Source organism: Guyanagaster necrorhizus (genome assembly GCF_019112545.1).
Source record: "Guyanagaster necrorhizus MCA 3950 unplaced genomic scaffold BT62scaffold_16, whole genome shotgun sequence".
Taxonomy (NCBI): Eukaryota; Fungi; Basidiomycota; class Agaricomycetes; order Agaricales; family Physalacriaceae; genus Guyanagaster; species Guyanagaster necrorhizus.
Genome location: NW_025064895.1, coordinates 51,068 through 175,807, shown reverse-complemented (window position 1 = coordinate 175,807; position 124,740 = coordinate 51,068). Strand labels below are relative to the sequence as shown.

General features: G+C 46.9%; 41 protein-coding genes and 2 non-coding genes across 43 annotated transcripts; 24 read left to right on the top strand and 19 right to left on the bottom strand.

The window, feature by feature from the left end:
* Positions 1–10,972: 10,972 nt before the first annotated feature.
* BT62DRAFT_198880 (uncharacterized protein) lies at positions 10,973–12,016 on the bottom strand. Its single transcript, XM_043180024.1, has 3 exons — positions 11,921–12,016; positions 11,396–11,869; positions 10,973–11,345 (listed from the first exon to the last, which is right to left on the bottom strand). The coding sequence occupies exons 1-3, from the start codon at positions 11,930–11,932 to the stop codon at positions 11,220–11,222; spliced, it is 612 nt and encodes a 203-aa protein (XP_043038419.1). The 5' UTR covers positions 11,933–12,016; the 3' UTR covers positions 10,973–11,219.
* BT62DRAFT_198879 (uncharacterized protein) lies at positions 12,017–13,447 on the bottom strand. Its single transcript, XM_043180023.1, has 7 exons — positions 13,344–13,447; positions 12,824–13,276; positions 12,684–12,771; positions 12,441–12,637; positions 12,283–12,396; positions 12,147–12,229; positions 12,017–12,095 (listed from the first exon to the last, which is right to left on the bottom strand). Exons 2-6 carry the CDS (start codon positions 13,227–13,229, stop codon positions 12,153–12,155), a joined length of 882 nt encoding a protein of 293 aa, XP_043038418.1. The 5' UTR covers positions 13,230–13,276; positions 13,344–13,447; the 3' UTR covers positions 12,017–12,095; positions 12,147–12,152.
* A 36-nt stretch (positions 13,448–13,483) lies between these two features.
* Positions 13,484–16,527, top strand: BT62DRAFT_933323 (glycosyltransferase family 39 protein). Its single transcript, XM_043186533.1, has 10 exons — positions 13,484–13,677; positions 13,724–13,848; positions 13,901–14,205; positions 14,263–14,534; positions 14,588–14,771; positions 14,819–14,932; positions 14,983–15,438; positions 15,495–15,827; positions 15,877–16,207; positions 16,259–16,527. Exons 1-10 carry the CDS (start codon positions 13,546–13,548, stop codon positions 16,347–16,349), a joined length of 2,343 nt encoding a protein of 780 aa, XP_043038417.1. The 5' UTR covers positions 13,484–13,545; the 3' UTR covers positions 16,350–16,527.
* A 719-nt stretch (positions 16,528–17,246) lies between these two features.
* On the bottom strand, positions 17,247–21,615 carry BT62DRAFT_981313 (heme peroxidase; the record flags this gene model as incomplete). Its single annotated transcript, XM_043189588.1, is given in 26 exon segments — positions 17,247–17,270; positions 17,321–17,417; positions 17,476–17,555; positions 17,607–17,707; positions 17,805–17,834; positions 17,888–17,968; positions 18,020–18,185; positions 18,241–18,343; positions 18,396–18,478; positions 18,534–18,761; positions 18,849–19,201; positions 19,252–19,401; positions 19,458–19,473; positions 19,533–19,612; positions 19,664–19,707; positions 19,761–19,823; positions 19,876–20,057; positions 20,106–20,168; positions 20,188–20,294; positions 20,346–20,487; positions 20,541–20,757; positions 20,816–20,887; positions 21,001–21,193; positions 21,240–21,321; positions 21,375–21,431; positions 21,490–21,615. 26 exon segments carry the CDS (start codon positions 21,613–21,615, stop codon positions 17,247–17,249), a joined length of 2,940 nt encoding a protein of 979 aa, XP_043038416.1.
* Positions 21,616–22,480: 865 nt separating this feature from the next.
* Positions 22,481–24,627, top strand: BT62DRAFT_994944 (uncharacterized protein). The gene is made up of 2 exons (XM_043190496.1): positions 22,481–22,683; positions 22,739–24,627. Exons 1-2 carry the CDS (start codon positions 22,635–22,637, stop codon positions 24,499–24,501), a joined length of 1,812 nt encoding a protein of 603 aa, XP_043038415.1. The 5' UTR covers positions 22,481–22,634; the 3' UTR covers positions 24,502–24,627.
* Positions 24,628–25,933: 1,306 nt separating this feature from the next.
* On the top strand, positions 25,934–27,714 carry BT62DRAFT_951148 (lipid particle protein). Its single transcript, XM_043188168.1, has 7 exons — positions 25,934–26,204; positions 26,253–26,356; positions 26,409–26,626; positions 26,683–26,740; positions 26,791–26,877; positions 26,929–27,094; positions 27,142–27,714. The coding sequence occupies exons 1-7, from the start codon at positions 26,001–26,003 to the stop codon at positions 27,610–27,612; spliced, it is 1,308 nt and encodes a 435-aa protein (XP_043038414.1). The 5' UTR covers positions 25,934–26,000; the 3' UTR covers positions 27,613–27,714.
* A 29-nt stretch (positions 27,715–27,743) lies between these two features.
* Positions 27,744–28,716, top strand: BT62DRAFT_198493 (uncharacterized protein). Its single transcript, XM_043180022.1, has 4 exons — positions 27,744–28,115; positions 28,171–28,233; positions 28,283–28,640; positions 28,689–28,716. The coding sequence occupies exons 1-3, from the start codon at positions 27,875–27,877 to the stop codon at positions 28,405–28,407; spliced, it is 429 nt and encodes a 142-aa protein (XP_043038413.1). The 5' UTR covers positions 27,744–27,874; the 3' UTR covers positions 28,408–28,640; positions 28,689–28,716.
* Positions 28,717–29,793: 1,077 nt separating this feature from the next.
* On the bottom strand, positions 29,794–30,489 carry BT62DRAFT_1077142 (uncharacterized protein). The gene is made up of 2 exons (XM_043179273.1): positions 30,237–30,489; positions 29,794–30,177 (listed from the first exon to the last, which is right to left on the bottom strand). Exons 1-2 carry the CDS (start codon positions 30,317–30,319, stop codon positions 30,000–30,002), a joined length of 261 nt encoding a protein of 86 aa, XP_043038412.1. The 5' UTR covers positions 30,320–30,489; the 3' UTR covers positions 29,794–29,999.
* Positions 30,490–30,599: 110 nt separating this feature from the next.
* BT62DRAFT_951146 (uncharacterized protein) lies at positions 30,600–31,584 on the top strand (the record flags this gene model as incomplete). The annotated part of the gene is made up of 2 exons (XM_043188167.1): positions 30,600–31,010; positions 31,063–31,584. Coding segments are annotated over exons 1-2 (792 nt in total), but the record flags the coding sequence as incomplete, so codon positions are not given.
* A 300-nt stretch (positions 31,585–31,884) lies between these two features.
* On the top strand, positions 31,885–34,293 carry BT62DRAFT_933317 (DnaJ-domain-containing protein). The gene is made up of 12 exons (XM_043186532.1): positions 31,885–32,065; positions 32,123–32,188; positions 32,238–32,293; positions 32,350–32,377; positions 32,427–32,465; positions 32,520–32,603; positions 32,651–33,285; positions 33,339–33,410; positions 33,465–33,489; positions 33,545–33,622; positions 33,679–33,798; positions 33,848–34,293. Exons 1-12 carry the CDS (start codon positions 32,033–32,035, stop codon positions 34,085–34,087), a joined length of 1,476 nt encoding a protein of 491 aa, XP_043038410.1. The 5' UTR covers positions 31,885–32,032; the 3' UTR covers positions 34,088–34,293.
* Positions 34,294–35,102: 809 nt separating this feature from the next.
* BT62DRAFT_898906 (uncharacterized protein) lies at positions 35,103–37,102 on the bottom strand (the record flags this gene model as incomplete). The annotated part of the gene is made up of 14 exons (XM_043183349.1): positions 35,103–35,290; positions 35,338–35,364; positions 35,430–35,445; positions 35,502–35,612; positions 35,652–35,727; positions 35,782–35,875; positions 35,929–36,053; positions 36,110–36,133; positions 36,179–36,277; positions 36,326–36,398; positions 36,451–36,591; positions 36,641–36,777; positions 36,831–36,858; positions 36,907–37,102. Coding segments are annotated over 14 exons (1,335 nt in total), but the record flags the coding sequence as incomplete, so codon positions are not given.
* Positions 37,103–37,992: 890 nt separating this feature from the next.
* On the bottom strand, positions 37,993–38,074 carry BT62DRAFT_t109. Its single transcript has one exon. It is a non-coding gene; the product is annotated as a tRNA-Pro (tRNA).
* A 68-nt stretch (positions 38,075–38,142) lies between these two features.
* On the top strand, positions 38,143–47,119 carry BT62DRAFT_1077138 (phosphatidylinositol 3-kinase). Its single transcript, XM_043179272.1, has 32 exons — positions 38,143–38,307; positions 38,360–38,492; positions 38,545–39,089; positions 39,142–39,343; positions 39,394–39,496; positions 39,547–39,740; positions 39,789–39,907; positions 39,957–40,029; positions 40,078–40,567; positions 40,619–41,063; positions 41,116–41,355; positions 41,406–42,023; positions 42,082–42,185; positions 42,235–42,523; positions 42,583–43,328; positions 43,374–43,484; positions 43,539–43,722; positions 43,773–44,042; positions 44,093–44,282; positions 44,334–44,497; positions 44,556–44,756; positions 44,804–44,959; positions 45,009–45,149; positions 45,205–45,310; positions 45,363–45,500; positions 45,554–45,801; positions 45,855–46,208; positions 46,268–46,427; positions 46,485–46,598; positions 46,649–46,726; positions 46,782–46,887; positions 46,946–47,119. Exons 1-32 carry the CDS (start codon positions 38,194–38,196, stop codon positions 46,959–46,961), a joined length of 7,152 nt encoding a protein of 2,383 aa, XP_043038408.1. The 5' UTR covers positions 38,143–38,193; the 3' UTR covers positions 46,962–47,119.
* A 2,244-nt stretch (positions 47,120–49,363) lies between these two features.
* On the bottom strand, positions 49,364–49,992 carry BT62DRAFT_933311 (uncharacterized protein). The gene is made up of 5 exons (XM_043186531.1): positions 49,905–49,992; positions 49,834–49,853; positions 49,698–49,777; positions 49,471–49,635; positions 49,364–49,414 (listed from the first exon to the last, which is right to left on the bottom strand). Exons 3-4 carry the CDS (start codon positions 49,770–49,772, stop codon positions 49,504–49,506), a joined length of 207 nt encoding a protein of 68 aa, XP_043038407.1. The 5' UTR covers positions 49,773–49,777; positions 49,834–49,853; positions 49,905–49,992; the 3' UTR covers positions 49,364–49,414; positions 49,471–49,503.
* Positions 49,993–51,085: 1,093 nt separating this feature from the next.
* Positions 51,086–54,046, top strand: BT62DRAFT_970033 (actin-like ATPase domain-containing protein). The gene is made up of 13 exons (XM_043188966.1): positions 51,086–51,295; positions 51,347–51,460; positions 51,512–51,740; positions 51,793–51,996; positions 52,044–52,217; positions 52,265–52,375; positions 52,423–52,692; positions 52,746–52,850; positions 52,905–53,015; positions 53,071–53,150; positions 53,220–53,555; positions 53,616–53,775; positions 53,824–54,046. The coding sequence occupies exons 1-13, from the start codon at positions 51,222–51,224 to the stop codon at positions 53,869–53,871; spliced, it is 2,016 nt and encodes a 671-aa protein (XP_043038406.1). The 5' UTR covers positions 51,086–51,221; the 3' UTR covers positions 53,872–54,046.
* BT62DRAFT_933307 (uncharacterized protein) lies at positions 53,837–55,301 on the bottom strand. Its single transcript, XM_043186530.1, has 4 exons — positions 55,156–55,301; positions 54,758–55,100; positions 54,311–54,703; positions 53,837–54,254 (listed from the first exon to the last, which is right to left on the bottom strand). Exons 1-4 carry the CDS (start codon positions 55,226–55,228, stop codon positions 54,161–54,163), a joined length of 903 nt encoding a protein of 300 aa, XP_043038405.1. The 5' UTR covers positions 55,229–55,301; the 3' UTR covers positions 53,837–54,160.
* Positions 55,302–57,339: 2,038 nt separating this feature from the next.
* BT62DRAFT_1007269 (uncharacterized protein) lies at positions 57,340–58,311 on the bottom strand (the record flags this gene model as incomplete). Its single annotated transcript, XM_043177331.1, has 3 exons — positions 57,340–57,765; positions 57,828–58,057; positions 58,125–58,311. 3 exons carry the CDS (start codon positions 58,309–58,311, stop codon positions 57,340–57,342), a joined length of 843 nt encoding a protein of 280 aa, XP_043038404.1.
* Positions 58,312–58,607: 296 nt separating this feature from the next.
* Positions 58,608–60,510, top strand: BT62DRAFT_920702 (uncharacterized protein; the record flags this gene model as incomplete). Its single annotated transcript, XM_043184242.1, has 2 exons — positions 58,608–59,787; positions 59,849–60,510. The coding sequence occupies 2 exons, from the start codon at positions 58,608–58,610 to the stop codon at positions 60,508–60,510; spliced, it is 1,842 nt and encodes a 613-aa protein (XP_043038403.1).
* A 361-nt stretch (positions 60,511–60,871) lies between these two features.
* Positions 60,872–62,185, bottom strand: BT62DRAFT_197645 (uncharacterized protein). Its single transcript, XM_043180020.1, has 3 exons — positions 61,925–62,185; positions 61,772–61,873; positions 60,872–61,722 (listed from the first exon to the last, which is right to left on the bottom strand). The coding sequence occupies exons 1-3, from the start codon at positions 62,038–62,040 to the stop codon at positions 61,233–61,235; spliced, it is 708 nt and encodes a 235-aa protein (XP_043038402.1). The 5' UTR covers positions 62,041–62,185; the 3' UTR covers positions 60,872–61,232.
* A 1,545-nt stretch (positions 62,186–63,730) lies between these two features.
* On the top strand, positions 63,731–65,753 carry BT62DRAFT_898437 (RCC1/BLIP-II; the record flags this gene model as incomplete). Its single annotated transcript, XM_043183336.1, has 9 exons — positions 63,731–63,829; positions 63,888–64,020; positions 64,078–64,090; positions 64,151–64,273; positions 64,334–64,377; positions 64,429–64,540; positions 64,588–65,098; positions 65,155–65,253; positions 65,307–65,753. 9 exons carry the CDS (start codon positions 63,731–63,733, stop codon positions 65,751–65,753), a joined length of 1,581 nt encoding a protein of 526 aa, XP_043038401.1.
* Positions 65,754–66,177: 424 nt separating this feature from the next.
* Positions 66,178–66,263, top strand: BT62DRAFT_t115. The gene has a single exon. It is a non-coding gene; the product is annotated as a tRNA-Pro (tRNA).
* Positions 66,264–66,403: 140 nt separating this feature from the next.
* Positions 66,404–68,659, bottom strand: BT62DRAFT_951128 (uncharacterized protein). Its single transcript, XM_043188166.1, has 2 exons — positions 68,320–68,659; positions 66,404–68,268 (listed from the first exon to the last, which is right to left on the bottom strand). The coding sequence occupies exons 1-2, from the start codon at positions 68,629–68,631 to the stop codon at positions 66,511–66,513; spliced, it is 2,070 nt and encodes a 689-aa protein (XP_043038400.1). The 5' UTR covers positions 68,632–68,659; the 3' UTR covers positions 66,404–66,510.
* Positions 68,660–71,763: 3,104 nt separating this feature from the next.
* BT62DRAFT_933303 (uncharacterized protein) lies at positions 71,764–75,058 on the top strand. The gene is made up of 14 exons (XM_043186529.1): positions 71,764–71,846; positions 71,902–72,192; positions 72,245–72,350; positions 72,403–72,492; positions 72,546–72,889; positions 72,946–73,045; positions 73,095–73,373; positions 73,424–73,459; positions 73,516–73,627; positions 73,681–73,825; positions 73,879–74,025; positions 74,076–74,241; positions 74,296–74,680; positions 74,743–75,058. Exons 2-14 carry the CDS (start codon positions 71,918–71,920, stop codon positions 74,829–74,831), a joined length of 2,274 nt encoding a protein of 757 aa, XP_043038399.1. The 5' UTR covers positions 71,764–71,846; positions 71,902–71,917; the 3' UTR covers positions 74,832–75,058.
* Positions 74,923–77,439, bottom strand: BT62DRAFT_197175 (methylenetetrahydrofolate reduct). The gene is made up of 7 exons (XM_043180019.1): positions 77,109–77,439; positions 76,927–77,059; positions 76,236–76,874; positions 76,007–76,183; positions 75,687–75,953; positions 75,407–75,625; positions 74,923–75,352 (listed from the first exon to the last, which is right to left on the bottom strand). The coding sequence occupies exons 1-7, from the start codon at positions 77,318–77,320 to the stop codon at positions 75,140–75,142; spliced, it is 1,860 nt and encodes a 619-aa protein (XP_043038398.1). The 5' UTR covers positions 77,321–77,439; the 3' UTR covers positions 74,923–75,139.
* Positions 77,389–78,118, bottom strand: BT62DRAFT_951122 (uncharacterized protein). The gene is made up of 3 exons (XM_043188165.1): positions 77,733–78,118; positions 77,597–77,684; positions 77,389–77,545 (listed from the first exon to the last, which is right to left on the bottom strand). The coding sequence occupies exons 1-2, from the start codon at positions 78,047–78,049 to the stop codon at positions 77,603–77,605; spliced, it is 399 nt and encodes a 132-aa protein (XP_043038397.1). The 5' UTR covers positions 78,050–78,118; the 3' UTR covers positions 77,389–77,545; positions 77,597–77,602.
* A 65-nt stretch (positions 78,119–78,183) lies between these two features.
* On the top strand, positions 78,184–80,489 carry BT62DRAFT_987534 (uncharacterized protein). Its single transcript, XM_043190073.1, has 3 exons — positions 78,184–78,429; positions 78,481–78,946; positions 79,002–80,489. Exons 1-3 carry the CDS (start codon positions 78,216–78,218, stop codon positions 80,197–80,199), a joined length of 1,878 nt encoding a protein of 625 aa, XP_043038396.1. The 5' UTR covers positions 78,184–78,215; the 3' UTR covers positions 80,200–80,489.
* On the bottom strand, positions 80,411–81,776 carry BT62DRAFT_197136 (uncharacterized protein). Its single transcript, XM_043180018.1, has 2 exons — positions 80,661–81,776; positions 80,411–80,605 (listed from the first exon to the last, which is right to left on the bottom strand). Exon 1 carries the CDS (start codon positions 81,412–81,414, stop codon positions 80,677–80,679), a length of 738 nt encoding a protein of 245 aa, XP_043038395.1. The 5' UTR covers positions 81,415–81,776; the 3' UTR covers positions 80,411–80,605; positions 80,661–80,676.
* Positions 81,777–82,513: 737 nt separating this feature from the next.
* Positions 82,514–84,560, top strand: BT62DRAFT_994927 (uncharacterized protein). The gene is made up of 8 exons (XM_043190495.1): positions 82,514–82,585; positions 82,639–82,694; positions 82,744–82,964; positions 83,020–83,087; positions 83,140–83,247; positions 83,299–83,938; positions 83,991–84,212; positions 84,265–84,560. Exons 1-8 carry the CDS (start codon positions 82,523–82,525, stop codon positions 84,486–84,488), a joined length of 1,602 nt encoding a protein of 533 aa, XP_043038394.1. The 5' UTR covers positions 82,514–82,522; the 3' UTR covers positions 84,489–84,560.
* An 80-nt stretch (positions 84,561–84,640) lies between these two features.
* Positions 84,641–87,127, top strand: BT62DRAFT_970014 (vacuolar amino acid transporter 5). The gene is made up of 11 exons (XM_043188965.1): positions 84,641–84,949; positions 85,002–85,021; positions 85,079–85,290; positions 85,350–85,555; positions 85,611–85,756; positions 85,811–85,945; positions 85,995–86,307; positions 86,357–86,427; positions 86,474–86,559; positions 86,616–86,907; positions 86,963–87,127. The coding sequence occupies exons 1-10, from the start codon at positions 84,763–84,765 to the stop codon at positions 86,671–86,673; spliced, it is 1,434 nt and encodes a 477-aa protein (XP_043038393.1). The 5' UTR covers positions 84,641–84,762; the 3' UTR covers positions 86,674–86,907; positions 86,963–87,127.
* A 162-nt stretch (positions 87,128–87,289) lies between these two features.
* BT62DRAFT_933295 (uncharacterized protein) lies at positions 87,290–90,406 on the top strand. The gene is made up of 4 exons (XM_043186528.1): positions 87,290–87,860; positions 87,983–88,120; positions 88,172–89,576; positions 89,633–90,406. The coding sequence occupies exons 1-4, from the start codon at positions 87,568–87,570 to the stop codon at positions 90,335–90,337; spliced, it is 2,541 nt and encodes an 846-aa protein (XP_043038392.1). The 5' UTR covers positions 87,290–87,567; the 3' UTR covers positions 90,338–90,406.
* A 470-nt stretch (positions 90,407–90,876) lies between these two features.
* On the top strand, positions 90,877–92,708 carry BT62DRAFT_898193 (actin-like ATPase domain-containing protein; the record flags this gene model as incomplete). The annotated part of the gene is made up of 4 exons (XM_043183326.1): positions 90,877–91,149; positions 91,213–91,458; positions 91,515–91,797; positions 91,852–92,708. The coding sequence occupies 4 exons, from the start codon at positions 90,877–90,879 to the stop codon at positions 92,706–92,708; spliced, it is 1,659 nt and encodes a 552-aa protein (XP_043038391.1).
* A 423-nt stretch (positions 92,709–93,131) lies between these two features.
* On the top strand, positions 93,132–95,138 carry BT62DRAFT_898361 (pseudouridine synthase; the record flags this gene model as incomplete). Its single annotated transcript, XM_043183330.1, has 9 exons — positions 93,132–93,397; positions 93,476–93,563; positions 93,615–93,767; positions 93,822–93,853; positions 93,903–94,242; positions 94,294–94,371; positions 94,481–94,546; positions 94,597–94,832; positions 94,883–95,138. The coding sequence occupies 9 exons, from the start codon at positions 93,132–93,134 to the stop codon at positions 95,136–95,138; spliced, it is 1,515 nt and encodes a 504-aa protein (XP_043038390.1).
* Positions 95,139–95,179: 41 nt separating this feature from the next.
* Positions 95,180–95,782, bottom strand: BT62DRAFT_898416 (uncharacterized protein; the record flags this gene model as incomplete). Its single annotated transcript, XM_043183335.1, has 5 exons — positions 95,180–95,255; positions 95,304–95,402; positions 95,449–95,526; positions 95,580–95,661; positions 95,713–95,782. 5 exons carry the CDS (start codon positions 95,780–95,782, stop codon positions 95,180–95,182), a joined length of 405 nt encoding a protein of 134 aa, XP_043038389.1.
* Positions 95,783–95,861: 79 nt separating this feature from the next.
* Positions 95,862–97,753, top strand: BT62DRAFT_933291 (PCI-domain-containing protein). The gene is made up of 10 exons (XM_043186527.1): positions 95,862–96,125; positions 96,183–96,265; positions 96,320–96,461; positions 96,516–96,669; positions 96,722–96,803; positions 96,855–97,003; positions 97,054–97,201; positions 97,253–97,409; positions 97,460–97,550; positions 97,600–97,753. The coding sequence occupies exons 1-10, from the start codon at positions 95,914–95,916 to the stop codon at positions 97,684–97,686; spliced, it is 1,305 nt and encodes a 434-aa protein (XP_043038388.1). The 5' UTR covers positions 95,862–95,913; the 3' UTR covers positions 97,687–97,753.
* A 255-nt stretch (positions 97,754–98,008) lies between these two features.
* BT62DRAFT_898790 (uncharacterized protein) lies at positions 98,009–98,610 on the top strand (the record flags this gene model as incomplete). Its single annotated transcript, XM_043183346.1, has 2 exons — positions 98,009–98,321; positions 98,375–98,610. The coding sequence occupies 2 exons, from the start codon at positions 98,009–98,011 to the stop codon at positions 98,608–98,610; spliced, it is 549 nt and encodes a 182-aa protein (XP_043038387.1).
* On the top strand, positions 98,545–99,254 carry BT62DRAFT_196568 (uncharacterized protein). Its single transcript, XM_043180016.1, has 4 exons — positions 98,545–98,675; positions 98,725–98,813; positions 98,887–98,998; positions 99,048–99,254. Exons 2-4 carry the CDS (start codon positions 98,730–98,732, stop codon positions 99,167–99,169), a joined length of 318 nt encoding a protein of 105 aa, XP_043038386.1. The 5' UTR covers positions 98,545–98,675; positions 98,725–98,729; the 3' UTR covers positions 99,170–99,254.
* On the top strand, positions 99,175–100,055 carry BT62DRAFT_196572 (uncharacterized protein). The gene has a single exon (XM_043180017.1). It carries the CDS (start codon positions 99,339–99,341, stop codon positions 99,870–99,872), a length of 534 nt encoding a protein of 177 aa, XP_043038385.1. The 5' UTR covers positions 99,175–99,338; the 3' UTR covers positions 99,873–100,055.
* Positions 100,056–100,829: 774 nt separating this feature from the next.
* BT62DRAFT_987526 (amino acid transporter) lies at positions 100,830–102,991 on the top strand (the record flags this gene model as incomplete). Its single annotated transcript, XM_043190072.1, has 12 exons — positions 100,830–100,973; positions 101,026–101,110; positions 101,169–101,262; positions 101,310–101,386; positions 101,441–101,665; positions 101,718–101,828; positions 101,879–101,932; positions 101,985–102,232; positions 102,279–102,337; positions 102,392–102,538; positions 102,592–102,794; positions 102,855–102,991. 12 exons carry the CDS (start codon positions 100,830–100,832, stop codon positions 102,989–102,991), a joined length of 1,584 nt encoding a protein of 527 aa, XP_043038384.1.
* Positions 102,992–103,063: 72 nt separating this feature from the next.
* On the bottom strand, positions 103,064–105,235 carry BT62DRAFT_933289 (MOP flippase). Its single transcript, XM_043186526.1, has 8 exons — positions 104,986–105,235; positions 104,468–104,934; positions 104,129–104,420; positions 103,990–104,078; positions 103,771–103,937; positions 103,591–103,720; positions 103,431–103,544; positions 103,064–103,374 (listed from the first exon to the last, which is right to left on the bottom strand). Exons 2-8 carry the CDS (start codon positions 104,781–104,783, stop codon positions 103,223–103,225), a joined length of 1,260 nt encoding a protein of 419 aa, XP_043038383.1. The 5' UTR covers positions 104,784–104,934; positions 104,986–105,235; the 3' UTR covers positions 103,064–103,222.
* Positions 105,236–105,511: 276 nt separating this feature from the next.
* BT62DRAFT_987524 (agmatinase) lies at positions 105,512–107,498 on the top strand. The gene is made up of 10 exons (XM_043190071.1): positions 105,512–105,751; positions 105,805–105,920; positions 105,972–106,014; positions 106,070–106,187; positions 106,234–106,484; positions 106,536–106,651; positions 106,757–106,856; positions 106,914–106,981; positions 107,041–107,226; positions 107,287–107,498. The coding sequence occupies exons 1-10, from the start codon at positions 105,604–105,606 to the stop codon at positions 107,368–107,370; spliced, it is 1,230 nt and encodes a 409-aa protein (XP_043038382.1). The 5' UTR covers positions 105,512–105,603; the 3' UTR covers positions 107,371–107,498.
* A 29-nt stretch (positions 107,499–107,527) lies between these two features.
* Positions 107,528–110,952, bottom strand: BT62DRAFT_195878 (uncharacterized protein). Its single transcript, XM_043180015.1, has 11 exons — positions 110,772–110,952; positions 110,635–110,710; positions 110,485–110,580; positions 110,423–110,437; positions 109,989–110,375; positions 109,685–109,939; positions 109,525–109,625; positions 109,427–109,475; positions 109,232–109,373; positions 108,103–109,183; positions 107,528–108,048 (listed from the first exon to the last, which is right to left on the bottom strand). The coding sequence occupies exons 1-11, from the start codon at positions 110,829–110,831 to the stop codon at positions 107,617–107,619; spliced, it is 2,694 nt and encodes an 897-aa protein (XP_043038381.1). The 5' UTR covers positions 110,832–110,952; the 3' UTR covers positions 107,528–107,616.
* A 262-nt stretch (positions 110,953–111,214) lies between these two features.
* BT62DRAFT_981292 (uncharacterized protein) lies at positions 111,215–114,573 on the bottom strand (the record flags this gene model as incomplete). Its single annotated transcript, XM_043189587.1, has 11 exons — positions 111,215–111,679; positions 111,734–111,821; positions 111,873–112,045; positions 112,095–112,190; positions 112,271–112,408; positions 112,469–112,703; positions 112,757–113,661; positions 113,712–113,865; positions 113,913–114,083; positions 114,131–114,253; positions 114,305–114,573. The coding sequence occupies 11 exons, from the start codon at positions 114,571–114,573 to the stop codon at positions 111,215–111,217; spliced, it is 2,817 nt and encodes a 938-aa protein (XP_043038380.1).
* A 134-nt stretch (positions 114,574–114,707) lies between these two features.
* Positions 114,708–116,099, bottom strand: BT62DRAFT_969988 (uncharacterized protein; the record flags this gene model as incomplete). The annotated part of the gene is made up of 4 exons (XM_043188964.1): positions 116,035–116,099; positions 115,757–115,984; positions 115,404–115,706; positions 114,708–115,348 (listed from the first exon to the last, which is right to left on the bottom strand). The coding sequence occupies exons 1-4, from the start codon at positions 116,078–116,080 to the stop codon at positions 114,708–114,710; spliced, it is 1,218 nt and encodes a 405-aa protein (XP_043038379.1). The 5' UTR covers positions 116,081–116,099.
* Positions 116,100–124,740: the final 8,641 nt, after the last annotated feature.

Here is a 124,740-nt window from a genome sequence, read left to right as displayed (position 1 = left end):
AAGGGGTAAAAGGCTGGCTATTCTGGAACCCTTCTACACAGTAGTTTATCATCTTCTATTGACGAAAGAATATATGTGAGTATCTATAAACAAGTGTAAGTGTCACAGTCATAAGCACAGTAGAGATATATATACCTCAGTCAGGCACAATGTGAGTGAAGCAACTGAGGCATACAGATAGGAATGGCTGGACTATATAGGTGATCAGAAAATGACAGGAGGTATAAGTATATATAAGGCAAATAAAGTGAGTGATCAAAAAGTAAGATAAGATGAAACATACAGATATTCTTCAACACTCCTCTATATCCATTCAATCTACTGGGATAATATTGAGCATCTCAAGATAACCATTGTGTATGTCATGAGGCAAGGGCTTGGTGAACATATCTGCAGGGTTTGCATTCCTTTAAACAAACTTGACACATAATTTGCTGTCTTTTATGAGCTCTCTAATGAAATGCTCTCGAATGTGGATATGCTTGACTTTCTGATAAGACCATGTATTTGTTATTAATGCTACAGCACCCTGGTTGTCACTATACAATACACCAGGGCAAAGTTGAAGTAGTTGGACCTCATCCATCTAAGACAATATCCACATCATCTGTTACACCACATGAGTAAAAGAAATGTATTCAGCCTTGACAGTGGACAGAGCAACAGTAGTCTGATACTTTGAGCTCCAGCAAATTGGACTATCCACTATGGTGAAGATATAGCCAGACATCAAATAAGTTGTATCCCTATAACCCTCATAGTCTGCATCTACAAATCTAACAGATGTTAGCAGCTACTTATACGAGAAGGAGATACTAAGGTCTATTGTCCCTTTTATGTACCCAAGGACATGTATTAATGCTTTCCAGTGCTCTATCTCTGGATTAGACTGGAAGTGAGCAAGCAAGCTCACAGAGAAGCACAAGTCAGAACAAGTTACAAGCTGTCCTCACATAATGCAGCCTAGCAGTTGTTAGTATGGGAATCTTTCTATAGTGTCCTTCTCTGCTTGGGTATTCAAAGACTATGATATGTTGAGTATGATTCCGACAGATAGAGGAGTGGTCCATGATTGTATATATCCAAGGTTGAAGTTCAGAAATACATTCTCTCAATATAAGCACTGTGAGAAGGTGATAGTGCCAGCCTCAAGGTCTTGTTCAATCTTCATCTCCAGAAAGTAACAGTTCTCTCCCATATTAGTGAGCTTTCATTTCTCCTTTAATTCCTTCTTTTGTCAGCTTGCCTCCTCTGTAGTCAATGATGCTTTCCACATGTCATCAGTATAAGTATCTGTGATAGTATACTCATCTCTAGGCTTGCCAATAGTGCATACACATGAGTCTGCCTTCAATGCATAGTACCCAAGGTTTTCATAGGTTTTTCCAAGTGTTTCGAATCAATCATGGCCATTCTGCATAGTTCTATAAATAGTATAGACAAGTTTGCACATCTTATCCTCTTGTCCTTTGATTATGTACTCTAGAGGCTGATACATATAGATGTCTTCTTTTATCTCGCTATTCAAATATGCCAAAATAAAGTCCACTTGCTATAAGATAAGATCAAGCTTTGCTGCAACAGCAGCCAATATCTGTACAGATTTGAGACAGGTCACTGCAGCCCAAGTGTCATTATGGTCGAGTCCATACTGTTGAGTGTAGCCCTTCTCAATGAGTCTTGCCTTGTCTCTGATCCAGTTATCATCACTATCTCATTTTATACTATAGACTCATTTATAATCCATCATGTTTACACCCACCAGTCTGTCGACTAGATCCCACATATGCTTCATCATATGCATTTAGTATTCCACATTTATGGCTGCCTTTCATCGCTCTTCATTGACATACAGTACATCTTGATGATTTTGTGGGATGTATGGGTCAGGTGGATTATCAGAAGCCATTGAAGCATGTGGCTGTTTGTTGTTGGTTGCTCAGTTATTTCCACTTGCATGGGCCTCAGCCTTTCATTACTTTGACATCAGAGATTTGGCAGTATCAGCACTGGGATGCATTAAGTGCATTGATTAGCAAAAAGTTGGTTCTGTGAGAGCATCTAGCATTAGCTTGATTGGCTCAGTTGGCATAAGCATCTTGGTATAAGTAGAAGTGGTGAGTGCAGGTTTGTCCTCTGTCTCTCCTATACTCACACTTCAGTGTGCTGGTCCTTTATTAAAGATGACATCATGAGACATAAACACATATTCTGATTGATCAAGTATATGGTAATTGGACTCTGAGTATTCCAGAAAAATGCATTTCTTTAATCAATCATTGAGTTTGCTTTTACCATCTACTAAAACCCCACCAGCTATAGGTTTCTTTGCCCAGCAAGTAGATCCAAACACTTGTAAAAATCTCATGTCCTGTCTTCACTTTGAGAAGCCCTCTGCTGATACCACTCCAGGATGGCAACTCAAAGAAACAAGGTTTTATGTAAAGATTGACATAGAGGTGGCCTCAGCCCAGTAGCAGTTGGCAAGGCCAGAGTCATTTAGTAGAGCTCTTGTATCCTTCATAGTGGTGCATAGGGCATATTTAGCTAATCTATTCTAGGCTGATGAGTAGGGTGCAGTTAATTCTAGGATAATTCCATGCTCCTCACAATATTGTTTCCACTTTATCCCTGCAAAAGCATGATCAACATATATACACTTAAGCTTTCAGCCAGTCTGAGTCTCAGTCATATGTCTGTATTTGTCAAATACAGCCATGATAGTGTTGTCTGCTTTGTCTGTCAGGAATTCCCTCACCTTGAATGATGTACCACTATTGACAAATATCATCATATAAGTCTTTTCATTTGGTGATGCCATTCGAGATAGTCCCCACAAATTTGTTGCAACAAGCTCTAATGGGTCAACATTGGGATTGGTGAGCTCATCGAAGAGACAGCAAGCATGTCTCACTAGGATACAGTCCTCACAGCATTCCTGAATAGGCTCTGAGGTAATTTCCAAGCCATCCATCAGCTTTTTTTGATGCTATCTCCTTGATTTTTGCAGAGCTTATATAGACAAAATAATAGTGCCAAGTACTCAGCAAAGTGGGAGATGAGTGGAATGCCATAGCTTAGGAGTTGAATGCAGCATCCAGCACATACATGTCATCTGAGCCTTGCCCAGCAAAGATCTCTTTATCAGACTTATTCTGGACAACTGCATGGCTATCAGAGAATACAGTTGACAACCCAGTCTTGTCTAAGGTGCTTACAGAGATGAGATTTGCAGCAAGTGAAGGTGAATGCAAGGCATTTTTGAAGGTGAGCTTAACATCTCTTCTATTCAGTCTGAAGACCTTTGTTGCTGTACTCTGGCCCAGAATCTCAAATGTTCTCTTTCTCTCAACTGCAGATGAGCCAGTATAAAAGGCTACTGGTGTGTACTCTGTGAAGTCATTATGATTCCTGAAGAAGTAGTCACTCATGCCAGAATCCATAAAGGTTAGAGTGATGGCTGGGGTATGGCCTTCAAATGTAGTCATGACAAAGACTGTTGTAGCAGGGTCAGTCTTGCATATAAAGTGTCCTACATTCTTGATGTTAGTTTTACTAGTATTTATACTCTCAACAGAAGGTATCTTATCATCTCTAGCAATGTCTTCATCATCAGAGTGATCAATGTCAGTGAGAGAGGGCATTTTGAGGTCTATCTCTTTTTCAATCTTCAACATCAATATAGTGCTACTCTCTGTTTTATCTCAGCACCACAAGAAATAGGTACCATTCTACTTATATATCCTCTCACCAGTGCTGCCATCCTCAATTACAATGCCATCATCATCACAATTGACTTTCACTATAGTAGCATATGCAGCAAGTACAAAATGCCTCATAGTATTAGCCATAGTGTTCGAGATTGCCTGATTTGCACAGCAAGATTAGCTGAAGTTGACAGAAAATTGTCTCTCTTTTCCCTCTCCTGGCCAATAACAATTCTCAGTGATGTGCCTAATCTTATCATAGGCTTTACAATCTGGATTGTGACATCCACATACCATGACAAAGGTTCTGACTCCAGCCACAAGTGCTTGAGAGTTAGCAGGATCTTTACCTGCTGCATGAAGCATGGTGACATGGGTTTGGAGATAGAAAAACACATCAGAGGACATTGGCATGCCATATAAACTTAGAAGGATAGGCATCCAGTGATCAGTTGGAATTATCGAGCAAATAATTATTTCCTTGAACTCCTGATCACTCAATGCTGTGGTTCAGAGGTCATTCACAGCTTGTCATTTTATACACAAGTCAGCGACATGAATATTGATGTCACTATTCCCATCAAACTTCACTGCATTCAGTAATGCCTCAGCCTTAGAAAGAGCTATATCTATTTTCTTTGTATGTTCTGCAGCAATGGAGTCTCAGCATTTCTTTGCCATTCTGTTGGTCTTGACTCTTAAACCAATGGGGTTGAGAACGTTGAGGATGATATTCGAGTGGGCAAGCTGATCATGAAAGACCCACTCATCATATGAGAGAGAATGAGTATATGGAAGTAGAGTCTGGTGGGAGGGATGTGGTAGTAGCTGTGGCTGTGGTAGTGGTAGCAGGAATGGCAGAACAGACAGTAGTTCCTGCAATGTATCCCCATAGGCCTTTTCCCTTCAGTAACTTAATAAGTTGGAGTTTCCATGAGACATAGTTCTTTCTATTGAAATGGCTACTCATGTTAGGGAGAATAGTGACTCCTGACATTGACAACATCATTTAGGGGTGTGGTATAAAGTGGTGAGGGTAGTGGTATGGTATAAATTCAAGTAGTAAGTTGAGTCAAAATTTCATTGCATATTCTTCTTGACTGAATAGTTATAGATAATGGAGCCTTATAATCTATTGACAGAAGAATATATATGAGTATCTCAGTCAGACACAACATGGATGAAGCAACTATATTGAGTCTACTGTATCTATTGACAGAAGAATATATGTGAGTATCTATGAATGAGTGTAAGTATCATAGTCATAAGCACAGTAGAGATATACAGTTGACTATCTCACAATACATGATGTTGAAATGTATAATTCTGACTTTGCATATGGATTAGGCTGGAACACAGTTAGGGAGCAGGAAAATGGGCTAGAAATGCATATCACATAATGCATATAGTTCCAGTTAAGAATATACATTATCAGATCAAAAATTATAGTAAGCTGATATGATATTATACATATATTAGAACAATAAAGAACATAATTTGTTTGTATAGACTATGACAAACATAAAAAAAATTATTGTAAAATGATGCAGTCTATATCTCTATAAACATGCCTCCTGAACCAACATGAAAACCACATGCTAAATCTGGAAATCCATATGAGCATACAAAACAGAAGAAAAAAGTCCCAATGTATATATCATCAGCTCAGTCTCCAAAGCAGATCTCCCACCCACACCTCACAACAGGAGACTGGCTTGTAGTATTCAAACATGTTGATAACCATCCTTTCCATCGACATGCTGACATTGTGGCACATTTCACAAACCAAAAGGAAGGTGCACTGCTCTTTACCCAATCAACTCTTTCATGAAAACTGGCATCTCATATAAAAATTGAACAGCATGCAAATGAGAATCCTAATGCACTATCATCCAAAAAGTCTCATATTGTCACCTGACCTGATGTGGAGCATGCTGTTGCATCCTGGTATCAGAACATGCAGCTCTGAGATGAGACTGTGACTGATGCAATGCTGATAGAGAAGTGAAATCAGATTGAAAATCTGATGAATATTCCAGAGGATCAGTGTTTGAGAGAAGAGGGATGGTTAAGGTCATTCTGCAAGGCATGGAAGATTCAGGAGGTTCAGCAGCATGGAGAAGCAGGCTCAGTGGATATGATGGCAGTGGAAAAAGAATGTGTGTGTCTTCACAGCATTATAGTGAAATACATGATGCAGAACAGATGGAATATTGATGAATCTGGTCTTGTCATCTTTGCCATCCCAGATTGTATCTTGATATCTGGTCCTATGAGTGGACAAAAACAGGACAAGTTCCACATCACCATATGTTTTGCTGTGAATGCAAATGAGGGTGAGCAGATACCAGTTGTTTTCATTGGCAAGTCAAAGCAACCATGGTGTTTTAAGAAAAAGAGTCTAATGGCAATGGGATTCTATTATCAGAATAACAAGAAGGCCTGGATGATGAGCAAAATATTTATGGAGTGGGTGAAGATGTTTGATTTAAAGATAAAGAGGGAGATGTGGCAGATTCTGCTGACCTTGGACAACTTTCAAGGGTATTCCATCACTTATACACCCTATAACATAAAGCTGGAGTTCTTTAAGCCTAATATGACTCTATATGTTCAGCTGCTAGATGCTGGTATTATCCACTACTTCAAGGCATATTATCAGAATGCCATGTGTATCTGTGCACTTGATCTCAATGATCTTGGAGAGTCTGAGATCTTCAAGCTTGATCTCTTTGAAGCTATGACTATTGCTCATAATGCTTGGACAAATATCAGCAGTGAAATGATAGCAAACTGCTGAAAACACACTGGTATAATGCCTGACAATGCACCCAAGTCACAGTCTACCACACCATTCAATGATTTCCAAGATGTCTCACTCCTCAAGTCTGCATGGAACCTTGTTCATGACTTTGCCTCAACAGACAAATACATACTTCCAGGGATTGAACAGGCATTGCAGAATCTGCTTGAAAACTAATATGCTGATGCTGACTGGCATCCTGCTCTTATGACTGTTATAAATGCAGAGAATGATGTTGGTAAAGCACTGGAGGCAGTCAATCAGTTGGCTTCTTCATCACAGTCAAAAATGAACACACCTCCCACTCAAATTGCCCCCATTCAACAGCTCCAGACAGCAGAGATAATGTTAAAGGACCATCTTGTTGAATTGAAACAATGAAATCACATGTTTGGTCCTATTCCAACTATTGAAGAGATGGTTAGCTCTATTACAGAAGAGTATACTGAAGATCTTGAGGCAATGCTAACAGATGAGGAGATTGTTGCTGCTGTCAAGCATGATATTGCAGTAGAAAATGGGGAAATAACTGTCATTGACAATGATGAGGAGGAAGAAGAGAAAGAGGAGAGTAAGGAAGAACAGACTTTGATAACTACAAGAGAAGGATTTGAGCTTATTCAAAAGCTGGAGGCATTTTGTGTTTTACAAGATGATCAGAGTGGATTAGTACCACAGCTGAGGAAGTTGAGAGGGGTATTATTCAAGGAGATGCATGGAAAGCTGACCCAAAAGCCACTGACAGCATTTTGGGGCAATGACAACATTGTCACATAATGTCACATGTCACATCATGTGCCATTTTGGTTCTGCATAAATCTATAAATGCATATGATTTTGGTGTCTCCCAACCATATGCATTGTGAGATAGTCAACTGTATATACTTCAGTCAGGCATAACATGGATGAAGTGACTGAGGCATACAGATAGAAACAGCTGGACTATATAGGTGATTAGAAAATGACAGGAGATGTAAGTATATATAAAGCAAATAAAGTGAGTGATCAAAAAGTAAGATAAGATGAAATGTACAGATATTCTCTAACATCTCCAGCCATACTATATTCAATGAGCATGTATTTTTTAGAAACTACAGAAATATTATAAATCCTCTTAGTGATGATATACCTTCTATAAACAGACATAACAGCACAAATACTGCTATATCTAATGTGATGATGTCTCATTAAGAGGAAGAGAACATACCTACTGATAAGCCATCTCTGCCATCTGAGCAACTCTCATTATCACTATCTAAGCCAGCTCTATTCATTCTACCAGATATGCAAACACTTTTAGAATCACCTCTTACTCTACTATCAAGTCTTCTAACATCTCTTATATTCTCTTTACCACTTTCATGTCCTCAGCCATGCTTCAAGCCACAATATAACTCCAAAGGTCTTATAATTCCATCTCCAAACACTGGACATGGTTTTCACTATAAATATTCTGATACCAATGTAATGAACTCACCAGACTCAGATGAACCTGTTTCTAATCCTATTGATGAAGCTACTGTTGAGCTAGAGCTTACTGAGACAGATATTGTTGCAGGAATGACTTTTGTATTGCATGATAATGATTATATCATATATACAGAAGCTTTTGAACTTGCATTTCAGACAGCAGTGGAGACAGCAAACCAAGCATCTGCATCCAATGATGAGCCAAAGACACTTGCAGAGGTGATGACTCAGCCAGGAGAGGAAAGTGAAAAATGATATAAGGCAGCTCAGCAGGAATTAAATGCACTGCGGGAAAGTGGTACCTTTGAGCTTGTGAAGCTCCCTCCAGGGTGAAAGACTATAGATAGAAAATAGATCTTCAAAGTGAAATATAACTCTGTTGGATCCATTGAACACTACAAGGCATGCTATATTGCAAAAGGGTACTCACAGCAGCTAGGTTTTGACTATACTGAAACCTTCTCTCCTACTCCAAAATGGGCAGCCATCTAAGCAGTCCTTACTCTTGCTGCACTTGAGGACCTAGAGCTCTAGAGTGTGAACATCTCATCAGCATTTCTGAATGGTGATCTGAAAAAAGAAATATATCTTCAACAATCAAAGAGATTCAAGACAAAAGACAAGAGCTGGATGCTTCATCTCTTCAAGTCTATCTATGGACTGAAGCAGACTGGGCATGAATGGCATAAAGAGCTCCATAGTGCTATGACCAAGGTGGGCTTTGATAGAGTACACTGTGAACATGGCACATAAGTGTACAAAAGAGATGATGCTCAGATTATTGTCCCTGTGTTTGTCAATAATGTAACAATTGCCACAAAGTCCATGGAGTCTGCACAATGTGTTGTTGATGACCTCAAGAAGCACTTTAAACTTTGTGATCTAGGTCCAACTTCATTCCTCCTTGGTGTCAAAATACACAGAGACCATCTAAACTGAACACACACTCTCTCAACCACAGTACATTCAAAAAAATCCTAGAACATACTAGAATGTCTGACTGTAACAGTGTCAGTACTCCTCTTGATCTACACACTAAGCTATCCAGCTCAATGTCCTCTGCTACTTCAGAGGAATGGGAAACCATGTGGCACATCCCATATCTCTAGATTCTTGGCTCTATAGCATACTTGGCCATCACCACTTGTTCTGACATAGCTTTTGCAGTCAGTGTCCTATCACAGTTCAGCAAAAACCTTAGATTGAGGCATTGGAAGGCTCTAAAACACCTCCTCAGATACATAAGGGGAACAATCAGTCTAAAATTGACATATTCACCTGACACTACAAACCCAGGACTGTTCAAAATGCACACAGATGCAGATTATGGTGAAAACCCAGACAATGAGCACTTGACCTCAGGATATGTTGTCAAGATGGGCACAAGCACAGTCAGCTGAATGAGCTGGCTACAATCTATAGTAACCTTATTGACCACAGAGGCTGAATATGTGACTGCCATCTCTGCTGGACAGAAAATTCTATGGCTGCAAAATCTGTTTACAGAATTTGGTTTCCATCATCTGTTGCCATCCCCACTGCTGATTGACAACCAGTCTGCTCTCTCTGTCACTTGCAATCCTGATCATCACAGTCATGTCAAACATCTTGACCTCTGCTTCTACTGGTTACAAGACAAGGTTGAGTGGGAGCACATACATATTGAACATCTTTGCACAGAAGATATGCCTGCTAATATCTTCACAAAAGCCTTGGGAAAAGAGAAGATGACTCACATGATCAGGCTGTTGGATCTTGAACTCTGAGAAGTATTGTGTTGAGGGGGAGTATTGTAAGATGACACAAGTACCTGATGTCAATCTTATATAAGCATAGACAGTTTTGTCCTGAGTTGACAGTCAATTGCCTTTAAGCAATTGACCATCATACTCAGCCTGGCCATTATTCACTGTGCGAAAATAACCTGCCTGCAACAGGAAGGGTGGCAATATATGCAGTTACTGGTACCGAAGTTGGAAATATAAAGACTCCCATAACATCGGCAATGCCGGAGATGTTTCTGGTGAATGTCATGTATCTTTTAGCTGAAGCTGGCATCTATGATTCGCAATGAAGAGCACATCAGAAAGTCGAACACCGACACTAACCTTCATGCCTTGTGTGCGAAAGTCAAGACTTGCAGCGGTCACAAAATTCAGGGTGCCCGTGATGACAATATTCGACGCAGGATGATTGGGGAAGCATCTCGGGGCTTCTGTCATCAGGTAGCAGAATAGGTGTTGCATAGGATCGGCTGGGGATGCCTTCCCAATTATACAACCGAAAAGTTCCTGTGCGACGTTATCAGAGGTAGAATATTCTGGGATGAACTTGTCGTCAAAGTAGAAAAAGCAGGCAATATAGAGGGTGATATAGATGCGACATTTGATGTCCTGTATATGGTTGTAACAAGTGGTCACAGTATCGGTGCCGTGTTGAATGTATGGCGTAAACAATTTTGAGGTTTCCTCGTTCAAGATAATATGACGAGCTGCTTCTTCGTATACCAGGGAAAACAGCTCGCCGTCAAACGGAATAGATCGTTGCGTCTGCATATCGACAGAGCATTGACCTAACAGCAGCTGTACGCTCTCTCCGAGTTCGCGGATCTCAAGATGGAGGATAAGTGGCAATGCGGTGAATAAAGAAAAGCACCCGCTCACGGTGTTGGGGGGAAGAATGGCAGAGACCATTTTTTGATGGAATCGTGCTCGCCGGATGCTTGAATACAAGATTCTTTTATGTAGACAAGCGTGTCATGGGAAAGTCCTCGGAGAATCACACGGCGCCCCTCCCAAGAACCGAAACGTTCTAGATCCAACACCTGCGACACTAGAACTCCACTGCATTTGCGATGTCAACGGTTTGGCAGAATGTGGATGAGAAGATAACAGACCTATTATTGACTGGTGGTAAAATGAAGGCGTGCCGATGAATTGAACTCCTGTGGGAGACCCACAAAGGCTAGGCTCAGTGTCCTTGTAATGAAAAGGCTTATTGTTTCGTGTGCCATGTCTTTGAAACACAACTGGCAGAGAACGAAGATTACTGGCTGGGAGTGGTACACTTGACCAAACCCGTTAAAATGCGACAGAACACTAGATACACGCTCTCCTCATCCGTATCTCACCTGAATAAGCATGCCGGCGGAAGACCTAAATCTATGGTGGGGTGGAAAATGAAACGAACATAAAATATAATTTACTTCAATGTCACGGTACATTTCCGGCACCGACTCTTCAGTTCCACCGGTAGATTAGTCCCCCCCCCTGATAAAACGGTAGATTTCGTGTTCCTGGCAGCACTTGTGCGGTCAGGAGAGAGTGGAAGGCCGGCCTTCCGCTCTTCCTCCACGCTGCAGCAACCTGCACCATAATGAATGGGAGGATTAAAAGGCAAGATAGACGTGGCTCACGAGTTCTCTTGCACCACCTGCAGTTAAAGCTGCCTTTCTCCGCACCACAGTCTGCTCGACAACGCAGCTGGACTTTCCGAAATTGCCATATACCAAGCTCCAAGTAAGATCTTGGATGAGGTGGCAAATGTCATGACTAGCCTCCGCCCCGTATTCGGTCATAAAACCAGTCAAAACTCGGGCTCCGCAACGAAGGCAGTGTAGGTAACTAACCCTTCTCCCTTCTCCCTTGCGGTTGGACATAGGAATCGTGCGTGTGCTCGGAATCAATGTCACCAGGCTATAATCGAAGTCGTAGGTGTTCTCGAGATCGAATAGCCATCCGAGAAGCTCCGGGCGACCTAATCGGTGGACCAGCATAGTGATGCTGCCCTTCTTCATCAATATCAGACTACCACCACCACCAGACTTGATTACTTTTGGGTAGTCCTCTGAAGAGAACGCAGGAAGAAGCTCGACATCTTCATAGTGCACCTGAGCTTGTCGTTGATGCAGGAAGAAAAGATAAAGAGAAGAGGAAGTCACTTGCAACTCCATACATGTCGCTTTCGTCCAGTGAGAAGTCTTATAAGAGAAACCTATAAATGAAGACGCGAGATTCACATATAACACGAGGCTACGCGTCAAGAAGTAAGCGCAGGGGTGTCAACGCAGCATATTCATGGGATGTAGTTTACGAACGGCCCTTTTGATCCAAATTCTATACAATATGAGAATGCGAGTTCCAATAGTAATAATGATAGTCACAAACCTGAAACTAGGCAAGAATCATTCCAGTAACGTCACCAAACCATGCCTGTTGATTTTTTGGGGAAGCCCATTCGTCCGTATGCCCTGGAGACACGATCATGGAAAGGAATTAACATGAGGCAGAGCTATCAATGTACCTCCAAAGAACGTTTGGAAATGCATCCCTTTAATCCTGGAATCACTCGACATCTTCATATTTAACCCGTGAACGGAGATTACTGTCTTTCCATCAACGTAGAGTTCAAGCTCGCCTGATATCATATCAGCAAAGGTTACACATGAACAGAACACTGACCATCCAGCGCATTTATCTCATTCAATTTGACTCGAAATGCAACATCAACCCACCTTCCCACCGGCCAGGTAAACGCGCCTAGGCCTACGGAGAACCCATAATCGGGATTCTTCCTAGATCCAGGGACGCGCAAAAGGGCTGTTTCGTTGCCTTCAGTCAGGGGGAAATACGTATAGATTTCCCCGGCTCCATTGGGCCTGGAATACTCGTCAAAGGAACACAGTTTGCAGAGAGCAGACGAACCGCCACATAAGCCTTGCATCAAAACATTGACATCTGTCGTTCTGACGGCCACCGCTACAATGGTATGACGCATCGCCTACGCCCCCAACTGACCAACGCCGGGCGTCAGCGGCGTCCCAAACAGAAGGGGTGCAGCTCACAGATACCGGGAAGCTTCCCGCCTTTAGCCCATTCCCATCCTGGCTGGAACATGACTCGATAGCCCATGATTGCTTCTTTCACTGCTCCGTCCAGGAATCCCGCAGGACCAGCCACGTAGAAACTGAACCCGCCTACAACGGAAGCTGAGGGGTTGATGCTCCCATGTGGATAGACAGCCTCCCAGGCCTTCTCTGGGTGCTCGCCGTCGTCAGGGTTGGGACGGGAAGGTGCTGGAGGCGAGACGACGTTATGAGAAGTGCGATTGAAGACTTTGTGCACGCCTAGGGCAGAATCGTCGAGAGGGACGTATTTCATGTTGGCATTGCCGCTCGACCTGGCCAACGACGAGGAAGAGGTAAATCCTTTGTGAATACGACTGCTGGGCACTGGAATAATAGGCTGCATGGTGGAAGAGTGAGAGTAGGTCGGCCCGAAGTCCGACGGAGGTAGATCTTGCCAAGGATTCACGGAAGAAAGTATTAGAAAAGCAGATTGGCCAGAAAATATACATCCATTTACTAATTTTTTTGTTCAGAAGATGGACATTTCAAGCAAGAATGTCCATTTTATGACCAGCAGGATAGGATAGGAATTTTAGAAGCCCGAGCTTGGTAGACTCCGCGAGACAAACTCCTGCTTACATAATAGCATTGCTTCAACTTGAACAAATTCCTACAGTTCAATCTTCTCTTCACTCATTCAGCCATTACTCCCTCTCACTATGTCGTCGTCATCGACGTCGATGACCTCAAAGTCTCCACGACTGAGACGTCCCAAAGGCATCACAGGTTCCCCTAGCACACATGAAAATTTCCAGCAGGATGAACCTGCGGACCACGTGTATCAAAATCCTGTATGTTTTCTTGTCTCGCTGGAAATACCGTCTGACGAAAGGACAGAACGATCGTCATCCTATAGAGCGGATCCTTGAAACAGACCAAGCTAGTATCATCGTTGTAGGAATACTGACGATGCTGGCGTTCGCGCTGCGCTTGTACAAACTCAGTCACCCTGACCAAGTCGTGTACGTCAGCCTCTTTTTTCTTGTATTCCTCTGTTGAAAATAGGCAATGAAGTTTTGACGAGGTCCATTTCGGCAAATTTGCCTCGTACTACATCCTGCGGACATACTACTTCGACGTGCATCCTCCTTTTGCGAAGTTACTGTTCGGTCTTGCAGGCTGGTTTGTTGGATTCGACGGCCAGTTCCAATTCGAGGACATTGGCGACAGCTATACGCTCAACCATGTTCCCTACATTGGCATGCGCGCCCTCCCAGCTATCCTCGGAAGTCTCACAATCCCGGTTGTCTATGCCATTATGAAGCAGAGCGGGTACTCCACGGTCATAGCAGCATTCTCGGCATCTCTCATTCTCTTCGGTGCGTAATCATTTATTTCCTGCCTTTATTAACAATAATATTCTCATCATTGTCTAGACAATGCCCACATCGCACAGTCTCGCCTCATCCTTCTTGACGCTACACTAATCTTCTTCATGTCACTCACCATATACTCCTACATACGATTCCAGAAGCTCCGTCACTGGGAATTCTCCACAGAATGGTGGGTCTGGCTGATTCTCACGGGAACGTTTATGGCGTGTACCTGGGGATCCAAAGTTAATGGTATCCTCACGGTCTTTGCAATCGGTGTTGCCGTTCTCATCGACCTCTGGGATCTTCTGGATTACAAGAAGGGAAATACTATGGTATGTCCCGTATTCATTTTTTATTGACGGTATACTCAAGTTGTTCACTTCAGGATCATTTCTGGAGACATTTTACCGCTAGGGCAATTGGACTCATCGTAGTCCCTTTCGTGATCTATCTATCTTTCTTCTATATCCACTTCGCTATTCTCACACAATCTGGGCCTGGTGACACATTCATGAGCCCCGCATTTCAAGAAACGCTCGCGGGTAACGAAATGCTATTGAACAGTCAAGGTACGGGTGCCAAGACTCATTTCTCTAACATACTCACCGTGCATCAGATATCAGATATTTTGACACCATCACTCTGCGACACAAGGACACCAAAGTGTATTTGCACTCGCACCCTGAGAAGTATCCTCTGAAATACGAGGATGGTCGTATCAGCAGTCAAGGTAATACCTTGAAATCTTCGTCACTTGAGCCACGCCTTGACTGTTCACAGGACAGCAGGTCACTGGTTATGCCCATAATGATACGAACAATTTTTGGCAAGTCATACCCACCAAATCACTGCCCGAAACCGGTCGTGGTCGGATTGTTCGCAACGATGACATGATCCAGCTCCTCCATGTCAACACTAATACGCTTCTCCTGACGCACGATGTCGCATCCCCCCTCATGCCTACTAACGAGGAATTCACAACCTGGCCAAGGGATGACCATTCACGATATAATGACACGTTATTTAGACTTCACCTCATCGACTCTCACGACGGCGAGGCCTGGAAGACGAAGTCTGGGTACTTCAAACTAGTCCACGTCCCTACCCTTGTCTCGATGTGGACACACAACAAACAGCTCCCTGACTGGGCATTTAAGCAGCAGGAAGTCAATGGTCATAAAAGCGCAACAGAAAAATCAGCAACATGGTATGTTGACGAGATCATTGCTACGGAGGGTGAGTGAATGTGTACAGGAGCGTATCCATGTCTAAAGGCGATCGTTACTTCAAAGATGACGATGAAGTCAGAAACCACACTGCGCCGGCACCTCCGAAAGTCCCGAAGAAGATGAACTTCTTCCGCAAATGGGGAGAACTCCAGTTGTTGATGTTGCAGCATAACGCGGGTCTGACGGCTTCGCATCCCTATGCCAGTAGCCCGATTAACTGGCCGTTCTTATTGAGTGGAATAAGTTTCTGGACTGAGAACGATGAGCAGAAGCAAATATATCTAATTGGCAATGTGGTGGGCTGGTGGACATGTGTGGTTATGTTGTCGATCTACGTTGGTATCCTCGGCGCCGATCTTTTGGCCCGACGTAGAAACCATAATCCTATTGGAGATCGTTAGTACCAAAATTACGCGTAGTCCTTATGCTGACTATTTTTTTTCAGCTGTTCGCAACCGTCTTTGGAGCTCGACAGGATTCTTCTTTGTCATTTGGGCGGTACATTACTTCCCTTTCTTCCTGATGAACCGACAGCTTTTCGTCCACCACTATCTCCCTTCGCACGTAGCCTCTGCCCTGATTGCAGGCTCCGTGTTGAACTTCATGCTTTCTGATACCATCAACTACCCGTCATCGATCCATGGGCCATTAACGCGTCCAAAAGTTCGAACTTACGCGGACATCGGCTTGAAAGGACCTATACTCTTTGTATTATTTTGCATCGTATTGTTCTCGATGTTTGTTTTCCTGGCGCCTTTAACCTATGGCACACCTGGGTATGTTTTTCTTACAAAGTGGGAGTGTCTGCGCTGACTGAATCATCTTAGCCTCACTGGTGATCAAGTAAACCAGCACCGACTGCTGTCTACATGGACACTCCATTTTGCTGGAAAAATGACTGCGGAGGTTCCAGCTTAAGCAGGTGTTTTTTGTGGAAGACGCTGTGGAAAGTGCCTTGTATATTACCCACTCTTTCTTGTAGAGAGAAGCATAGTTGTGAGACCATATATAACATCTTTTTCTTCTGGGAGGCTGGGAGTATGTTCATAAAAACATACTTATCTCCTATGAATCGTTAGGCCCTCGCAAATAAATGGTCTTCTGTTTCTTCGTAAGTTGCGTGAGATTGGCTCTAAGTAAGACTATTGCGTTTCAAGAGAATCTCAGAATATCAATCCAATTGAACCATTCCTTTTCCTGATACAAGTCCGAGTCATTACTGAATCATCCATTTGGGTGATTCTGAACCCCCTTATGTCTTAGGAGATTTATGACTCATACTGATTTGTAATACCTTAACGAGAGCTACCCATCTGCACCAGATGCCTATTACATCCTGCCGCCTGAAAGTCACGATCCATCTCTTCTGTCGTCCACTATACTCAAAATTCGAAGGGTTGATCCTTATAGCACCCCGTGTGCTATGCCATAAATCCGTGCTGGATCTCCTAACTTTGAAGCCAGGCAACAAAGTCTTGGATTCCGTTGGTCCGCTTCTTACTATCAACTCTAAAAGGTACACGGGCCCCTTTGGGAAGTTCCCACGCCGGCATCGGATCCAACATCTTCACCTTGAATACATACCCACGTTTCCCTTCACTTCGTCTCCAACCTGGAGTCCGATGAATGGTGTGATATATACCGACTGGTTTGTCATCATTCTGCACTAGTCAAAAAATCATTAATCGGTAACCGAAGAACAATGAATCGTGAAGGTCATTATTTATCTTTGCTAACCCCGGGACGAATACACATATCTCCTTCAAAACACCGCAAGATCATAGCGGAGCTATCCTTCCAGTTTCATTTATCTTCTTACTGCTTCACAGGTCCGTCGAACTAAAGGACGCGTTAGAAAGTGCTGGAAACGATCGTTATTGAAAGCTTACCTGCACTATCAGTGATGTGGGCCACGGAGATATCTGTTTGTCACCATCCAGGTAACCGTACCGAAGATTCTCTCTGATCTTGTCTTCGATCTTGAACCTTTAGACGTTGATCAGTTTTGGTAGTATTATCAGAACTACAGCCGATTCTTGCTTACCTGTTCAGTACACCCGATTGTCCGGGACCACGACATATACCAGGATGGCCAAGCACGGCTCGAAGCGTTTCGCGTAAGATCTATCGAGACATCAATGATGCTGAGAGATAAACACGATGATAAGCACAAACCTTTACAGTCAATTGCTCTCCCAGACACCTAGCAAAACATTTCGTGAGATAGTTACGATGAGTTAGATCGATACTTACCTTGACACGCCGAAGATATCTTCCTGGACGTAACTGTTAGCAGCCGGTTTTGAATCAACTGCGGTGGACAGATCGTCCGTCAGGTTAAAACCATGCACACGTAAGAAGAGAAAGAGGTACCTGGTGTTCCATGGAAGGTGGGATCGAGACCTGCATTCTTGATAAGGGACCACGTAAATAAGAAGTTGATGAAGCGAGCTTACGCATTGCTTCGCGAACTCGTCCTTCGTTTGTAACGGATTGGACGTCAGAGTCAAGGGTGATATTAAGCATGTTCGTCAGGGCTGAGGAAGTATAAGCCCTGATATGTGTTACCAAGATCTTCCACCACTCACACAGAGAAAGCTCCACCGATGCACCGATCAAGATGGCTAAAACCGTGTTGTTAACTTCATCACCCGGTATTCCGAGCTCGCCAAGACGTTTGATAAGTTTCTCATCAGTCTTTTTCTCACTTTTGTTGGACGAGAGGGCATTCTCAACCAAATTAACGATAGAGAACTAGCATGCCACGTTCAGCTGACATCCGAGGAGAATGCACCTGCACAGACATCACCTTTTCGGCAGATTTGAGATGACTAGATAGTTGTTTGACATCCTTCTGCACTTTCTGCTCAAAGTTCGCTAGTTTGGAGTCCTCTACGCTCAGGAATATGTATCTGTCAAGATAAGAATTAGCTGGCGAATGATGGATAGGGACCTATAACGCACTCGAAGATGTCCCCTAGGACGTCATACAGTTCAGCGGGTGTGTACACTCCATGTTGACTTCCCTTTGTCAACTGAATCCCAGCCTACAAACCAAGTACGTGAATCGTGCATCCAAGCTGAATTGAATGTAAAACGCACCACTTGCGTCGCAACCCAACCGACCGTCAGCGGTTTGAAGACGTCACGCACAATATCGATGGCACGCTTGTCGCCTCCTACCATGCGCACCGACTGCTCTGACATAAGGGTCACAGTCTCAGAATAGAAATACTGCCCGATCTTGTCCTCTGATCCTATGGCCTCGGTCAGCGCACGGACAACAACTCCACGACGTTTCTCATCATCTTGTGCGATGTAAAACCTGTACTGAAATTTCAGAGAGAAGCCACCTTAAGGAAGGAAGACACACTACCCTTTGCCTTTCCCGCCAAGTATCTTCGCTGCCCTGTTCACATACTTGGCGCTACCACTCGTAAATGCCGCCACCCCGATTGCCTTCTTCACCGGTCTCGTCAAGTCATACCGATCCACCAAACCCATCTTTGTCAAATGGACTTTCATGGAATCCGGCGTCATCAACGGGAAGAAAGCGTACACGCTGTTACCATTCTCCCCAAACTCATGCGGGAGAGTTCTCAGGAAAAGCTTCCCAAGAGCGCTGCCGAATCCAAAGGCGTCTGGGTCGCGCTGACAGTCGGCGAAACCCCAGGAGGTGAGATTAGCGGGAGTAAAGTCCCGTGTGAAGAATCGGTCGCCACGAGTGAGTGCGACGGCATCACTGAGGATGGCGCGGCTTATCGTGTAGCCTGCATATTGTTCAAGAAGGACCTACAAAAGCCTAAAGGAGGATGCTTACCAGGACATAGGCCGGCTCCGTCAACAAGTGGCTTGGCTTCCTCAGCTTGGAGACCGACGTACAGCTCCAGATTATTGATATTGCCGTACAACTTCTCCGCAGTGTTGGCTATCTCAGGGTCGGAGTTCCATTCCAGGAATGTGGAATACGCTGTCAATAACATTGTCATTCAGATTGTGGAATGCATTCATGTCGGAACCACCTACGCTTAAGTCCCAGGAACTAGATCCACGAATGCGATCAGTGCTGCGGAAAAGCAACACGAAAAATAGGGTACGCACTTTTCTGAACTCGTTGAGAGAGCATATTCCCCAGCGCCGGTTCTGTTCTATTCCTAGTATTTCGTGGAGACGCATGGAGGCTTCATAGAAATCAATGTTCATACTCTTTCATTCATGAAGAGACGGCATACGCGGTGTTCCCCTTGCCCTGAAAGCAGCCGCAGGTTCGTCGGTTCTACGGATGACAGTTAATGACAGCGACAGTTCCCTAAGATTTTCATTCCTTACGCATCATGTAAAACCTTGGCCAAGTCTTCATCCTTAAAGGAGCCGTCCTCTTGTCGGGTCATGCTGAAACAAATGTCCTGTGACTTGGTCCATTTCGAGAAAATGCTGCACTCACTGTCCAAAAGTCCAGTGGGTCAAGTCTGGGTCCATTTCACTCAACTTCTCCCCAACGGCCTTGAAGTCCGCCATGGTTACTTCATCAAATGATTTCCCCTCGAACATATCATCCATGAGTTGTTCCACCCACTTTTCATCGTTGGCGCTCGTGGTAGCATGCCATCGATAAAGACAGTTAAACTAAATACGCGTAAAGATTGATGTCCCAAGTTAGAAATATGGACGTACCTCAACGCTACAGACGTTTCCTTCTCCACGCTCGAATATGGTGTGATCGTCCTTCCGGAATTCCTGCATCCAAGATGAGTACCACGTCGATAATTGCGGACAGTGCACGTGCACCAAATGGACTTAAACTCCAGCTGCTGCCCTCCCGTACAAGACCCAAAATACACGAGAAGTAATCAGAAAATACGACTAGCGAAACGTCAGCTCCCTGTTTACACAAGACAAAGATTGAACAGATACCAGTCCCGAACCAGCCACAGTTGACTAGACGAGCAGTCTGGAACAACTCTTCGTCCTGTTTTCGGGTATCTTCCTCCGACAGCTCTGAGGGGCCGACGTAGATACCATGTTCATTTATCTCGTAAAGTTTCTGGGCGATATACTATAGGAGATGGGTCAGCTTCCTCCTAACAACCATGAATGAAACATACTCACGTTGTGATTCCTACAGAAGAGCACCAAGAGCACGCAAACAGCGGGCGGGAGCAGCATAAGCCTATCTTCAGCGAAGACATCGTTATGCAGCTTCCCATATCCGTCGTACTTCCGGACTTTGTCTTGCGTTCCTTGGTTATGACCGTACAAAGGTGCCAGATCCACGTACGAAGATGTCTCGTTGATGCTGATGTCAGTATGTGATGTACGGAATACACTTGAAAGCTATTATTAGAGGAGTGGAGATACGATGAGTACAATGACACGCCACTCACGTGTGGATAACGAGAGCGGCGAATGCAAACATGAGAGAAGACAAACCTCCTGGATGCTTGACGAACTGCATACTAGGTTAGTGTGGCGTTAGGAATCAGAGAGGTAACTTACACCCTCGCGTTTCAAGAGACTGTAAGCAACCAAATTAGATCATTGACTGACAACGGAGAGATGAATGGCTTACGTATCGAAAATCAAACCAGCATCTGGCATATCTCGCCTTGGCAATGGATGAGTCTGTTGTACACTTCTGGCGTATGGTGTTCCGGCCTTTCCCATGTCTGGAGCTAGAATATTATTGTTCGAGCCATCCGCCGAGCGGAATTTATATTCATTTCCGATATACGTAGCCGGAGGGTGGGAGAGATCATTATACACTGGAAAAGGATCAGCGTATTTAATAGACCATTAAACACAACATACGCAAAGATATGGCCTTGTTCTGAAGGCTTTGAGCCAAGGGCCCAGGAGGCATACGCGAGAGGAAAACGAGGCCATGTTCAAGCTGTACACAGACGATAATCAAGTATACGAGCTGCATAGACCGGGAGTAGTTACCAGCAGCTTTCTGTCATCAAGGCTATCTGTGTTGTGTATATAATCTAAGAGAGCGGCCTGAAGATTTTTTTATATGGGTTGCTTTATTCACTTTGCATGAGAAATTCTGGCTCACTATAGTCGAATGGCTCAACGGTAAGCCCTTCTTGACCTCTTCTTGTAAGTCTGCCAAAACTTTCGGAAGCACAGTGCCATTGCTAGTGGGTTTCTCTTGCTTTGCAGACGATGGGCCGCTATTCATCGCCGCAGTACCGGTCCCGTTGGACTCGACGACCTAGAATGAGAGATGCTGAGAACGAAATCAAGGCGAAGACATCAATAAATTGTACCGTCGCATTAATTTGGCGGCTCTGACGACGAAAGATGGATGACTTTCGCAGCGAAGTACTGGCAGGAGTGGTCATTTCTGGAAAGAGGAAGAAAGGCAGGAAACAATTACTTTCATGGCTGAACTATATATATAGCGTGCAGAGAGCGGCTCCGATGAGCATACGCAACGGAGTTAAGAAATTGTCCCAGCTTTGAGAGTTGCATGCGTTGACAAGATGAATGGACGCTGAGATAACGGGTATGCTCGGGTATCGTAATGAGATTAAGGTACTTGCTGTTAATGGACGGATTGGCAGCAAGCGCAAATTCCTTGCATTCCTTAGACTCAGTTGGAGTCATTCCCCCGTCCCTCTGTTTGCTGCAGGGTCATGCATGTCCTGAAGAGTACTTCTGCGTCGTAATATCAGCATTTACCTTAAAAATTTATCACTCGCAGCTTACAGGCAGTATAGCTCACTGGCTTCCTACAATACAAAGATTCAGGAATGCCCAGCAGTGACAGTGACAGATCAAATTGTACGGAGCCTGCTGCGTCCTCTGACCGTTTTCCTGTCTATCGTACAAATGGAATTATGTGATCCCGAACAAATCGTGCAAGGAAGGTGGAGTATCGCAAAGAAGTGATGTAGCTGCGGCTACCAGAAATAAGCATACAGAAACTCCGCGACCCTGCAATGGAGACTGATATCATTGGTCACGTATTAGCACGTATATCATCAGAAAATATATGAAACTCTTTTAGCGAAATGGAATTCTGTTTTCTTGAACCTTCGTCGCAGTGGGTGGCAGAAAAGCAATACGGTCACGAGTGTCACGCGCTCCGCAATCGTTATCAGGTTGCCGCCAACGTCCACGACAACGACAACGCTAGTAACCAGGCTGTGTTTCCCTTACTAGGCGATAAAAAGCTGGTTCAGTTTGCAGTTCAGTATGACTGAAACAGTAGCTGGCCTACCTTCCGACCCAAACAACATGACTGGTCCGTCTACCCTGTCTGTCGCTGCGTTCCTACTCATCTCTTCAATTCTTTTCAGCCACGACTCCAAGTGCCAAGGGCTCCCCTTCAGTCTCGCAAATCGACGCAGAAATACTCCAGCATGAAGAGGCAGTCAGGGACCTCAAATCGCAGCGGAATGCCCTCGCGCCCATCTCCAAGCTCCCTCCCGAAATGCTCTCCAGAATATTTCTCTTCGTATCCTATCCTCATGGATCCTACAAGTCACTTTTGTGGATCAATGTTTCCCACGTCTCGCAGCATTGGCGCGCCGTTGCACTCGGCTTTCCAGCCTTGTGGAGCTCGCCCCCCTTCACGACTCCTGCTTGGGCCCATGAAATGCTTAAACGATCAAAGATGGCCCCTCTGACCATCGTCGCTGACCTCACCTACATGACCCCAAAAATGCTTGCCGCGTTCGACAATGCCATGAAGCAAGTCGATCGCTCCGCCGAACTCAGCCTTACCGGTACTAAAAACATGGAGAAATATCTCACTGGCATAACGAAGCGTGCACCTTTCCTCACCAAGCTTTGTATTTCCCAGGTTTACATTCGCTACCACGAAGTCGAAGAGAAGATCGTCCTTCCCGATAATTTCTTAGATGGTCAAGCCCCACGGTTGCGTCATCTCGACCTCAATCGGTGTCAAGTACACTGGGATTCTGCTCTAATGCAAAATCTCACTTACCTCAAGATAGTGGAACCAGGTGATTTCAGACCCACTATTTCTCAACTCGTCGATGTGCTCGAACAGGTGCCTTGGCTTGAGACACTTGATTTAGAACATGCTCTGCCCATTGTTTCCGAAACTACCAAAACTCTACCCAGTCCCTCCCATATTATATCCCTGCTTCATTTATCACAGATTTGCCTTACCTCGACCGTTCTTGAAAGCGCTAACCTCCTGAACCACATCGATTTCCCCTCCACGGCGACGATGCGGCTCATCCTAAATGGCACCAAAGGGACAGGAGCGGATTTCTCCTCGCTTGTACCCACGATCTCCAAGTCACGGACATTCGTCGACATCTCTTCCGACAAGACCCTGAAAGGCGCCCCTTTCAAGGTGCTATCATTGACGAGTGTGTATCCGAACGACGTTCGCTTTTCCGCCTATACTATCTCAAATTCCTTCGCTAATTGCGTGCAATTTGCTCCGCCGGCTCTCGAATTGCAGCTTTCATGGCGACCCGACTCATTTGGCACAAAAGAGCAAGTTACACAAACCATTTGCCGAGCTTTACCACTTGCCCAGCTCCGAGTCCTCCGCGTCTTCGATCCCGAGTGCGATTTCAAACATACCACCTGGATAGACCTGTTTGGTTCTTTACCCAAGCTGCAGAAAATTGAATTAGCGGGTGCCACAAAGATTTTCACCAGGGCCCTGAGCGAGATCAGGCCACCATCGGTCGTAGATGCAGATCAAGGATACAATCTGCGGAAGAAGGGACAGACGCCTGATAGCGTTTACTTTCCCCGCCTTCGCAGCCTTATTCTCACAGGCGCGGACTTTGCAGATCTTGTGGACATGTTTTTGGACATGTTGATGGTGCGGGCAGAGTGTGGGACGGAGGTGCAGGAGTTGTCCTTGGAAGACTGTGCTCATCTGTACGAAGAAGATGTAGGGCATCTGGAAGAGGTGGTCGTGGAGCTTGTGTGGGATAATCGAGTGCAGGATAGCGAGATGTATGATAGCGATGAGGATGATGGGTTCTCGGATTCGCTTGATGATGAGTATGGACACAACGTCTTTCCATTTTTTGATATGTATGATGATGTTGATTGGTACCCACCATTTTAAATACTTTCTGCGAACATGGTTCTTGGGCTACCGTTACAGCTATTTCCTTGCTTTTGGATTAGGCGTGCTTCTATATCTTGTGGTCACATATAAATTTGAAATGTACATTACGCTCCGTTGTTTGCCTCGAGTTGGGACGGGGCTTTTAATACTGATTCGTTTGGAGACAGGTAACTTCGGATGCGTTGGGTGGCGGGACTTCGGCCCGAGCGAATCTGCCAAGTCACGGCTCTCAAAGTGAGATCTGCAGCGTGATCGACTGATAGTCGGTCATGTTATGCAACCGAAATTTCTTGGTTCATGAGAGTCTTAGTCTCACTATAAGATCCTACACGACTGGCGTCTCTGGCAGTATCTCTACGTCCTGAAGGGTTGCTCAAATATCATTTGGGACTCGGAATGGAGCTATGCTTGAAGCTAAGCAAGTCCAGATAAACGGAATCATTGAAAACATGATAAGTGCGGGGGACAACTAAAATAGTTCTTGATCCCAGTAAAAGTCCGATAATAACCAAAAATCAAACTTGCTAAAAACTCATAACAGATGATTGATACAGTCAGTAATTCGTTGCGTTCATTGCATGTCGCTGAGAAGATGTGAGCAAAGAAGACGGCATACACGTTAAACTTACTGCTGGTATGATTGAGAGAAACGTCTTCATGCCTTGTCTGCATTTGGCGACACCTCCTGAGCCTCGGACGCTGCATGCTGATAATCGACCCGCAGGTCAAAAGAGCTCTTCTTTTTGTGCAGCGTCTTGGGAGACGAGTCACAGGACGCAACACTTGCCTCCTTTAGTGGTGCGGCTTTCTCTTCGGTGGCAGCTACAGCAGATTCTGGCACGTTTGTCGACACCCATTCAGCTACGGTTTTCTCGAGATCACTGGAGGTGGTCATGATCATGGTGGTGGATTTAGCGTGAAAGATCGTGAAATTGAGAGAAGACAGAGAAGACTCGAGAGGTGACCGGTGATGCTGCTGCTGGTAGAAAGGGAGTCAAACAGTCAAGTGGCAATATTTTAAATAGGGACGTGGAGTATTGAGACAGCACAGCCGCACTCGGAGGATCCACCCGGTCTGGCAGGAAGGTCACAATTCATTCTTCATTGTTCGAGGACAAGGTCCGCAACCCAACGTCGGAGGAAAGATTAGCCAATGAGCGAACCGTTACAGCGACCCCGGTGATCATGAGCACAAAGTTGTACAGTCAACAGGCAAAACAATACTCCATACTCGGCTGGAAATACGAAGTAAATGGAGGAGTACCAGTAACACGAAACGGATGGGTAGGTCCACCTTGAAATGATCCGACGAACTGTATGACACAGTGGTCGAACTGAAAGAAACAGTTAAAAACAGACAGAATCAAGGCAAGCAGTGAGTAATTCTGAATGACTGTAAACGGATCACTCGGCTGAACTGCCGCGGTTACCTTCCTTGCTTACTACTCACTCCCATATACCCCTACGATTTCCCTCTGAGAGTCAGTAGTGCTCCAATGTCTTCCTATCATCTCCTTGTTCTCGTCCACGGAATGTGGGGCAATCCTTCTCACATGGCCGAGCTGAAGCGTATCATGCTGGAAACACATGTTCAACCCAGTTCCGAAGCCATTGAAATGCGCCTTCTGGTGGCAGAAACCAACAAAGAAGCATCTACATACGATGGGATAGATTGGGGAGGTGAAAGGGTAGCGCAAGAGGTAGTTGTCCATCGTACATCCAACGCAACTATCCCTGACCTATAAGAGGTTTTGGACCAAGTAGACAAGTTGCAACAGGATGGCGGTAAGGTCGTCAGATTTTCTATCACAGGCTATAGTCTTGGAGGACTCGTTTCTCGCTATGTCGTTGGGTAAGCTCCAGTCCAAGCACCTCAAAGAGCTCATGCCCAGTCATCTCTTCAGCATCCTTCATCAACGAGGTTTCTTCCAAGACGTCACGCCTTTCAACTTCAACACAATTGCAACACCTCATGTTGGCCTTCCTACATATCCATCCTTCTTGTCGATTTTATTCTCTACACTTGGTCCCAGGCTTCTTTCGCGAACGGGAGAGCAATTTTATTGTGTGGACAAATGGTCGACTACAGGTCGTCCTCTCCTGGACATCATGGCCGATCCAGGTTTGTCCATAATCCATGCAGCACGCCCTGGCCTCACGCCCTGATCATATATCTAGATCAAATCTTTTATAAAAGTCTCGCTGCCTTCAAAACGCTTAGAATCTATGCAAACTCGTGAGTGCCCTAGTATTTTTCACCTAACGCTCGCTCACAAATTTTCCAAGAGTAAATGATCGTACTGTACCGTATGTGACCGCCGCCATAGAACTAGAGGACAACTTTTTAGACCATGCAACCAACGGAATTGAAATGTACGTCTCTCAGATCTCCTTGTGGCTATCTGATGATTATTATTTTGACAGTGAGCTGCTTGAAGGATACAATCCCATAATCAAATCATATGCTCTTCCCGCAGTATCCCCTATCCCTTCGTCCAAACCGGCTATACTTTCTAAACAATGGCTCAAAGACAAGAAACAGCGGATATATCTACCGCCTTTTCTCCAGTTTCGCTTCCCTTTTAACTTGGTCAGTCTCTTCCGATCGCATTTATGGCTTCACTAATGCGAGTGCAGGTATTCTACGTATTTCTTCCTATCCTAATCCCTATTGGCGTATCTCTGGTCATTATTCGTCTTTCTCTTGCGTCGCGATCCTCCCGAGCCCGAATCAGACTCCTAGAAAAGGAGAACGAGTCCAACAGCGAACGCCTTATTCATCTATTGTCCGACCTTGAGCGACAAGTAGAAGATGCTGTCGCCGACGTCATCGACGATCCTGGCACCACATCCTCATCCAAGAACATCCTTCCGGAGAAAGGCAAACGTAAGACGAGTACCAGCTCGGAGCCCAAGGCCATGTTGAGTCCGCTTCAACAAGAGCTCGTGCACTCGTTGAATACCCTGCCGATAAAGAAAGAGCTTGTATATCTTGATATTGGGCACAACTCGCATGCTACCATTATTTCACGGGATATCAAGCGTTTTGAGATACATCGTCTTGGGCAAGGTGTCATCAAGCACTGGGCGGATTCTTTCGTTCTTTAGTGTTATCCCCCCCTTATTTACATTATACACACATAGATGGACGTAGATACAGGCGTACGCACATCTAAACGAATGCTAATATACCCCGTATGTGCACCGGACCGTGTTCTGAAGTGGATCACATTGCAGTGATATAATTCGAGAAATTCTCGCTTACTATCTCTGCATCCCCCACCTCGATTCAATTTGACCGACGCACCATATACGGTTGTATCCTATTCTTGAATATTTGACAGGGTGAAAGGTGCCTTTGTGTTTATAAATGTGGCGCCGGCGAACCTTCACAAAGGGAACTGTCTGGCCTGGGTATAAAAGCCGTGCATACGACGTACCCCAGATCCTACCCTTCTCTTCTCTTTGCATATCAAAAGTAGTGCTGGAACACTTCCCCTTTCGTTTCTCACCGACAGTCTTTTCCAAGTCGACCTTATTATCTACTTCATTCATTCGTACAATGGCTCGCAAGACGACCAGGCGCTCTCCTCAACCCACCAACGCTCAAAGTGTGTTCTTCATGTGGTTTCTTTCACAGTCAATTTCATCTGAATCGTTGCACAGAGCCTTGGGTATCCTGCCCCAGAGACAAGCGGTGGAATATCATAGACGAAATCATCGGAAGAAGTACAGCATTCCCACCTCTGAGTCTTATTGCTGCTGAATGGACATACAGGTGTCAAAGAAAGCATAGATGCTGGGGAACGAAAGGGCCATCGATCCGAGACCTACATGCGTGCTGCAGTCATCAAAGCGGTGAGTGTTCCAGCACTTGCATTTCTTTCAAGTTGTTGGCTCTGAGTATATGGTACAGACGGAGGCTGGACTCATGAAGATGAACAGAAATATGGTCCGTCTCATGAAAAAGGGATTGAGCTTGCAGGTTCTTTTTGAGGACCCTTTCAGTGACCTCTGCTTTCCAGGATAGAAGATATGATCGAAGACTGCCAAGACGGTTTGCTATCCCCAAGAGCTCAACGAAGAGCTTACATGCGCTGCCTCAAGGTCAAATTGAAAGACCTCTCTATACGGATGTGTGATCTTTTGACCTATTCTTGACGTGCCGTCTGACTTCTTTACAGCTCTTAGATAGCGATCTACAGAGGTTCAAAGCGCGGTACGAACGTGAACGTTCGTTATCCCCCGAGCCCGAGGATCATATGGACCTGGATTCCAAAGAGCCAGAGGCAGAAAGGTGAAAAGTTTCGGTGTCTCGTATTGCTCAGGCTTTCTCATCGTTACGAATAGCGGCATGGAAACCGAGTCTATTGTAGGTCCTTTCAGGTTCCTCCCCAGCACACCCGCCAAGATGGTCATACGAGCGCACTCGTATCCTACCCCGGAATCCATCCCTCGCGTTGGTCGTCTGGCATCCCGATTGTTGCCTTTAACCCCAACCTCTTTTCCTCCCCGTTGTTTCATGGACACGGACATACTCGAGTCTCCCACCCATATGCCTCGTCAGTACCGCATTGTTGCGATCACAACTAGTCCCATCGCGGTCGAAGAAGATGTTGATATGGTTCTTCTGCATCGTATAGTAGTGGCGATATCAACATGGAAGATGGTGCTGGCACATCGTCGTGCTGGGTTGGGTGTGGACAAGTGAATATTCCTAGAGATTGATGCGATAGAATAACTCAACAATTTTATAGGTGTAGGAGCAGCTTGATGCGGTTTGCCAATCCCTTGAATTCATCCTGATTTTCTTTTTGCTTATGCCCAGCTTGAGATTGGTCTCCTGAAGAAACAGGTCGAGGGATTCACGGAAGAAATAGAAAAAATCAAAGCTGAGAGAGTATGTCCACTTGCGGCCTTTTTCTGACAGCATGTTTGACACGGTCTATAGGAGAAATTGCTAACACTCCTAGAGGAATCGCAAAAGAACGTAGGCTTTCCTTGTCGTTTTGATCAGACCCTTTCGACGCTGTTCATAGATTGGGACCCGCAACTCCGAGGTGGCGACATCGAAACCAGAGTGTTACGGAGTCAAGATGTAGAATAACGCCAATGTGCGACCTTGATTGTACAACCCTTTTTGACATATGTGCGTAGCGACGGGCAGACGAGGAGAAACGTGCTGCTGTTCAGAGGACGCTAGATGCTGCTCAGGCGCGACAAGTGGCTGAACTTCAATGCGAGAGTGAAGTCGAGAAACTGATTTGTCCTCGCCTGTGATTGTTATTTCCTTAGAAGCCGCTGACGATTTCAAAGCTTCTCAAAGAGATGGATACAGACGGCACATAATGATTCTAAGCTACAGGGGAATAGTTATTATAGGTATACGACAATAATATGTCCATATGTCCGTGTAATGTCCGTGTAAGTTCCATGTAAATCCCGAGAATAACCCTTTGTAAAAGGTCCACATATAGTGTCGTCCAGCAACATCCCTAATAAACGTATCTGATACTCCGCCTCTTTGCTGATGGGGTAACGAATACGAAGTTCGGAGGGAGGAACGAGGCGCGGTGCTGCTTTTTAGTCAGACCGGTAATTTTCTTCCATGCCTTGACGACTCTGCGCTCCATATAACGAGTGCAAGATGACAGTCGTACGGTTTTTGAAGCACTGCATCCGCAATCATGAATTTGAGACGGCTTCAAGTTGAAAGCAATCGGCAAACTTACGGATAGTACTCGGAGTCGTAATCGGGTTGGGGAAAGGGAAATACAGAGTCCTTGTAGCAGAGGGAGTTCATGGAAGAAGGCATCGTTTATAGTGAGGGGGAATTATTTAAAGAATGGTTGGTAGTTGATAGAAAGAATGGTTGGTCTAGTCGCTGGAGGGAATTTACTTGGGCAGAACCTGCTCGCCTTGATAATAAGAAGGAAACAGTGGTGTTTTTAAACCTCTGTAATACAATAAAAAGTGGAATACAATGACTTCTATGAAAAGAAAAGGTTCCGCGGAAACAAAGCGCGGCACACGCGTATTATTTGCACGTATTTGTATGGTTTGGACGGTCCGAACTGGGAATGCCCGTGCCGTGCCTGCGACCGACCGCCACGACTGAACGCAAACCTGCATTTTGTCCTTAGATCCGTCTCGGGCCCTCCAGAACTGTCGCTATTCGCGTTTAGACCCTTACGGCACTTGGAACCTCTGTGGATATCGTTCGCGACGACGACGACATGTCTTTCGACCCGATGAGCACACCGCGACCCACTCACCGTCGACATTCTTCCTCCCTATCTTCGCGTGCTACCTCCCATGTCCATACGACGACGGAGCTGCTTGATTCCTCGCCGTCTTTTAAGCGTTACGAAGAGGAGTTTGTGACAGGGTCGTCGTCATTCTGTACCCTACACCAAAATACAGCGTCCAGATTCATGACCTCGGTGAAGCGATCATTATTGGTCTCTCATGGTTCGACCATGAAAAAGCGACAGCCGAATGTTTCTGTACGTTCATTATCACCTTCCTATTGTCTGTTGCTCACCTACTTTTTTGTAGAAGAGTGGAATGTATTCTACCCCTGAAGAGAGGAACATACCATCATCCTTCCGGCAACGCGACCTGTCGTCTTCACCACCGACAGTTGAACAGATTGCAATGGGCCTCCATCTTTCTCGTACTCCCCATTTGCGGCCAGCGAGGGCACAGTACCATTCGCCATACGGCCGAACTTCTGCGCAGGGGTCTCAGCATCACCACGCCCAGAATGAGACGTCTCGTCGTACGACCCCATCCGTCGTGCTCCCTCCTCCCCCTGCTCGCTCATCGTTAAAGAAGCCAGGTTCGACTATATCGTCAGCCAATCCTGGTCTGTCCACTGCCTCTTCAACGACAGTGACGTCCAACTGCCCCTCTACGCCGCAGTCGAACCGTTCGCTTACATCCTTGAAAATGCGCATGTCGCGATTTCTACCCGGAGCCCGGTCTCTCTCAGCTCCATCGTCCGTAATGGGCTCCCCAGCATCATCGCCTCGCACAAGTACGTCAGACATTCTGCCCCGGAAGAAGGCCGTGCGATTTTCTACGCCAGCCCTGGGGATAGAGGAGAACGATTGACATATGTTTATGGGTTGTATATTTTTAAAGCCCTTTCTCCCATTCTCGTGCACCTCCGGCGTTCCTTTACAAGCAGGTACAGAGTTCCTTTGCGATATCGTACATTCACGTAGTTCTCTGTTTATATCTACACGTTCAGCCTATTTTATTCCCATTTTACGGATATTATTTATGCTGTATAACCAGTACACTACGCAATGAATCTTACGATCCGATGATTTTTTCGCGACTGCGCGTCATCATTTTTTACAAATCCGATGAAGTCACGATATCGTCTGTGTCTGAGTTTGCCCGGGTCAAACTTTGATTCATTATAGGACCGTTATACCATTTTCTTCCTTTTCTTCTGTAACTTCTACCTTTCTCTCACTTTCTTGACAGCAACGGTTATCATCTACTATCTTCAAGATTAATGGCGCCGGTGGAAACCGAGTTTTACGACCTTGTACGCAGGCAAATGCATCTGAAACTCAGCTCCTGCCACTGAAGCATTTCTATCCAGCTTGGGGTCCCCGTGGATGTCGATGATACGCAGCTCAAGAAGGCCTACAGGAAACAGGCGATGAAGGTACCGTTTTTCTCCTCAATTGTTCCTCTATGTGCTGAGTCTGCTGTAGTATCATCCAGACAAGAACCCGTCACCCGATGCGGAAGAAAAGTTCAAGGAAATCAGGTATTTGCATCTTACATGGTCGAGGGCAACAAATTTTACTCAAGAATCGAGTTTAGCAAGGCCTATCAAGTTCTCTCTGACTCGGTGAGTGGTGTAATTTAGATTTCTATGTTTCTACTAACGTGGCGCTTAGAACTTGCGAGCTGTGTACGATAAGAACGGAAAATCTATGGTGCGTTCTTGAATCGCCTTCTTTTGCATTGCATACATATCCTGATTTTCAAAGGTGGACAAGGAAGGTGGAATCAACATGGAGGATGCTGCCGGCTTCTTTGCCAATGTCTTTGGCGGTGAACGATTTGCAGAATATGTGGGTGGGCATTGCTTTCAATATCACTGATGCCTTAATGCCTTTAGATCGGAGAAATCACCATCATGAAGGATATGACAACCGTGGCTACGATGATGACAGAGGAAGAAAAAGCAGAGGTCGAGACTCAGCTCAACGGCGGCCAGAAACCCGACAGTTCTGCAACATCAACAACGCTCTCTGCCGATAATTCCGAATCATCAAAGCCGTCACAACCTACTCCTCAGTCGACGCCTCAACCTGCACCGCCTGATGCCCAATTACATCCAAGCTCCCTCGTCCTACACGCCAATGACAGCAAAGACGCGTCCACAGCTTCACTATCCCCCAGCGCCAAAGAGAGTGCAAGAGAGAAGGAAAAGGAAGCTGCTGCACGCAAGAAGAGAGTAGCTGCGGAACACAGGGAGAAGTGGCGAGAACAAGAGAAAGAGCGTCGCAAAGCCATGGAAGAGAGAGTAGCGACGCTGACCAGGAAACTAACAGAGAGGCTACGTCCGTTTGTGGAGGCCAAGAACCCAGGTGATAAGGATGATCCGGAAACACAGGCATTTGAGGCAAAGTTCAAGAGAGAAGCAGAGGACTTGAAGCTAGAGAGCTTTGGCGTCGAGCTTCTGCATACCATCGGGATGGTCTACATGATGAAGGCAACTTCATTCCTCAAGTCAAAAAAGTTTTTCGGCATGTGCGTGGCGGGCCGATTCAGCTGATTTGTTTCGTGTATTGAACGCGTGATAGCCCAGGGTTCTTTTCGCGTTTGAAGGAAAAGGGCTCATTGGCCAAAGACGTTTGGGGCGTTATCGGAAGCGCGTACGTAGTCTGTTCTTCATATTCCTGTGGCGTATTGCTTGACTCGCACCATAGATTGAGCGTGAGAGATGTGATGCTCGTAAGTGTTTTCTCGCCTTCAGCTTCTTATGTGAAGTAACGCGTCGAATTTGCAGGAAATGGAGAAGATGCAGGCTAAGGGTGAACTGGGCGAAGAGGAACTAAGAGCGCTTGAAATGGATGTGACTGGCAAGGTATAGGGGGGCATTTATTTCGTTCCTTGCGCTCTTTCCTGATTTGAGTCCCCTAGATTATGCTGGCGTCATGGCGTGGAGCACGACTGGAAGTGGTACAAGTTCTTCGTGAAGTACTTGATCATGTGTTGAAAGAGCAAGGCGTCCCAGATAGGGTTATGTACAACCGGGCCAGAGTCAGTCGTGCTTCGTTCGTATTTACGTGTGCTGATGCGCTCATATTAGGGACTACTTCTCATCGGAGCCATTTTCAAGTCAACGGTGCCAGATGAGTCGGATGCGGAACGCAGAGAACTAGAAAGGATGGTAGCTGAGGCTGCAGCACCTAAACCGAAGCATAAGGCTGCGAAATCCAAGCGGGAAGAGATGATTAAAGCGAAAGAACTCGCTGAGAAACAGGCCAAGGAGAAGCCTTCGCCTACTCCTGCTGAAGCGTCGGCACCTGAGCCTTCTGCTTCTACGTGAGTATGATTATTGATTGCGTCTTTGCTATGTTTCCTTTAGAATAAGTTTTTCTTATCTTTCATGCCAGGGATGATCAGTATTTTAATGGAATCTAGTTATCTTTAAACCTTTAGGAATATCCTAGTACGACTGTTATGACGAGCCTGACTGATTTCTCATTGGCTAAACGATACCGCTTGCCATTGGCTGAGCTCGAACAATGCGTCGATTTTGCGCCCGTGCCGACCGACGGTTGACGTATCTATGACGCATTCCGATCATCATGCGCGATCTGCGCGCCCTCGCCCCCGACGAGTTATAAAATTATAAAAGGGCGCCCTCTTCCCCATCCCACCATTCCTTCCTTCTCCCATTACTTTTCTGTCGCGAACATTTGGCTTATCACATTCCAACGTGGTGCGTCCGCGTCATGTTCCACGTACATCGTATCACAACGACTCTTTGCCATCTAGCAGCGCACCTTCTCTAAGTATTATAATTTCAGACCGATCTGATGTTGCGCGGGATCCTATGAGCTTCACACTGGAAGTGCAAAAGCGTAGAAGCATCTCCAGAAGCATGTCGCATCCAACGTAGACTCTTGACTTACTAAAGCAGCGTGCTCAACTATGCTTGACATCATGAACGCGTCTCGAGCAGGTCATTTTCTCGAATCTCTGCGTACGATCCGCATGTCGAATGGAATAGGCGACTATCGAGTTTGGCGCGAGCCCCCCGATGCGTCCTAATCACAACGCAGATAAATCATACATAAAGGGATACAGGAAAGATATGGCAGGTAGTAACTCATATAAATTCGATTTGAAAGACGGCCACTGATTGATCAAAGCTGTAAATCATTCAAGAGGCGAATTCACCGATATCAAATACCAACGTGTGAGTATATATACGATGGACTCCATATGGCGACTATGCAGCCGTCTGCGTGCCTCCTATTCGTCAAATTCGTCAAACCACAGATGCCCGCGTTTGGGTTTGGGTTACAAATTCTGCTTTGACCTGCAAAGCGTTCACCTCAGCGACGTTTTCCAGTGAGACAGATACCACTCACAGCTTTGAGGAAAACTTTATCCTGTAACGCCCGAAGTCCTGTGAGAGCAAGACCTTTGGTTACTGTCATCGTAGCTTCATGGGCTTCCATAGTTGCCGCAGCTTTGGTGAATGCAGGTGTGTGATTACCCCCTTTGGGCTCAGTCGGAATAGCTGAAAGAGAAATCAGCTGTTGATCGCGATACACCACACATCCTTACCATAACATGGGTGAAGTGCGGGAATGGCTAGTGAGAGTAAGAAGTCCTTTCATGACCGGGGTTTCAAACTGTAATTAGCTGTAATTACTAACCGAATGACACATTGCCCTGAAATGAAGAGAAGATGGTCAGCGGGGGAAACAACGGAGAAACACAGGCCTCACAAAGTCTGTCGAGGCTGATGATCCATCTCCGTTTGATGATACCATACCATAGTTCCTCCCGACCTTGTCGGCGAATTCTTTTCCTGTGACAATCAGATGACCGAGGTGAGTCTGACATTGCCAATGGAACGATTATCACTTGCCAAGAACGCTATTCTGAAGGAGCTCGTAATATGGACTCGCAAACTTTATGTTGACTTTGCATGCTGTTGCTAGGGCAGCTGCTCTGATCCCGGGAAAGTTGGACGCTCGTTATCGGTGAATAGGAATGAGAGCTTACTCAAAACAAGCCTTGACACGCTCAGCGAATTCACCTGTTTCCCCATGAGTCGGTGCGCGGATGATCCAAGTCATATGGGCGTAGTCAGGTATGACTAGAGAATCTTGGTTTCAATGTCGGCTACCCGGTTTAGACGGCGGTACATACCATTCGCAGACCAATTCTTTCCACCTAGGATGCCGTGAATACGATGGTCAGGTTTTATCTGCTGTCGAAGGACGGAGATGCTCGAGTATGCCAAGAAAGCGGCGTCGAGAGCATTGGTTCCTTCCCTGAAAGAGGGTTATGGTTTTTGGGGTCAGAATTTCGAGAACGGAAATGTCCTTACCATGGGGCAGCTGCCGCGTGCGCGCTACAAACATAACTCAGTTGCGATGAGCGGAAATAAAGTTAACACGGTGCTTGCGTTTGCCCAAAATATTCCACTTCTGCCTCTTGCATCGCTGTCGTCGAGCCAAGATTAGCCGAGTTGGAAGGTCCGGGACCCGGATGACACCTGTGAGGTCCTCAATGAGCTTGATTTGGGAAGACGAGGCATACTTACATGACGCAAAGATCCATGTCTTTATATGCACCACGCTCCAGCAGGATGATCTTGCCCCCCACGCGTTCTTCGGCTGTTTTGGAAGTTAAAACTGCGATTGTTGTGAATATGGATTCATTGCTTACAGGGCGTACCGAGAAGTATAATCTTTCCTGGGATGTCCAGTGCTTTCAGGGCAGCCTTTACAGCAATAGCGACGCCGCAGCCGCTGATAGCGATAAGATTGTGACCGCAAGCATGGCCGATACCGCTGAGGCCGTCCATTTCTTGGATATGTGAGAACATTCAAAGCCGAAAGGACTACTATGTTCTTACCAGAATTTATGCCGAGAGTGCTACCGCCTTTTCCGTGTGTGTACTCGGCACGCCAGGCAGTATCTAGTCCCAGGTATTGTCTGGTGACCTGAAAACCGTGATTTTCCATGTAGGCGGACAGAAGATCGTGGGCATATCTTCAGGAACATATTGAGAACCGGTATAGAAGAGGAACGGGTTGTGTGCTGACCGTTCTTCGAAACCAATTTCTGGATGATCTAGATCGTGTCCGTGTCAGCGGGCGACGGGGGTCAGATGTTGGTGACCATATAGATACTTGCCATGAATTTTCAAGCTAAGGCGCCTAAGGGTGGGACTGAGACTGTCGAGAGTGGTATCAACGATCTTGATGAGCTCTGGACACCGGAAGGAATCAATGTGGTGATCTTGGGGTGGAGAATAGGTCGGAACTGGATCGTGAATATTCCACCATGTTGAGGGGGTCGCATACGAGAAATCACAATTAAGATTCAGACAGCCCTTTTTACATCCATTAGTTGTTTGCAAGAATGATTATAGTCCTGAAACTTGCCTTCAAACATTCTGTTTCTTGCTTTGAGGGCTCAGGAGTGGCAGGTGGGAGGCGACATTTGTTCTTCCTGAAGAAGGTACCGAAACAGCCAGCTTGAATATCAAGGACCATGGTGGCACGGAGGAACAGTAGCCGCAACGACCCTGATAATGCATGCCATAGTTATATACAGAGTGTACCGGCTATGCAACGTATGTACATGTAAAATTCGCTAAGCGATCTCTGACGTAGAGCTTCTGATCAAAAGTGCCTCGATCAACTCCAGCCTCCCCTGCCGCCAAGTTCGGACCTGTAATAAGCGGTTGCCAACTTGATAGCTTGCTGTTGAAGATCCGCCTTGTCTGTAGATTTACTCAGACTACATGTTATCAAGCGCAGTGAATCGATAGGATATATTTTTCGTTGAAAGGGCTGGATTTGTGCGCCGCCTGATAAAGAGAGCTTCCCGAATCTCTCGGCCGTAGGCGACGGACCGCCGGTGCTGATTCAATCATCGAGCTGAAGCATTTGCCACGATGACTGATGTTTATCGCAGCGGACTTGCTTGACGCCCGGACCCTTGCCACTCAGGAAACGGATCCTGAGAAATGATACAGTAGATCTTGAAACCTGCCGGGACATCGGACGAACGGTTCCCGTCAACGCTTGAAGAGGAAGATAAGAACAGATAGACACCAAGCCAAAGTACCATTCGCAGATTCAGAACAGCAGTTTCACCCGTGACACAGCACGAGGTTCGAACCAAGGTTACAGTTACTTCCAAGTTCTCAGTTAGCTGTCCAAGTTACGGGTAACAAGAAAAAAAGGAAGTCCAGTGGCCGGGCTTGACCGGGAATTGAACCCGGGACCTCCTCGAATTGGTACAGCCCTAACAAGGAATCATACTACTAGACCATCAAGCCACACATGTTTGAAGATTACCAATTAGGAAGGTACACCTAAACCCAAGAACGTACACACGACAATACATCGACAATACCGTATATATCTTCCTCTCTTACGATCTGGATCCTGGCGGGCCATGACATCCACTGTACAGTCGGCGCAGTCCGATGCCTTGTCGCAGATTTTCCAAGGACTTAAAAACAAGAGCCATGAAGTACGACTGGAGTCATCTGTCAACTTGTGTCGATATGTGAATTTCTCTGTTATTCCCGACCTTTTTGGCGGCTCATGATCATATCCAGGTTTCTACGACTGTTGCCGAGATGACGCCTGATGCTGCTGCGAAACTGTGGGATGATAATATTAATCGAAGGCTTTTCGACCTTATGCATAGCCAGAGTACAACGGAAAACTTTGGTGGACTTTTGGCTATAGGCGCGTCATTGGCGATACTCCTTCCTGCGACGCGAACTAACATAGTGATCAGATCACCTCCTTGAAATTACCAGCGGAGAGACTATCGAGTCCAAGCGCAACTTGTTTCGATTCTACAACTATGTCAAGCATCTTCTTCCCCACTCAGACGTCAACCTTATGTTGGTGGCTTCCAAGACCCTAGGACAGATAGCACATATTGGCGGTTCTGCCTTTGGGGACCGATTTATGGACTACGAGGTTCCTGCTGCAATCGAACTGATGCAACCGGAGAAGCAGGAATCCCCTCGATATGCTGGCGTCTTAATTTTGAAGGAGCTCGCTCGAAACAGCCCCGGATATTTCCATTCCCACATAAGCCTTGTGTTCGAAAACATAGTCGTTGCTTTGCGAGATCAGCGCGTCAATGTCAGGGAGGGCGCGGCTGAGCTACTGGCGGCTTGCCTAGAAATTGTCGTGCAGCGGGAGCGTCAAAGTCGGAACACCTATCTGAACGGAATCTTAACGGAAGCCCAGGCAGGACTGAGGATGCAGCAACCAGAAATTATACATGGCTCTCTACTGACGTACAGAGCACTTCTTCTGCATGCTGGGATGGTGCGTCTACTCATATTCTCTGTTCGTGTCCTCAATCACAAATGTCATCCAGTTTATGAAGGAGACTTTTATGGATACGGCGGAGAAAATTCTCCGATTCCGGACTCACCGAGACGGCCTTGTTCGCAAACAAGTTATTGCAATGATACCATCTCTAGCCGCCTATGATACGCAAACTTTCAAGGATAACTACCTTCATAAATCCATGAGCCATCTCCTGACCCAGCTCGAAAAGCCCCATGAAAAACAATTTGGTATGCCTAGACACGAATTGTCGGTGTTCGGTCATCTCACCATTCCGCAGCGTTCATTGCTATCGGACATACGGCCACTGCCATAGGCAGTGATATCAAACCTTTTTTGGACTCGATCATGGCGCACATCAAAGTTGGATTACAGAATAGAGGGCAAGTCACAGACCTGACCTGCTGGAGTAAAGATTCTAAGTTCGAATTAGGAGAAAGAACACGACATCAGAGGAGCCCATATTCCAATGCATCGGTATGCTTGCCATTGCAGTGGGTCCTCATTTGACTAAGTTGCTCCATGACCAACTCGACCTCATGTTTGCTGCCGGACTTAGCGAGCCACTCTGTCAAGCGTTGACAGCTATAGTGCATTGCATTTCTCCACTTCTGAGCACCATACAGGGTCTGTGTCCCATCCTTGGAACAATCATAGTCACTTATACTTTTGCAGATAAGCTATTGGACTTGTTGTCAATGATTCTTAGTGGACAGCCATACAAAGCCCTCGGCGCCCCGTCGACGCTTTCCAGGAATGAGGTTTCTACCGTCAACAGAGAGTTAAATGCACAGGTGAGCTCAATATCCGCTTTCTACCCTACAGGCGTTCTCATGAATTCAGGCTGCTGCCAACGACAAAAGCTCGGAGACAATCACACTAGCTCTCACAACACTCGGTTCTTTTGACTTCACAGGTAAGCTCCGCACCGCATGTCTCCTTCCCATGATCAAACCTCTTCTAGGGCACTTGTTGAATGAATTCGTTCGACAGTGTGCACTATCGTATCTGGAGGACGATAACGCGGACGTACGGCGCGCTGCCGCTTTGACTTGCTGTCGTCTTTTTGTGCGGGATCCTATCTGCTACCAGTCTAGTAGCCACGCCATCGAGATTATCAGCGACGTTTTAGACAAACTGTTGACGGTAGGCATAGCTGACCCAGGCAGGTTTTCTTCAAACTTCGTCTTCCTGGTAGTTCTTGACCGTTCCGCAGATCCGTCAATCAGGCAGACCGTACTTTCCTCACTTCACGAGCGCTTTGACAAGCATCTAGCTCAGGCAGAAAACGTACGATCTTTGTTCATAGCCTTAAATGATGAGGAGTTCGAGAATCGTATAACTGCGGTCTCATTGATTGGGCGACTCGCGAAGCACAATCCGGCTTATGTTGTCCCCTCCCTGCGTAAAGCACTTATTCAGCTCTTGACTGAGCTAGAATACACGACTGTCATGTAAGTGATTTTTCATTATTTGATGGCCTTCGTGATTGACCATCTGACTAGTCGCAATCGCGAGGAGTGCACTCGGCTGCTTTCGTTACTGATCAGTGCTACTCAGCGGCTTATCAAACCCTACGCTATACCCATTCTTGTGGTCTTGTTGAAAAAAGCCAACGACCCTAATCCTGCGGCGGCATCCAATGTCTTGATGTGCCTGGGCGAGCTTGCCTGCGTTGCGGGAGAGGAAACCATGGACCATATCGGAGATATCATGGAGGTCTTGACGGAGAAGCTGTCCGATCCGTCGCTTATCGAACGAGATGCGGCTCTTCACACTCTTGGACAAGTCTGCTCTAGCACTGGATATGTCATTGATCCGCTTGTCGACTACCCACAATTACTACCGCTTCTGGGGAAGATTTTGAAATCAGAAAGCTCGCAGGCTGTCCGACGAGAAGTGGTGAAAGTTCTAGGTATCCTTGGAGCAGTCGATCCATACAGACGGAAGGTGAGGCACTCTCCTACGCCTTCACGGCAATTATCTAATGATGGCCGATCAGGAGCAGGGAAGTTCGGTAGAAGATGCTTCTAGTGAAACGCTGATCACTGCGGTTAATCAAGTCCCCATAAACCAAACTCCAACCATGGTAACCGACGATTACTATCAAAATGTGGTCATCAACGCACTGTTGGCCATTTTGAAGGATCAGTCCCTCAGTACACATCATCATACAGCCATTGAAGCCGTCATGTCCATCTTCAAGACTCAAGGATTGAAATGCGCATCATTCTTGCCGCAGGTGTGCCCAAGAACAACATTTCTGATGGCCATGACACTAACTTTCCCCAGATCATTCCTGCATTCGCGACAGTGACGAAGCATTCTGCTGCTCGCCTACAAGAATTCCACTTGCAGCAGCTGACAATTTTGGTTGGCATCATCAAGCAGCATATACGAAATTACATGCAGATCATCTTCAACCTCATCGGAGACATATGGGAGAATGTTGCACTTCAGCTTCCAATTGTGTCCCTCATCGAGGCATTGAGCAAGGCATTGAATGCCGAGTTCAAACCTTTCCTACCTTCTGTCCTTCCACTGGTCCTAAAAGTATTCGACGGGGAGCTCAACGATAAAAGGACGAATACACAGATGAAGATCTTCGACGCCTTTCAGACTTTCGGCGCCAACATCGAGGAGTACCTCCATCTCATCATCCCTCTGATTGTTAAGTCTTATGACCGCCTGGATGGCACGATGCCTCTTCGCAAGAAAGCCATTCAGACCATCGATGGTTTATCAAAGCGTGTGAATTTCTCCGACCACGCCTCGCGGATCATTCTCCCTTTAGTTCGTGTATTGGAAGGTTCGCAAAATGAGCTGCGGCTCGCGGTTATGGACACCTTGTGCTCACTTTGCATTCAATTGGGTTCAGACTTTGCTATCTTCGTCCCCACTATCAACAAGGTTAGTCTTTCATTCCTTTATAAGTCACCGAGGGTGTGAAATCATGTGTTTCTATTAGGCTCTTGTTCGAAATCGCATCCCTCACGTAAAGTACGAGAACCTAATCACCAAACTTCTCAATGGCGAACAGCTGCCTCAGGAACCTGGGGTGCTAGAATTGCTGTAGGGTTTCTGCTGGATTCTTCCTGGTCTATTTTAACACGTTTCAAAGCTCAATCGAGAACGCGAAGTCGGCCGAGTTCTCTGTTCCTGCTGCCGAAGCTGCCAAGCTCACAGTGAACCAACAACATTTGAAAACGGCTTGGGATACTTCTCAGACCAGCACCCGGGACGATTGGCTTGATTGGATCCACCGCCTCACCGTCGAACTCATGAAAGAATCTCCGTCGCATGCCCTTCGTGCCTGTATGAGTCTTGTCGACATCCATACTCCTCTGGCCAAAGAATTGTTCAACCCCGCATTCTTGTCGTGCTGGGGGGAGCTCTATGATCAATATCAGGTTTGTCAAGTTTTTCTCCATGTCCGTGTTTTGATTGAACTAAGCGGTCTTGCCAACAGGAGGATCTCGTGCGATCGGTTGAAACAGCCTTGAAGTCCGCTACTGCGCCTTCCGAGCTGATACATCGTTTACTCGGACTTGCAGAATTCATGGAACATGAAGAAAAACCATTGCCTATAGAACACAAGATTCTTGGAGAGTGCGCGCTGAAGAACTTGGCGTACGCAAAAGCTCTTCACTACAAGGAGCTCGAATTCTTTTCTGAAGCATCACCCTCTACCATCGAAGCGCTCATCTCGATCAATACTCGTCTTCAACAACATGACGCTGCTTGGGGGACGCTGGTCATGGCTCACGAGCATTATGATGTTAGCAAACAAGAGGAATGGTATGAAAGGCTAGGAAGGTGGCAGGAGGCATTGAGTGTCTATGATCAGAAGGCAAAATTGGATCCTTCTTCTGCTGATGTTCAAATTGGGCGGATGAAGTGTCTACATGCATTGGGTGACTGGGATCAATTGGCGACCCAGGTTGACGAGATATGGACCAATGCAAGCGCAGAAGACCGTCGCGAAATTGCGCCCATAGCTGCTGCCGCTGCATGGTCTCTGAATGAATGGGACTCCATGGAGGATTATATTACTACCATGAAGTCTGATTCTACAGATCGTGCCTTCTATCGTGCTATCCTGTCTGTGCACCAGAACCAGTTCCCGAAAGCTCTGCTACATGTTGCCAAAGCTCGTGATCTTCTGGATCCTGAGTTGACTTCCTTTGTTGGTGAAGGTTATGGTCGATCATACAAGTGAGTCGCCAGCAAAGTAGGTACGCGTTTACTGATTTCTCATAGTGTTATGGTTCGCGCTCAAATACTTTCCGAGTTGGAGGAAATCATCGCTTACAAGCAATATGCCGATCAGCCTGAACGACAACAAACTATGCGTAAGACGTGGATAAAACGGTAATCGTCGAAGTTCTCTCGAGTTGGGTTATCTTGTCACTGAACATGAGTTAGCCTGCAAGGGTGTCAACATGACGTGGAAGTCTGGCAAAGAATACTTCAAGTCCGAACATTGGTTCTTAATCCCGAGGACGACCCTGTAATGTGGATCAAGTTTGCAAACTTATGTCGGCAGCAGGACCGTATGGCTCTGGCCGAGAAGATGATCAATGCCCTGCTGGCGCCTCATGCTACTGACGTACGTACAATTATCTTCTTAACGACTTTGTCCTGACCTTCTTTCGACAGCTTCACAATCCTCGCGATCAACGCATGAAGGTTCCGCCCAATGTGGTATATGCACAACTCAAGTTCCTGTGGGCGGCTGGGTCCAAAGAAGGCAGTCTCGCTTTTCTGCGTCAATTTTCCAACAATCTCGCCCGCGATCTACAAGCAGATGATGGCCATGCTCATCCTTGGGTTACCAAGCAAAGGAAGAGCCAGCTGTCCAAACTACTAGCACGTTGCTATTTCAAACAAGGCCAATGGCAAATGAAATCAAGTGACGACTGGGTTTCGGTCAGTATATTTTGGCGGTCTACTTTCCTTTATCCTAATGCATGTTGCAGAGAGATGCGCAGGGAATACTGAACTGTTATGTCAATGCCACATACCATGATGCAGAATGGTACAAAGCTTGGCACACCTGGGCCTTGGCTAACTTGGATGTTGTCACTTACATGGAAGGTAGACCAGAGTATCGTTTCGTTGACCAACCACCTCCTGCCTTGGCGGTGCACGCTGTCAATGCAATAGAAGGTGACATTCTTCTTTTGTAGACGGACATGTCATGCTCAACATCAATTTTAGGTCTTTTCCGGTCGGTCACTTTGCGTAACACGGATGCTTTGCAGGATACACTACGTATTTTGACGCTATGGTTCAAGTTTGGCGGTCACCCCGATGTTGCTCAAGTCATCGCGGTAGGATTTGCCAAAGTTGGAGTAGACAACTGGTTGGAAGTGATTCCGCAGGTCTGCAATTTCTGGTTTTTTTTTTTTTGGCTTTTCGCGAGCTTAGGTCCTCGCACAGATCATCGCCAGAATTCAAACGCCTCATACTACGATCCGCCGCCACATCCAAAACGTCCTTCTCATTATTGGAAGGCACCACCCCCAGGCTATGATCAATCCCTTGACTGTGGCCTCGAAGTCCTCAAGTAAAGCGCGATCGGAAGGCGCAATGGGCATCTTGGAACATCTAAAAGACCGCCATCCTGTTATCGTTGCCCAGGTAAGCCGCCTCCCATGTGGTAACTGTTATCCTTCATGTTTTCGTAGGCCGTACTTGTGAGCCACGAAATCATACGCGTGGCCATCCTCTGGAACGAACTATGGCATGAGGGTCTGGAAGAAGCCTCCCGCATCTATTTCACAGAAAAAAATCCCGAAGGCATGATCGCCGCCTTAGAACCGCTGCACCAGCTCATGGAAGAAGTACGTCCACGCATCGAAGGGTATTTACTTTTAACTCATTAGTTCGCAGCCCGGTCCAACAACTGCTAGAGAGATCTCCTTCATTCAGACTTTTGGAAAAGATCTGCGGGGAGCGCGTGAAGCATGTCAAAGGTACCGTCAGTATGGTGATACCAGTGACTTGGATAAAGCCTGGGACATCTATTATGCCGTGGGTGGTTTCCCTTGTAAAATTATGAGCGCCATCGTGACCTCTCGAGGAACAGGTCTTCAAGAAGATTGAGAAACAGCTTCCTCAATTGACTAGTCTCGATTTGCAATATGTTTCACCAATTCTATTGAATGTTCGTGATCTTGAGCTAGTGGTGCCAGGTATACTATACTATTCTTCTTCTTAATGGTACCTAGTCTGACTTACGGCCAGGTACTTACCAGTCTGGACGTGAGATCATCAAGATCTCTAGTTTCTCTCCCAAGTTACCTGTAATTGCTTCCAAACAACGGCCGCGGCGGCTTACTTTACGGGGATCAGATGGTAGAGATTACCAGTATGTTTTGAAAGGTACAGCAGCGCGTCAGTGCTAATGAACTCGTAACTAACGACGCCGGTCGTAGGTCACGAAGATCTTCGACAAGACGAACGAGTCATGCAGTTGTACAGTCTTGTTAACACACTGTTATCCGTGGACACCAACAGTTATATGCGGCGTCTACATATTCAACGTTTCCCGGTTATCCCTCTGGCACCTAATGCTGGCTTGTTGGGGTGGGTCCAAGGCAGCGACACTTTCCACGTTCTTGTGCGCGATTACAGAGACTCTCGAAAAGTCCTTCTGAACATTGAGTATCGGTTGATGCTACAGGTTGGATCCTTTGATTTCAACGTTCTTTTGAGTTTGACCAATGTGTGACATAGATGGCGCCTGACTACGAAAATCTCACGCTTCTCCAGAAAGTGGAAGTTTTCGAGTACGCGCTGGAAAACACGACGGGTCAAGACCTTTACAGAGTCCTATGGCTTAAGAGTCGTGACTCAGAACATTGGTTGGAACGGAGAGCCACCTACACCCGTTCATTGGCTGTCAATTGCATGGCTGGGCACATTCTTGGTCTTGGGGATCGACATCCATCGAACTTGCTGCTCGAAAGAGATACTGGGAAAGTTGTCCACATTGATTTCGGTGACTGTTTCGAAGTCGCTATGCATCGTGAGAAGTTCCCAGAGAAAGTACCTTTCCGATTGACTAGAATGCTAACACACGCCATGGAGGCAAGTAACGATCCCTTCCGCTCGCCTCTCTGTCTTTTTTTCATAACGTTTTATAATAGGTGAGTGGCATCGAGGGGAGCTTCAGAAACACTTGCGAAATAGCCATGCAAGTTCTGCGCGACAACAAGGATTCCTTAATGGCTGTGCTTGAGGCTTTCGTCTATGATCCTCTCATAAATTGGCGTCTCATGCAAGCGGATGATGTCAGAGGGACACAAGGTCACAACTTTTAAACCCACGGCGTCTTGGCTATTTCTTATACTCTTGATGTTATAGACGCTTCAAACGACGGTGATCGTGCCGCCGAACTCGTTCAGTTGGTACATACGACCGCCTATGCTCAAGGTCCTAAGAGGAAGCTAAAGGCGGATGAGAATGACATATTCAACGGTAAGGTTTCCCTATAGTTTCCATGGAACCGTCTTACCCTTTCAATATAGACGGACTTCTTGGTGTTCAGGAGGTTCGAAATGAGCGTGCGTTGTTTGTATACAATCGTGTCCAGAACAAGTTGACAGGTAGCGTCCGACTTTCTGGCTGGCTGCGTAGCAAGAATGCTCACGCTTGCTTTAGGACGGGATTTCAATCCCGACGATTCCCTTTCGGCCATTGATCAAGTCGATAAGCTGATCAAGCAGGCTACATCTTTGGAAAATCTGTGTCAGCTCTTCTCGGGATGGTTAGTGAAATGTTACTCGATTATCAACTAAGTACTTTTGCTAATCCCAACTTAATAGGTGTGCTTTTTGGTAGAGTCGGTACTATTTCAGCGGACATGTGTCGTCTACAGGTATATATCCTTAAATACCCCGTAACTTATCATCTGTTGCATAGTGTACTCTGTACATTCATACATCTTTTTATAGCAATCTGTATATTTTGCACAACGAATTCTACTCTGGAAGCGGTCGAATGACACCGGCAGATGAGCTGAGATAAACAGTTGAGATCGATGACGATTCAACGCAGAATACAGTATCGACGTTCCTAACGAGGCATCGGCCATGATAAATGGCCATGGATGGCGAACTCGACATTGAATCAGGCCTTGAAGGAGTTTAATATATTCTGACAGACCATTCAAACCATGCTGCAGGGTTCGTGGTGACACCAACCATTCCGTGATTGACATCCCAAAAACTTTGAGCTCTATATCAATGTGGACAGGCACTTGAGATCAAGGTAGTCCAGATCACCTGTTATTGCTATTCCGACTCGGACTGGACTTCGCCGGATTCCAAGTCTCCTTTCGAAGAAGAGAAGAATTCGACAGCCATGGTGATAACATCAATGACACTTTGAAGATACATTTTCATTACTCAAAAAACTATCAGGTAGCCGGCGTGTAAGAATCTATCTGCATTCCCTCCGCACTCTGCTCAGGGTCCACTCTCCCATATATTCACAACGGAATGCGTAACAGTCCGAAGTCTGTGGCAATTAACCCCTGACAGTGCTGGAAAGGCATGTTTGCAGAGTTCCCTAAAAATTCCGAACGGTGAACCTTTGAACTCGCTTCATCCGTTCAGTTATATGGCCAACATGAAATTTTGTATGATATCTTGGATTTCAGGCAGCAGGACACAACTTTCAGCACTCAGTACTTGGTACTCGTGCATGGCTGAGCAGATGGCAATCAGTCGCGAACTGTAGGCCAGCTACTATTAATATCCTGAAAATAGAACACATCACAATTACTGAGAAGACCAAGGTGGGAACACGTTCTAAACTCAAGATTTCCTAGGCGTCTTCATGCCGAATTAGAACTCAAGTTTTTTTAAACATGGAAGCAAAAACAAACCCTGACTCGAGGCCATTGGAACGGAGACGGCTTAGCAAATGGCGAGAAGACGGAAAGAAACTCTGGACTTCTGTTCAACAAACGCTAGATGTTTGAGCCGGAATTTACTTCGATCTTCCTTGAAGGGTAAATCCCTGGCAACGTTATGAGATGATCCAACACTAGAACAGTAGTGCTCCTTCCGGTCTTGATAAGATGTTCATGGCACGATCATAATTCATTGAATACATCAGTCCGGAGCGTTGTTGAAATTGCGTACACTGGCAGGCAAAAAATTGTCGCTGCGGCGTCTGAACTTCGCTGATCAAACGATGATGCGCCGCTTCGTGGGACTCGGTACCGAAACATACTTGCTACCCCATTTTCTCTATTCCCCTGTTTCCCCTTTGAAATACTGCGGATAATTGCTCACTTTCGTAACCGAGCCTGAGTTTATTCATAAGTGTGGCCCTTGCCGCAATTACTCTGCAAGCCTGGCCGCCACTAATAATAATATGGCTTTCAAGTGGTTCCTACGTAACAGGATTATACATCCTGGGATTGGCAGAGCTGAGAGGAGTACATAGGAGTCAGTTGAAATCACAAAGTCCGAAGTTTCTCGCTCCGATCCCTGTGAACGTCGTACAAGTTATGCCATAACTATGGAAGCAAGATCGCTACGTTTTTCACGCCCTGGCTTTAGTTCCTGAAGTGCTACTTGCGTGGACTTTGGCAAAAAGGTCATCCATATTGTGATCATTCTGTATGCATCCATTCTCTGGCGCCTGATAAATTTTAACGGGAGTGATGGAATCGTTGGCTACAGAGAACCGCAAGTAGAACTGTGCTTAGGCACGAGGGCGCTAGGAATGGACTGAGTGTTCTGAAAGACCGTCGTGGGCTGTGATATTCTTTGCAGCGCTGGTGTAAGATCGACCAGTGATCTTGAAGTGCTACGAGAACAATTCAGGTTCTAGCCGCGAAAGTTTGACCGGGCTCATCTAAGTAAATCTGCATCTTTCAATCGTTCAGACCAGGGTAAACATCTCCACCTGGAGGAACGTAGGCCTAGAGCAAATACATCAATCAGAACATAACAGATGAGAGATGTTCCCCTTTACCGCATTACTTTCGTCGCCAAGGTAGACGTTAAACAAGATGCCCGCATCTGTAGACTGGATGCCCATTGGCCCGTATGAGTAAACTGCGGGTCGGGCAACGGATATCAAAAGTCCACATTATAGCCGGAAAGGACAAACCCGAATGGCTTCATATCTCCTCCACCAGTCACCTTTGTATTGTCGGTCAGATTAAAGTTTTTGACAAGGAGGGTTATTCAATTACCTTCAAGTTGCACGCACACTAGACCATATGTAGTCAGATGATTTTCAGTGTGAATGACTAGCTAGCTGGGTAGAACCGCACACTGCCCTCTGGCAAATGAGCATCTGAGCATTGGCCCAGTAACATGTTCCAACTTACGTAGTATCCAGAGGCGATATCCTACAAAACTGGTCATTTGTTGACGATAGCGCAGCTGAATAAACGGTTCATCTTTAGCATAGTAACGTCATAACTGGCATTGTTTTTGGCCAGAATGTCCGAGGCCCAAGTGGAGGTGGCGAGATCAAAGGCGCTTTGTTGAATCTTCCGTAAAGACGACATATGAACAAATGCGTGAAGCTGGACTGATGCAAACAAAATCAAACCTTGAACCAAGGAGCGTCTGAATCGGTCGTATCGGCAAAGAGCTTTGAACATCCTCCATCCGGCCATTTGGCCATATATTCTATAACAGGATCCGGGCTATTTAGAGAAGGTGGAACTAAATGTAAGAGGTCCTACCGTTGTCTCCACCAGTCAATCTAGAAGGAGATTTGTTCCCATTGCTTATGGTAAGGAACTGCTACACTCACAGATTTCGCGAAGCAGACAAAGTATGCGTACTTGAGGCGATTGATATGGGTCTGTCGAAGGGCCAATATGAGCAATGGCGTATCAACAATGATGGACTCGACGTCACATCCTAAACTAGAATCTAAACATCTGAAAGCGAGGCAACGTTATCCAGAGTCAGATGAACGACCATTATGAGCTCTTCTTATTGTCGATTTCTATCCTGGGCACGTAACCATGGGCAGAAACCTCGGCAACGGGGGCAGCGGCAAGAATAATGAAAGCAGACGGAACCAGCATCGTTGTAAAAAGGCGGAAAGGAGCGTATGACCTTCACATGTAATGCTTTATACCCAAGACGGATGCCCGGACTTGGATCCTGAGTGGGTGGTCGACGAGCGGCGACACAGGTTGTGGAATCCGGCCCTTACTCCTGGAAGAACTTGGGAGTAACATGTACGCGTCTATGTGGGTTGACAAAGCCAATGATACACGTAGCCACGAAGGTCACAAGATTCCGCTAACAGTGCCGTGAGATCATTGGAATGTAAAGAACTACAAGCGGAGACTCAGCAAGCGCAACTAAGGATACGTTTGCGAAAGGATAGCTAGGGCAACGTTCCCATACCATCAACTTGAAGTTCCGGTAAATTGTCGCACAGCTGCCTCACAATTGCTAAGTCCAGATAACTTAGACGGATGGTATTGGAGATGGCGCGCTGAAAGGCCTTCACAGACGACGAGTGCGACATTGGCGAATTTCGGCCAGCGGCCAGCCAGTGTCGGTTAAGTTCGCGCGTCAGATGCAAGGTGTTCTGGTGCAGGATGAACTTGTAAGGACACATCAGCCCTATAAACAACTGCTCCATCAACATTTTGAACTATCCTCAGCCGAATATATCTCAGGAGACTGCGCGGCTGTTTTCTTAACAAGTGAATGAACACCCTGGATTGAATATTGAACGCAGATGATCATTTCATCTTAACCACGGTGTTGGGCTTGTATCATTCGTCGTTTGTTAGTGGAATGCGATTAAGTCGTAGCAAGACAGACCTCATGGCAGTTCTTCAAGCTGCGAAAGGTGTCGCCATGATTTGATTTCGAAAGTGCCTCTCCTTACGTTCTCGAGATATCATCCCTCGCCTCTGTTTCACGATACCCATATCGTGTTATAGCCTTCAGCTTGCATGAGACGAGTAAGATGACCAGCAATTCCCAGACCAGCGTTCATGACCGTTTTGGGACAAAGTGATGGACGCGTCCATTTCGATGATGGTCTTCATTCTTTCCTTTACTTCTCTTCCTCCATCACCTATTGGCCGGATCCTTCAAAAACATGCCCAGAGGAATACCAAATGTGAAGCGCGATGACACAGGCCTCCGATACACTTCCTTCAACATCCCGCTACCGTCAGTTCGATTGCTCAAATTTTCTTCTCGGATTTGACGCCCGTTTCTTAGACCTAATCCGAAGCATTTGGGTACGACATATCTGAAATCGGATACACAGACAGTTTGGTATCGAAATTCGATTCGAAAGAGCATAGCGCCGTCAGAGGACACCAACAAAGATAGGTGAGCACCATGTTCTTCTTGTCTGCTACGTAGAGTTGAGCACAATGCCAGGCGTGGTACCGCTGTCCTTGTCATACATCCAGGATCCCGGTTTCTCCGCGTTGGGCGCGCGTCAGATGTTACACCCGTCGCAGTACCAAATGTCATAGCGCGCAAGACGACGCCGACACCAACACCTGTCTTCGTCAAGGGCATTTCGAGACCACAAAAAGGCAGACATGGGACACCTAGTGTGGCTAATTCTCCTTCTGCTGAGGACAACGACTCATCCGAGGATCCTGTACGTCTCTTCTCCTTATCGTGGATATCGCTGAGGATCCAGCTGCGAACAGTTCGAAGAAAAGCTTTCCGCAATCATTGTTTCTCTTCGAGACAGGATGAGGTTCTACAAATTGCGCGTCACACCTAATGCTGCCAACCTTGCATCTACCTTCAACGCCGCTTTTCAGCCCGAGATCATACCAGAACACAACGACCCCTTCCAGGTAGAATGGGTCGACGAATCATGTAGTAAGGATGTCCTGGTTGGGGAGAAAGTACGCCACTTTGAATCCTTTATTCTATTGTTCTTATGTTGTGGCAGGCCCTTCTCATAGCAGATCCTCAACGTGCAGGATACTCGGTCAAATGGCCCATTTACGGTCCCAATTTCAACACTCGCGATTATTCTTCTCTTCGAGTGCTTATGGGAGACATAGAAATGATATTGCGCCAAACATTGAGAGACAAACTCAATATAAATCAGCGGGACTATGGGGTGAGGAGAGCAACGTCAGCCTCTTTGTTCTCTAACAATCTACACAGATATTCTCTGTCATTCTCCTTGTTCCGGATTTCTACGATAGATCGTACGTCCGTGAGTGGGTGAACATGCTGTTGGTTGGCATGGGATTCAAGCAACTATGTGCTCAGCAAGTTCGTATTCCTATCTAACGCCTATATCCGTACTGATCGTCTTGAAGGAATCTTTGGCAGCAACGTATGGTGCTGGAGTCTCCAATGCATGTGTCGTCAACATCGGTGCCAAATCAACTTCGTTAGCATGTGTTGACGAGGGTCTGGTCATCGCCGATAGTAGAATGAACCTGAATTTAGGCGGTGATGACATTACAGAGTTTCTTTATGTGCTACTGGAAAGGATTGGTTTCCCCTATAGGGATATCGACCTTTCCCGGGCATACGACTGGAACATTATGGAAGATCTCAAGTCGAGACTGTGCACTCTGACCGAGGTATGTAAAGGACCCCGTGACATAATAGTTTTTGCATGATAATTGCGCCGCAGAGTGTTGTGGCCCTCAATCTTTACGACTTTGTCGTTCGAAGACCGGGGAAACCTACTGAAAAGTACGGCTTACGAGCATACGACGAAATCATTCTCGCGCCTATGGTATTGGTTTCTCTGTTTCTCATTTCTTCACTTAGTAGTAAATGTCAATGCCAGTGTCTATTCGAACCTCGGGTCATAGACTTTGACCGGAAGCGCGTAGGATTCCAATTGAACGGCCATCTGGATGTCACGGAAGACGTGCTCGAAATCCAAGGAGAAAACGTGGTCAGTCCATTCCGTCCATTTCAAGATGCCTATGGCTAAAAACCGCCTCTGGTAGACATCAGCAATGATGATCTCTACGCAACATCTCCTGCCAAGTCCAACATCCGGAGGGCCTCCTATCGATTCGCAAGGCAAGTGATGATCCTTCACAAAGGCAAAATGGCTGATGAAGATCCTGCATCAAGACGCAACAAAGTCTGAGAGTAATGATGTGGCGTCGGTTCCTGCCCCTCAAGATTCGGGAGCGGGAACGCCTATGGACGTTGACAGCATCGAAGACACAAATAAAGGATCGGGAAACCTGCCGCAGCCGATGCCCCTCCCCGATGCTCCGGAGCCGATACCTCCACCTTCAAGTTCAACGAGTGGTGATGACATTGACGTATGCTTCGAAGCCAGTAAATTGCCGCTGGATGTGGCCATTTTTAATTCTGCGCGGGCGTCTGGCGGAGATGATAAGATACGAAAGTATCTTCAGGCCGTTCTCGTTATCGGCGGGGGCGCTCTTGTTCCAGGTATGGCTCATGCATTGGAAAGCAGGTGAAAAGGCTCTTGGACTTGTCGTTCGCCCCTTGGTGCTGACTTTTTGTTGATTGATAGGCTTCAGGCCATTGCAACACCGCTGGTGGTGAACATGGAGAAGGTCCAGATTCTCGCACCTCCGAAGGAAGTGGATCCTCGTGTGCTTGCATGGAAGGGCGCAGCCGTGCTTGGCAAAATGGATGGATCCTCAGAGCTTTGGGTGACACCTGCAGACTGGGTAAATGTTCTGTTACTTCCCTTTTGGCACTCGCTAACCAAAGTACAGGATATCTTAGGGATGCGAGGACTCAAAGAACGTTGTTTCTTTTTGTAATTATCTATTTAAGACTCCGTATCATATTGACACTATTCAATGTAGCTTACTGACACATTATTTGTTCGTTCAATCTAGCTGCGAGGAGCAATGATGAGTAAATAAGATGGGTAATAATACAGGATAATGGCGATTGCAAGTGGATGAGTATGGCATGCAATAAGTATAAGTGATTCATGTGAACTGATGCGACGTCGAGGGTATATGGGGTGAGGTTCTATAAGGAGAGTGAATGATGAATGGCCTTTAGGATCAAGGGGAAGAGAAGAGTACGATGAAACCATACTGCCTATACACCCAAGTCGTCCTTCATGGCTGCGAAATTCTCGGGTGTCAGACGGCTCCAATTGCTATATAAGGAGGACATCAATGCCTTTCCTTCACTACACAGGGCATATAAGCACGAAACGACGAGATATTAATGGACAGGTTGACATGCCTGCATTTCCTAAGCCACTCTTTCCGCGCCGCGCCGCCTTCTCTCCAGTGGGGCAAATCAGTGGGGTTATCAACACACGCCCTGCTCTTCTTGCGGCCTCTCCCCTTCTTTGTTTCGGACAGCGCGCATGCAAGCTTTTCAACCCACGAATCACATACAGCTGAGGCGGTTCTATTCGGAACAAAAGGAAACGTGAAGTCTAGTCGAGGAGGCTTTTCAGGTGTCATGACCACCAAACTCCGACAGATGGGACAATCGACGGATTCATGCCAGCAGCCACAAAGTCTATGCAGACGCGAGAATGACCACTTGAGGATACACATGGCACAGAACGTGTGGCCGCACTGTCCCGCGGCGTTTAGAGAGAACGGAGATGCCATTATTTCATAGCAACTGAATATCGGGTGAGCCCAAGGTCAAGGCGAGAAGAAGAGAAAAGAGACACACAGAGAGCAAGTAAAATGCTCCTCTAGCTGTCGGAAAATGTCCCGCGCTTCTCGTTCCTTTGCTTGCTGCAAGAGAGCACTGGTTTCTTCTTCTTTCTTCGACACGGCGGCAAGTCGTTGGTCGAGTTCTTTAGATTTGAGCGCCAGGTCATGTTCCCGCCATGTTAGAGCTTGTTCTCGACTATCCGGGTCCGAGTGTGCGGCCCGCGTCATACGTCGAGTGTGCATGGCAATGGTAGGAGAACAGGACGGGGCTGGCGCTACGGGACTCGCGTTACCAAGGACTTTGTGACGTTTTTTGTACACTTTCAAGGATACCTTGAGAGGATCATCTAACTTTATACCTGAACTCGCTTCAGTAGTGGTACGGCGGAAGAATAATAATGAACAAGTAGCCACCGTTCTCGAGATTACTGAGCCTCAGGGAGCGCCTGCGATGCAGGATTGGCTGTTTCTTGTCCGAGCGTGTCATGACTACGGCAATAAAGAGAAAATGCCACCTGGGAAACGTCGACAATAAGGCGCATTCCAAGGGCACAGTGGCAGAACAGAGCAGAGCATTCTTGTCCTAATGCGGTATTCACCTTCGAAGGAGCCACGTGGTATTATTTGGATCGCCTGCCAGTGCGCGCACCTGCAAATTGATGTTTGTTGCTAGTTAGAAGCAGTGTTGCCAGCTGTTACATGCTGCACGACGGTCGTTCTCAGCCTCATTTTCTGCGATGTTTGTTTCTAGGAACTCCATGTGCAGCCGACCCTGCATTTATCCTTACTTGATGACCTCACAGGCTCTAACAACTCCACAGCTCCACTGTGCCTCCAGCGGGGGAATACGAAGGCGATATTCAATATTTTATTCCATTGTTGCCTGCCTCGAGTTCCATATAGCCAATGCCTCTCGGCTTATCAGGGTCATCGGTCCCGGATGTTGATTGAATTCTACATCGGCTGTCGATATCCCGCGGCCGGGATACGGATTACTGGCGCAGGCGCCAAGTTGACAGCGGGGAAAAACGACACCACCCAATGGACGTTCAGGTACTGTACCTCGCGTGGTCAGCGCACAGTGCTTTTTCAATTTTTCAATTCCAATTGGGGACCTCAACAATAAATATTGACGTCAAGGCAAGCCCTTTGTGACCTTGTGCCTGTTCCTTGCACGATAACTGGACATTGCGTGAAACCGTAAAATGCCCTCAGGATCATATTCCGGTCGTCAACTGATTTCTTTGAATGGGCGCTGACATGGACACTGAGCCACACGTCTTTGGTATACCTCCTGCTCATGCTTTTACTCCTTCCGGTTCCTCCAAATACTCGGTCTACCTGGGTTTGCGATGCTTATACTTGTCCCTCTCTCCGATACGCGGTCGTTACGTCTGTTCGGCAAGGAAAAGGATGATGTGGAAAGGTAGCAACAGCCGCAGCACCGATGTTATTGATAAAGCGTATGCATAAAGTTCTCGTGCCTATGGTTTCGTGTCATTGGTGGCTTAAAGCTGCGTCAAAGGTGACCTGTATTGGAAGCTCCCTGTGTCCCGTGGGGTGTTGACTTCTGACTATGGTCCGGATGTTGGTCCCCTCATCTATCACCACTCCATTTAAGTCAACGAACCGCATAAAAACTCTATCCACTGTCACAAGGATTAAACAAATGAACCCTGCTCGCCCTTCCGTTCCAGGAGCTTCTCTTCGATCGTTGATGCGAAGGTCTGGTTACTTCCTATCAGGAACGATAGCATGCATGCATGCATGCAATGAATAACAGGCGCAGAGAGAGGCTATGCAATGGATATAGTCCACACATCATGCATCTGTCGGCAACGAGGAGTTCGGACCGTACGCGTTGATTATCTGGACCATCCCTTACTTTGCTATGACAAAAGCCGGGGTGCTGTATGTTGTAAGGACGCTGGTCGGTAGGATGATCACAGGTGCTATACGTACCGAACGGATGAAATAGCGAAAAATTTAAAATTATCCTCCAACTTGTAATAATGTGTGTTTTGCAGCTTCTTCCTCTTCTTATCTTCCACTTCCATTCTCCTTGGCCCACTTACGCTAAATCCGGGGGACATTTTTTTCGTATCTTATTAGAGGTTGCAGAGTGGATACAACTCGAGATGAGTCTGGCCCTCTCACAGACGACAAGGTCAAATCTCGTGTCCCCTTCACGTGGATCACTGCGCAAGCAAAGGGTTCTCCTTAATCCAGTTCCTTGTGGGATGAAGATCTGTGCAATGTGTACAGGGACTGTCGGTATTTGAGCTAAGATTGGAGTCTGTGTAGTAGGAGTAAATAAATGTGCGCCTTGGCTTGATCAATTCCCGCCTTGGACCGTGGGGGGCGAAATCACAGGGATCTTTTTTGCGTCATTTGAGAATCCTTTGGTTCATCAATCACCATCAAACCCGCTGGAATACCTGCCTCATCAATGGTGGCGAGATGGATGGTTGAATGAATTAAACCGGGTTTCTTGTTGGCAGACTGAGGAGGCCGGCAAACGCCTGGACAAGTGGGGTGTGACACGGACCGTGGAGGATAATGGGAATTATGTATTACAAAGGTAATGCTGACGTTGCATCACAAAAAAACAAAGATCAGGTGAACGGTAAAGATAAGGAAAACTCTGACAAGAGATGGTTCTTTGCTGTGAAGAGCGCAGAATGAAGATGTGTGCGATTGGTCTGATATAAGAAGGGGGCAGGACAGAGTCGACACAGGCCCGGTAAAAACAGGCATGAAAGCGTAGTGTTGCGCCATGCGTGACGAGATCTTAGATCCGACTTGACCGGAGCGGGCAGCAACAGCGCCGCGTATGAGAGAAAAGAAAAGTGGAAAATTTTGTTCGGGTTCGACGACGAGGGGAGATGGTGGCAGCAGCGGCTTGGACGTATTGAGGGTATGATGACTGCTGCAGTCAGTTGACGCCACGGTACATGGTACATGGTACATGTAGTGATTCGCATACCATGTCCAAACGTCGGGGTAGCTGCGTTTCGCACGCTGCTACACGACGTTCTCAAGAACCAAAAAGAGAAACGAAATGATAGAGATCCTGCAAATCGAACTGATGGTTGTTCAAGGCCGAGAAACGTTTCATAGCCCCGGCAGTGTCCCCCCCTTCCCCCCGATATGGTATCATTGCGATTTGTTCGGCAACAAAAAAAAACATATATAAATTTTCCCTGGAGAAGCTTGGCGGTTCCTAGATGGCGGAAGAGGGCGGAAAGAAAAGGCAATGGGAAAGGAGTGCAACTTGGAGCAGGGGGAGAGATTACTGACATTTGGACGGTGGCGGCTGCATCGAGCATTGATTCGAATCGCAGGCGTCAGGCTGAAGCTGATTCTAATTCTATGTTCGGCACAGATTGAGTTGCCGTGCGGCCAGCCAATCGGAACACGCGATAGAAGCATCTCGACGTGATTGTGACTGTAACGCTGACCAGGATCTGGATCTGCTTCTGGAATTTCCAGAAGGAGTAACACGTTCGCTGAGTCTGAAACCAAAATTAATGAGAGCGTCACGCGAAGATCGAGATCCGTCACAGTCATCCATCATCCCAAAATGGTACTTCCGGAAAAGTGAAGCCCCCGCGAGCGCGAGCGTCTGCTATATTTCTGTGATTCTCAAATTCTCTCTTTCCGTACAAATCCACGCGACCGGCCACCTTGGATTCTGGCGTCCTGCTCCTCTCTCTTGCTGGGCTCGCGGTTTGCACACAGTTTCGTCTCTCTGGCTCTATATACGCGCCGCGTCGCTATACCAGATATATTATCTTGTCCGGAATACGGGTCAGATTGTCCCCCCTGCTGCCTATTAGATCACTTCCCGCTCAGCCAGTGCATAAATGCTCTCCCCTCTTCCTCTCGCAGATATCATCATACAGCCCACAAAGTTCAAACCCTGTCCCCGTACCCAGTCCAACGTCTACCACGACATTGGCCTCCTCGTATCTGCTTCAGTTTCCCCCATTCCATCCGACTCTCCAACCCTGGACGAAGATCGCCTTTCTTCGCCCACCTCCCCTTCCGGTACTGCCCCCAATTTCCAGTATGGCCATAACATGTATGATGAACCAGTATCACCGGGCACCATGTACGACTCTCATCAGCCAGTTGCCCCGCCCCCCGTTCAATTTTCGTATCAATCCGCTCCCCACCACCAGACCCAGAATTACCCCCAGTCTGCACTCAGTTCGCTGAGAGATTTGGACCCTCCCGCTCCCTCTTACCTTTCCGATTCGCCTTCCCCAGTTGATGTACATTCTTCGTCAACTCTCACCCAGTCCGTGTCTTCCTCTTACACCTCTCATGACCGCTATTCGCACCGTTCCACCCTTCCCGGCAGATATCAATCCTATCCTCCTAACTATCTCGATCAGAGGCGCATGTCCGAGCCCGCTGTACCCTACGCCGTGGAAACGGAACAGTTCAGGTACACAGAAAACACCCAAACCAGTGGCCATGCACCTCCTCGTGCCGCGGGGTATCTTCAGCGAGGCGCAAGCCTCAGGGACTTGCGTCAACAATACCAGTCGATGGATTATTCCACTTACCACGCAGTTTCGCCAGGATCCAGTTGGCGATCCGCTGAGGACTCTTACCGTCCTACAGAGGAGCCCGCCTCGCCCTACCAACCCAATTTTTCAGGCTCTCATGCTTCGCCCACCGCCGGTATCTCGTATCCCCAGGGAAATGAGGACCATTACGGCCCATCGCCGCCAGGGACAGGTACTTCCAATTCATCTGCTCCTCCGGCACGAACATCCACTCATACAGAACTTGTTATTCCTCCTCAAGGCGTTCACCAGTCTCCCACGAGCCCCCACGACTCCGACGCCAGTAAACGGTACTCGTTCGTGGCCTTGGCCGGGAACGCCGTAAAAAAGCGCCCCCGCAGAAGGTATGACGAGATCGAACGGCTGTATCAGTGCACCTGGCCCGACTGCAACAAGGCGTACGGAACTTTAAACCATCTCAACGCACATGTAACCATGCAAAAACACGGCGCTAAGCGCAGTCCGAATGGTAAGTCTATTTGATTTATATTCTTCCATAGCCGACGTATTGACTAAATTATCTTTCTTAGAATTCAAGGAACTGCGAAAGCAGTGGCGTAAAGCAAAAAAGGAGTCTGAATTTCCCTCTTCCAATCTGGTGAGGCGGGGTAGTATGGGGCGTCTCGGAGATGAAATATATGACTCTCGGTATCAATCCCACCAGCACCAGCGGTACTCGTACCCACCCCAGCTGAGCCTTCTTCCTTCGGCCGTCACAATGGCGCATATGCAATCCGAACGGTACTCTGTTGCCGATGACATTCGGTACCCATCCGACGATCGCAGCCATCGCATTGTCGAGCGCCCAAATTACGACGAACGTAACAGGTATTCCGCACCTTCTGACTGGCAACCACCGCCGCCGAGCAGCTACACCCGCTCTCAATCGCAATACCCATCGGTTCCCTTCCCTCCGCCGAGTAGTCTTGTTCCACAGCATAATCCTCATGCCCCTCCGCCAATTCGCTCAGAATACGCCCGCCCTTCTTCGTCATCTCCCCCGGTAAACCGGCTACCACCCAACAGCACTCTTCTTACGCCGCTTCCGGGCTACCAGCCCCCCACGTCTCTGCCGCTCTCCCCTTTAGATCCCAGCATAGATCTGGACTATGCGAACGAGGGCTATTACGATGATGAGAGCGGGAGAAGACCTGGTTCCGGACATGCGGGCGTGAGTGGCGATGAATACTGAAGTGTTCTGGCGGCGCAGGTTCTGAATGCGACCGACCCACTATCGGCTTTTCTGGCCAGGTGGTTGGTTGTACATTTCTTTCAACCCGCCTACTCTCCAACGCTATCCACTCTAGTCCCGCCTATTCGCTTTCCTCGCGCCAGTCTGGACACTGAACGATGTTGTAGGCCCCACCTACGATCGAATAGCTCACCAGACATCCTCCATATCTGTAACAACCGGGTCATATCCCAGTTACATCTTCTTGCATATATTTTAAACTCTCCTCTTTGCCCAACGTTACATGCTGGATTTTAACTATCCTACATCGGTCATTGTCAATTGTTTTCGCATGCATTATGTTCCACCACTTGTACGATTCTCTCTAGTCAAATAGGTATCATTAATCCCCGTTATACGTACATAGTACTATTTGACCTGCTCCCCACGCATATTCTATCTCTGTAACACCCTAGCTCTTAGCTCTCATATATAGTTTTCTTGTTCCTTGCTTTCTTGTAGTCCCTGTGCGCCAGCGCCTTATGTATATCTTATATCTCTATACTGTCTTGCCTTGACACATTTCGCCCCCTGCTCCTTTGGAGTCACAATGCAATCTTGAACCATTGTCGTCCGTTTCAGAAAGCATAAAGCTTGTCCGAGTCCGATCGCTACGCTAAAGGGTCGGGAATGCAGATTTGAAACTGTAAACCGCTTGTAACCGACGGCCCCGCTTGTGGCGCCTACGCAATTTGCCTCCGTCCTTCCGTTCCCCGGGAGAAGAAAGCAGATGCGCTTCGAATTCCCCGCAACAAAATCATAGCTTCTATCACAGGACTGACGTTATCCCATCGAAACATTTGACATACCCTGCCATGTGGTTTTCTCCTAACGTAACGCGTCGCGCACAAGGATAGACTGTCATTCATTAATATTGATTCGCGGGCTAGGTCGAGAGATCTGTCAGCACATTCAAATTGAACTCGAGTCCCCCTCAAACCGACGGTAGCTGTGAAATATGCGATCAAGGTTTCGCGTAGCATAATCATCAAAAAAAAAAAAGATACGCAGCTGTGACGAAGCACGGATTCAAACGATTCAGATGGTCTCGGGCGTGGGTGACATACACCATTAAAAAAAAACCTCGTCAGGGAGGAAGCGGTACAAATTTCAAATGTAGACCGAGGGTCTACCTCCTGATAACAATGCAGTTCGCGGGTGGGAAAAAAACGGCTGAACGGCTTTGAGAGAAAAGTATCTCCTCAGGTTGAATATAATTTACCTTTGTGCTCCTTTGCGGAATACTGCTTCAGATTTTGTCCCTGGCTTCAGGGCTGCAAGGAAGGAACTGACAAGATGTGGAGCGCGCCGGTGAAAAGAAAACCTAATTGCGAGTTTGAAAATGACAAAGCATTCACCGGGACATGAACCGGACCACGACAATAAAGAAGATTGTGCCTTGCCGAGTTTTATCGGGGCAGGCATGAACTGGTATGACCGTGGATGATATGCAACTAGACCGGATCGAAACGCCTGTACGGGCTGGTCCATCCATTCGGCCTGTAAGGATTTGGCCACAAGTCCGCTAAGAGCGAATGAAGACGGAAGCTAAGATGAAAAGCACCCCAATGATATACTGTATGCTGCTGCTCATATTGCGAAGACAGCGGCATGTCGGGCCGTAACTGAGCAGTGTACGTGGTAATGCAAAGGCGAAGATGAAGATGATAGTTCGGCAAAATCTGTCCACCATAATGATCGACAGGAACTGGGGCGAGATATCCTCATGCTCTATTCCATCGTAGCAGGCTGGTTTCCATGAGGCGCCTACAGCGTCCGACATCAGGCACGAAGGGGCCCCTCGTTCTGGTGATTGTGGTAGAAAAGCATACAAGTATATGGCTCCGGCAGCTGGGCGTTTTGTCGGTTGTTCTGGCACTCCGTGAATACATATGCCGGAGACGGAATTGTCCAGACGCCTGTTGCAATAGGAATTATATAAACTTTAAATTTTCGTGACCCAAAAGATCTCGAGAACTCTTGCGTGTGCATTTCCGGTTTTCTAAGCACAACATGATCGATGGTAAGCATCAGATAAACATTGACAGAAAACATACATTCAATTGTGAAGTAAAGGATCGACCGGTGTTGTAGATATTCTGCTTCTTGCAACCTAAGAGGCCGAATGCAGAGACATCACGAACGATTCGGTAACCATAATTCTCCGGCTTGTCAATGTCAGGAGCGCTCCAGTGACCAAGTCAGACACACAAAAAGGCCCGCAGAGGAAAACTGAATGATTTCCCTTCTCTGTATACAATACGAGAATTTCGCATCATGTGGCTGCAGAACACCAAAGGGGGATGTATATTTGGACATCGGCAGATTCACCAAGACGAGGGGAATGTTGAAAAGTCCAATATCCGATAGTGTTCGACGGCGGTCGTGTGAATGGACGGCATATAGCTCAAAGAGTTCATTATGTAGCTACAAATGAGTCGAGCTACGGAATGTCGGGAAGGACCCCGTTCGGCGAAACAGACCCCAAAGTCAAAATCAACGACATAGCCCTATAGGCCGGGAGTTGACGAGAAAGAGAACTTGCAGAGGCTGCCAAAAAGAGTACATAGAAGGCCCGGTGAATACAATGACGGAATCAGGCGCTTGTGCGGTCTGTACACGTCCAAAACGGATGGACAGTCCGATGTATTGAGTTCAGCGTTACGGATGTTGCTCCGCAGAAGAATTTAAACATCGAGATTGAAACCCTTGCCATTGAAAAGAAAGAACACCAGTGTAGGAATGATGGCCGACGCTCGGAAGCACTTGTCGAATATAAGCAGCTAGAGATATATTCAGGAGAGAAATAACTACATAGATTGATAAAGATATCCATACCGGTGAAGCCCTTGCTGGAATGCAGAGTTGTCGAAAAAAAGACCATTCAACGGGAGTGTCCGTCAAATAAATGAATCGTATCAACGCAGCAAACTTTGAAGAAGAAAAAGATTATACAGTTCCTGTCAGAGATGGGGCCTGGAATATTTAGCTTGCGGCGCCTTCCAGGCTGTCGCTGATCCTCTTGGATGAGTTGAAACAGGCGGGGGGTGGCGTCCAGGCGGGCCGTCACGGCATGACGTGACACAGTGACCGACTGTGCAGTGACGTCACTTATCGTTGTTTGACTCCAGTCTGGATTCTTCTTGTCCTTCTACTCTCATCGTCCGTTGAATCCGTCGCAATGCCCTCTATAACCGACTTACCCATAGAGATTTTCTTGGACAATTTACTGCCAATACTTCCAGTGAGCGACCTTGCCCATTTAGCGGAAACTTGCAAGGTACTTCATCGGCGCTTATATATCCCCCTCAAGTCGTGATTTTCGGACTTTGTTCTAGTTCTTTGCTTTGCTTGCATCCGATGGTACTTTTTGGAAACTCAGATGTCAATCCGACTTCAATTTTTCCGGGGCTGGAACTGCTCGAACCAGTGGTTGGAAGTTTATTTATTCACGTCTGTCCAAACCACGCGGTGCGCTTCACGACATTGTTGTCAAGCATGTATTGTGACACACCCATCATGCAACAGTTTTTGTTTGGGGGTCAGTACTTCCATAAACTGCAACATGCATTTTATATATCTGACTGATCCTTGAGTGCAGAGCGAAATCTCATGGGAGACTCGGGTTGTCAACACTGCCTAAAACCTCGCTTAATGATGTACCTTTTCCGACTGAGCTGAAAATACCTGGCGCCCGTATCGTTAGCCTTGTCGCAGCCGGAATGTAAGGGTCCTCAGCTTCGTTTATCCATTTGGAGCGTGACTTATGCCCTTCCAACAATAGGTCGTTTCACGCCTTGGATTCAAAGGGAGACGTATTTGTTTGGGGTTCGTTGAAGCCTTTTATAATTAATCTGGAGACCGATTATTTACTTTCAGGAACTCTTGACGGACTTCACCGTGCCCTGACTAGTGATGGCTTTTCCGAGGCCGGAAAACAAGCAGGACGCCCACTGAGACTGCAGTTACCAGTTTCGATGCGTAGTATCAGGTTGGTCATGCACTTTACTCTGTGTATCGACGTTGACACCGCACAAGCTGCGGGAGACTGCATGCGGCGTCTCTGGACTCCCAAGGCTACGTTTGGAACTTTCTCAGCTGGGGGCGACCATTCCGATTAACCTCTCTCCGTCTCACGACATTTGACTCCTTACTAATTCAAGTTGAATGTGGGTGGAATTTTTCTTCTGCTTTGACGAAAACTGGCGACATTTTTGTTTGGTGGCCATTCTCCGGATCCATGGAAAGACAGATTGAAGAGAGGAATTCAGTGATGAATAACGCCGGCGATAAGAAAGCCCATGTCTCCAGCGATGGTGTCATTACATGTGTGCCTTGGGACCTTGACATAGATCCCGTTGCTTTGCCTTCATTGCCTCCTCTCCCTGCCTTGAATACCTCTCCGGAAGGGGACGTCGATGAAACGATCAGAGTCATACAGATAGCATCGTATGACGGTCACCTCATAGCTCTTACAACTAAAGGACATGTCCTCAAATTCGGCTGCCTAGAAGACGAAACGACAGTAACTCGTGGCCGATGGGAATATGTAGCTTCTTACTATGTGAACGCTGGTGACTCATTAATCCCTTTTCTTTTTCGTAGTTGCCAAGGTATAGTGAAGTTGAAAGTGTACGACAGCACGCGACGTTTTCTTCGGCTGGTGGTTCAGTAGAGCCTCCAGCGACAATGAAGATCACTCATGTCGGCGTCTCTTTCGTCTGTGACGTTGAATAAGATGTCTTATATTTAGGCAGATATCCGCCCACTTCAAACAGTTTATCGCCTATTCCACTGGCTCCAGCTCAATCGTTCTTATGGGAGACATTAACACGACGCCCGATTCCGAGCCACAAATCACCCCTGCGCTTCAGAATAAATCTGTTATATCCGTTGTACTCGGAGACTATCATCAAGCGGCAGTGACCGCAGCCGGCAAACTCTTAACATGGGGCGGATACTCCGACGGAGCTCTCGGACTAGGAGACCCTTGCAAGCTCGAGGCCGGATGCCCGGGTGCATTCCAGACTGAGAATGCACGGCGTATGGCTCTAGACAGAGGGAGAGGTACTCCCGCTGCCGTCCAAGTTCCTATTGAAGTACGGTTCGATCATGGCAGGAAGAAACCAAAGGATAGGTTCTGTCTTTCAGCCGCAGCGTCTGGATGGCATTCGGGGGCGTTGGTCATTGACCTTGAGGTATGACTGATAGGTCCATCAAAGCTTCAGCGATGCTTATAAACACTGTACAACAGGAAAACATAGATAATGCGGACAGTGATGTCGAGAAAGATGAGCCTCTTAGGCAACCTCTGGCGCCAGCCCGCCAGTTTCCTACAAGACCAATTATCCCTCGAGATCCTGGAGATCCCTTTATTGCTCGCGGCAATCCTTTCGTCAGGATCGGTTTCGCCGGTAGAGGAATGAACCGGGGGGGATTGGGTCACGGATAGGGAGGTTCTTAAGATCATTACAGCCTGTGTTATGTACTATAGTAGAATCTATACTTTCAGCGGTGAAAGCCAAGAGCGTTACCTTCGAATCTATAATGGTGAGGGAGGGTCTTGGCTTGTGTGCAACAGACATTTGGCTTGACCAGCCTGTAGGCTTAGACGGAACCATTGTTATTGGCCTGATGGTCTAGTAGTATGATTCCTTGTTAGGGCTATATAGTGATTATCGAGGAGGTCCCGGGTTCAATTCCCGGTCAGGCCCTAAATTCATTTTGGGTTTTCATGATTTTTGCATCAGAAAATGACAGAAATTCAGATTCCCAGGTCCCTGCTGGCAGTGGGGTTTAACTTACCCATCACGCGCAGGTGTACTCATTTGTTGGCAAAAGGAAAATTTCTCGTGTGATTGTTTTTTCGGGTCTGGTGAGACCGCTTCATAGTAGTCAACTCTAGACATGCAATACTGCGGTTAAGAGTCACCAGTCCAACCCGCCCCATCATCAGTACACTTATTTGAATCGAGTCAAGATATTCTTCAATGGCAACGGCATACGACTCTTCTTTTCCCCCTGCCTCCCACGCTTTATTGAATTCTCATCGATCGTCGACTTTGATGGATTTCCTGCCGGGGATAGTGACGCCTTCGATTTTGCCTGGTTTTCCTTACCACTGCCAACACCTTGAGCTCCTTGGAGTGCATTGACCACTGCACGACCAAAAGAATAACGGCCCAGGGGTGAGGTGTGAGAAGGCCTTGACTTCAGGGGTGATGCATTCGTAGTTGCTGTTAACGTCGTTGGCGAGCGCAAGCGCTCCTCTATCGTTGATATAGGGGAAGAGACCGCAGGTTGACTATGTCTGACCGTCGTCTTAGTTAGGAAACGAAGAGATGTTGGACGTCTCTCAACGGGTGGTGTCGACATCACCCGAGGCGGAGAGGCCATGACTGTAGAACGAACAATAGTCCTAGGTTTCTGACGTTCGGCTGCATGTAAAAACGTGGGCTGATCTTTACTAGGCGTAATATCCTGGGGGGGAACCCTTTTGCTTGTAGGAGCCTTGATCGCGTGGCGCTTCATTGCTCGGTGGCTAAGTGGTGTAGATGTGCCGGTTGTATGACGAGAGCGTGGAGAGGCACTGCTCTGCACCGGAATCTCGTATTCCTGACTCGAAGACGCAAACCTGACGCTTTTGCATCGCTTCAATATACCACGGGGCAAGATGGCGTTTGTAGGAACTGGACAAGACGGAAGAGGTGACGAGGGAGGAAGGTAGTCTGAAGCCACAGGCGGAATCCCAGACGGTGGTCCATGGAACTTGAGATGATTGGGATCAAGAGCCTTGAGCATTGAAATAGCACTACCGACAAGTGTTTCATCAAGCAGCACAGTCTGATCGTCTGTGACGAGTGCAAATGAATCATCTTTTGATGGAGGAACTGTCGTAGCACAGTAATTCGAAGGTGAAAGGAAAGGTTGGCTCAACACGTCTGCAAAAGCCCATTCATCATCAAGCGGCGGATTGGCCCGTATGCTGTTGAAATCATCGTCCTGCGGAGTCTTGACCTGAAGAGACGAACATCGTGATCGCAGACTTCCAACCATGTCCTGGAGGTTCATAGACTCGTCGGCGACGCTAGTAGGGTCGAAGTGAGGGGCGTATGAAGGCGTCCCCAAAAAGGCCGTAGGAATGTCAGGGTATACAATGTCTTTCATTTTGTTGTCGTTTAAGGAGAGTGGCGGGAGCGATTTCTGCCTCCGAGTTGCTATAGAAGTTGGTGCACCAGCTTTAGAGTTGATAGTTCCTAAAGAATCAAGAGATATAGGTACGGCAAAGTGAGAATTGGAGACCATTAGAGATGGTGGAGAGGGAGGCGGGCTAACGGCCTCCTCCTCAGGGCCTGGGGTGTCAGAGAAATATTTGTTCAAATCGCGTAATTGCAGCATCATGTCAACCACGTCGGACTCCATGGTGTTTGCGGGAATCTTAACCGACCAGCGTTTCGTCTCCCCTTCAGTTCTGAGCGTGATTTTGCGTTCAAACACTAGGTTATCGCGATGGTACGTAGATTTTCGAACAGAGGTCCGCGTAGATGTTCGAGGAGTTGGCGGAGTTGGTTCCCAAATGTGGCGTTTGTTTTGAAGAGATGCTCTGAACTCTTCAGGTGGGTACATCGAACCTTCAGGCACCCATGCTGGGGCGTCTACACATTCCGGATCTCCCCATGGCGTGTGGTCTGAGGCAATAGTATCGGAAGAAAGACTTTCCTAAAAAACCTGAGAACTGCATGCAGAAATTTAGGGTAGAACCGAACATACTGCCCACTTCTCGATGCAGAGATTCTCCATCAGCATTGTACGGAGCCGTGGAGGAGTTGGGACAGTAATGGTTGCGTTGAGCTCGCCCGCCTTGACAGATACGTTGAGAATTGTCGACATGGGTACCATGCATCCAGGAGGGAATGGCGGGATATTAGGTTCTGAAGATACTGTTGATAACGAGTCCATGGAAAGTGACTCCATAAGAAGACTAGAAGCATGTAGATCGACAAAGGATTTCTCCAAGTCAATTAGAGGGTTAGACGTGCTTTGAGGAATACTATCGTCGATAGAGGTAGACATAGTGGACATTGTGTCGATGGATGGAATTCGAGTCCAAGTTGCGATTTATCTTTGTTTGTTCAGGGGGGCACCTGATGACACGAGTCGGGAATGATGATCGGATTGCGATCGTGTGTCCAGCATCATACGCTATACCGTAACTTGGCATGTACTACATTTATTCAATTGAGATGCCTGAACAGTGGTGGTTTTCTTGCAAAAAAAAAGAAATTGGAGCCGTAGTATTCGGAGCGGAAAAGCGGGACCAATAGTAAGGTGACTAGTAGACAAATAGTAGACCTCAAAGAGCACTCAACGACCAGTCAAAAAGAATACGTGCTGAAACATGTATCGAAGGTTGAATCCCCGGGTATCGTTAATTATCCATATGATAGCCGATGGTAAATTTATCGCACTCGCGGCATACACGCACCTTCCGGCACTGCATAAGTCTAACCTTAGTGGTCGGATAAATTTCAACCCAGGCAAAAGGTAGATCAAAGATGGATACCATCTCTTCTTTAAGTTTTCAACCTAAGAGTGTAATCAAGTGGGTAATCCATAAATAATTTAGTAGGGCGCTCTATAAAAAAAGATGTTCTAATCATACATGCGGTGGATCGTCCTATACGGGGATACGAAGGACTCACAAGCACTCACATTTTAAATGGTGGCTCTCTAAATCTTGTTTACAGAGACGATATTTCGTACACCTTGCTTTCATAGGATGGACCAAAGGTCGAAGAAGAGGATGTGAGCTATGAAGATTACTAGACGTCAGGATAAAAATTATCAATCTGAATTTCGTCGGAGCAACGGAGTTGGAAAAATCAAAGTCTGGGCACTGTGGACTGGCATCACGCAGCAGAATAGGTCTTTGCCAGTGGTGGTCCTTACTGTACTCGAAAGCATAGGGTACAACGAGAGGTAAAGATGATTTCATTGCGATTTATGACATGCCAACTAGCAGTATGGCACGCGGGCTTTTTTTGGGTTTTTGGGTTTTTCACAGTTGAACTTTGATTCGCAGCAAATGGCTAGATTTCATGACTCTGCAGAGTGATATTTCTCTCCGTCCTCGCCTTCGAACAACAGAATGAGTCTTGTGAGTGTATCGTCACTTCGCGTTCACTCTCTGCGAATCGCTTGGCTTGGTGTCATTAGAGTGCTTCTGTGTGTGGAGACCGTCGTTGTATGGCACGAGTGATGTCTTTGTGGCTACCCATGGATACGATTAACGCATATAAAATCAAGTGGTTGTGATTGCATGTCTGTTACTTCGTTGATTCTTCTTTTCCGTGTCATCTTCATAATGCGGTTTGACGGTCTTGGTTCAGTCGGCGCCTCGACGAGATCGAAGCGAATCTGCTCAAGGATATTGCCTTCTCAGTATCGTGGATGGTGAAGGCCCTGTATAGAAGACCGAGGATGAGAAGTTGTATCTTATACGCGAAGAGGTGCAATTCGTACGTTCGCAGGATTATCACAGAAGATCCCTTCTTGAGCCTTCGTGTGTTCTCTTCAGTTCGATATGACTGATGTCTGCTAGCTCGAGCAGAAGCTGCCCCCGAAGGAGATGGTATTTGCGGGTAAAACTACTTGTGAGTCTGGCATTTCTTTTTGCTTTTTGGTTGGTATTGATTACAGTTGAGGACTTTGAATCTCACTCCGTCGAAACAATCGGAGGTAGAACCTATTTTGAACACGGTCTCCATCTCTAACATGGAGAGCTTCTCGCGAACTTGACTTCTTCTACTAACCGATATTATACGTCGAGCATGGGATTACAGGCAAGGAATTGGATTCTAGATACCGTTTCCAATGTAACCTCATTCGCCGGTACATTGAAAGCCTCTTGTTATTGGATAAACACCACTGACTGCCAATAACCGTGACCACGCTTCCATGGCCAAGTTCACTCCGGTTCCAGAAATTCAGCACCTTCGCAAGATCCCAGGCTCTGGGGCTTCGATCCTGGGCTCGCACATGGACTCAATTAACCTTAACAGTCCCTCTTCCAGTTGCGTACCCGGTGCTGATGATGATGGAACTCATTGAAGCATTCCGGGCCCTCATTGCAGCCGATTTCAAACCGCGTTGAGTTTCACTGGTACTCTGCTGAAGAAGTCGGACTTGTTGGGTCGCAAGATATCACCGACAGTTATGCCGATGACAACATCGAGGCTAGTACTTACGTAGATCCGACAGTGCGGAATTCCCATCCGAATTTCATCAGGCCGCGATTGTATCGATGATGATTTGAATGTCTTTCTGGGGAAAATAATTGACACCGACTCGTCTATCCCATGGACAATACATATTGCCGGTTCGTCTAATTCCTTTCTGCTGTTCCGTCTTAAATGGTGTTTACATTTTTCTTTCATTTTGTATTGTGGATACGCATGCTCTGATCGTACAGTGGCTACACTTCCATCTTCCCTTACGACAACCCCGGACTTACAGCTCCAGTAACACCATTAATGCCACCGGTTTTTCTTGGACACCCTCCTTGGAGTTTGCGAAAGTGGGAGTTGCATTTGTGTATGAATGGGCTGTTTGATGTGACGAGTAAATGATGAATGCAAGTTTGCGGGCACGGGGGGTGAGAGAAAAACGGCATTGACCATGTGGACCGGACCGAGCCACATTAAATTCCCACGACCACAATTCCACGAGGCTGCACGGTATTTTCTTCTTTCCCCTCTCTCCATCTGTATCCTCGCTTGCCCTTATTCCCACAAATCCGCCATCTATCTTAATTTTTGGACGGTCCGGTGCCACTGACGACTGTACTTGTGCACACGGTCGTTTTTAATCCTCTGATACTTGACGCCTACAGGTATGTTCTCATTCTCTTACTTGAGCACCTTTTTTTTGGTCTTTCCCACTGTGATGAATACGTTTCATATTTGCACGTCAGTCTGAGTACGGCTCGCCGTACATTGGATGCTATTATCGCTTTCTGATCATTTTTCACTCATTTCGCTTCCGATACCTATCACGTATACTAATGATCCCATTACACAGCGGCCTCTTGGATACGACCGCACTCGTTTGGATATAAAAACTATCATTATTTGAACAGGCAAGTACTCGTACCATGAGCTCTAGCATGTGGACACGTTTTTACAATACCTTGCCGTGTTCCATGAAATGATATAAAGTATTATCCCGCTCATTCGTCCGAATTGGGCCATTTCTTCATCTTGACTGAACGTTGTCGCCTACTTTTTCATCGATAGCTGGTGAGTTGCATGAGTGTGGCATCATTACTGCCTATCTGAATGCGACGACATCCAGCGCTCTCTCCACTGCCATGAGCACCAACGGAAGCCCTCTGTCGCCACTTCATGCAATAGATGGTGTCCACAGGCCCGGATTAGTGCCTACGAACAATGTCTCGACAGGGGAGGGAGTCACCGTCAGGGCTCGCATCGATCCTACGCTTACCGTGGACGACGTCGTCAAACAGCTCTGCGTCAATTTGAAGATTAAGGGGGTATCGACGGATTACGTGCTGAGGGATGAGACAGACGAGTTGGTCACGAATGATAATCTCAGAAAGAAGATTAAGACCAAGGTCAATCTTAAGTGCGTGTCCTTACCATGCCCAACGTTGCTCATCGCCCATCATATGCGTCAGACTTGTCGCTTCTCCCTCACGAGAAGCCAAGGAAATCATCGACAAGCTCAGTATGCGTGATGAAAAGCTACGATTGGTGTTGTTTTCGTTGCAAAAGTTCATTCGCGTACGTTGGATAGTCATCGCGTTACCGAATCGTATTGACATACAGAGAACAGGAGGAGGACTTTGCCCACCATTTTATCAATAATAATGGCCTCGCTGAACTTGTGGATGTTATATATACGTCCCATGGGAATGTTCTTGCGGTACGGATCATTTGGCTTTATTTCCTACACCACTCAGCCCACACCCCCCACAGTACGCGTTAACGGCTATGCAAAATTTAATGGAGCTAGATTACGGCTGGTCAAATCTGGACGATACATTTATTTTCAAAATTGTTCAGATTCTTTCTTCATCTCAGTCTCTAATTAACGTCTGTCGCCCTGCAACTGCGATTCTCAAGAAATTAGTCGAGGCGGATCCTTTTACAGCACCCACGATGATCCCGAGCTCGAGTTCTCTCCCTCCAGATATCCCTGCAGGGTCAGTATATAGATACGGATTCCATGTTGTGTTTGAGCAAATGAGAAGAGAACGGGGATTGCTTGAAACGGTTATTAGCCGACTGGGAAGCGCAGATACGGCTATGGTGCAGCACAGGTGCGACCCTTGTATTCTATTACCGCAGTGAAATAGTTAATTCATCATTTTATCAGCATGATGCTCATTAACTCCTTATTGGCGCATGCGAGTGATTCGCGCTGGGAAGAATTTATATCCGAGATGGAAAGATTAAATGTTCGCAAAGCTGTTGTTGTACGTTTTATTGTTTACTCCTCTGCGAGCCTTATTCATTGTTATGTAGCGCCTCATGTCGTCACACACGATTGAGGACCTAACTTCATGCATCCTGGATTTCCAGGCGAACATCATTCGTGTCACTCACCGGAAGAAGACGACGCCTCTGGATCCTCAGAATCAGCCGGCCCATGATGCAGATCTGAGGTTCATCTGGACGAGCAGCAAATTAGAAGAGCATATAGATGCGGATAATACGGTAGTCAGATGGCGGAAGCTAGGTTTTGACTCCGAAGATATCGAACAAGAGTTCCGAGATGTAGGAGTTCTGGGTCTCGATTGTCTGGTAAACGTTTTCAGCCATGACGAAATTCCCAACTGATGAATCTGTCTCAGAAAAATTTTGTGACAAGTGATCCTGACTTTTCTAAAGTAAGCGTGTTCAATTTCAAACATCAAAAAATGTATGAATATATGTGCCGTGATAGGTTATTCTTGAACAGCTCAGCCGTCCTGAAAAAAGGAGATGTCCTATTGGAAAAGCTTCAAACGAAGTTGTCGAACTTTTGTCAGAACACTGGGCTATATTTGCTCCCGGTTGTATGTGTTTCTGGCTCAATGCGACCTCCACGTCCTCATCAGCAATTACATAGATTCCACTTCCACAACGTTCCAGCCTTTCTTTTTAGATTTTTCAAAAGCACATTCCCTAGCCACTCATTTCTTCATTCGAATGTGGGGCGAAAGTGGTGCGGCGGCTGATGATTTCACCCGCGTTGCGGCTTTAGTCCGTAGCCAGTGCGTCGGGACGATCTTTTGTGAATCTTTTTCAAATGCTGATCATGATATAGGGTGAAGGTTGGGCTTCGCAGCGAGAACGTTCGTCCGTGGCATGAAGTGGAACATGACTTCCTTGAATGTGAATACAAAGCGGTTAGGGACAGACAAATGCAGGAACTGGAGATGGAGGATGACCTTTTAAGCAAAGTTCCGATACGGTATGTATGTTGCGTCTCTATTTCTTCATGACTTCTATTTTCGGGCACAGAAATCTTCGAGCGAAGATATACAAGGAGTCGTTTGAATTTGTTCGGCAACAAAGAATTCAATGTTTACTACAGGGTGCATGGTTTGTCAATGCACTTTCCCCGTCTTCCCCTGCGACCAGAGAGTCATCTCGTCGGCCTAGTAGGCCTTGGCGATTTATGCGCCTGGTACGGTTCCAATTCCTATGGTCCCTTATCAATGGCCCATCTTTCATTGTACAGGATAATGCCCTCAAGTACCTGCACTACGTTGACAGCAGTGTGAAGTTTCTCGTTCGGAATGGACTGGAGGACTTGCCTGAACGGATCGAAGTGGCTGCGATTAGCGAGATCGCGACTGGAACATGTATAGCACCTCCGGGTGTCCTCCGTGATCACAATGACCTCCCGCCGACCAGTCCGACGGGACCATCTCCGTTGTCCTTCTCGTTACTGAGCGCTCACGAAGGGTCGCTGGCAGATCAGATTGCTCCGGACCAGTCTCGCTGGGCTGATTGGACCGACGGTTTGAACATGCTACGTCGCGATGGTGGTCATGTTGCTTCTCAAGAGACGGCTGGTTTTGTGCAAGCACTGACAGAGATAGGGCTGAAGATTAAACTCTTGGGTGCGTTCCGTTTGTTATTCTTTTAATTGCCTGTTGATATCAATCGCCTTGTATTCGTATAGATTTGTCTGGAGAAAAGGTTGAGATACCCAGTGGGCTTATTGCTGGCCCACCACCCGCCAATACGGATTTCTTCTTCTCGGACCTATAATAGAGATTGTACTGCGGGTTTTTTGAGTGTTATTGTATCTGTATTTGGATGGAGTATATGTAGAATATATCCTGAGCAGATGTCTGATGCAGTTGGATGCAGTATGTATGCAGTTGATGCAGAGTATAAAGTGATGTGCTAGTGTGATGTTGAAATACTTGGTGGATAATGTGGGATATGCAGAAAGGAAGACGTAAAAAAACACCGGGGGTTGAACCCGAGTAATGATACAGTTAAAAAAACAGTAGCGAGCGGATAGAAGGAAAGATACAGCAATTGTGCAAGGGACATGATCTGACAAGGGGTCTCTAATTGGCGTTACCATTTCCGTTGAGAAGAGATGCCTTGTACTCAGCACCCGCCCGGAAGAAGGGTTTGAAAATCGCGTCCGGATCGTGGAAATCGTTGTGAACGACGTTGACCAGGAAGCATGTGTCCATGAGATCGGATATTACCTTTCGGGAAGGAGAGTCGGCGTCATAGACCTTGGCCCATTGCTGACCGAGTTCGAAGGCCTCGTCCTAAGGAGAACGAGATCAATCAGGGGCTCATCGGGTCTACATTGCAAAGCTCACCTTCCACGCCATGAAGCTGACGGCTTCCACGATTGTAGGTTGTACGATCTCTTTCCCAGGAAATACTCCCCACGTCACGGCATTGGGTCCATCAGAATGGGTGTTAGTTCGCAAGTCGCCACGCTTATTGATAACGTAGTATGTGATATTGCTATCCCGCTCAATATGCGAGAGCAGAAGGGAAAGCAGGACGGGTTGAACGAAGAACTCAAGGTAAGCCTAACGGGCGGATATCATTCCCGCTGGAATCGCAAAAGAAGCGAAGCGAGGGCGGACTGACCTTCTGATAGACGTATCCGTTGCTTGGACCCCACCCGAATACTTTGTCGTCGCTTCTTACGCCATCGACAGCCGGCTGTGAGTTGATGGTAAAAAATCCTAGTTCATTCATCTGCGCTAGCTGATTCGCGATGACGGATGTCTCGATTGCTGGTGCTTGATCAGACCATGGCAGCGCGGATAATGTTCCCTTGCAAAACTTGGCGAAAAGAGTTGTCACGTCATCCAACGATTTCGGTTCGCCCCACAGCTTGATAGCGTCCTCTTTCTGGATTTATATTCAGCGGGAGTGAGTGTATATAGCGCACGAGCAATCCTTACGGTTTGCTTGATCCAGACACCGTACCCATCAAGCTCGCCATATGCGGGACTGCGAGAATCACCGAAGCGACCGTTCGGGTACTCGTCCCAGTTTTCTGTGCGAGAAATGTAGGATTTAGTCCTGTTCGCCCAGAAGATGGGTCGGATTGTTTCCTTGCGACGGTTAGGTGTAAGACACTGAAATCGAGCTGAATAAATTGATTGTGGTATATTCACAGAAGATACTTGCCTGTCTCCAAGGCAGAGGCTTGATGGTTTCGACCCTTGGGACAAGATTAAGCTCTTCTAAGAGCATTTTCGTTCCCTTCTCCAGGTTCATAGTGTAGAAATGAAGGCCACGAATACCAATATCCTCCTTAAGGATTCTGCGACACATATCTGCCACCAATTTGGTCCCAATCTTCCTGACCTTCTCATCGTCGTTCTTATAAGGCTCCAACGCATCTAAAAAAGACTGAGGAATGATGGTCTTCGCCAAACTGGTTGCTCTTTGGAATCCGTTCCACGTTTGTATAGGCGCTATACCAGGAACAATTGGAATGGTGATGCCGGCTTTTCGGACCGCCTTGACCCAGGCAATAAAGACCTCTACGTCGTAGAACATCTGCGTGAAAATAAAACTGACGCCAGCATCGACCTTCTCCTTCAAATACTTCATCTCCTGGTCACGCTCCTCAGGCGGGAGCAGTTGATGTTGTGGGAATCCGGCGACCGCTACGTCAAAATAGTCTCCATATTTTTGCCGTATGTGCGTGACAAGGTCGATCCCATGAACGAATCCACCCTCCACGGCTTCCCAGTCGTCCTTGCCCATGGGAGGGTCTCCACGAAGGGCGAGGACATTACGACATCCGGATTTCTTTGCTTCCTACCGTAATATATGACTTGATGGCACAAAACCAAAGGCAATAGAAACGTACTCGTAGGGCGATGTCGACCTTTTCTTTGGGCATGTTCGTGCAGGTAAGGTGCATACAGGTCTCGATCCCAATTATCCCTTGACATGTCTTGACCATCTCTGCGGTAAGATCAGAGGTCCGCCCACCGGCATTCCTCCAGAAATATTTAGTCAGATTCCAGGGGGTTGCAGTATGTTACTCACCAGGTGATGTCAATGAACTCTGGGCCCAAAGCTCTCATACGTTCTATACGATCTAGTAGATTTTGAAGGCCCTGCCGGCAATATAAGCTCTCCCCTGATGGATCCAAAGATAAAAGCAGGATTACCTGGGCAGTCCGAGGAGGAAAGTACTCAAAGGACCACCAGACCTTGTCATCCTTGGTGGATTGCTGTATTTTTTGGCTGATTTTCATGAGGGCGTAAGGATATCGTTAGAAGGAAAGAGGAAGGAGAAAGGGAAAGAGCGAAGAAGGCGAGTGACGGTGCAGGTAAAAAATATCGACGCATTGCACGATTGATTGCCATATCAGTGCTTTCGGACCGATATCGGCCTACCGAATTTCACAGAAAAATGTATACTAACACTAGCTCAATACACTGATGGATCCGCCTCCCCCAACTTTCTGCCAATGATGATACTGCAAAGAAGAGAGTAAGCTTCAAGTTTTTAATTTCTATCCATGACCCACCACTGATCAAGTATCAGCCTTGTCGAGCAAAATTACACAGGTAGTGAACACGATGGCCATGACAATGGTCATGATAGCGAAATGAGGCCTTGCAGGAGATAAGCATGAAGAAAAGCTGAAGAGAAGCAATACATACTTGGGTGCCACCAGAAATGCTCGCATCTTCATCAGGTCCCGACAACCGACATGGTACTCCCAGACCCCTGCAGCTATGGCCAATAGTGCAGCGACAAACTGGATGATTGCAAGAGGCAACCCATACGCTTGGACGTAACTACCTTCGTCCGTTGTTGGAACTAGTCGGGCTTGCAGGATAAGCGACGACGAGAGGACAGAGAGGAGTAGGGCGAGCTTGATATGTGCGAGCATGTTTCGCTCGAGCATACAGAAATCTCGAGCGGTGCTGCCCGAATTTTCAACGGTATTGCGGGAGAATACTTGTGTCCACTGCATGAGAAGGGTAACGATAGAGCATTGCTATTCTGTCCGACTTTGAATTCGGAATGCGGAGAAGGAGGGGGACAGGTTCATGTCACATGAACAGACACGCTGTCTCCAGCTTGTCTGTGTTTGGCAACTTGGTTCGACTTTTACTACTCCCGACACGGATACTACAGAAATGGGCTTTCTCAGGCGGATATTATCACTTGGAGGCAAGAAAAGCAAAAAGAATCGAAAACATGAAGATATACAGGACCCTGGCCAGTTGGATTTTCGGTATCGACCCCAGACGGAGGAAGAAAGCGAGGCGGCAGCTAACCATCTCCTTCGCTCGTCGTCTGCGCGTTACGCCGCTGTTGCTGAAATGGACTATCAGTCACTTCCACCTCTTCGTTCGTTACAGTGCTCTTATCCTGTGATGCAATGGCTAATCATTGTTGCAGCTCACCCTATCGACAATGTCCTTCGAACACCGACAGGATCCACTTGCAGCTTTGAAAGTGGAAGCTTGGCCCGACGCGGTACCTATTCTGTAACAGTGTACCCACGAGAACGTCATATCGGTTCATCCGGTTACAAGAGCTCTACATCTGCGGAGGAACATGTAACGCCTCGTGTGGGTCGCTCAAATCATTCAACCCCCCTAGAAGATAGCCAGATTTGTCGGCTTCGCTCCGACCCTTCCGTAGCGAGTCTGCTGGAATTATATGACAAAGATGGCTGCATACCTTCTCGCGCTTTTGCAGATTCGCCTCCTTCTCCAGAATCGCCGTCTTCTCCTAGAGAGAGTCGTGCCCAATGTCGCAGGAGTGGATCTACACTGCGACAGCTTCTGGGGAGCCCTCTTCCCAGGAGTAGTGATTCGGAGGCTTTCGAGGGGGACATTTCATGGGCTGAACGTTTCTTAGAGTAAGTGCAAAGTACTTTCTGCTGCTATAGGAATGCCTGGCTAAGAATAGCACAGCGAGAGAGACTCGGCTTTTTCGTCGACATCGTCCCTTAGCATACAAACCCCCATCCTCCCTCCTGAATTCGGGAGTCCAAGCACTCGCGTCTACGCTGAGCCTATGCTCTCTCTGCATCAGGATCGTTCCGTGGCCATATCAGACAACCCTACGTTTTCTTCTATGGAAGTGGAACTCAGCGTACTCACTGACGCCACGCCAGCATCGGAGTATTCAGTTGAGAAGCCCGAACCATACGAGCACTCCAACCCATCGACTCCGCAAAGAGCTTCCCAGGTTTTCGATTTTCTTTCGGACCGACAACGACCTCATCCTCCCCCCTTTGACGACACAGAAAGACCGCTCCCTGATGTCCCCAGTGCCCTTAGCTCCCCGTCTGACAAGAGCTCAGTTCGTAGACCATCCTGTTCTCAATTCTCCGACAGCTCTTACGATGCCATTTCCCTCTCATCTTGCAACCCTCCTGCACCTTCCGGGGTCCATGATATTCCAAGCCGCGGTCGGCCTCTTTCTGCTTCATTTAGCCCTTCTTCGCTGGGTAAGAGAGAACATTCTGCGTCCCCTGCGCCGCCACCAACGCCTGTAAAATCAACACGCCATCGGCTTGCACAATGCACTCCAACTCCGGCTTTGCCCTCTCTTCAATATAAGCCTCCCGAATCACACATAGATGATATGAAGCCCACTACCGCCAAATCCCGCAAGGTCAAGGCCATCCTGACAAATCCCACAACACTTATTGTAACAGCCCCAACACTATCTACAAATAACATGGAACGACCATCATCACGCCGCATTGGGGGACCTCGCTTCAAGAAGGCCCGGGGTCACGCTGAACGCAGACCAACTCTGATTGATCGTTCCAATTCTCAAGGTTCGACTTCGGACCATTTCACAGCTCTTCCCACACGCCATAGGAAGGCTAGGCGAGTTTCTGTGTCATCTGCGGGGAGTGCCAGGGAGAAGGAGAATGGCAAGGTGGCCCTGTCAACCTTAACTTCGAAGGCAGAGCTTCCGTTCACGCCTGTGCGCAGTCACTCGAAATCTCTCTGTCGAGCGGCGGTTGCACCAGGGATGTATGCCCCTCCAGAGGACATGGTGCCATCACCCGCATCGTCGACAGAGCTTTCACCTGTTGGGAGGCAGGTTATGATGGAAGCCAGGAAGCAGAGAATGAGATTTACACCAGGACAATAGCCTTTGAGGAGTGCCCATGCTGTATGTCATGACTATCGGGTTTGTTACGTTGCTATCACTGTTTTCTCTTCGACTTCTACGTTATTTATGTTTTTATTCACGAATCCTGATCATTCTGCCACAAGGGCGATGTTGATATGCCACAGGAAGACAAAAATCAGGAAACGGCCATGTAGAGTAAAAGTGGAGGCTGACATCTCTTGACCACTTAAACGTACAATAGGTCAAGGTATGTACCGGGGTCGTTGTTACAGTGTCTAAAGGTGGTAATAGATATGATGTATTGGGGTTATGCTGCGATGTCATGAGATGATGAAAAATAGTACAACATAGCATTGAGACGATGGATAATGCAGTGGTGACCGTGACAGAAAAAATGGAGATCCTGGCGGAGGCGTCGCAACGACTGGACAGACAGACAATAAGCTCAACCGCGAAGAATGAAAACGTGAAGCTCATACCTAGGATCACGGATGTTTACGCAATGATGGAAACAACGCTAGACAAGCCGCTTTTGACGTATCCCATGCTTCGCAGTTTCCTTCGAGGGGAGCCACCTGCCGGTTGACGATGAAGGATCATCCCAGCAACCATGCGGGCAAACGCATTTGGATCAGGGGAAGAAGTACGTGGAAGAGGGAGGGCGCGGGCCGGTCTCACAGCCTGAGGTTTCACGATTGGAGGGTGAATCGCGGAGATACTGGGGAGTTTGACTTTTGCCTTTGGTCTGGCAATGGGAGCGATTGGAGGAAGGGTAGGGCATTGCACAAGGACGGGACGCCTGGCTTTAGAGTCGTAACGGTAAAAGTGGGTGTAAACAGGCTGCTTGCTCTCGCAGTCTGCTGAGTCGGCTTCCAGGTCTGGATGTTTCATGTCGGAGTCGCAGGAAGGCAAAGGTGCGAGGAGACCTCTCTGTTTAGTGCGGTCGCCGAATTGGCCGGTAGGATCACCTTGGGCGCTGGGCGGAGGTGGTGGAGTGTTGGGGTCAGCGGGGCATTGGTAACCCCTGGGTCCATGAGGAGCGAAGGGGCTGACACCGATGAAGCTGCCAGACCGAGGTCGGGTACGCCTCTGCAGGGGAAGGCCAGGTGGGAGAAGAGGCACAGGCGTCGTGTTAGCCTCGGTTGGCATATTATAATTAACAGGGGAGAAGGGGGACGTGGCAATGGGCTTCGACATCGTGGAGTAGGAAGTACGAACAGGCTTAATAGACATTAGAGGACGCAAGTAAAAGGGCACACAGTGCGAGTATCGATCGATGAAAATTTAAAGGCACTGCCTGTGGGTGCCCGCAAGACCATTGTGACCCTTTTAAAGGTGACTGGGCAGTACAAGGATCTACGGTCCCACAAAAGCCGACATTGACAATGCGAGATGATCCCATATGGAAAGTTCAGGAAGCAAGGCATCCCTAGAATGGATGCGGAGATTCCACGACGCTTGGGAGAACAACGTTTGCCTTCATTCGACAAAAGAATTTGATTAGATTCGAATCGGTTGCGAAACCATGTATCGTTGCGTGTGATGGCGACACGCCGCTTTATTCTTTTGTCAGGACATTGCCTGAGAAATGTGTAGCCCTGCACATGCACACAGTGACAAGAGGGTCGGCCTGGACAATTTGAGAATGAACCTGAACGATTGTATTTTAGCAGACAATAAAACAAGTAGGGGTCCTGAAAGGATACCTACTAAGAGAGTAACAACGGACCAAAGATCCGTTAACTGCGAAGCCTGAAGGACTTTGAAAGTACAATGTCCATCCGCGTGGTGGTCACTGCTTCCTCTGGGAATTACTCGTAGCGTCGCAGTGGTCGCAGCCTTGTTCTCGTTCTCGTCCTCGTGTCGAAGAGGGATCAATTGACTGATGGTATGATTCAGCCTGAGCGAACAAACGACGCCGGCATTGTGCGTAAAATGGAAACACAGGATTGTAAGTCACGGATCACGGGGAAGTGACTGGTACGCGAATCCAGGCGACTGCCGGCTGGGGTAGGTTCAACTTGATGCCGTGAAACGCATCTCTGCGTGCCAGTGTGTTGAGTCTACTGCAGTGGAATCGACAACACACAGGAAGATTAAGGAGAGTGGCGAAGCTATGTACTTCATTTGTAGAGAACGCACCATGCAAAACAATACAAAAGGTAGATATGATTCCACCCTCACAGAGTTTGTTTAACGCTGAGGAGGGAAGCAGAAGCTCCACGTTCTTATCTGTTCTTATATCATGCAAACAAGGCTTCAATTTGACGGTGGCTGTGTGGATCACGTGAATGCCGGAACCGTGGAAGCTTCAGTCAATATTTCTTTCTCTCATACGTTGATGTTGGCCTCCAAGATTGTGGACGACTTTTTGACGAAGCAGCTGCTCATCGAGAAAAATATTGCAAGTCGCATACTTTGTGTGTCTTTCCTCACTGACCATAGCCCTACTCGTAGGTGACATACCGGTCTTTCAGTCGCGAATTGTGTGTGCACGTCAATGTCGCCAAAAAGTACGCGATTACCGCGTCCTTGATACATTTTTGGCTAAAATCCGCTCAGTGAACTTGCCGCGTACTATGAAAATGCTTCTGTGGAACTTCAGGATGTCGCTGCCACCTATATCATATCGGGGATTTTGAAACAAGAGACACGTCACGGTGAAGATATGGATGTTGACGCAGAAGAACAGGACATCGTGGACAGCGACGGATACGACGATGATGAGACAGAGCCCGTCGCGGAATCTGGATTCACGGTGGTTGGGGAGGGCGACCTTGAATGTGCGTGCCGTGTCTTTTAATATGTTGTGGCATACAATCAACGTAGTTTGAACAGCGGCAAAAATGCGATACTCCCAAATCCACGATATTCATATCTATTCTTTGTCTCCCTCAACTGTTCTGGTGTGTCATTTGTATGTTCCTTGTCATGTTCGCCGCTTAGCACACGTTTCAGGATGGAGGGTTCCTCTGCGTACCGACTGAAAAACTGCGACAAATCGATCTGGAAAAAGGAGAGGAGCTAGCAAAGACAGTTGGAAAAGTTATAAGTGAAGATATTCAGGTATTCGCCCCGTGGTTCCTTGCTTCAAAGGCGTTCTGACTGCTATCGTAGAAGGCTGACAACTCAAGGGATCGTACGAAAATGAAGAAAATACCAGCTGCTCCAGTTGCCGGTCCCTCTAAAATTAAAGCTAGCGATTCACTGATGGCGACAACTTCGAAACCAAAGCCTCCGGAAAAAACCAAGAAAGTCCAACCTGCTAAATCGGGTACGCTGGACTGGAGCAAATCGAAACCCAAATCTGCGAAGGAAAAGCCAAAAGAAGCTAAGGTGGAAGCCAAACCCAAGCAGCCTTTGAAACCATTGAGTACCGAAGCTAACAAGAACCCCGTGAAGCAAGAAGGGACTGAAACACTGGTCAAGAAGGAACAGCCCAAAGTAGGGTTATCTCATCCTCTCTTCTTCTGCGTACCTTGGCTCAATCCACCTCAGAGGGGTACAAAGCGCAAGTCTGCATCTGCCTTAATATCTGATTCTGAGGATGGTTCATCTTCGTCTCGCTCGAAGCCTCTGTCCAAAAAAGAGTCAGGCGTCAAAGTTAAGGAGGGTGCGCTTGTATCAGAAGACGAGGAAGAAGAAGATATGCCCAGAATAGCCACTCGGAAGCCATCTAGGAAGGTATCCAGAGCTGCCACGGAAGTTGATAGTGAAGCAGAAAGAGATCTAAGAGCCATGATGGATGTTGATGATGGTTTGTTTCTTTAATCGCTCTGTTACTCGACCTTATCTTTATATGCGTGTAGACCAAGTCATCCGTGCTTCGCGAGATGTGCAAGCTGTCAAGAAGGAGGAGGAAGAGGAAGAACCTCCGAAGCAAACGGACGATGTGGATATGGTGGACGAGACAATACCAGCGCCCAAGAAAAAGAGAAAGGAGAAGAAGGTTATTCCTGTCGGTCGTAACGGACTGAAGAAGAAACGGGTTATAAAGAGCCGAGAAAGTATAGATGCCAAGGGCTACATAGGTACGCAAATGGCTGGCTTCGATGGCAACAACTCGCTCATGTTGTATTCCAGTGACAGAAGACTATTCGTCATATGAATCTGTCGACGAAGAAGAAGAGCCAACGAAAGCTAAATCCAAGACATCAAGGGTTAAAGAGGTCGACGAGGACAGTGACGCGCCAGTTCCGAAACCCAAACCGGCCGCGAAGAAAGAGTTGAAACCAGCACTCATGAAAAAGTTGACTAATGGAAAGAGTGGGCAGCAGACAATGATGTCGTTCTTTGGGAAGAAGTAGCGCATTTGTTTTTTCTTTTCTGAGCCATGCATGTACATACCATCCTACGGTATTTTAATTTTTTATTCCATGCTGTGTTTTCAGCACGTGCTGGGAAAAAAAACTGCCATGATTCATCCTGCCCGGCGCCCGGAAACATGCTGGAACCGGCAGGTCTGCCTATCAATCCGAAGCATACATAACAGATTGTCTATTCCTTATCTCACTGGATTGGATCCTTCATCCATCCACCACCACGGCGTAGAATCTGGAGAGCGACTTTGAGGATTTTGAGATGGAGAATTATGGCGCTGTCAACAGCGTACGCACGCCGGATCTTCCGGGAACCACTGCGGCCGCAGAATCCAGCGCATTACTGGGCGGGAATCGAGACACGACGGTGAAACGGGAAGCCAAGGCAGATGGTCATGCAACCGTCGTGAGTTGCGTCAGTAATCTGTGCAATACTATTGTCGGCAGCGGTGAGTGTCTTCGTTATTGCTTTGAGCTCGTGACTAACTGAATGGCGACTAGGAATGCTCACGTTTCCCTTGGTTCGTTCTGTTCTGTACATAAAGAGGCGTTTGATCGCTAATAAATTCTCATCATAGGCCATGGCTTCTGCTGGGATATTGCCTGGAATGATCACCTGCCTCTTCTCCGGATCTGTCGCCGCCTTTGGCTTGTATCTCTTGTCCTTGTGTGCCGCCAAGGCACCGCACCGCCGTTCCTCATTCTTTGCTGTCGCACAGCTCACGTTTCCCAAGGCCGCAGTATTTTTCGACGCGGCAATTGCTATCAAGTGTTTTGGGGTGTCCATTAGGTGCGAAACGTCGCGGTTCTTGCCACCTCGCTTTGGTCCTGTTCTCATGCAAGTTGCAGTTACCTGATTATAATTAAAGGCCTGATGCCGAACGTTGTTGCCTCATTATACCACGACCTTGTTGCCTCCGATGCCCACGTTCCAGCATGGGCATCGTCCGGCCGGAACTGGATAATGCTGTTCTCAATCATTCTGGTTCCCTTGGCCTTTTTGAAGCATCTACACAGTCTTAGACACACCAGTTATGTCGCCTTGTTCTCAGTAGGTGCGTCATGTCTGTCTGCATTGCCCGTCCCTGAATTCAGCGATATCACCTATAGCTTACCTCATAATTATTGTTATCAAGTACTATTGGTGGCCTACGAAAAATATGCCATCTCCTGGAGAAGTACATTTCGTGCACTTTACACCCAGTTTTGTTTCGACATTTCCTGTTCAAGTTTTCGCCTTTACCTGCGCCCAGAATGTCAGTCTTTTTGCTCGAATGTCTGTGTTATATTTCTAAACACCTTTTTGATAGCTCTTCCCTCTTTACAACGAGCTCAAGAGCAACACACAGGAACGAATGAACATCGTTGTTGGTTCATCTATTGGCACTGCAACTCTGACCTATGAGATTATCGCAGTCTTTGGATATCTTACATTTGGCTCTAAGGTTGGTTTACTTTGATGGCGTCGTTTTCACACCATTAAGAAATTACAAGGTCGGTGCCAACATTATTGCCATGTACCCCCCGACGTCACTTTTCGTCGCCGTGGGACAGTTGGCTGTTGTTATCCTGGTCCTATTTTCGTACCCTCTGCAAGTACATCCCTGTCGGAATTGCCTAGACAAAGTGTTCCACGCCGGGAGCGTTCCGTCGGCCAAAGCAATTGTGCATGATGACGATGAGGAGGAGGAGAATCTCGATGAGCTACCGAGCGCCGTTATGACACCGTTGAAGCACTCTTTGCTCACTTCTGCCATCGTTGCAAGCGGATTCACGATTGCTTATTTTGTCGATAACCTGCAAATGGGTAAGTTGCATGGTGGTACGTTTGAACGTTTCGTTAATGGCATGCGTAGTGCTTTCATTTGTTGGTTCCACTGGATCGACAACGATATCTTTCATTCTTCCTGGTTTGTTTTACTGGAAGGTAAGTTTCGATGTATGCTTCTGAGAACGCCTGCTTATGTTCATAGTTGACGCGTGACGATCCTAGTGTACAGACATTGAATCGGTTGGCTTTTGCGCTGATGATATACGGCTCATGCATCTTCGTATTCTGGTACGTATATCTTTCATGTTTATGTCCGTAATAATGTTCGCTCATGGATAATGTAGCCTAGGGTTCAACATCTATCAGGTTATCACACCGTCCGGTGGGGGACCCGCTCATTGAAACACGTCAATATATAGATCTGCCCTACATGCACATGTATCTTTACTTGGAATATGCAGTAACATGCGTTGATAGAAACGAATTTCTTGCAGTGGTAGGGTCTGCTACATGTACCTGATCGTACGACAGGACATTTGAAAAGGATTGAAAAAATGCAAAGCCGACATGAAAGCATCGTCATGCGGTATACTGGGGTTGAGGACATTGGGATCGCAATCAATGTCCTTGTGCAGGGTGCGTTGTCGCGCCTATTATTTAACTTTGCTGCTATGAATGCGATCGCCACTAGGTCCAGGGGTAGATTTGCCAGCAATACTAGCTATGATCGTTGATTCCATCAATCTTGCAAGCGAGCCCTCCCATGGGGGCGTATTTATTTTATTTCAATCGACCATAGAATTCGTTTGAGCTTGACGTGAATTATTGGGAGGTACCTAGGCTTGACACGTACAAGACAGATGTCCTTTTTTTTACACTGAGAATGCTAGGATATTCTCCCATCGAAAATATAGCAGTGGGCCCTGCCTGGACGGCATATGGCTGAGACAAATAGGGATAAGAGTTCACACGCCAACAGGTCATTTACACCGGCTTGTTTTCTTGCCCTCAAACCTGATATGTCTCCACCGACGTCCATGCTGCAATTCATTTCCTGACCTTACTGCTATCCTCTCCCTCATATCACCACCTGCTCGTCGTCAGAGCTTCCCAGCATTCGATATGGCCACTGGTGGGTACTCTCTGTGCCCCCCAGCAACCAGCATCACTGACGCTGCGGACAATCCGCATTTTCCTCCATTTCTAGAACAGAATATCCCTCAGTCCCTATCTGACTCATCCGTCTCCTCGTTCTCCAGCTCACGAGCCTCCTCATCTTCGCCGGTACCGACGACTATGTCTGACGCCAATCCGACGGACTCTTTCGCTGGCAATTCCAACGGAGACAATACGATTGAATCAACCCCGGACTCCACACACTCTTTTACCGACGATGACAATCCTAATATGCTGTCATCACCTGGCGACGTCCAGGGTTTCGATGGCGACCTGCCCGTCGTTGTCGAGGCCATCTCTCAAAGTCAATCTCCCGACATCGACCCACAAATACTTGAGGCACTTCGGAGTAAAGACAGAATATATGTCCTGAAGCTTGGGGAGCTCATGGAGGGGCTCATTACTGAACGAAGGTGAGCGTCATCGCTTTAAGCGCTGTTTATGTCTGCGACGCATTGTCACGCGATGGACCGCTGCTGCTTGAGTTTTTGTCTATAATAGCGTGTGGATGCTTACGTTTTTCTTCTATTTGGAGGGTCCGTGTCGATCTGACGCCCGCCACATCCTACCAACGGCTTCTTGTCCACCGATGCTCCGCTTATTACAAGCTTATCCCAGAAAATGATCCAGTGACCAAAGGTCTTTTCGTTTCAGCCACGCCTGAAAGTCGCATGTATGTCAAATTCTGTTTTTTCAGGCCCTTCATTGGCTGATATTCTCGTAGCCCTGCGCGGAAGCTAGCAGATCTTGTACCTCCCGAGTTAACGGCTTCTCCTGCTTTTCAAATCATGCGGCGGAATCAGCAAGACCGCCGACAAAAGCCCCATTCGCAGGCTGGTTCCGTTAATGGCGAAGACGCCGATCTGTCTGACGTGGAGCCTTCTGAGGCTGGCAGCCTTGGGGGCCGCAGCAATGCAACTGGCGGCAGCGGCAAGAAGCGGATGACTATTGAGGAACGGGAGGCAGCCTACAATGAAGCTAGATCGCGTATCTTCATGGACTTTGAGGAGAAGGAGAAGGACGTGAGTGCAAGTTCGTCTTCACTCAGTGTCGTTTCTGGTTCTGCTTCAACGAGCGGCGGCAGTATTGCAGACTTTGAAGATTCGGCCAGTTCTCTTGCTACCGAAAGTGAATGGTCTGCACCATCTTTTAGTCGGGACAAGAAGCGGTCGGGGAACTCAAACCGCTCCTTGAGAGGTTCAGCGACGCCTTTCAGCTCGAATGGAGCTGGCAGTTCGCGGAACTCTCGTGCGTCGTCTCCTTCCTCTTTTACGTACGCAAGTCTCTATGAGCCCGCCGCTCCTGGCCCACCCTACGATGGCCTTCAACATCCTGGCCCGGTGTCTATCCCTGGGTACCAAGCGACACACTACTTCTACCCCTACGTTCCTTCTGGGCAACCTCCAAATCCGGCTTATGTGGCTACCCCGTATTCCTACTTCACCCCCTTCTCGTATGGACCTGCAGTCCAGCAGAACCCATCCGATCCTCCGTCAGGATCCAGCGGCGAGGTTTATTCCCCTACACCGCACTTGCCATATCATAATCAGTATGTATGGGCTCATCCACATCCTCCGCCTGGACCTGCAGCTCTGCCAGTACCTCGGGGATCACCACCTGCTGAGGGTCCAGTTATGGTAAACGGTCCTCATCAGACCGCTCAAACCCAAAACCCTTCTTCGTTCCAAGGTTACACTCCCCCGGTTTATATGTACCCTATGCCTGGCTACTACACACCCCAGCCGGGACAACATATGGCAATGGCTCCCCCGCCTCCTTCCATGATGGGACAGTTGTATGATCCTAGAGTGCCTGTAGAAGTCCCATTTGGTGGCTCCGACATGAATCAGCATGCGAACCACAATGGCCGAGGCGAATACAGCAACGCACTTCGTTCTAACCGTAACGATAACAGCCATTTCAACGGAGGAGGCAAAGGCAGAAATCCGCCTCAGCCTCGACATGCGTGGAGTTATGGTCCAGGTATCAGTGGATACAACGGGAATGCTTCTGTAGGGTTAAATGAAATTGGACCTCGATTCAATGCTACTCGAAGGCAATCCAACCATAGCAATGGAAGTTCAGGCAACTACAGATCATCAAATTGGGATGAGGTTTCGTCTACTGCGGTGAGCTGTCTTTTTAAATTTCTTTCTGTAACGTTCAACCTGATGACCGCCTTTAGTCGTCATCTACAACGTCTTCGTCGTCGCGGAGAACATACACATCAACGTCGTCGCAGCAGCAACATCCTCTTCCGGCTCGACCTGACTGGGCAGTAGGTCTGAAGCCAGATCCTACACTTCACGCCACTCACAATCGCCATCATGATCACTCATCTAACAACTCCCGCAATATGTCCCCAGTTACACCTCCTCGCAACCTGAGCAGTGGTTCTCATCAGGGCATTTCTCCCCGACGGCTTCCGAGCAATCACCAGTCCGTACCGTTACATTCGAACGACTTCCCTCCTCTCTCGTCGCTGTCGCCAACGGAAAAACGTGCGCCCGTGGTTGCTGGGGCCTGGACCAATTCATCTTCGACTCGATCCCTCCTCATAAACCCTGGACAAGGCAATGCTCTAGTTCATCATCCTAATAACATCAACCCTCCCATCACTCAGCAGTCCCGGTTGGAAGACTCGGACCGTATGTTCGAGCGGCCGCCGCCGAGGGCCACGGAACTCTACAATCCCAAAGTCGTCAAGCGCCCTATGGCGACTCATACGAATGGGAAGCAGGAGAAGGAAAACGACGGTAGACGCGTTCGGGATCCTATATCTGGTTCGAACATTACTGAGCAGATTCGGACCATGTCCTCGGAGGATTACAACCTCGACGGTTCTGGACAAGCAAGTAAAGAACCCTCAGTGTTGGCCATGCCGACCTAAAAGTTGTACCTCCTTTCTTTTCGTTGGTCTGATCCAGCGGTGTTACAGTAGTGTTGAGTGTTTTTGCTATCGAGTTTTCTCATTATTATATGTTTCTTGTAGGAGAGAGGAGTGTGATATTACCTACAATAGAAAGGTTTGAATGTGTATCTTTGCTATCGAGAGTCTTTTGATCCCGTGGAACAGGAAGAATGAAGGTCCGTAGAAGGCTGTCAGATAATCGTAGGTGATTTGTTTGTGTTGTGACGATTGGGCTAATTATGTCGGACCCGCAGTTGAAGTTTTCCTCCAACAAGCAGTCGTCTTCAAGTGGAACAACGAAACGCTGCCGTAGTTTTGTCCAGGTTTTGCATTCTCCACCCTTGGAAGTTTGTGCTGATAGTCAAGACAGAATGCTTTGATTATAGGAGAATCGGGTCCAGTAAAAAGCTTGCACACTGATGTTCTCACGTCCTTGGTCCTCCCGGGCCGGCGGGGTTAAAAAAGACTGGTCAGTTTTCCCTCAGCTTCTTCGTCCTTTCCTACGTTCCCATTCTAATATGGAACCTTTGTTTTTAGGCCTTGATTTATCGACTCAAGGGCTGAAGGCTGTCCTCGTTCAGGAGGATTGTTCCATCGTCCACGAGTCTACGGTTCACTTTGACCGCGACTTGCCTGGTTATGGAACTATCAACGGTGCTATTCGAGGCTTAGAGGGCGAAGTTGCGTCCCCGGTAGAGATGTGGTTGGAAGCCTACGATCTTATTATGACTCGTATGAAGGCAGCGGGAGTCGACTTCTCTGCTATCTCAGCCATATCTGGGGACGGACAAGTAAGTGGATCTTTTATCGATGTGAATGCCTCGTCGTAACTCTTCGATAATTTTATTTGATAGCAACACGGCTCTGTTTATTGGTCCCACGACGCCGGAGCTCTTCTAGCGAACTTGAATGCGTCGAAGAATTTGTCTAGTCAGCTATGCCCGAAGGCTTTCTCATTGCAGAAAGCACCCATCTGGCAAGACTTTTCCACCACTCGTGAATGCCGTGAATTGGAAGATGCCGTCGGCGGCGCCCAAGCCCTCACGGATATTAGTGGAAGTCGCGCATACGAACGTTTTACTGGCTCGCAAATTTCTAAGGTGCGTATCGTAGCTTGTGGAAGCGCCTGGAACACTCTGACCGTTCATTTGCACAGATCCGTAGAAGTAATAATGCGGTGTATGATGCTACGTCCCGTGTATCATTGGTTTCTTCGTTTATGCCGTCCTTGTTTCTTGGCAAGATCGCACCCATTGAAATATCGGACGCTAGCGGCATGAACTTAATGGAGATCCTATCATGTAAGTGGGACGACAGGCTTATTGGTGCATGCGGTGGCCCTGAGTTGCATGCAAAACTTGGTCCTGAGCCGGTCGCTGGCGGAACGACCCTCGGTACGGTTAGCCCATACTGGGTAGAAAGGTGGGGCTTCAGTGCACGTCAGTACATTCACTAGCCACCCTCGTAATTTTAATTGAATATCATCTCTTCAGACTGCATTATAGCCCCATTCACTGGTGACAACTCGGCGACTGTGGTTGCACTTTCCTTCCCAGGAGATGCGTTGCTCTCCTTGGGAACTTCCACCACATATCTGCTTTCTATCCCCCCTTCTCTAACGCCTCCAAAACGGTTCACTACTTCACACCTTCTGGCACACCCTACAACAGCACCAGATGCTCAGATTGCGATGCTATGTTACAAGAACGGCGCTCTTGCCCGAGAGCAAGTACGGGATCGGTACACCGGTGGTCATTGGTCGAAATATAATGAACTAGTAGAGGCCGCACCGCCAGGGTGTAATGGGTACATGGGTTTATACTTTCCATTGCCCGAAATTATCCCTCCGGGTGTCAAAGGCGAATTCTTCTATCAAATATCAGGTCCCAATGCCCCAGTGAGGCTAGCTGAATCTCAAGTTCCTGCTGGCCTTCACCCACGGATGATCCTAGAATCGCAGTTCCTCTCGATCCGGTCCAGGATCACCGCTATTCTGCCCCCTAACGCGCCTCGGCTTTCACGGTTGGTTGTCTCTGGGGGATCGTCAGGGAATCAGACTATTCGTCAGCTGGCCGCAGACCTCTTTGACATGAAGGTGTATATTAGCGCCACGAAGGAAGCTGCTGCGATGGGTGGGGCATTGCTGGCACGGTTTGCTTGGTGGAAAGCGACCGCAGCACCATACGGTACATTCGAAGAGATGTGCTCTGGAATTGACGCCGCAGCATTTGGGATGAAGTGTGTTGCAATACCAAACCCAGATACTGCGCTAGTGTATTCGGAACTTGTGGGATCGTACGTTGCCTGTGAGGGTGCTGTGGTGGATGCAAGTGGAATGAGAGGCCTTTGATGCTTCTTTTCGTTTTTTTCTTTTCTTCTGCCTAGATTTCTTTGAGCGGACCATGGGTTTTATATTTTGAAAATTTAACGGTATTTACTACAACATAGACTATTGACTGGGTTGTTGGTCTGTGAATATTATCTTATATGATCGCTATAAGATCAAAAAGAGAAGTTGATGCTTAAAACGGTCATCTGCTCTTGGGGAGGCCACTGCTACACTCGTGGAATTTCTCTGGCTCCCTGTTTCCTACGCAGCCACTCGTGCACGACGCCGACAATGACATCGAACCGCAAAATGTCTTCTTCTGCTGATGCTCTTGGAGGTAAATGGCCCGGACAGGAAGCCAACGTAGATCCAGAGCCACCCGCGAAACGCCTGAAGACTCTAGACGGAGAAGTCACCGAAACTGGGTCCGATAAGACGACAGCCATGGACGTTATTCTTCCAGTTTCTGATACCCTGGTGGATGATCTTGCTCATATCGACGAGGATACTACATCTTCAAAACCGTCGGGTGGAGAAAAGGGTAAAAGCAAGCGGAAAGAGAAGAAGAATGTTGGACGGCGAAGCAGGGGGACTCGCGTCGAAGGCCCAAGACCAGAAGGAGAGGGACACTCGAAGGAACCGCGTCTGCCCAAACGGATGTGTGCTCTTCTGCTGGGATTCTGCGGTTCGGGATACAGGGGGATGCAATTGTACGTCTCAACATGATGTTTTTATGTTCAATCGCAATGCAATTTCTTTTCCAGTCAGAGGGCCCAACCCGGTCATAGCCAAGTAGCTACTATTGAGGGTACACTGTTTGATGCTCTCGTCAGAGCTGGTGCTATTTCCAAAGACAATTCTGATGACCCGGTCAAGGTACATCGGGATCTTATGTTATATTTCATCCCTACTCATCAATCTTCATAGGTGAATTTGCAACGCGCTGCTAGAACAGACGCAGGTGTACATGCAGCGGGTAATGTGGTATCCCTCAAAATGATTCCCTTCGTTCCAGGCCAGGGCGACATGTTAACGCGTATAAACGAGGAGCTTCCTCCAGATATTCGCGTCTGGGACTTCGTAAGCCGCGTTATTGTCTTCAAATGGGGATGAAACCAATATCCGAACCTACAGGTCCGAACGAAGAACTCATTCAACGCACGCTTGTAAGTCATTCGCATGTGTACTCTTGCTTTCGGATTCATCGTTCTCTAGACTATGTGATAGTCGAAAATATACGTACTTCTTTCCGTCGTATCTTTTGATACCCCCAAAACCAGGCAGTGCCTTATTCCGGAACATTGAGCAGTATACTAGCACTTTGCCCTCGGGTCCTGTCTCTCCTGCCTACGATTTTTGGACGAATTTGGATCTCAAGACGCTTACTTTGGAAGAAGAGTTACGCCGTAAGCGCTCGTGGAGGGCGACTTCGGTACATCTTGAACGATTACGAACTACTGCAAAAAGATACGAAGGGACTCACAACTTCCATAACTTTACCGTCGCGCGCAATCCCAAGGACGGAACGAACAAACGATACATGAAAGTCGTCGATGTCAGGCCTACCGTCACTTAGAGGTGTCTTCTCTGAAATGCTGCTGCACAGATTCTTGATCCTCAAACACACGGAGACACAGAATGGATACCGGTTGTATTCCACGGTCAAAGCTTCATGCTGCATCAGGTACAACCCATACTTGTCTAGCTTCCCGTGTGGTGCTAACTTTTTGATTAGATTGTGTGTTCTCATTTATCTCGCCTTGATTCCGTATCTCACCTTCTTCCTGCCTCAGAGGAAAATGATGTTCGCCTTGGTCATGTCGTGCAGGACTGCGACGCCTGATAACATCATCAATGAAGTGTGTTTCTACACATCACAAGTGATACATTCTGACTTGAGTGAATTCAGCTGTACAGTCTGCGCCGAATGGTAATTCCAAAAATGCCTGCTCTTGGTTTGCTTCTGGAATGTCCCATCTATGATGTCTACAATATGAATGTTGTCCCAGTTAATCAGAACCTGGAGTCTTCGGATCCAAGCTACCGTCCGCCTATCGACTTCGCAAAGCAAGCTGAGAAGATGGCAGAGTTCAAACAAAAATTCATCTATACCAGCATGCGCCGCATTGAGGACCGGAAAGGCCTGTGAGTTTATTCTTGTTCTCCATACTAGTTTAGAATTTGATATGACTTAGATTCGACGCTTGGGTACGGTCTGTGGATGCTTATGCAGGCAAGGACTTGCTATATTACAACCCAGAGGGAACAATACCCGATGTTTCCGTGATTAAGGATGGGGAACGCCGCCTTCAACCTTTCAAGGAGAGGAAGATCTTCAATCGAACTGATTTCGAGGATGATGAGGAAGGAAAAGTCGAAATAGAAGATGAAGAGGGCGAAGAAGAGGATGTTCGAATGGATAAGAAGACGTTGGAGGAGATGGAAGGCTGACCTTATTAAAAACCTAGTATCCTCAGCATAATACTCGCAGCCTAAGACTGGAATTTCCGCATCGTCTGAATTTCATCCAATAAGGCTTGGAGCCGATCGTCGTCGATTTTGACGAGACTAAGAGACGGTGAACACAGGAAACATCAAGTTTGGACACCTGCACACCTCGGAATAACACTCTTTGCCTCTTCTGCCGTCGCAGGACATAGATTGGCAATTTGTGCGGTCTCGAACTGAGTCAGGGCTGGCTCCCGTCGCAGGGTCCTTGAATGATATCAGCCTTCCATTCTTGGTCTACGTCGGAACGTACTCGCGAACAGCACTTGCGGAGTCCGTGGTGTTGAATTTCGTGAATGTTTTCACATAGTCTAATGTTTTGTTATACACTCTACCATCATGTAGCGTTTAACACGTATTCGTCGACACAGCAGCCATACGCACGCAGTATCTGGGGCATCCTTGTCCCTGTTCTCGAGAAGATATTTGACCTCGGAAATGAGTAGACAACCGGCATTGTTGAACTCTGCCGTCTTCCTGGTAAGTGAAAAAGAAAAATAGATGGCTATATATGCACCTGGTCCAAGCTTCAGCGCCGATGCATCCTCTTCTTCAACCTGTGGTCGGTGCCTTAGTCTGGTCGTCATTAGAGATGTTTGTTTGGCCGAGCTTGCGTTGCACGGCAATGACCTCCACTAAAAATGGTATCACGTTCTCAGGGCGTGTCGACGCGCGTTCGCCTTGCATCTGTTCATTTCTCCACCTCTCCACATTACCCATGTCTGCCCTGACGACGGCACAGCTCTTGGCAGAAGCGGATGCTGCATTAAAGATCGACTCTGTGCGTGCCGAGGTTCTGTACAAGCAGATACTGACATCGTCCTCGTCGGCGCCGAGTACTTCAAAAGATGTCCAGCAACAGAAGACGCAAACGCTGAGGGACCAGGAGACCGCGCTTGTCAACCTTGGGCAACTCTACCGGGATCAGAAGTGTGTTGTGTTTCCGACGTTCTTCACAAGGGTATTGAGCCTATGAATGCTTTACAGGAATGCCCAGGGCGTTGCGGAGGTTATTACGCTGTCAAGATCATTTATGTCCTCCACGGCTAAGGCAAAAACGGCCAAACTGAGTCAATATCTTAGTCAATTTGCCACCATCTATACTAATGTCGCGCAATATACAGTTCGCACCCTTCTGGACTACTTCAATGCCATTCCTGACAGCCAGCAAGTGCAGATGAGTGTTTTGCACGACAACATCGAGTGGGCCAAGCAAGAGAAGAGGATATTTTTGAAGCACAGTTTGGAAACGAGGCTAGTGGGATTGTTAGTGTTTTCAGTCGCTTGACCTGACACAAACTGACGTTCGAGCCCTCGCAGACAACTGGAGGAATTGCAATACAAGCCTGCGTTAGCAATGATTGAAACTTTGCTTACTGAGCTCAAGCGCCTCGATGATAAGATGGTCTTGACGGAGGTACATCTGCTTGAGAGCAGGGTGTATCGAGGAATTGGAAACCTTCCTAAAGCCAAGGTGGGTGCCAAATATTCGAATGACTTTTAGAGTACTGATGTCCGTATCCTAGGCTGCTCTGACTTCCTCACGAACCGCTGCCAATTCAATCTACTGTCCTCCATACCTACAAGCGTCTCTTGACCTTCAATCCGGTCGGTATTCCAAGGTCTTGAAAATTCTGCAGCCTGATGCCTTCTCTGCAGGTATCCTCCATGCCGAAGACAAAGACTACACGACTGCCTACTCTTACTTCTTTGAAGCTTTTGAAAATCTGTCTGCTCAAGGGGAAGATGATGGCAAAGCACTCGGAGCTCTGAAATACATGCTTTTGTGCAAAGTTATGCTCAACCTTGTACGTTGTCTTTCACATCGCTTTCCTGCTTTCTCACATACGCCTTGTAGCCTGAGGATGTCACATCTTTGCTTTCAATAAAGCTGGCCGTTAAATACGCACAGCTCAAAGAGGTCGAAAGCATGAGGGCCGTAGCGCGGGCTCATCAAGATAGGAATTTGGCTGACTTCGAGAAAGCGCTGAGGGATTACAAGGACGGTACGTGAATTTCGCGACTATGTGACTGCTTCATCTGATCTTACGTTGCAGAATTGTCGTCCGACCCTACAATACGATCACATCTTGCGGCGCTATATGACACTCTCCTGGAGCAAAATTTGCTGAGAATCGTTGAGCCTTACTCAGTGGTAGAGCTTGAGTACGTTGCCGACACTGTCGGACAAGGTCGACAAGCTGTTGAGGCAAAGTTCGTCGCTTGTTTGGTGTTTTTCAACATGTCCACTCACTAACTCACAGATTATCACAAATGATTTTGGACAAGGTCTTCCATGGTGTACTTGACCAAGGTCGTGGATGCCTACTCGTGTTCGACGAGCCCAAGCCTGATGTAAGACGGCCGACAATTGGAAGCTCTTGCCACGCTGATTTTTCACCAGAATATGTACATTGCTGCGATTGATACGCTGGAGCAGGTAGGGAAAGTAGTAGAGTCGTTGTACGCGAAAACCGTCAAGATTGTGTGACCAACCGCGAGACGCGTCAATGCGATCACGTGGTTTATGTAAACTGTCTGCAAACAATTCCTAAGACAAATCTCAACCATCCTCAACGTCAACGACCATAGTGACAATGTCTTCGAAAGCACAATCCGGCCTGCGGACGTTCAAACGCGACTTTTCGTCGTCGTCAGTAATGCCGCAGTCTTCTCAGGAGTTCGAGTGGTCGCCCAGTCCACCTCCAGCATCCCGGTCCAAGCCTCTTACTGGCCAACAACAACGGCTGAAAGACATTCAGGATGCTCTCGCTGGCAAGTCAGTTTCTACTGAGAAAAAGTCTCCGACTTCCATGCCGTCGAAGGAGCCACTAGCGTCGTCAAAGTCGTGGAACAAGCGACCCAGTAAACCTTCCGCCGCTGATCTTAACTCTGCACCCCCCAAAAAAGCCAGAAAGCTCCCAGACAGCTGGTCTGAAGCCCCGGAGTCCAAGGTCCAGCGTTCATCTTCTGCAACAAAACATACAGGCATAAAGGAGGCCTACATCTTGTCTTTAAGCAAGGAGAAGAAAAGAACAGTCGTGTCCGTCGTTCTGAGCCAGGAACAGATGCGGATCCTCAAATTGGTTGAAGATGGAGAAAGTGTGTTTTACACGGGTAGTGCCGGTGAGTGTATTAGCGCATATATGATACTCTTTGCTTGACGCACAGCTTCGCAGGTACCGGGAAATCCGTGCTCCTACGCGAAATCATCAAAACGTTGAAGAAGAAATGGCCTAAGTCTTCCGATGCTATTGCTATCACCGCTTCCACAGGTAAGGTCGCCAAGTGTATAGATTCAATGCTGCTTACACCGCCATACAGGTATCGCGGCTTGCAATATCGGAGGCGTTACGATCCATTCCTTCTCTGGTATCGGTCTTGGTACAGATTCCGCAGACGTACTAGTCAATAAAGTCAAGAAAAACAAAAAAGCTTATTCCCGGTGGATAAGGACGAAGGTTTTGATCATTGATGAAGGTTCGCACTCCACACATTCTTTAGCGAACGCCCAGTGAACATTATACAGTGTCGATGGTGGACGGTGATCTTTTCGATAAAATTGCTCAAGTCGGAAGTAGGTTGAAAAGTACCACGAAACCCTTTGGAGGCATTCAAGTTGGTTCATATAATATTTTGAGATTTGTCACTAAATACTCAACAGCTCGTTGTGACCGGCGATTTCTTCCAGTTGCCACCTGTCGGAAAGTCTGGCGTCAAATTCGCTTTTGAGGCGAAACTGTGGAGTGAAACCATTAAGAGAACGTTTAATCTTACAAAGGTATTCAGGCAGACAGATCAAAGTGAGACATCCGCCAGTGTCTGCATAGTATCTATTAACTTCTGGACTAGAATTTGTCAACATGCTGAATGAAATGCGTTTTGGCTGCTTGTCCGCCACATCAATCGCCAGATTCCGCTCCTTGGCAAGGAATATAGAGTACGATGATGGACTTGGGCCGACTGAACTGTGAGTGACGATATTTTAATACAGGGCTGTTATTTGAATCGTATCCCAGATTCCCGCGTCGCGAAGAAGTCGATAGGTCTAATAGTGGACGCTTGAGCAGTCTGCAAACAGAAGCCAGAACCTACACTGCTGTGGACGGTGGTCCACTGGCTTTGACCGAAGCAGGAAAGAAAATGTTGTCAAATTTCATGGCTCCAGAGGTACTCACATTGAGAAGGGATGCGCAGGTAGGAAGTTATTTCATCGATCTCGAAACTTCAGTGACATCTCCATACCAGGTCATGCTCATAAAAAATACGGATGACAGTTTGGTGAACGGTTCTATGGGACGGGTTCTGCGATTCGTCGACCCAATGACATACGGGATTGAGGACGATGTTGAGGCCCTTTTGGAGGATGGATCGTCCAAGCCTTCATCCAAGCCTCCGTCTAAGCCTGCGAAAAAGAACGCTGTTGTCGGCGCCGTACAACTGTATCCGGAAGTCGAGTTTGTTCTGCCACACGGGACAAGGCGTAGGGTTTTGATCATGCCCGAACTTTCCAAGGTAGAGCTGCCAAATGGCGAGCTGCAAGTTAGTCGATCGCAGGTGCGCAAACAGTCTTGGATCATCTTCGTCATGTCCTTACCTGGCGCACCTCCAAAAGCTTCCGTTGATCTTATCGTGGGCTATGTCGATCCACAAATCACAAGGACAGACGTTAGATAGAGTAAAGGTCGACCTGGGCAAGGTCTTTGAGAAAGGCAAGCGTGATTAGTTTTCGAGCTGTAACGTTCTAAATGTGCATAGGCCAAGCGTACGTCGCTTTGTCTCGAGCTACGTCATTGCAAGGACTACAGGTACTCAACTTTGATCCGAACAAGGTATATCTTATTATTCGTAAATTCTGGTCCCAGAGGTAACATTGATTCAAGGTAATGGCTCATCCTAAGGTGGTAGAGTGGAGCAAGACGTTGGAAACATTGGCTGACAACTGACGGTGCACTTACGCTTCGGACTCTTGCTTCATCAATATGCAATGCTCTATCAATCCGTTAATGTTCGTCTAAAAGCCTGCACATGTACAGTATTACTTTACCTACACATCCTTATGATTAGGCCCGCTTAGTTTGCGGTTTTACCGGTGTGAGCCGTGGCTTACACGAACATTAGATTGTCCAACACACGTCTGAGGACTAGAGCATGATGTCCGCGAGGAGCTAGCCTGTTATCCCACCGCGAGGTTTGCCTCGGGGAACGCTGTTTGTGCTTTGAAATGACCGCAAGTGGAAATTCGTGGGAATAGTATGCAGTCTCGTTGAATCCCCAAGCTTGAAGAACCCGAATGTTAGAAATTATAAAACTCTGGTTTGTTAACGCAAGATGAGCTGGGTTAAGCGATCTGCTGGTCGCATATCCGAGTCCAACCACGCCTTTCTTGAGAAAAAGATAAGCACTGCCACATGAAATTACACCACGTGCTTTTCGATCGCGCCCGTTGCTAGGCGCACTCAACGCTCACTAACAAACTTTTCGGCTATATCAGAAATCCTATCTCGAACCCCTCGGCTACGCTATCGGCCTATAGGAGCCTGTCAATGTGACTCTTCACAAAGATAAATATCTTCTCGAAATGGCATTTTTTTATCTTTAGACTCCCAGCCTATCTTGTTCTGTACCATCACTATGTCTTCTTTACTCAAGGGTGACAAAAGCGACACTGCGGTTCATACTGTGGTCCAGGATGTTTCTAATCCTCCTTCACAGCATGCAGATGATGCGAAACTCGCTGAACTTGGCTATAAGAGTGAGTTCAAGCGTGAATTTTCCGTCAGTCGTTGATCTGCGATGGAATTCGAGTCACTGCTCACTTTTAATGTAGCTTATCGAGACCGTGGCATTCGCCTTTTCTATTATGGGTGTTGTCGCTTCTGTATCCTCTACTCTATCATTTGGACTCGTGAGCGGTAAGTTTATTGCTCCCTTTGATCAACAGGACTTGATGGCGACTGCTCATCCCATCAGGCGGGCACGTCGGCTTAGTCTTTGGATGGTTGATTCCTAGCATATTCGTAATGACCATAGCTCTAGCCATGGCAGAGCTGACATCTTCGATGCCGTATGTTTTTCCTTACCTTTGAGGCTGGTGCTAATGCCCGCGGTCAGAACGAGCGCTGGTCTTTATTATTGGTCCGCCAAGTTGGCACCGCCCCAATACTCAGCTTTAGCAAGCTGGATTACAGGTTCGATTTTATAGTGGGACCATTGAACGTTAGCTTACGTGCATCTCACACCAGGTTGGGCTAACATCACCGGTCAAATTACGCTCGTGTGCTCGATTGATTATACTTGTGCTCAAATGATTACAACTGCTATTGCTGTTAACTCTGACGGTGCCACAAATCTATCTTCTGGGGCAACTTTTGGTATTCTTCTTTCGATCTTGTTCTCCCATGGCATTGTCTGTTCCGCGGCCACCAGAATTCTAGCCCGCCTCAACTTGTTTTATGTCATCATAAACGGCGAGTCATCATTGCTTCGGGCATTAAGCACTGATCCTAGTTTAACATATAGTCGGAACAACTGTCTCCGCAATCATCGCCCTCCTGGTTGCTTCGGGAGACAACAAGGTCTCCACCAAGGATGCTTTTACCCTTTTCGAGAACAATACCGGCTGGTCAAACAGTAAGGTTCCTTCAACACTTTACTTCTGCATGCTTAGATTTATCCTCTAGACGGCTGGGCATTTTTATTAGCCTTCACCGCGCCGATGTGGACGTTGACAGGATGTGGGTCATCTTGATGGCGTCGAGGCACCTTACTTACTAGGAATATAATCAGATGACTCTGCTGCCCATATATCTGAGGAGGTTTCCGGAGCCGACGTTGCAGCACCTATTGCCATCATATCTGCTGTTGCTGGTACCGCCGGTCTTGGATGGATTATTTTAATTGCTACATCATTCGCTATCCCATCCATCACTGATCTACTTGCAACTGAGCTCCCTCTCCCTATGGGCCAAGTTTTCCTGGATGTGCTCGGAAAACGGGGAATGTTAACCATATGGTCATTCATCATCGTTGTTCAGGTGTGTATTTTTTCTCAAACTAGTGCCTTTTCTGACCTCTGTGTAGTATGTCACGGGTGCAGCACAAGGCGTAGATGCGTCTCGCGTAGTATTCGCCTTTGCCAGGTTTGAGAATCCTTTCCCGAAAAGTTAACCCTTCTCTGATTTCGAGTTCCATAGAGACAATGCGCTACCTGGCTCTCGATGGTGGAAGAAAATACATCCCAGAACCCAGACACCAGTCAATGCAGCTTGGCTTGTCATGTTCTTCGCTGGTATTTGTGGATTACTCGGGTTCTCAGAGACAGCTCTGACCTCACTTGCTGGGTGTGCATCATTTTTGTAATTCTTCTTGTTTACTGATGCCGTCCCCCGGTCAGTGCTTCCGTCATCGGATTATATACTTCTTACATCGTCCCCATTTTCTTGCGTGTTACCTCCGGACGGAATAATGTCATCCCCGGCCCATTTACATTGGGTCGCTGGGCCACTCCAATTGGCACCGTGGCAGTATCATGGGTCGTCTTTATCGTGTTGTTGTTGTTGTTCCCCACCGGCCAGCACACCACTGCCAAGGACATGAGTACGTGACTTCTGCCCGCAGTTCCCTATCTTCAGTGACACATGTTGATCCTTCATTCAGACTACGCGATCGTTCTCATCGCCGCTGTTTTCATCTTTGCTACGGTCTCATGGGTGACATCCGCCCGTAAATGGTTCCATGGGCCTGTAAACAATGTTGGCGATGTCACAAATATGGATGAAAAAAGTTCAGCGTGAGGAACGCATGTTCTACATGTGCTAGGTAATATTCAAACCACTTTGTTCTTATCTTACAGCATTACTCTATAGGTGGCATGATTTTTAGTCGACTCTTCAATCGTTACATGACTTATGTAGTAGCATTTTTTACCACTAGGAAGGAAGCTACTAATTTCCGTATAATATTGCCATGCAAGTTTGTAACTGCACAATACGCATTTATTCCTTAATTCTGGTATAGTTGCACGATCATTCTTCGCCAGAAGCCCTGCCAATAGATCTTCGTTTCGCTTCCTCCCGGTTTCTGTCAACGCCGCGCTGAATCTCAAGGTCCCAATCAGTTCCAAACCAAACCACAGAATATTCACCCAGTCCGACGGTGAACAATGCCACGACTTGACCTTGATGAAGGAAAGAGGATGAGAAGTGGAAACAAGTATTGGACAAGTCCACGTACCAATCCAGAGACCTTGGAGACCAAGATCGTAGCGGAAAGCAAGAGTAATGCCCATCGGTAAGGCGAGCACATAATATGCAATGAGATTGAACAAAGCGCCGAGATGCTGGCGACCTTGACAAAACGTGAGACTGATAGTGGAATACGAGATGTTGATTACCTTGACCACGCAACACTCCTCCGCAGGATCCGGCAAGACCATCAGCAACTTGGAAGGATGCCACTAATGGCATCACTCTGCTGACGAGGTCAACAACACCCTCATCATTACTGAATAGATAACCATATACCTGCTTTTCCTTAAGCACAACTGGTCAACTATCAAAATGATACTACTTACGTCTTTGGTAGCCATCATGACACTCATGACAAGAAGGCCCACTATCACACTCAGTAAAGCAGAGGCGTGTGCAGCATTCTTTGCTCCGACGGCAGAACGAGCACCTATGAGGTTGCCCACACGATTGGACGCCGCAACTCCGATACCAAAAGGTAGCGTGTTAAGAACTACAGAGATATGACTCAGAATTATCACTGTACCCAGCCAAATGTAACGTACTTTGATCCGTGGTCATGATAACGGATTGTGCAGCAAGAGGAAGCGAGCCCAGACGACCTGCAGCCAGTGCCACAATCTCAAAGGCAGCCCTGGAATTTGCCTAAAGACCCCAAAATACTTCAAGGCACTCACTGCTTACCATTCAGTCCCAACCATGAGGATTCCAGGAATAGCCAACTTGAGGAAAAGATAGCAGTTGTGCGGATGGAATACCGCACTCAATTGCAACCCTCCCCAGCAGCTATTCTGGCGATGAATAGGAGACCAAGCCGTGTAGACAGAAAGAAGTAAAAATGCCACCCAGTAAGTCAAAGATAAGGCAACGGGAGAACCCAACAAGCCAAAAGATGTGAAATGGACCAAGAGTACATTCAATCCGATGTTGATGGGGAAGACGACTGCGAGGACAACGGTGGAGGCTCCCATGATCCCTTTATGAAATGTTACAGAAGTTCGTCTTCGATAAATTGGGACTTGCCTTGACATTGAAGATACTTCTTTAAGCTCTCAAAGCCGATGTATCCCGGTGCACCGATAATAAGCACACGTAAGAACCTCTGGACGTCACTGCTAAGGTTTTCAGGCTGACCAAGCGCCAGTAATATGGGTTTGATGAAGGCCCATAGAACGCAGACAGGAATCACGAGAATCCATAACAAAACGATGCATCTTTGAAAGTGGATGGACAAGTCGGTGGGACGACTGCCACCGGTAAAGGCCTGAGACCCCAGAGTATCGAGAGCCGTCGTACCGCCCAGTGCGACGCACCAGCCTATATAATAAAGTGGGATCATCCTTGTACGGAGAAAGGAACCATATACTAGCCAGTTACAAACGCCAACATCAGTGAAAATGCGGCAACCGACAGCTCTTCAGGGCCAAGCCAACCCACAATGAGAATTGAAGCAGTTTGAATCGAGTTTTGAAGTATATAGGATAGAATAACTGTATCCTCGTAAATATTCAGCAATTCGCTATTGACTTGGATGCACTGACCAGGAATCGAATCGACGAAGAGCGACCCAAATAGGTGAAAATTCACGTGGTCTAGACCAAGCACCCGGCTCACATTTCCTCCTTCCGGCAAACCGTCGGTTGGAGAGGACCAGGAAACGTCGGCGTCACGGTCGGCTTCTGACACCAGAGCGTTCTGAAGAAGGGGCGTCGTCTCGCTTGAAATGATGGGGGAAGTCATGTCGCAGGAAGGGGCCCCAGGAACGTAACTAACTCTTGACATTTACCTTTCACTCTGAGCCGCCTTTATCCACCCAAATCTTTGGGTTTTTCTTCCCCTTGGATCAATACTTTGCCGATCTCCTCGCACTGGTACTATTTCCCCTGCTCCTGTTAGGTCATTTTTAGTTTTCTTATCGGCATTTGATTTGGATCGCACTTTAATCCGAACGTGTGGAATGCCTCAAGGCAAAACACGACGCAGACTGACGGAACGGCGTCTACATGATACAAACGGAATCATTGCGGAATCTGTACAGTTTCCCGAGGCCAAGTTATGCTCTGGTTTCAAATTCTTCTGTGATCCTTTTTATAAACAGAAGGAAGGGGTTTGCTCCATCCTCACTCAAATTCCTCGAGTTATCTGTTTGCACCGAAAACATGAAGTACCTGCTCTCTTCTGTGTATTTGGCGATCCTCTTGGCTCTGTCTGGCGCCGAGCATCATCACCATGGCCATCTAGACCAGGTGCCGTTGGACTATGTCAAATATCCTCTTGAACCTCTGTACCGTACCAGTACCGGCGAAGGCAAGCGTCATACATCTTCCATCTAATCTGATGAGGCTAATCTCTTCTTATAGTCACTGCTGACGCCATCTTCTCTGGCATTACCACCTTCGCTAAATTGCCGTGGGTGCAGTGTCTCACCAAAGAGAAGGGCGAGTCGTTCGATATTGCCTTCATTGGTGCACCCTTCGTGAGCCGTTGGATCCGCTTATTATACTAACTATCTTATTCTTTTCTCCAGGATACCGGTACCAGTTACAGACCTGGAGCACGCTTCGGTCCAGGTAACATTCATTGTGTCTTCGTCATGGTCATGATGCTAAAATGTTCATTTGGTAGCCGGAATTCGAACTGGGTCTCGTCGTTTAACGTTATATGGCGGCTACAATGTTCCTCTCGAGTCTAACCCGTTCCAATCCGGGCTTAAAATCGTGGACTGTGGCGATATTCCCGTTACGTGCGTGTCTGCTCTGTCTGCTCCCTTCTTGCTAATCGATCCACAGACCCTACGACAACAAGGTCGCCATTAAACAGATTGAAGAAGGGCACAAGGCACTACTGCACCGCGAAACATACTCTCCTCTGGGGAACGATTCTGTGACTGGCCAAGCCTTGACGCCCCTCTCTATCGACGGCAAACACCATCCCCGTGTCATTACCCTTGGCGGTGACCACACCATTGTTCTTCCCCTTTTGCGTTCAGTTTATTCTGCTTACGGTCCGATTTCTGTCATCCACTTTGATTCTCATCTGGGTAGCAATCTCTCCTTCTGCACCATTAGACGCCTAGCTGAAACAAATACAGATACTTGGAAGCCTTCTGTTTTTGGAGGAGCCCCGTCGGACGTCGCTGCCATCAACCACGGCACATATTTCTACTGGGCGAGCCAAGAAGGTCTCATTAAGAATGGATCATCAATTGCAAGTGCTTCCTGTTCTGATTCGTAATCTATACCCCCCACTCCCTTTCATCTTTGTCTCTCTCACCGCCGAGTACTTTGATCCTAGTTCATCCTTTTTTTATAGCACGGGGCAATTCGGACGACACTTTCCGGGCTGGAGGATTACGACAATGACGACGACGCGGGCTTCAAGCGCATTGAGGCCCGCGAGATCGATACCCTCGGTTAGTTTCCATTATTTCTAGTGGGAAGACCACCGTACTGAATACGGTGATATTCAGGCACTGATGGTATCATCAAGAAAATTCGTGAGACCGTCGGGGACGCACCTGTATACCTCTCTATCGATGTAAGCTCCGTTTTCAAATTCTATGAAACCGTCGATCATGATTTTCATTTGTAAATCAGATCGACTCTATCGACCCTGCCTTTGCTCCTGCCACGGGTACGCCAGAGACTGGTGGCTGGTCTACTCGCGAGATTCGCACAATCTTAAGGGGTTTGGACGGCCTTCATCTCGTCGGTGCTGACATTGTAGAAGTCGCACCTGCGTATGACACCAATGCAGAACTTACAACTATTGCAGCAGCCGATGTAAGTATATCAGTACGCATTCAGAACATATTAGGAAGTTGATCTGGTATTGCATACTAGGTTCTCTTCGAAGTCCTCACTGTCATGACTAAAACACCTCTAGGTAAGGTGCGGGATCTCAGTAAGGGCAACAGTGCACTTTGATATGAGACGCTGGCACATATATGCTTATGTTTTCTTTCCCTATTGTCCAAATAATGTTCTTGATTCATTGTGTTCGTACTGTACACAAAATCAATTCTTTCAGTCAATTTGGGCGGAAGTTGCTTGCGTTTAAGAGGTATTAATGAAGCAGAGCATTAGGCACTATGACAACTTACAACGGTCATATGGACATACTACGAACATCACAGATATCTGAAAAATCATCATGAAAGTCATGCATTTGAATCAGCCCTGATTTGCTGCAGTCTGAACAACAATCACGCCCGACCCACATCTCGCCAGAATGAAGGAAGTCGCCACATCCCCCATAGTCTTCTTCACTTCTGATCCAACATGGCCATGCTCGTCCATCAGTACTTTCATCTCCTTAGAATGGCTCTCCACCGCCAGCCTCCTCGAGCGACCGATCAAGACTAGCATGCGTTTCCCCTTCACCGCCTCAATCTCTTCATTCGCAGCTGCTATGATGGCATGCAAGGGAATAGGTGAAATCAACTCTCGAAATTCCATCCGTTTGAGTGCCTCCTGGGAGGGGTATACTGATGTGTGGGTGGGTGATGTATAGCGGCTCCATATGATGTTGTCCGCCGTTTCGGACTGCAGTCGGGTCTCTGTTGTGGCGTGCCCGTAGACAGTATCTGGGAAGGTATTTGTGACCTGAATGTAAGATTAGCATGATGATAACTGTCGATCATAGGCAAAAATACTTGCCGATGCAATGGTAAGCTCAGCATGTGCCTCCACTGCTCCCTTCTCTTCACCGATATGAGCAGCCTCGACAGGTGCTATAGGAACTTCTGAATCTCGTCTCATTACCCGCACAATTGTCGCAGTGGTCTTCGGATTCTCGCAGAGTTGAGCAGCAAAGTCCACTGCCAAACGATCATCAGGACCGCCGAAGAAGGGAAGGAATATATGATGAGAACTGCCAATGAACATTCCCGGAGTGCTTTGATCTACAAAGAGGGCGACGTCCTTTTTAGCACAAGCGAACACACCTCGAACGAACTGTGAATGAAGTGCTGCGGATTTATCTGTGGGTGCATTTGTTCTGAAGAGAGCTTCGAATGGATTGTTCGGAGGGTTTCTGGGCGACACAGTCATGTTTTCGAGCAGATAATTATCATTGGAGGTAGAAGAGGAAAGCCAAGGCAGCATGATCATCTCGGAGCCACTATCGCACGCGTTGTCCACAACGGATTGCGAGAGGTCATCGTATGGTACGATGGACAATGCGGTACTCATGACCAAATCATTAAGCTGACCGAACATCTTGAAAATGGAGAGAAGGGGATCGCTGAGCAATATCGACTCGGCCGCCGAAGACCTCATAACCGCTGAGGTACGATCCGAGAGCTCGATGAGCCGGAGCGCTTCGATGGAAGGCGCTGCGCTCTTTAGTCTCATCAAACTCTTTTTGGATCCTGACACATTGTCGTCCGAAGTGGGGATAGCAGGAATAGATTGCTGAATCAACTGCGCCATGACCATCATTCCTGGGACATGCTCGAGTTTGTCGAGAACGACTGTGAACCGAGTCTTGAATAAACCTGCTTCGGTCTCTCTTGGAATTCGTCCCGAAGACCGCTCTTCTTCATTCCCATCAGATACGTTGTTAAAGTTGGCTCCTGTTGCAGCCACACGAACACGACATTCCTGGGGGTAAAAGAAGGTAACAAGAGGTGTGGTGGCAAACGTGAGGATCAAAGCCTCTAGAACAAACATGGAGAAAACTCTTTGTGTTAGAATGCCTGCAGACAATCCGACGTTAAGTACGATGAGCTCCACGAGTCTGTAGTAACCTTAATGTTGTGAACAATGCGAAAAAACATACACCTACCCTTTGCAACTCATCAACGAGCCGATTGCGCCAGATTCTCGCCAGCTAAAACGAGCCGCAAACCTTGCGGAGAGGGTACAGCCACCAAACTTTCCAATGAAGGCCGTTGAGACGATACCAACTGTGTAGGCCCAAGTTATTCCTAGATATGAATATGTAAGAGAAGTCCTTGTTGATTCCACACTCGTGACGCACCATTATTCAGGAGACCTAGATCAGTCGATAGACCGGACAGAGTGAAATACTAACGGTACCATGAGAACAAACTACGATCGAAGTCTAAGGGAACGTACAAGCGGAAGGAAGATAATTGAGACCATGTCTTCCAACTTTTCGGTCAAGTGAATGGCCAAATTACCTTCCCGAGGAACAATGATTCCGGCAAGGAAGGCACCTGCGCGGAAGTTACATTAGTATCAGGATTAGGCAAAGTCGAACATAAATGTAACATACCAAAGATAGCATGAACGCCAATAACATCTGTGAAGAAAGCTGATCCGAACACCAGCAAAATAGTCACAGTCATGAAGAACATAGTTGGGCCATTTTCAATGGATCCAGTTTTCCGAGCTAACCATGCCAGAGCCCTTTTAACGCCGAGCAGCAAAAAAAGCGTCCAGCCCACACAGACCATCAATATCCAAAGAGCAGTGAGGCCTGATCCCGCATTGACCATGGCTACTGAGAGGGCCAGAAGCGTCCATCCCACTATCGAATATGAGAATACCTTCAGGACAACAGACATGCAAGCTCTCACCAATGTCATTTGCGACGCCGGCCGAAAGAACGACAATGCCAACTGTCGTGTCGAGGAGCTTGAGTTCGGTGAGAATCCGACAAAGAACTGGGAAGGCAGTAATGGAAAACGCGACACCAGCAAATAGCATGAAGTGTGTAAACGCGATGTCTTCCGGGATGAACTGTTTATATACAGGATAGGACAAAGCTGCCCCCAGGCCGAAGGGAAGAGCCATACCAGCCAGACCGACAGAAGCGGAGAGCCTAGCATTGCGTATGACGACCCCCGCATCTATTTCGAGACCAACGAGGAAGAGAAAGAGGCATAGGCCAATGTTGGCAACTAGGGACAGGTAAGGCCGCGAGTCCTGAGGAAATATGTGCTCTGTGAATCCAGGTATGCGACCTGGATAGTATTAGAGATGGGAAAGGTTTTACGGAAGGCTAACACACCAAATGCAGTGGGACCTTAAAGAAACTGAGCCAAGGTGAGAAAAAGTTAACGAGCAACATACCGAGAAGAATGCCACCCAAAACCTCCGCGATGACCTTTGGCTGGCGTATCTTGCGTAGTCCAAGGCTCAGAAAACTCGCAGTCGCGACAATTATGCCTACAAGGAAGATTTCTGTCAGACTGCGCGTGCACGGACAGCGGTCGCGCTCACCGACTTGAATGATCCACAGTCGGATTGGATCATTAGTATTGACCTCCGTAGGATCCTTTCCACTCAACAAACCGCCCTATGTGACAGAGACAGACATTCAAAAAAGGACAGATAAGGCAATTGGAGAGTCTCCTGACCTGGTCCTGGGCGGTGCGTTTGTTGAAAAGAGTGACGATGGTGGTGGAGAACTCTGGCATCGAAAGAGAACAGCTGAGCAGTTAGGGTGCCGGTGGCAGTTATGATAAGGGGATTAAAGAAAGAATAAAAGCGGCAGAGGCAAGGGAGACAGAGGCAAAGGAGACATGGCTGTTTTATGCAAGGATGGTGGGACGAGAATTCGGTGATATCATGATCATTTGACTCTCCTTGTTCCGGAATCACTGATGCTGGTGCCCACACATCCATGTGTCTACAGCGACAGTCGCTATCCCCTATGATCCTGAAATAAGGCTACTCGAGCACAGTCGAGCACCCATCACTGCGACGGACTGTTCCTTGGCGTCGGTCCGCATCCTTCCTGCTCTGGTCCTGAGCGGGGTCCGATTCCAAGCTCAGCTAACTGCGAGATTTTGCTTTTACTTTAACGTTCACCTCTATGTATAAACTGATAGCATGCCTTTCCCGGTGCCACTCCCAAAATATCCTGCACCCGCCTCAGATCCATCTCGCAAAGCTCTCTCACGTTCCTCACTTTGCTCATCACGTACTTTATGTTCTTCGCTGATATGCCTGGGAGCGACCTCAACAGCTCTTCAGCAGCCGCATTGATACCGGCGACGGAATCGGGATCTTCTTCAGCACCGATTGCTATTGCCTTCGCTGGATCAGGCTCTGCGCGGTCCATCTTTAGGTCCTTAAATATCTCAGCGGTGGCGTATGGACTTGATGACCATATTATGCGAACACGAGGAAAAGTGAGGGTGAGAAGCACGATTTTTGACTGGATCGACGGAGATGTATAATCATACTCTGTGGGATTCCCTGTCGCCTTCTTTGAGGAAAATCGATTGTTTGTTTTGGCGTAAGACTTCATGTCTGATATAATCTATGGATGACGTTAAGACGCTTGATGTGTTAACGGAGACCCGTTGGAACTGACCTCAAGTGAGAAGGCCTTATCTTCTTCAAATTCAATGAGTAAGACCGGGTTTTTGTAATGAACAGACATCAGTTCACATTGCGTGTACCTATGACTCAGGTATTAGCTTCTAGGTACGACGGCATTAAGTGGGACTTACAAACGCCCATTGTTAAAGGAAGAAACAAGGTCCGCCAAACTCTTTCTTTCCACGCAGATCTCCGGTGTCAAGATGTAATCACCGACAGTCAAGGTCGCGGGAATAACAAGCAGATTCGTAGCATGCAGTAGCGACGGTAGCGTGGACCGGAACTCTCTCATGTCCACAATGACCTGAGATCACTAAGACAAAGTCGCCATTGTTAAAGGAAGGCATACATACCCTAGAAGGGTCCTTATTCAGTTCTCTCCTGCCACCTGCAATTCTTGTACTAATTGTCTTGATTATCTCGTCACTGGATGATGCCTTCTTGGGGTCCTCTAATATCGGCAACAACATTGACTTGGGAAACAAAGTTATTAGCAGCCTATCTTCACGAATAAGAGTTAAAACTATACCCCTCGCTCTCTGATCAGCCGCTCAAAGCTCTCCTTCTCCCGGCGGATACCCGCTAAGTACTTGTGCTCTTCGCACGAGTTGGCGTACACCATATGGTACACACGTACCGATAGGCCAGGATTTGAACACTTATACACCTGAGTTATCACGAAACGTCATTGCTCAGATAGGAAAATTGAACAAGAACCCAATCCTACCTCTACCCTCCGAATAAACTCCATACAAGGCTCGAACATGACGATGAACCGCGGCTTGATCTCGTCCAGCATCCTATCATCCGTGTCATCAGAATACGGTCGAATCAGAACAGTCTGGGCGGGCGGTAGGAGACCGTAGTGTGCATCGAAGTCGGGCTCAAAATTCAATGAAGTGAGATCAACAATATTCGCAACATCTTCATCGTTAAGAAGCTTGAGTTCACCATAGTTCCAGCTGGACAAAGACATCAGGCAACAGGAACAAGAGAAGTAGTAGAAATTGCCCACAGATCTTCAGTAATAGCTTCAGGTGCCTCGCTAGGTTGCCTTCCCGAAGATGCAGCTCCAGGGCCACCACCTCTAATCCTGCGTCTGTTAGCTTTCCTATCAGCTTTATCTCTATCCTTCTTCTTCAGCGCTTCATCTAAAACGTCATCCAGATCATCTCCCTGTCCCTGGTTCGTACCCCGAGTCGGAGTTTTCCTGTCTTTGGCAGCACAGCTCTTCCAGAACAACCATGTTTTCAACTTCTTCATCATCAACTTCCTTCCCCATTCCCCCTTTGGTCGTGTCTGGTCCAAGGAGGCCATAAACTCATTCAAAAGGTTGCAGGTAGTGATCGACGAACACATAACCAATGTCGTATTCGTCCCAGGAGCACTGTTAAACGCACGATTACCTTCGATTTTGATAATTTCTCCTTCAATCTCCTCCAGCACCTCTGCGAGCAGACTCCACTTGGGTAGTTCTTCGAGCACAGGATCCATACGGGGCGGAATCCACCTTGGATGGTCACCATTGGTATCTGGTCTCTTACCCTGTATCTCATCTAAGACTTGCCAAGCATCATCGTCGTCATCCAGTCGAGAAGCCGTAGGGACGCTCAACGTAAAACAGCGGCGCTTAGCTACTGAAAATACAATGTTGGCAGTGTCAGTGAGCATCCATTGGCTTTTTGCTCCACCTCCAGCGGAGGTGCTGTTGGAAGCAATGAGAGTTTCACAGAAAGAGTGAAACTGAAGTGGGTCGTAAGTGAGCAGATACCATACGAGTCGTCGGAGAACGCCCAAGTCTCGCACAAGAGCTTTCGTGCTGGACCCGACCTTGTTCCACACTGGGTCAAGCTGTTTGCGGACAATATGGTCAAAGGAGGAGAAATAAGCCGCTGGAAGGGCCAATGTGTCGAGGTCAAGCTACACTAATGTCAAAGCTAACGGGAATCAAGATAGATATAGTGACTTGCCTCTGTACGCGACCGTCGAAGTTCAGCCAAAGTCGTGTTCATGCACTGTACAATAGCACTGTGGATCTCTTCCATTGACGTAGTCAGATGCTGTGATAGTTCGACAACGTCTGCACGCTTTCTTTCTAGAACTCTTTTGATATCTTGATGAAACCTGTACGATAATGAGTGGTGTATTCGGTGGAAGAAACATGTCGTTACCTCGGCCATATGTGAACCTTCCTCAGCCTCAGTTCCTTCATTACATTCTTTAAAGGTGACAGACCGCTAGTGATGTGTTCCGGCTGGTCGGTGAAGGCCTTTAGGAATCCGCTGTCATTCTTTTCACGATACAGTCGCGTAATGAATGAAACCAGATGCAGAGGAGAGACTCTGTAAAAAAGATGAGCAGCTGAGGTAACGGTGTGATAGCAACGCACCTTTCCGCGTGAAGCACTATGATGCCTGTTATGAGGTTAATGGGAATGTCATTCTGTAACATGTCGACTACAAGGATACGCGATGTGACTGATATGAGGCCGCCATTCTTGTACAGGTTCTGCCTAGCTAACGATGAGGAAGGCGGCGGCGACAGAGAAAAAGAGACGACGCACCTGTCCTTGCTCGTCCCAGTCTCATAACCAACGACTCGCAATCCTGGCTTCCTGCAGCCCATGATGCCCAGCTCTTCGCCGATTTCCGTCTCTTCTTCTGGCGTGGCATTCACGAGTAGGACGAGGTTCTGTGGCGAATCGTATATTTTCATAAGAGTGCATATTATTCGTCGTAATCCCAGTCCGCGAGCGAGAATAATTAGTTCCGAAGTAGACGGGTCATGAATTTCCTGGATAATCTTGGTGTGAAAGGGCAATAGAGTTGACATTATCGTATTAAGGGCACGTCAAAGTGCGAATCCCATCTGGGCATGTGGTGGTTACAAGTCAAGCAGTTCGAGTCCAGATTTCACGAATTCAAAGGTATACATATTGAAGGATTCTGGATAGAATACAAACATAGCTACTCTATATGATGTATTTCAGATTCAGACACGTTCTGTTCATCGTCGACGTCGGCATCATCCTCCACATCCTCCTCCTCATCTTCGTCGCTGTCATCTTCGTCACTTTCAATGAAAATCAGTGATACATACTCATCGCCAAGCTGGCCATTAGCAGACGAATGTTTCTCAAGGGAGTTACCATTAGAGCCAGATCCGAGGATTGTCGAGGGAGTAGGATCACTGTAGATTAAACTTGCTGGGTCACCTGTTGAGCTCGTTACAGGTTTCCTGCGGTTAGCCCTGATAACATGAGGAAGCTTGCACCCCTTGGTTGTACAAGTACCCTTCTCAGCAAAATCAGGGCACTCTCTAACGTGCTGTTTGTCGCAGTCCAGTCCTTTCTCGCAGTATCCGAGAACAGCAAAATCGCGGCATACGCCTTGGCGAGCGCCTACATTGACATGCGGAAAAGGACAATTCTCGCGAGTGCAGCGACCCTTATTGGCGAAGTGGAGACATAGAGGTGTACGTTCAGGTGTCGGATCATGGGATAAGAGGCAAGCATTATTGGAACAGTTGCCTTGCAAGAAGTTCCAGCAGATAGCCACTTTGTCGGGGTCGTGATTATACATGCACGTAAGACCGCGGCTGCAGACACCTGCGTATAAGAAATCGTGATGAACATGAACCGAGAAAAATGAGTGGCAACACACCTGTGGTAGAGAACCGAGGGCATGGCTTGTCGATATACTTCATGCGTTTCTGGGCGAGTTTCCGGGCTCTGGGAACAATAATCAGATTGAACATGAGGTGGGAGTCCTGTGGCGGGACGGACTGATAAGGCCTTCGGCTGTTAGCCAGGGTCATATTTCGATTGGCGGGTGTGCCTCGTCGACCGCGAATGGGCTTTGACTTGTATACACGGTTGTTGGCGATAAGGTGACCAGACTTTCTTGAGAACGATTGTGGTTGTATAGCTGTAGATGCTGGTGATTTCTGCGCGGATGGTCTCGGAACTACGAGAAAACATTCAGCACTTGATAGATGGAAGAAGAAAAGAGCTCACGATCTTTACGGACAAGCGACCGCGATGATGACTGAAAGGCAACGCCATTAAGGACAACTTCCTTCACTTGATGCAACTGCGACGGTCGGCTATCTGACGGTAGTATTGCTGGGCGAATGTAGGTATTCCGTGCCTTGTAAACTGGCTTGTAATTGGGGTTCACGTAGGTATTGCTCCTTTGAGATCTTGATGGGTCTGAAGATGTAGCCTTGTGAGAATTGATGGTGGCTAATGGAATCATTAGGCTCGAGGACATAATAGTGAACACTAGACTTTACCGGTAAGCCTCGCTATTTCACTTTTCATCTGTGCTTCAGATGCCATGATTGCTGAGTGATGGTGGTTCGAAGTAAGGTTGTCTTTGTTTGGTTGTGTTGCTATCTCACATGCCTGTCAATCAAGGTCGAACACGTGGTGTCAAAGCTCAACTGCCTGGCGAGCACTTGCACTTCAGTGCAACATTATTCTGAACCTTCTCCAGAGATCTTCTGAGAAATCTGGAATCTTTTTGGCCAGACTCCTTGAATCTATTCCTCATCTTCTTATGCTTATTGCAGGTCAATCTAGGCACCTGTCACTGAGTCTATCTTTGGTCAGAAAAGGTAATATCATTGACCTGCTACCCAAGCCTGTGTCCGAGCTCTGGACACATGAGTGCCATTGAGTTAAGTACCATTGGATGAACTCATTACTGAGTTGCCTGAGGCTTGTCTGAGTTGAGGATAATGCAGAAATCTTTCTGAACCTTCATGGAATTATTCTCCAACATTACTCTACCTTCTTGGCATAAAATCCATCCTTCATGCAGCTTTTCTTCATTCTCAAATATATAGGAGTACCCATTTAACCCTTAACTTATGAACCTACCAGTCTTTATAATCTTGTTATGATTTTTTCCTCATCTAATTGCAACCATATCTAATCATGACTCAACCTTTCTTATCAGCCAAGCTATCTAATCAAGAATATATCTAATCCCAGAAGATCTTATCCAATCCACTCATTTCCCACTCATATATGGCACTGAAACTGCACCAAGTGCACACCAAGACTGTGCATCATCATATTTCTTATTGGAACTCATCATTCACCAGCAGTCTACCATATTGGACCAGCAAGGATTACTGCAGCACACTAGTATCACTCTGCTCAGACACTGCTCCAGCATGGACTCAGTGCACTTGCTTTAAGAAGGAAATTATGTAAAAGAATTTCAATATGAGAATAACTAGATACAATTGAAGTGAGCTCAGCTGTTACAGTTAACAGATGAGGAGAGCAACCAACAACTATTCATGCATAAATAGCTGCTGAGACAAGAAATATAGGTACAAATATAAAGAAGATCATGGAATGAAAAAGCCATAATTAGATATCACAAGCATCATAGCAATGTGTTTGTCTATGCATCACTCAGAATTTCAACATTCTCCTTCAAACATGATGTTGTAGACAAGGTTCAGCCATAAAATGCTTTACCTTTGGAGAAGGTAAGGGTTTGGTAAGAATATCAGCCATCCTATCTGATGACAGTAGATCAAATGAATTTTGCTCTTCTCAATCACTCAGCATATGAAGTGAAAATGAATATCAATATGCTTGGTGTGAGAGTGGTATTGCTGGTTTTGGTGAGCAAAATAGCTGATTGGTTGTCAGACAGTAATAGGACAACATGAGTTAGATCTAGAAATAACTGTCCAATAAGTGAGCATAGCTATAGGGCTTCTTTTAATGTGTGTGTGAGTGCTACATATTCACTCTTGGTGGTGGACAAAGAGATAATTTCTTGTCTCTTTGAACTCCAGGATATGGCCTCTCTGTCTATTAGGAAGGCATATTCTAGCATGGCATGTTGATCTTCTGCTATACTTCTATCTGCATCTGTATAACCTAGGAGTGATACATTTTGACCACTATACTGTTATGATTTTTCTATTCTTTCTTTTCTTTTCACCCTTATTCATGCTTAGTCAGAGCACTTAGACTGGTGCTTGGAACTGTGGGACTGGTTTGGTCAGTGCTCTGATTATTGTTTCATGATATGTAGTGATGCCCTGACAACAAGACAACTAGCCTTTTGTAGGTAACCACAATGCTCTAGGACAATAGGCAGTATAGCACAGACATGTACAATTAGTAGTACTATATTTATCTAGGAGATAAATAGTATATAAGTAGCATAGTTGACATCATATATCCCTAGTCTCAAACTATTCTTTATTATCACCACTTTATCTCAAGTCAACTAGTATTGACCTTGAGACATAACTCTGCTATACAATAGTAGACTCAATCATAACTGTACAAACTTGATACAGTGGTTGTTTATCACATGTTAGTGATTATGTGTCACCTGAGTCTAACAATTAGTTCAAGACTTCTATTTCTCTTTTCTCATGTCTGCCATCAACATCACTACTACTAATCTCACTGATGAATTCTTTAAGCTACTAGCTTCTATTATAGGAACACTTTTAAGCTTACTTGTGATCATCACACTTTGCCATGGACATCAATCAGTTACAGCTTGAGTAGTCAGGCACTATCAATCTTTTTAACAAATCCAGCAAATCCTCAGGAATGTCATACTCAACCTCCCCCTCTATGACATCTCTCTCTCTGCCCAAGCCTCCTTCCAGCTCATGCTCAGAACTATACCTGAAGCTGGGAATAGTGGCATGAATGAAAGAGGCCTTCAGGAAGAAAAAGAATCCCAATGACCAACTTACCCCCCTCAAGCAGCTAGCCAATACAATGAGCATACAAACATGAGATTCAGGAACCCCTGAGTCCTGCCACACCTCTCTCTGGTCTCTGACTACAAAGACAAAAACCTCTCCAACAACTTCTTTGAGGAGTTGCCATCTCTCAACCCTTCCACTGCCCTCCATGAATCTGGCATTGGAGACCATGCTAGAGACTCCATTGATGAGGTTGGAAGACTTGCAGAAAGAGGGTCCAAGTATGCTACCTCTCAAGAGAGTCTCATTTCTCTGATCTTCAGCCCTCTTCTTTCAACCTCCAGTGACTTCTACTTACAATCCAAAACTATCAACACTAGAAGAGAAATAGAAGCCAAGAGATATGACCTTGATGATCCAAGAATCTTTGATTGACTGGATATAGAAGAGAGAGAGTTTGATCATCAGCAGTGGGAGGCCAACAAAGAATATTATAATGTACAGTACAAACAGCAAGCTTGAGAAGAGCAAGCAGCTGAGTGGGATCCTGCCTCAGTAGAATATTACAGATTGTACAAAGATAGAGAGAGAGACTTATACTACAAAGAGGAAGAAGGTATGTTTCCTGGAGTCAACAGAGGAGAGGCCCAGCAAATTGGAGTCACAACCCCTCCATCTCTCAGCCCAGGCAGCTATGATGGCAAGCCCCAAGAGTGGTCTGAGTGGAGCTCTGACAATGAAGCTGACCTCTGGTCTGCAGACCAGTAGGCTGATGCTGAAGTCTACACCACAGATGAAGCAAGAAACCTTGACAATGATTATGAGCCTCCACTCTCTACATATGAAGAAAGTATCAGGAGCAGCAGCTCTCTCTCCTCTGATGCCAGTTTTATCATCAATGAATATGGAATTCAGATCTCTCCTGGTGTCAGGGTCTCTGACTAAGCCCTCTGAAGATTCTTATGAGGATATATTGTCACCCTTTTCCTCAACAACAACTTCTACAATGACTTCCACCAATATAGTGAGAGAGTGGAGAGAGAGAGTGTGTGGTGAAGGAACAGCAAAGCTGGAGAAGCCAGACCTTCCTGACCTGATCAGCAGTCTTCTACTTGAACTAACACTCAAGCTGACAGGAAGCTCTCCAGTGATAATTTGTTCTCTTGAGCCACCTACCTATAACCAGCCTGATAACTCTCTTGAGGAGGACAATAAGGGAGGGAAGAACAGCAAGAACAGTGGAGACAATGTTTCCACTATGATTGACTCCTATCTACAATATGGGAATATGGATGAGGAAGACTGGAGCAGATAATCTAAGAAACCAGAGAGGAGAAATTTGAGGTATTATATCATGAGGAGGCAGCAACACTATGGAAGAAAGTCAGCTGGATAATGACTTCTCTGGATAGAAGGTATTTAGTCACTGATAATAAAGAATGAAGATATATTTTACAGTATGCCATGACTGACTATACTATTTACATTTACAACACCACACATCCAGAAAACTGGCTGAAGGCCTTACCAGCCTTCAAATACAAAATCTCACCAATGCTGAACATACTGTTAGTACCATCAAGATATGCTAAATACATCACATCAACTACCTGAACTCTTAGTGTCTGGCCATCATGAAGCATTGTAGCCAGCTGAGAAGCCATACCACGGGCTGAGTGACTCTGAGTACAAGAACCCCTACAATCTGTCAGCTTTTGAAATTCATGAACCAGAAAAGGAAGCTGGCTATTCACTGAAGCAGGACAGGCTACAGCTAAAGAAGCTGAGAGAGACAACTCTAAAGCCATATGGCTAGGTTTCACCATATGAAATAGACAAATTGTGCAGAAGAAAGCATGACCCAAAGAGAGTCCCATTACTGATGACAACTCTCTTCACTCATTCTCTGGACTCCCAGCTGAATAGAGACAACCACTGTTTGATGAATACCCCAACTCTATGGGAGCCCTATCTCAGAATGCAGCTATGTTACAGTGTAAACCCAATCTCCTCTGGACTCCTCATTTCTTTAAAGAGGCATCAGATAATATTGACTGGTTTATAGTTGACTGTGCACAGTATTTTGAGATATACATCATCTATCTCAGAGCAGACATGAATAAGATGGCCTTTGCTGCCTTCTACTTTAAAAGCAAGACCAAGCAATGGTGGATATTAATTGCTCTAATGCTACACTCTGCAATCTGCTGGCACTATTGATACTTCTCTTGGCTTGTCTTCAAGCAAATGATTTGAGACAAGTTTATCAATTCAGTGGTCCAAGAGGTCTACAAGAACAAGATGAAGGAGCTATGCATGGATGACAAGATTGCCAGTGAGTACTTTGATAAACTAGAGCAGTTAGAGATGCTGGCTGAGGTGCAAGAGAGTATTGATGACAATGGATGAATATGTTAGGAACATGCCAATCAAGTGGGCTTTAGTGCACATATGGAGACCAGCAGAGTGCATGGGCATCAACAAAGCTATTGGCAATATCACCTTTGAGTCAGAGCCCAAGGATCTGGATGGACAGAATGGAGTTCCATTGGAGAAATGAACAGAAGTATCCTTCAGAGTGGAATCTGATGGATGAGATAAGGAGGAGTTGAAGTGAGTGTGAAGTGTAGATGGCTTATCCAAGTTGATATTTGAACTGAGTAGTTACAATAGTTATACATGGCTTTATATACTAATGGTAGCTAATTCTGAGTTGGGTTCCATTGGGTTCTGATGTTAATATTTGCTACTGAGTTTGGGGTCTAGATATTACAATGTGAAATATGGATGTGAAATGATAATGGTAAAAATAAAATTAATAGGTAATGGGGAGCAGCCAGAGTCTAGTGGGTTTTCATGATTATATTTGTGGTTGGTTGAAGTGACACAGAGGCTGGCAGCATGCATGTAATAGTATCCCTCCATTAGCATTCTTGCTCTCAAGAGTGCAGATTCTGATGGCTGGTGGATTCACATGGAAGATTGTTGGTGGCTGTGGGAATTTTTTGCAACTTGGTCAGATACCACCACTATTGCCCTAACTATATTGCCTCCTGCTGTGTATTATTGCTCACATACTCCTGAGCCTTTGGTGAGGGAACCCACCTCTGATAGCCCTAAAGAAGCCAAGGAATTATTTCATCTGGAATGGCAGTTTATGGAGGAAGAATATGTGGAGGCTGTGGAGGGCCATTTGAAATGACAAGGAGAGCAGGAGCAGAAGGAAAAGATCTAGGTGGACCATATAGCCTGGGAGGTGTGAAAAAGGGAGCAGAAGGAGGAATTGGAGAGGAAGAGGGAGGAGATCTGGCAGGCCACAGAGAGGCAAGCTAAGGAGGTGAAGGAGGCATTGAGAGAGGCAGCTCGAAGGGAGGCTGAGGAGAGAGAGACCACAGAGGCCATAGTGAGGGCTTCAGTCTCAGAGGTAGGGCAGAAGGGAATGGTTATAGAGGATGGGTTGCAGATGACCTCTATAGAGGCCATTGATTTTCAGCTGTGTCAAGTGCTGGCAGAATGGTTTGGTCCTAGCTCCAGTCTTTGCTTCAAGAAGGTGACTGGCCATATGCTTCTGAAGTCCAATGGTGAGCAAGATAAGAGGACCAAGAGGGACAATGAGTCAGAAGAATCCAAGAGAACTCTGGAGAAGAGAAAGAGAGTGTGAGAGGGGAAAAGAAAGACAGTGGATCTGGCAGAGAAGGGCTGTAAATACAAGTTCAGGTCAAGGAGCATAGTGGATGGCAGTAGAGCAGAGATGGTTGCTAGTCCCAAGAAGCAGGTGAAGTTGGAAGTGGTGGGACTGGCAGAAGGTGAAGAGTTGTTGGATAGTGAAAGTAAGTGTTTTAGTTTTCTTGTATGGTTTGACTTAGCTTTTGTTCTCAGAAAGCTGTGTGTGCTGTTGCCAAGATGGTGCCTGTTGTTATGCATGCCTGGCCACTGAAGGCACCAGGTATGGGTAGACTTGTGCATATTGCAAGATTAAGAAGACTGCCTGTTCATTTAATTGGGGTGTCACTACAAGTGAGGTGATTAGTAGTATGAAGGTCTCTGCTGGTCTCCATCAACTTTCAAAATTAATATACAAGTTGATGCATCATATAGATGAGTTGGCAGATGAGATGGCAGCTGTTCATGGTACTGTGGCAGATCTTCAAGACAACTACAGTTCTGACAATATGTTGTCTCCTTTAGAGCTGTTTTTAGAGTCTGAGGTAGAGGCCTGGAAGAAGGCCCAACTGATTTTCAAGGATGAGAGGGATCAAGAGATAGAGAATCTTCAGGAGATGATATTGAAGAGGCTGAATGAGGATATAGAGGAGTTGAAAGAGCAGGAGGAGAGTTCAGATTCTGCTTCTTTGTAAAAAATATTTTGTATGAAATGTATATAGAAAAGAGTGTCAGATGTTGGTAGTGGACAAAAATGTAATTGCAAGATTTTTTGACTTTGAAAGTGTAGAAGAGATGATTGAATGGTGGTAATTAGTGGTTAGAATTGAAATAGTAAGATGGAGTGCTGGTGGTATCCAGAGTAGTATTGTATTAGGAATAGGATGTTTAAATGACTTTGGACAAGGATTCTGGTTTGCCTGAGTATCAATAGTGGAAGTCTTTAATGAATTCATCAGTGGAGAACTTGGAGGCCAGTAATCAAGCAAATTCTTTATTGGTATCTTCATAGCCTAGCCACTGGATCTTGTACAGCAGTGGGCAGCAGAACTGGCAGTCTAGTTTAGAGTTGAGGATTTGGGCTATTTTAAAATGTTCTTCTCTGTTGACTTTGACTGGAGACAGCAGTGGTTGGATTCAGTTAGGGATGGTGTTTTCTTCTACAGGTTCTAATTGTGACATATGGAAGACTGGATGAATGGACTGGAGATCTGGCAGAAGTCTCAGCATGAAGGAGTGGGAACCTGGTTGGGCTATGATTTTAAAAGGGCTGAGGTATTTCTCTGAGAATTTTTTAGTCAAATGGGTGGTTTTAATATGTTTGGAACTGAGATAGATCTTGTCCCCCACTGTGAATGGGAGTGCCAGAATCCAATGCTTGTCCACTTGGGTCTTGTAGCAAGCCTGAGCCTTGGAGATTTTGTCTTTTAATATTTGATAGAGTTCATCAAGGTTGACTGCAAAGTCTCAGGCCTGAGCAGAGGTGATGTCTCTTTTAGAGTGAATGGTGATGTTAGAGTAGTAGCCCTTATTGGCAAAAGATGGAGAAATTCCAGTGGACACATTAGGAGCATTGTTGTATGTGAACTTGGCAATAAGTAAGAGAGTGTCTCAGTTGTCCTGTTGGCAGGAGCAGTAGATACAGATATACTGTTCCAGAGTTTGGTTTGCCCATTCAGTTTGTCCATCAGCCTCCAGATGGTATCCAGAAGTAAAGTGGAGTTCCATGTCAAGAGCTATGGCTAAAGCATGAGTAAATTGGAAAATAAATTCAGAGCCACAATCTGAGGTGATATGACTGGGTATCTCATGTTTGAAGAACACATGGATAAAGAAAAGTTGAGTGAGCTCCACAGAGTTAATAGTGTTGTGAGTAAGGATAAAGATGGCTTGCTTGCTAGCTCAGTCTATGACTACTAAGATGATGGTAAATCCATTGGAGTCTGGTAGTTGTTCAATGAAATCCATGGAAATAGAATCTCATAGCCATTCAGGGACTGGTAGAGGTTTGACTAACCCATAGGGGCAGTATCTAGGTGCTTTGTTGCATCCACAAACTGTGCAGGACTTAATGTAGTGTTAAACATATTTGTACATCTTTGGCTAGGTGTAATTCTGCCAAATGAGCTCTAATGTCTGGTTTTGACCAAAATAGCCTGCCAAGATATAATCATGATTGTTCTGTAGTATATGGAGACAGAAATCTCTGGACTCTGAGACATAGATGTGACCTTCAAAGTGGAGGATGTCTGATTCATCAATAGACCACTGAGAGAGAGAGAATTCTGAAGTGGCCTTAGCCTGATGGAGGCCATCAGAAGATGTAGAGTCAGAAGATTGTACCTATTTGATATCAATATAGAGCTTGTCAATGTCCATAATGGCACTGGCTTAAAGAGTAGGGCCTTCAAGATAGGTTGCATAGAGTGATGCAGAAAGTTGTTCTTGGGTGAACACCAGTCAGAAATTGTGGGGATTGACTTGAGTGTATTGGCTATCTCTTTCTTTAGAGTAGACATCTCATTATCTAGTAAGTGCATCTGATTTTCCACCAAGTTTTTCAGGTCAGAACTGGATTACTAAGTTGAACTGAGATAGGTATTCAGACTAGCAGACTTGTCGGCAGATTAGAATCTTAGT

What these genes read in the sequence shown, in the direction of transcription:
- BT62DRAFT_198880 (XM_043180024.1), bottom strand. An exon ending in CAGGTGGTGCAAGAGAACTC is followed by an intron (nt 11,346 to 11,395) that starts GTGAGCCACGTC and finishes ATTATGGTGCAG; the next exon opens with GTTGCTGCAGCGTGGAGGAA.
- BT62DRAFT_198879 (XM_043180023.1), bottom strand. Translation starts at nt 13,229, where the DNA reads ATGCAGCCTATTATTCCAGTGCCCAGCAGTCGTATTCACAAAGGATTT. An exon ending in GATGCAAGGCTTATGTGGCG is followed by an intron (nt 12,638 to 12,683) that starts GTTCGTCTGCTC and finishes CGAGTATTCCAG; the next exon opens with GCCCAATGGAGCCGGGGAAA. An exon ending in TTTCCAAACGTTCTTTGGAG is followed by an intron (nt 12,230 to 12,282) that starts GTACATTGATAG and finishes TCGTGTCTCCAG; the next exon opens with GGCATACGGACGAATGGGCT.
- BT62DRAFT_933323 (XM_043186533.1), top strand. Translation starts at nt 13,546, where the DNA reads ATGTCGTCGTCATCGACGTCGATGACCTCAAAGTCTCCACGACTGAGA. An exon ending in AGTCACCCTGACCAAGTCGT is followed by an intron (nt 13,849 to 13,900) that starts GTACGTCAGCCT and finishes TAGGCAATGAAG; the next exon opens with TTTTGACGAGGTCCATTTCG. An exon ending in TGGTCGTATCAGCAGTCAAG is followed by an intron (nt 14,933 to 14,982) that starts GTAATACCTTGA and finishes GACTGTTCACAG; the next exon opens with GACAGCAGGTCACTGGTTAT.
- BT62DRAFT_994944 (XM_043190496.1), top strand. Translation starts at nt 22,635, where the DNA reads ATGACTGAAACAGTAGCTGGCCTACCTTCCGACCCAAACAACATGACT. An exon ending in CGACCCAAACAACATGACTG is followed by an intron (nt 22,684 to 22,738) that starts GTCCGTCTACCC and finishes AATTCTTTTCAG; the next exon opens with CCACGACTCCAAGTGCCAAG.
- BT62DRAFT_951148 (XM_043188168.1), top strand. Translation starts at nt 26,001, where the DNA reads ATGTCTTCCTATCATCTCCTTGTTCTCGTCCACGGAATGTGGGGCAAT. An exon ending in GGACATCATGGCCGATCCAG is followed by an intron (nt 26,627 to 26,682) that starts GTTTGTCCATAA and finishes TCATATATCTAG; the next exon opens with ATCAAATCTTTTATAAAAGT. An exon ending in TTCGCTTCCCTTTTAACTTG is followed by an intron (nt 27,095 to 27,141) that starts GTCAGTCTCTTC and finishes ATGCGAGTGCAG; the next exon opens with GTATTCTACGTATTTCTTCC.
- BT62DRAFT_198493 (XM_043180022.1), top strand. Translation starts at nt 27,875, where the DNA reads ATGTGGCGCCGGCGAACCTTCACAAAGGGAACTGTCTGGCCTGGGTAT. An exon ending in TCAACCCACCAACGCTCAAA is followed by an intron (nt 28,116 to 28,170) that starts GTGTGTTCTTCA and finishes ATCGTTGCACAG; the next exon opens with AGCCTTGGGTATCCTGCCCC. An exon ending in AGACGAAATCATCGGAAGAA is followed by an intron (nt 28,234 to 28,282) that starts GTACAGCATTCC and finishes ATGGACATACAG; the next exon opens with GTGTCAAAGAAAGCATAGAT.
- BT62DRAFT_1077142 (XM_043179273.1), bottom strand. Translation starts at nt 30,319, where the DNA reads ATGCCTTCTTCCATGAACTCCCTCTGCTACAAGGACTCTGTATTTCCC. An exon ending in TACGACTCCGAGTACTATCC is followed by an intron (nt 30,178 to 30,236) that starts GTAAGTTTGCCG and finishes TTGCGGATGCAG; the next exon opens with TGCTTCAAAAACCGTACGAC.
- BT62DRAFT_933317 (XM_043186532.1), top strand. Translation starts at nt 32,033, where the DNA reads ATGGCGCCGGTGGAAACCGAGTTTTACGACCTT. An exon ending in ATAAGAACGGAAAATCTATG is followed by an intron (nt 32,466 to 32,519) that starts GTGCGTTCTTGA and finishes TGATTTTCAAAG; the next exon opens with GTGGACAAGGAAGGTGGAAT. An exon ending in TGGGGCGTTATCGGAAGCGC is followed by an intron (nt 33,411 to 33,464) that starts GTACGTAGTCTG and finishes CTCGCACCATAG; the next exon opens with ATTGAGCGTGAGAGATGTGA.
- BT62DRAFT_1077138 (XM_043179272.1), top strand. Translation starts at nt 38,194, where the DNA reads ATGACATCCACTGTACAGTCGGCGCAGTCCGATGCCTTGTCGCAGATT. An exon ending in TTCTTCTGCATGCTGGGATG is followed by an intron (nt 39,090 to 39,141) that starts GTGCGTCTACTC and finishes AATGTCATCCAG; the next exon opens with TTTATGAAGGAGACTTTTAT. An exon ending in GCGCATCATTCTTGCCGCAG is followed by an intron (nt 41,356 to 41,405) that starts GTGTGCCCAAGA and finishes AACTTTCCCCAG; the next exon opens with ATCATTCCTGCATTCGCGAC.
- BT62DRAFT_933311 (XM_043186531.1), bottom strand. Translation starts at nt 49,772, where the DNA reads ATGGCCAAATGGCCGGATGGAGGATGTTCAAAGCTCTTTGCCGATACG. An exon ending in CAGACGCTCCTTGGTTCAAG is followed by an intron (nt 49,636 to 49,697) that starts GTTTGATTTTGT and finishes TCTTTACGGAAG; the next exon opens with ATTCAACAAAGCGCCTTTGA.
- BT62DRAFT_970033 (XM_043188966.1), top strand. Translation starts at nt 51,222, where the DNA reads ATGCCCAGAGGAATACCAAATGTGAAGCGCGATGACACAGGCCTCCGA. An exon ending in GAGGACACCAACAAAGATAG is followed by an intron (nt 51,461 to 51,511) that starts GTGAGCACCATG and finishes GCACAATGCCAG; the next exon opens with GCGTGGTACCGCTGTCCTTG. An exon ending in GGGTGACACCTGCAGACTGG is followed by an intron (nt 53,776 to 53,823) that starts GTAAATGTTCTG and finishes ACCAAAGTACAG; the next exon opens with GATATCTTAGGGATGCGAGG.
- BT62DRAFT_933307 (XM_043186530.1), bottom strand. Translation starts at nt 55,228, where the DNA reads ATGACACGCTCGGACAAGAAACAGCCAATCCTGCATCGCAGGCGCTCC. An exon ending in GCTCAGTAATCTCGAGAACG is followed by an intron (nt 55,101 to 55,155) that starts GTGGCTACTTGT and finishes AAGCGAGTTCAG; the next exon opens with GTATAAAGTTAGATGATCCT. An exon ending in GAGTGGCTTAGGAAATGCAG is followed by an intron (nt 54,255 to 54,310) that starts GCATGTCAACCT and finishes TGCCCTGTGTAG; the next exon opens with TGAAGGAAAGGCATTGATGT.
- BT62DRAFT_197645 (XM_043180020.1), bottom strand. Translation starts at nt 62,040, where the DNA reads ATGGACCAGCCCGTACAGGCGTTTCGATCCGGTCTAGTTGCATATCAT. An exon ending in CAATCTTCTTTATTGTCGTG is followed by an intron (nt 61,874 to 61,924) that starts GTCCGGTTCATG and finishes ACTCGCAATTAG; the next exon opens with GTTTTCTTTTCACCGGCGCG. An exon ending in TTCCGCAAAGGAGCACAAAG is followed by an intron (nt 61,723 to 61,771) that starts GTAAATTATATT and finishes AAAGCCGTTCAG; the next exon opens with CCGTTTTTTTCCCACCCGCG.
- BT62DRAFT_951128 (XM_043188166.1), bottom strand. Translation starts at nt 68,631, where the DNA reads ATGTCCACTATGTCTACCTCTATCGACGATAGTATTCCTCAAAGCACG. An exon ending in TCTGCATCGAGAAGTGGGCA is followed by an intron (nt 68,269 to 68,319) that starts GTATGTTCGGTT and finishes CAGGTTTTTTAG; the next exon opens with GAAAGTCTTTCTTCCGATAC.
- BT62DRAFT_933303 (XM_043186529.1), top strand. Translation starts at nt 71,918, where the DNA reads ATGAGCACCAACGGAAGCCCTCTGTCGCCACTTCATGCAATAGATGGT. An exon ending in GTGATCCTGACTTTTCTAAA is followed by an intron (nt 73,460 to 73,515) that starts GTAAGCGTGTTC and finishes GTGCCGTGATAG; the next exon opens with GTTATTCTTGAACAGCTCAG. An exon ending in GCTGAAGATTAAACTCTTGG is followed by an intron (nt 74,681 to 74,742) that starts GTGCGTTCCGTT and finishes GTATTCGTATAG; the next exon opens with ATTTGTCTGGAGAAAAGGTT.
- BT62DRAFT_197175 (XM_043180019.1), bottom strand. Translation starts at nt 77,320, where the DNA reads ATGAAAATCAGCCAAAAAATACAGCAATCCACCAAGGATGACAAGGTC. An exon ending in AGCCTCTGCCTTGGAGACAG is followed by an intron (nt 76,184 to 76,235) that starts GCAAGTATCTTC and finishes GCTCGATTTCAG; the next exon opens with TGTCTTACACCTAACCGTCG. An exon ending in ACGGATACGTCTATCAGAAG is followed by an intron (nt 75,626 to 75,686) that starts GTCAGTCCGCCC and finishes TCCGCCCGTTAG; the next exon opens with GCTTACCTTGAGTTCTTCGT.
- BT62DRAFT_951122 (XM_043188165.1), bottom strand. Translation starts at nt 78,049, where the DNA reads ATGCAGTGGACACAAGTATTCTCCCGCAATACCGTTGAAAATTCGGGC. An exon ending in GCATTTCTGGTGGCACCCAA is followed by an intron (nt 77,685 to 77,732) that starts GTATGTATTGCT and finishes ATCTCCTGCAAG; the next exon opens with GCCTCATTTCGCTATCATGA.
- BT62DRAFT_987534 (XM_043190073.1), top strand. Translation starts at nt 78,216, where the DNA reads ATGGGCTTTCTCAGGCGGATATTATCACTTGGAGGCAAGAAAAGCAAA. An exon ending in TCAGTCACTTCCACCTCTTC is followed by an intron (nt 78,430 to 78,480) that starts GTTCGTTACAGT and finishes TCATTGTTGCAG; the next exon opens with CTCACCCTATCGACAATGTC. An exon ending in TGGGCTGAACGTTTCTTAGA is followed by an intron (nt 78,947 to 79,001) that starts GTAAGTGCAAAG and finishes AGAATAGCACAG; the next exon opens with CGAGAGAGACTCGGCTTTTT.
- BT62DRAFT_197136 (XM_043180018.1), bottom strand. Translation starts at nt 81,414, where the DNA reads ATGTCTATTAAGCCTGTTCGTACTTCCTACTCCACGATGTCGAAGCCC.
- BT62DRAFT_994927 (XM_043190495.1), top strand. Translation starts at nt 82,523, where the DNA reads ATGTTGGCCTCCAAGATTGTGGACGACTTTTTGACGAAGCAGCTGCTC. An exon ending in CACGTCAATGTCGCCAAAAA is followed by an intron (nt 82,695 to 82,743) that starts GTACGCGATTAC and finishes AAATCCGCTCAG; the next exon opens with TGAACTTGCCGCGTACTATG. An exon ending in CATGATGGATGTTGATGATG is followed by an intron (nt 83,939 to 83,990) that starts GTTTGTTTCTTT and finishes ATATGCGTGTAG; the next exon opens with ACCAAGTCATCCGTGCTTCG.
- BT62DRAFT_970014 (XM_043188965.1), top strand. Translation starts at nt 84,763, where the DNA reads ATGGAGAATTATGGCGCTGTCAACAGCGTACGCACGCCGGATCTTCCG. An exon ending in TGTTTTGGGGTGTCCATTAG is followed by an intron (nt 85,291 to 85,349) that starts GTGCGAAACGTC and finishes TGCAAGTTGCAG; the next exon opens with TTACCTGATTATAATTAAAG. An exon ending in ATCTTACATTTGGCTCTAAG is followed by an intron (nt 85,946 to 85,994) that starts GTTGGTTTACTT and finishes AGAAATTACAAG; the next exon opens with GTCGGTGCCAACATTATTGC.
- BT62DRAFT_933295 (XM_043186528.1), top strand. Translation starts at nt 87,568, where the DNA reads ATGTCTGACGCCAATCCGACGGACTCTTTCGCTGGCAATTCCAACGGA. An exon ending in GCCACGCCTGAAAGTCGCAT is followed by an intron (nt 88,121 to 88,171) that starts GTATGTCAAATT and finishes ATATTCTCGTAG; the next exon opens with CCCTGCGCGGAAGCTAGCAG. An exon ending in ATGAGGTTTCGTCTACTGCG is followed by an intron (nt 89,577 to 89,632) that starts GTGAGCTGTCTT and finishes GACCGCCTTTAG; the next exon opens with TCGTCATCTACAACGTCTTC.
- BT62DRAFT_933291 (XM_043186527.1), top strand. Translation starts at nt 95,914, where the DNA reads ATGTCTGCCCTGACGACGGCACAGCTCTTGGCAGAAGCGGATGCTGCA. An exon ending in GAAACCTTCCTAAAGCCAAG is followed by an intron (nt 96,670 to 96,721) that starts GTGGGTGCCAAA and finishes TCCGTATCCTAG; the next exon opens with GCTGCTCTGACTTCCTCACG. An exon ending in GCTGAGGGATTACAAGGACG is followed by an intron (nt 97,202 to 97,252) that starts GTACGTGAATTT and finishes CTTACGTTGCAG; the next exon opens with AATTGTCGTCCGACCCTACA.
- BT62DRAFT_196568 (XM_043180016.1), top strand. Translation starts at nt 98,730, where the DNA reads ATGGTGGACGGTGATCTTTTCGATAAAATTGCTCAAGTCGGAAGTAGG. An exon ending in AACCCTTTGGAGGCATTCAA is followed by an intron (nt 98,814 to 98,886) that starts GTTGGTTCATAT and finishes GATTTCTTCCAG; the next exon opens with TTGCCACCTGTCGGAAAGTC. An exon ending in ATTCAGGCAGACAGATCAAA is followed by an intron (nt 98,999 to 99,047) that starts GTGAGACATCCG and finishes CTTCTGGACTAG; the next exon opens with AATTTGTCAACATGCTGAAT.
- BT62DRAFT_196572 (XM_043180017.1), top strand. Translation starts at nt 99,339, where the DNA reads ATGTTGTCAAATTTCATGGCTCCAGAGGTACTCACATTGAGAAGGGAT.
- BT62DRAFT_933289 (XM_043186526.1), bottom strand. Translation starts at nt 104,783, where the DNA reads ATGATCCCACTTTATTATATAGGCTGGTGCGTCGCACTGGGCGGTACG. An exon ending in CTCATGGTTGGGACTGAATG is followed by an intron (nt 104,079 to 104,128) that starts GTAAGCAGTGAG and finishes GGCAAATTCCAG; the next exon opens with GGCTGCCTTTGAGATTGTGG. An exon ending in AGGAGTGTTGCGTGGTCAAG is followed by an intron (nt 103,545 to 103,590) that starts GTAATCAACATC and finishes CGTTTTGTCAAG; the next exon opens with GTCGCCAGCATCTCGGCGCT.
- BT62DRAFT_987524 (XM_043190071.1), top strand. Translation starts at nt 105,604, where the DNA reads ATGAAGTACCTGCTCTCTTCTGTGTATTTGGCGATCCTCTTGGCTCTG. An exon ending in CCGTACCAGTACCGGCGAAG is followed by an intron (nt 105,752 to 105,804) that starts GCAAGCGTCATA and finishes CTCTTCTTATAG; the next exon opens with TCACTGCTGACGCCATCTTC. An exon ending in CTGTATACCTCTCTATCGAT is followed by an intron (nt 106,982 to 107,040) that starts GTAAGCTCCGTT and finishes TTTGTAAATCAG; the next exon opens with ATCGACTCTATCGACCCTGC.
- BT62DRAFT_195878 (XM_043180015.1), bottom strand. Translation starts at nt 110,831, where the DNA reads ATGCCAGAGTTCTCCACCACCATCGTCACTCTTTTCAACAAACGCACC. An exon ending in CAATTATCTTCCTTCCGCTT is followed by an intron (nt 109,476 to 109,524) that starts GTACGTTCCCTT and finishes TGGTACCGTTAG; the next exon opens with TATTTCACTCTGTCCGGTCT. An exon ending in CTGAGCTTACCATTGCATCG is followed by an intron (nt 108,049 to 108,102) that starts GCAAGTATTTTT and finishes TCTTACATTCAG; the next exon opens with GTCACAAATACCTTCCCAGA.